Source organism: Malaclemys terrapin, chromosome 3 (assembly GCF_027887155.1).
Source record: "Malaclemys terrapin pileata isolate rMalTer1 chromosome 3, rMalTer1.hap1, whole genome shotgun sequence".
NCBI lineage: Eukaryota > Metazoa > Chordata > Testudines > Emydidae > Malaclemys > Malaclemys terrapin.
The window spans coordinates 111,187,415-111,331,502 of NC_071507.1; the positions used below are offsets into that span (position 1 = coordinate 111,187,415).

The 144,088-nt window shown below is 42.4% G+C and overlaps 1 protein-coding gene across 1 annotated transcript; it reads left to right on the forward strand.

The window, feature by feature from the left end:
- The first annotated feature begins 7,274 nt into the window (after window positions 1–7,274).
- Window positions 7,275–107,626, forward strand: ARHGAP18 (Rho GTPase activating protein 18). Its single transcript, XM_054022279.1, has 15 exons — window positions 7,275–7,482; window positions 56,120–56,319; window positions 58,802–59,037; window positions 61,547–61,622; window positions 71,036–71,205; window positions 73,698–73,863; window positions 79,106–79,197; window positions 83,282–83,359; window positions 85,618–85,777; window positions 87,677–87,759; window positions 89,454–89,660; window positions 90,614–90,760; window positions 98,773–98,897; window positions 100,227–100,288; window positions 105,099–107,626. The coding sequence occupies exons 1-15, from the start codon at window positions 7,370–7,372 to the stop codon at window positions 105,188–105,190; spliced, it is 2,007 nt and encodes a 668-aa protein (XP_053878254.1). The 5' UTR covers window positions 7,275–7,369; the 3' UTR covers window positions 105,191–107,626.
- Window positions 107,627–144,088: the final 36,462 nt, after the last annotated feature.

Genomic DNA, 144,088 nt, shown 5'->3' on the forward strand with positions numbered 1-144,088 from the left:
CCTCAAACAGCTCTGTAATATGCATATTATTAATCTCATTGTATAGATAGGTAAACGGAGGCAGGGAGCGGTTAGGTGGCTTGTACAAGGTCACAAAAAGTAAATGACTGGTCTAGGAATGAAGCCAAGGACTATTGACTCCCAAGTCTCATGCTTAGCCACTAGGTTATCCACTTCTCCCAGACATCTGTTGTAAAAAGCAGATAAATGAGTGCACTTTACCCACCACTGAAACGCGGCCACCTCTATGTTAAACACAGCAGCTACATATCAGCCAAAAGCAACAAATCAAACAAGAACCTCATCCAATCAAAACTATATGGAGATTTGTTTTAGATTAATTCATATGTGTATTAGTCTTTATAAGGATAATCTCAAAAAATGCACCAATAATTCATCATGAACTAATTGAAAAATAATAATTACCAAAGCAGCCAGCAGAGTGCACCACATGCATTTTAGAACAGTTTCCAGGAGGAAGGGGAACAGTGAAAAGTGTTGCTGGTTTATTTTTTCTTAATTAATTTGTATAATTAAATCAATTAATTATCTGTATAAAAAGATTACAAATGGAGGGGAGGCTGGTGGGACTGTCGGAGAACAGAAAGTGTTTGTTCTCTTGCACCATTTCACTGCTGTCTTACTGTTCATGAAAAATTCCCGGTGTATGGCACTATCCTGGAGTACTGCTGAGCAACCCCAACACATCAATATAATGAAAGTTTAGGGTGGTCAGCACCTCTCAGGATCAGACCCTAAGAATGCACATAACATGCCAGCTACTGAACACGTGATCAGCTTCTCTGTGGACAAAGACTGTGGTTTCATGCCCAGATTTAATTTCTTTGCATAACTATGCTGATCTAAATCACTTCCTATACACCAGTACAGTATATCAGTAAAGTCTTGATTATTCTGATTTTTATGTACCACATGCTGCACGTTCAGCTAAATTAAACTGTTGAATCTGCTTTGCTATTTGCCGGCTCAACAGAACCATACTAGCATTCTGTACAAGACCTCATCTAAATTATTTTTATTATTCATCTGTGGCTATAGAATAGTATTAACATATGTGGATCTTTACATAATAGAGTGGAATACCATATCAAGTGGTCAATTTAATATAGGTTTGCATTCAGCATACTATATGAGCAGCTTTTCATTTCACGCCTTCATCTGTTATTTGGAACTCACAAACACAAATTGGAAAAAGGAAAGGCTGCCACAGTATTATATGAATGTGGATCAGAATGCAGGGGTGATGGGAAGATTTCAGCTCAGTTTAAAATTTGTCTACACTAATTTAGGCAAACACACACTGTCCAGGAGAAGAAAGTATTGGTAGGATCATAGAAACATAGGCCTGGAAGCAGAGGTGGATTAAGCTTTTGTGGGACCCTGGGCCAAAGCTAGTGGGGGCCCCTCCCCACCCCTTCTGCTTGCAGTCCCCACATGCCCTGCGCTCTTGCTGGGGAAATGGGATCAGAGTGCCGGGGCTTGCCCTGCTCTGCCCCCCTCCCCATCCAGCACTCCTGCCAGGGAACTGGCTCTGGGTTTAGGGAGCTTGCCCCACTCTCTGGCAGGAGTGCCGGGTGGGCGGAGCAGAGCAAGCCCCCATGCCTCAACCCCACTCCCCGACAGATGTGCCAGGTGGGTGGGTCAGGGTGCAGGGGTGCCCATTTTTCTGGGGCCCCCCAATTGGCCAGGGTCCCTGGGCATGGGCCCCATTGGTTTACTGGCTAATCCGTCACTGCCTGGAAGGGACCTCAAGAGGTCATCTAGAGCATTCCCTCATGCTGAGGCAGGACTAAGTATACATAGACCATCCCTGACATGCGTTTGTAAAACCTGTTCTTAAAAATCTTCAGTGATGGGATTCCTAAGTACCAGATCATTAGAAATATACCTAGTGAGTCACTGAACAAACTTGTGATCTCATTATAGTGTTGTTTGTGGTCCTGGGACATCTATATGTATAATCAGAGTGTCAACTGGAATAAATTGGTGTAGTGCCATAGAACTCAATTTGGAACCTGTTCATGTTGACATCGCACCACAAGATAGGGTTGTTTAGTGGTCAGCTCTTTAAACTGGTGGTGATGTCATATCTGGAGAAGACATAGAATCTGAAAATCATCCATAACATCAATGTGGAAAAATCTGTACAATGAGAGTATTTTGGGGAGGGAAAAGGAAGGAAAATGAAAGTATAAAATTCAATTACAAGTGAACTGCTAATAATATATAGTTCAAACTAATTTATACATATGCTCTGTAAAGATAGTAGTAAAGAATATTACTGTAGATACAATTTCTCTGTAAAGATCTCACACCAAACACTTTATAATTGGTGTTCAGAACCTGAGTGATCTGATTGGGTAATGTAACTGTGTACAAATCATGCTTTACCATTGCACATCAAAAGAGGTAATGTAATATTTTAAAGTCTTGGGCTCTATAGGAAAAGAGATTGATACAAGACAGCAAATTAGTCATATTCCTCAAGTGGCTGAAGGCCATATGTTTCAATCTTGCCCTCAAGTATACTTGATTGATAATACTGAATTGTATTTGAAAGAAGGCACACATATTTCCATTCTTTGGTAAGAACAGAAATATTTATTGCAAACTGAGCACAATATTTCTACTGGGAGAAAATACATTACTTACATTAATGGAGGAAAATGGTGGCATTCACATCAATGTGCAACATAACTTGTACATATTTAGGGCCAGATTCTGTTCTTGGTTACATCGACATAAATCTGTTCTTGGTTACTTCGATATAAAGGAAGTGGAGTTACTCTGGATTTACACTGATGTAAAAGAATGGAATTTGGTTCCAGCGGACTGCCAAACGCAGTGACCAAGGTTTTTTTTAAAAAATGCATCCCTAGAATTAAGCTTTTAAGACCACGAGAACTGTTGTGTGCTCAGCACATTTGAAAAAAATCAAATCATTTATTGGGCCAGACTTCTTTGTCTTGTTAAAGAGATTTAAGAGGAGATTTCAGTATCTCTGCTAATTCTGAGTCATCATTAATTCAACTACTGTCATTTATTAATGGAACTACTCTCTTTCTAACTTTCCCCCTTCCAATATATTTAATAAAGTTCTTCTTATTCTCTATTTGGCTAGTATTAACTCATTCTATGTATTTTGTCACCCCAATCTTTTGCCTGCATTCCTTAAACAGTGTGTGAATATTCTTCTTTGTCTTCCTTCTTCCTTTTCCATTTGCAGTACAATTTTCTTTGAGCAGTCCCTAGTGTCACCTCATTGGTTGCCTCTTGTTCCTGTATTCTTCCTTTACAGAAGAAGCACAGTGCATTATGCCTTAATTATGGCATCTTTTAGGATGCTTATCAAAGAAAAAGCATCTTACATTTTTATTCTTATAGCACCTAATCTGTATTCTGTTCAGGCAAATTGCTTTGAAATGCATGAAGTAAACATACAGTACTTTAAATATTTTTATTTAGTCTTTACAGGATGTTTTGTAACTGAGTAAAATGTTTGTGAATTTTTAAAGTTTCAGGATATTGAGTATATGCCAAAGTCCTGAACATCTTAATATTTATATGTTTTCAATATTAAAAAGAAAAATAATGCAAAAGAACTTTCACTACTTAAAAAACAGACTATTTAACAATTAATTATTTCATGTGTGTTAAAACAAAAAGAGCAGTAGGTAAAAGTCAGATATGGTAGGTGCAGTGACATACATTAACAGGGCTATAGTTTCTGGTTTTACACTGGTGTAAAATGTGAGTAACTCCAATTGTCAGCTAAGTGTGACCAGAATCAGGCCCCAATTTGTGCCATTAAGACAGAGCCCATAAGATATGCTGTGGAGCTGCATCAGGTCAAGGAGAGCACTAAGGAGGCATTTTTCACAGCTCCAAGATATGCTTTGGCAGTACCCCTGCTACTATATTCCTCTAGGGCTTGGAGGCGTGAAGTTACACTCCCACCAGCAGGGGCAAGTTGTAAGGTGGAGCAGTGGTCCTGCTTCCTTCCCTCCCCATCTCCTTTGGGGTGCTGGGCATTCCTAGGGGAATAAGGAGATAGCAGCCTCTGCTCTCCCCTGTGGGTAAGGGGTGCAGTTCTGCATGATACACCTGGCTTAAGAATGAAAACAAACTTTCAAAGGGGTCAGAATGGACTGGTTTTATCCCCCCCCCCCTTCTACTTTTTCTCAGAAATATTTTTTAAAATTCATAGATTCATAGATTCTAGGACTGGAAGGGACCTCGAGAGGTCATCGAGTCCAGTCCCCTGCCCGCATGGCAGGACCAAATACTGCCTAGACCATCCCTAATAGACATTTATCTAAAATTAATTAAAATTAATTAACAAAATCCCACTATTAGGGAAAAGATTAAGAATATTTATTAAAATGTTCATAATTTCAATTGTAAAAGTCAAAGAATGAAAAGTTTCACACACAAATTCATTTACAAATGGCCATTTTTACACAAAAAGTTCAGTTGAAAACATTTCAACCAGCTTGCTAGCCCTACACAGGCAGCATACGAGCATAGTGGTAGAAAGCACCTCACAGAGCCCACATTAGGGACAGGCAGAATTGCAATTCCTCCCCCTCACTTCTACTCCCCCTCCAAAAGACTCTGCATAAATATCTACGGACCAGGCAGAAGATGGCCCTCAAAGGTTGCATAGAGGAAAGGAACCTCTACAACTGCTGGCCCACAGACGCTCGACTGAATTTCCTTAGGCAGCTTCTCTCAATTCTACAGGGATATTACCCCTTCCCCAGCAGCGAAAGAACATGCAGTCAAATATTCTGTAGCCACCCCGCCAAGGGAGAAACGGTTGAATGAAGTCCTGGGTCCCCTTGGCAAAAACTCTCATTGGCTTTAACAGGGTCAGGATTTCACTCATTAACTCTGCCAGATCAATGGTTATAAGTAGCAACTGTGCTCAAGACTGACTCTGAAGGAAACATTCTATGCAGTGCTGTTGTTGCTGCCATGTTGGACCCAAGATATTACAGAGAGATGGGTGAGGTAATATTTTATTGGACCGTCTGTTGGTGAGAGAGAGATAAGCTTTTGAACTTACACAGAGCTCTTCTGTTTCTGAAGGACATGTTGATCTTGCTTAGTGACTCTCCCAGTGTTCAAACATGAGGGCACATTCTTCCCTAGCTGATTCTCAACTAGGGAAGGCCTTCAGAGTGGCCATAGGTCAAAATTATTGGATCTCCATTTTGAAGATCAGCCAGGCAGAAAAATAAAAGGGACTAACCATTGCCATATATGTTTATTTCAATGTGTGATCATTTAAATAAATATAGGTACAGAACTCCAGGTATTTGCATACTAGCAAACATCTTGCTTTGTGCACTGAAGTCTTTAGATATTAAACCACACGCATGTACATAGGAGCTTTTATTTCTATGTGTAATTTTTTTTTTAAAAGCCCAAGGAAATTCAGTCAAAAATTACAATGTGCAGAAATCAAGGAATTCATTTATGGTACACAGAACCATAATTTAGATACTGAGGTTTATGGTGTAAGTACTTATATACACGTACAGAAAGGGACTCATTAGAATTGTGAAAATCATAGCTTTGAACGCACTGGGACAGAACCTTTGCTTTGACTCTGATTTTCTGATATGCCAACACAAAGCAACTGGAAAGCCCATAGATCTGGACTCTTGAGAATTCATGGATGGTATGGGGCCATAGCACCTCCCCACCCAATCCTCCATGCAGGTGGTATGTCTAGGAGAAAGAGGCCTGACCAGGGACCTCCTGCACTCTGGCTATCCCAATTAGTCCCTGATTGTCAAAATGTTGTCTTGGAGCTATTGGCAGCTGGGTGCAAGTTGGAGCAGCCCTGAGGCTTCTCAGTCACACTGGGGACAAAGCACCCGCCCTTACTTCCCACTGCCAGTTATTGTAGTTTTACAATTAACTATTTTTTCTAATTAAAAAAAAAAAAACCTCATGTGAAAAATGCCAACAAGGGAAATTGTCTATAGTGATTCAGTGACAGACTGTGCGCTAAGTGCTGTCAGATGCATAAAGTAAACCAATGGAAGAAAGAGAAAAATATGTTTTTCTTCTCATCTTCTAGTTATAGCACTCTTAGGGTATCACTTGTAACAGGTAAAAATTTGCAGAGTGAAGTCTGATTTTTCAGTTGACTGTATCTTTTTAATTCTAAACTAATAATATTGTATTAAGGCTTTTTAAAGCCGTCTTACATTGAAGGCTAGTGGAGATTGCTGTTATATACTCATTTATGTATTTTATGGAAATGAACGGATTCAGAATCTTTGATTTACAAATATTGCTATCCTATTGAAACAACTATTATTGTTACTCTCTTCCTCCCTCTCTCCCTTTTCCTACTCTTTGTTTGTCACAATAATTAGTTGTATCCAGTTATAAATTAACCCTGATCCCACTAACATTTATGTGTGTACATAAATTTGATTACTTGTGTGAGTAAAGTTAAGTCAGTGGGACTCGTCACATGAGTAAAAAGAAAAATAATGTGCAAGATCTAGGCCTGAGACTGTAGAGCAGGAACGTTGTCGATTTCGGAGTTTCCACAGCACCTACCATAATGGGACCCAGATCGTGACTGACTACCATCATATAAAATAATACATTCTATTTTTGGTATTGTATACACCCAGTGCTTATTTGGGGCTGGGGGTTGGAGGGGGTGGGGGAGACTGGCTTGATAGGCAGCCTATAAGTTTCTTAACGCTTCAAACTGACAAAAATAGAATCTGCTGTATTTTGGAAAGCTAAGCTGGGTCATCGTAATGAGTGAAGTCTGAGCTGGGAGAGCTACATGAATCTGGTTATATCAGCTCTTCTATGCTGTACTCACATTTGCCTTAGCTGTGTGTATTCAGGAAGTCCTGAATCCTGTAAGCAAGGGGTTAAGGAAAGTGGCAACTCAGTGACCAGAAAAAAAAAAAAGCATCATCTGGAAACAGGAATTGGAAAACAAAACTATCTTTTCCTGGGACCGCATATTGTCTAGTGAATAAGTTTCTTTCTACCCTTGTACTGACTAGTTGAATGTACCCTATTTAGATGTTTAAGTAATTAAATAAGATAATAGTAAAACACTGCAAAGGAGCAAGAAATTTCCTCGTTTAACAATACTCATGAATCATAGAGTCTAATTGGAGAGACAGGAAGCATTTCACATAAATAACTCCTCCCCTCCTTCCTCCTCTGTTTTGCAAACGCTGATCTTCAGAGGAGGAGCCGGGGGATGCTAATGAGCTGAGTTACCAAGTGAGGCGCTGGCAGGAACTTCATTACCCTTCTTTGCCTTAGTGTCTTGGCAAATTATGCTGCTACTCGAACCATGAACTGGCTCTCTGCTTCCCCGGGAGTCGTTTTAACAGCCTACCATCCTAGCGGCAACAATGCCGTGGCCGGGAGCAATGCGAAAGAGAGCGAAGAAACGGTCCCCTCAAGGTAAGGTAGAGTGCTCGGGAAACTTCACCTGCTCAGGGAGAACAGCCAGGCAGAGGCAGTCTGAGCTGAGAGAAACGCCGCTGCTGCTACCATGCAACCTGTTGACGCAGGAATGCTGTCCCAGGGTTCAGTACAAAGGCTCGGGGGTGCAGTCTGTAGGCTACAGATCAGAGGAGCAAAGTTTGGAAAACGTCAGAAGTTGCTCTCTGCAATGAGGTGCAGGGTATGGGCTGGAGAATTAACAATGTCTGGAACAGGTGCATTTGCAGAGACAGCACATGAGCTCCCACAGGTTGGGAGTCTTTAATGCCTTTCGTGTACCGCAGGTAGAAACACTTTCTGCCAGCAAAATTACTATTCTTAACTGGTAAACACTATCTGTGAAGAGTCAAGCAGCAAAAAACTTCCCCCCACCCTCACGGTCATTGGGCTAACCTGATCTTTGCTTTTGGAGGGGGGTGGGGGAGTGCTGCCCTTTCACTTGGGGTGGGGGTGGAAGAGAGACAGTTGTGCACAATCTGTGTGTGTGTGTATATATATATATATAAATAAATAAATAAAGTTACCGTTCAGAACAAGTTTTTGACTCAAACAAAACATTTCCTCACTGGCACAAGGTGATGTGGTTACATAGAGGGAGAGAAAGGAACGTGTATTCCATAGATTACTGAGGTGCAAATAGGCTCTGTGTACTTTGTTCTTTTTTCCCCTCCTACTGATTTTTTTTTTTTTTTTTTTTTTTTAAGATTACCTCTATACTTGGTGAATTGTTTCCTGCTTCAGTGTGTGTGCTGGAAATAGTAAATATTCACAGCAGTGCAAGGCATAGAATGGAAAACTTGCTTGTAAAATGAATGCAGTTATCACTCAGTTAGTACCTGCATGTGTATTACTTAAAAACACAGCAGCTGCAGTTCTTTGTGCACCTTTAACTAGGCCTGTAGTCTGATGCGCACTTTGCATGTCCAATTTCCATGGATGTTAGTGGGAGTTGTAGCACAACACATCTCAAGATCAGGCCCTTCAAGTTAAGCATTGTACAACTCTTCATGGGGCCTTTATGTATTGTACTACTCTGTTCTTGTATGTGGTAAGTTAAAGGATGGTGCTGGTAAAGAGAAAAAAAAAATCTTTCAATTTAGTATTTCCCTCTGCCATAAAAAAAAAAGTAAAATAGGTGCATGGGAAAGGTGTCAGATTGACATGCAGACTGAAGATCTCAGATTATTCCATAGAACAGGTTTAGCACAGGCAGCAGCATTGCAGACTTCTCCACATCGACCCCCATAAAGATCATCTGTAGAGAAGTCACTGGTGGGAGTGAGGAGTACCGTCCTCATGGCTCATTCCGATCATTTACCATTTCTCTGCTGAGAGAGAGTCAACAAGAGTGCCAGCAGCAGTGGTGAGATTTATAATACGTAGACTATTGAGGGCCCCATTGAACTTGTACTTACACATGCACATAGTAAGACAGTTCCATGTGTTTGCTTCAAAGAGATTCCAGTCTAAATAGACAAGGCAAATAAAGGGTGGGAGGAAGGAAGTACTAGGATCCTGATTTTATAGATAACTGAGGAGAGGTGAAGTGACTTGCCCAGGGTCACACAGGGAGGCTGTGGCAGAGCCAGGACTTGACCTCAGAAGTCTCAACTCCTTGTTGAGTGCTTTAACCACAAGACCATCCCTCTTTTCATTGTAGCATTGCTAATTTCCCTATTAGGAGTTAGACTATCTGCACATTTTGTTTAGATCACCTGAACTGTTTAAGTTTGATGTTGTTTGGGTTATTGAAAACCAACTGGTTTTATATAGACTAATGACTCCCACCACCCCTCTCCCCATATTAACTAACATCTGCTCCTCTGCTTTCATTCCATGGATATTCATGAGTATAAACATAGGACACCGCAAGGCTGGTGCACTCCTATAAACATGGAGCTCCATGAACACAATAATGCAATCCTAGTCTTAATTCTGAATGTGTCTAAAGGTGCTAGAACTAGTGAAAGCAGAGACAAGGGTACTGAAAGCACCACACTAGAGAGCTGGGACTCAAAGAGAGGAAGTTGTGAAACCCCACTGCCATGTTGGGAGGGATCCTGATTTCTTAGGTATTTGTAATGACATTTTTTCTAAGTTTGGCCCACTCTCTCGTCATCGGAAGGACAGGATGAAAAACGTTATCCCACTCCCTAGAGAGAACTTTTGAAGGGGGAATGTTCTGCTAGAAGCTCTGAAACGGTGGGCTGGAAGTTTGGTGCTTTACACCTGCAGTTGTTTCAAATGCACAAAGGCCCAGGGCCTTTGCTCTGTTGCTTGGGAACCTCTTCCCCATGGCAACACAGCTAATTCAGGAGGAGCATTCCCACGTGGTCCCCACTAATTTGCAGCTGCCCCTGAATGCTCCCTTGAGTGGGAGGGTTCATTGTACAGAAGGAGTTACCACATAAGATTCTGATGGCATCAGCATTATTATTTTACATGGAGAAGCCACATGGGATTGAAGTGAAAAGGGGTACATCTAATGTGATGAGCAGTCATTCCCTAGCGTTTTTACTTCTCTGGCCCTGGAGCCTGACTCCCAACCAGGCTTCTGTGGGATGTTGGAAATAAGGGGAACATGCTCTGGAGTTCTTGATCCCTCTTTCTAGTTTGCCCCCAGTCTGACTGTACTTTATCTGGCTTTCCTCCAAGTGGATAGTCCAATCCTTAGTTTTGCAGCACTGTTTGCATGAGCTTAAGTGACATTAAGACATAGCAGTAGTACATTTCTTTGTTCACGCATAAGAAATCTTTACAGTACAGTTTAGGCATCTGTCACTTTTTCAAAATATATATTGTGGATGTGTTTGGAGTTTAGGGTTACCTACCATGCAAACTATTTAATCTAAGTGAGCAGACAGCTCAGACCAATACCAAAACAAACTGTTTACCCAGGCTGCTAATAACTTCAGTTTTAGGAATTTGTTACTAAATCTAGGGGAATGTGGAATGAAAAATGTGTCCACCTCCTGCCTTTGAAAAATCCTGGTACAAGAGCTGCTCAGCAAATCAGTGCACGTAGGAATAATGGTAGTTTGCCCTACCATAACACTTTTCTCCTGAGGATCTCAAAGTGCATTACAAACATTAGATACTAGTCATATTGATACCAAAAGAATCATACTGTATGATCATACTCTTATCAATGGTTGGTTATGCTGTCTGTTGCTCATTGTGGACTTTGGGTGAAATGCCCGCTTATGCAAAATGCCAGCTACAAAGTATGTGTACCACTTTCTATCCTCCTTACACCCTCTTTTGTGGGCTTCATGCGATGTGTTGGCCTTCTGCACAGGGGTGACTCACCTTTTAGGACACCACATTACATACACATGCTGGGAGTCACTTATAGATGTTAAAATCATATAGCACAAGCTGTGTAGGGTTTACATGTGGATAATTATAAAGTTATACTTACGCAACTAATTACATACCCTAACTTCTATATCATACAGGCAGAGACTGGTGGCTATTTCATTAAACTATCTGGGCACAATTTGGTTTTTCTTTTGAAAGAGTTATGGGTCTCTCCTACTCACTGGACATTTGATCCAGATTTTCACACCCTTGGCATATTGAATACTGCCTTGCTATGGAAATGTCCCCACTGGCGTCAGTGTTGTGTATTAAGGTACTATTCAGCGTGAGTGAGGCTTTCAGATAATGTGTCCATATATGGATTTATGAGGTATGTGCTAAATGGCCAGGCAAAAAAACTCTTTGCAAGTCATACCTTTGCTTGCTGAAAAGCTGTGTGACAGCTTTGTCCTCAATGCTGCTTCTAATTAGAGCTGGTTGGGAAAGTTGCCAACAGAAAATGACCTTTTCACAAAATTTAAAATTTTCCAAGGAAAAATTTCAATTTTGGGAGGAAAAACTGATTTTCCATCAGGAAAATATAAAAAGGGGTTGCTGACTGCCTGAAAGGCTTTTTCAATTTCACTTTCTGCCTGCAGGGAATTGGCAAGAGCCTTCCAGGAGGACCACCAGCAGCCAAAAAAAAATTCTGCTCTTGTTCTTTCAAATGGAATTTTTCTGAAAATCCTTTCCTATGGAAAAAATTCACATATTTCCCCCCCTTCAAAAAGAAAAAAAACTTCAGAGAGGCATTTCCATTTTCTGGCCAGCTCCACTCAGCATTGCCAGGTTGTGTAGCAATGTGCCACAGTTATGCAGGAAACATCCAAATAAATGAAACTGAGATTTTCTGTAGAATTTGATGCCCTATCTACAGCTTCTGCTTTGTTCTGCAATATGCATGTACCAGCTCAGTGCTCCAGATAGTGTAACTTTAGTCCCAGTTTGAAAGTCACTTATTTGGCTTTACTTTGAATCCAAAAAACTTTCAGGCTTTAACTTAGCAGCCACCTATCATAAATATTCCTCTAATATTTTGATCACTATTAAATTAACAGTATGACTCAGCAAGTGGCTAAATGATTTGGTCCATTCTCCACCGGGACACTGCTTATACAGTCACAATCTCAAGTGATGACTATCCTATCCAAAGCATTCTTTTGTTATAGTACAGTATAATCCTCAACTATGTGGAATCATTCTCCTGGAGCATTTAAATTTAATTAGTTTGTGTTCTGACACATCCTCCCTGCCAGTATTTCAAATAGTCAGCCCTTGGAAACCTACTTGCAAAAGTGTAACCTTAAGGTTTCTGCTCATCTAAGGAATCCTCCTTTCAAAATGGGTAATACTGAAGCAGTACGCTACTGTGCTCCAGAAATCAGACCCATGCAAAAATAGCCAAGCCAGTTCACTCTGTGTTCTGCAGACATATGAGAATTCTTCCTTTACAAAACTTAGATCAAAGCCATGCTGATGGATGAAAGATGTAAACCTGTTCTAAGCTGGTCCTTGAAAAAAAAAAAAAATCATGCTATGTCTTTCACATATCTCCTCTAGCACAGGCTTACAGGATTATGGTTTTACGAGGCAATAATGTAGAAAGGCTTCTGTGTGGTGGCTTTAACATTTTTGCCAATCCAGCAGTATTTCCTGCAGCCAGGATCTTACAAATGCTGCTGATATTTTACCACACAGAAATCTAGTATGTAGACCATCACAGGAATAAACATTTGTGTAACCATAACAACTGGTAGAGTCTCTTCTCCTTTATATATTTTAAGTAACAGCTGTGGGTGGTTTCTAACCCTGGTTCAATTTTGTCTCAAACCCTTTGCGAGAAATAACAGATGACCGACCCAGTGTCAAATTCCATTTTAACAACTATCCTCTGTCCACATTGCTTCATTTCCCCCCCACTGCCACATTATGGATCCACTATCATTGGATTCATCCTCCATTGCTTGTATGTGATTTAGTGTATCCCTGCTGCGTTTTCACCCTGGTAAAATAAGTCAAGTGTGTCGCTTATGGTTCATATTGGATAAAGGGTACATGAGGTGCTTTGTAGGCAGGTAAGAAGAAAGAGGTCTCTGCTCTGAGTAATTTACAATTAAAGACCCTAATCTGGCAGATGATTATGCACATGTAACTTCATGCACATGAAAAGTCTGAGTTCTATGGCACTACTCCTTTATGTAAATATTACACACAGGTAATGGTTTGCAGGATTAAGGTCTAAATGGAGCATGTCTAAAGGACAGGGAACGGGATAGAGCAAAAAGTCAAGTGACTGCATGCAGCAGCACTAGTTGTGCACTCACTGGTGCCATAAGAAAACAAAAAATTAAGGTATTTAAACAACATTTATATATTGCATCTTCGAGAGCCAAGCCTAAAACACAGGTTAGCTGATAGGAATATGATGAAGTTGTGGCTTTTCCTCCTTTCCCTTTTCATTTTTAACTATTTCCCCCCTCTCCTCCTCCGTGTCTTTTTTTCTCCAACTCTTTTTTCTCAGAGCTAGGCTGCCATCCTTTGTTTCTCTCTACTCCTGTCCCCTCCCTCTGCAGTGACTCACTCAGCCAGCTTACTGACTGTCACTCAGCCTTCATGTGCACCTGTAACATTGACAGACCCCAGTTGTTGGCAGGTGGGATAGAACCTGGGACCTCTGGAGCTTAGTGCATTAGCGTCTACTGCATGAGCTAAAAGCCATGTGGCTGTTCGCTAAGGTTGTAGAGCAGACTCTAACCTCTAGGTGGTCTCAGTGCCACTAGATGGGAGAGAGCACCACACCCAGGAGGTGTGGGGGTTACACACCCACCTAGCTTCCACTCCAGCTTCCACTGCCCTCCTAAGCTCCCAGTGGAGAAGGAAAGAGCAAGTTGAATTTTAACTTTCGAGGTCAGACCTCACTCTTCCCCCTATCCCCATCAGCTCCTAAACCTCCAGTGCTCCCTCAGAGCAAGGGAATCTTCATGGATGAGTCCCTCTCCTGATCCTCCTGCCACTGCTGCCTTCTATGTTCTCTTGCGGGAAGGAGGATCTTTGGATTGACAGCCCACTCCTTACTCCTTTATCTTTGTCCTTTCCATTCAATATGGTGCTTCCCTTTGACCATCCAAAGTCTGGCATATAGGCTTTGAAATGGAGCTCCACCACAGATCTCAGTCAGCACTGATAAAACCTGAGACTGAGCAACAAAAATACACTCTTTCACCACTTGAGCAAAAGGAGTTACTGTATTAGCTGATAGCAGTAGTAAGCTCTTATCCACTCTGAATCATCACTAAAGGGGAACACCATACCACTTTGTCAACATGTTATACAAACACTGCCACATGAAGACTCATTTGCTACTTGGTCTCCCTTAGAAACAAGTCAGAAGGTAGGAACATCTTAAGTTTGGAAGGTTAAAGACAGACTTGCATTATGTATCATCCCACCAGAAATGGGAGTTTTAATATTGACCATGACAGAGAGATCAGACAGAACAGCAGTCACATACACCAAGAACAGATTTACTCATCAGCAGAATAGGTTTCAGACAATGTGTCCCAATATTTACTCACTTTAATCTGAATATTGAATCACTTGCATCCCAAACCAAAACATTTCAAAAAGATGCCGTTGTCAGTATGAATCCAGGCCTTCCCTCTGTCTATTTCCATCCCTGCAAGGAGAGGCGACGCAGCCACAGCAGTACCACTGATTTGCTCAACCTCCAAACACTGTAAAATGCTGCATGAGACATTGAAGCACCATCACTGATTTATACAATTGGTGTAACTTATATTGATGGAGCCTTTCCACCCACATTGGGTTCTTTCATAATCTGTTATTCTGCCAGATGCCTGAGGCGGAGGTCTCCCTACATTCACCATACAGGTTATTCTTAAATCTTGTAACCTCTTTCATTATGCCTCTATGGGGAGTTCTGTAGTATTTTATACGTGCCATTTCACCTGTGCTGCCTTGCATTACCTTTTCCCCATAGCAAAAGATGTATCACATCAAGACTGATTGCACTTAACCATTGCAGTCTTGCATGTGGTGTCAGCAGAGCTGTACATGTAGTTTTTTACTGCAGATAGGTAAATGTCATCTTTTATTTGGATCTTCCTGCTCATTTAAACCACACCCAATTTGATGCTCATCTTACAAATTCATCTTGAATTGATTGACATGAGTGCTTTTTAAACTGCACAACTTAAGATAGTTTTCACTTCTTTTTCCTCCTACCCATAGGACCTCACCTCACTCAATGCTTGAGCCAAAGTGCATTGAAGTCAAGGGAGCAACTTCCATTCACTTCAGTGGACTTTAGTAAATGAGGAGTAACATCAGTGGAGTTACATCAATGTCAAACTGGTGGGAGAGAATCAGGACTCCACGTATCAGAGTGGTAGCCATGTTAGTCTGTATCAGCAAAAACAACAAGGAGTACTTGTGGCACCTTAGAGACTAACTTATTTGGGCATAAGCTTTCGTGGGCTAAAACCCACTTCATCGGATGCATGCAGTGGAAAATAGCCCATGAAAGATTATGCACAAATAAATTTGTTAGTCTCTAAAGTGCCACAAGTACTCCATGTATGTTATTTTATGACATACAAAAAACAAGATGTTATGCCCTTTTCTGTTTATATGTGGAATATAGGGTCTAACAGACCTTTTAATTAAGAGGTCTGTATTTTTACTTATTAGTAAATGTAGAATGATTAGATAGATATGAAGTATAATATGACATGCTGTTGAAAAAGTTAGATTTTATTCAACAGCAGAGTGTAAATAACAAATTTAAAAGAGGAAAGATACGGAGGCCTGCTTTATATCTTAGAGCGAATATTGAAGTTCAAAAAGTTATGTATGGTGCATTAAATTTTTATGTAATTATTTGAAATTAATATTACCTAGAAATCTTTTTGAAGAGCAGAATAGTTAAACTTGCAGTCCCAGTTTTAGAATGAGTCCTAATGCCAGTCTGCTGGCATTGCACTCAATAAGAATTTGCAAAATGTTAAACTATTGTCACTGCCAATATTCTTCTCTTTGTATCATTGTTTAACAAAATGAGCTGTGACTAGACAAGTTGGAGCTGAAAGCTGTAAGGCTTTCACAAAAGCTATTTATAGGTGCCCCAGAAACATTTGTAACTTGAACTTGAACACCCTTCTCTATAATTAATGTTTGCACTAGAGTTAATATGTACCTTCACATTTTTCTATGAATCAGAATACTACACGCTGAGCCCTTAATTACAGTAGCTCTGCTACAGAGAAGTTCTTGCCATGAACAGTTCTGTAGATTCCTGTTAATGAACTTGATTGAGGAAAGAGTGATTCCACTATAGTACGATTTTGAACAAGATGACAGACTACATGATGAGTACTGCTTTTAAATGAACCTCTCTGCGCCCAGGAATCTTGATCTCAGAATTATTAGTGAGCATTTAAAAATCAGACCAAACTGAAAGTAGAAATATTTAAGAATCTAGATGTAAAAAACCCCATCAAAACCAGTTTATTCTATAAAACACATTTAAACCACATATATATTTGGCAGAGCAAGATTAATGTAGGTGTGGCTATCCTGTTCAATATCCATCCCCAATGAAGGGGGAAGGTTGTGCACTGGAATTCCTCTGTCTCTCTTGTCCTGTCCCCAACACACAACCCATGGAGTTCCAACCCTGTGAAGCTTCAAAAGATGGGATTCCTTGGAATACCAGGAAGGAAAACAATGTTACCAAGCTAGTCACCTTCTACCACAACTTTCCACAGCCCATAGATCTGCCTGACCAGGGGCCTGGCCTCTCTAGTCACAGGGGAAGAAAGGTAAGTAACTCCAGCATTGTGTTCACAGCATAAACAGGCAGAAGTTAGATGAAAATATCAAATACTCTCGCAGGAAGGTTGCAATGTAATGTTACTTCTAGTCTTAGAATCCAGAACAGCACACAGCAACCAAGAGAGAGAGAGCAGGCTGCTCCCTAAGGCAGAGAGGTACAACTCGTCCCACCTTGTTCTACACTGGTTCTTCAGACTGACTGCTGCTAGTCTTGCTAGATTGCACATTTTACTATAGAGCCCCCTTGCCTACAAGCAGGGCTAGGAAAATCCTCCCCCTCCCAAACACTCTTAAAGTGATAACTTGCAATTCCAAAACAGTCCTTAATACACCACAGGAAAGGACCTTTCCTTTGAGGGAGGTGGAATGCAAGGAAGGAAGGATAGTCTGGCCTGTGACTCAGAAGAGCTGCATTCAGTTACAAGCTCTTGAGTCTTTAAAATATTTAATCTTTGTCTTTTAGTTCCCCATCTGTAAAATAGGAATACTACTTTTAGTCACCTTTTATCTATTAAGCTCTTCAGCGAGGGCTGGCTCTTTGGATAGGTCTATATCTAGAACAATGGTGCCCTGATCTTGGCTTGTAAGCTCTACTATTTACAATTTGTACTACAGTAATGTTACACATGGTCAACTGTGTACCATATTCAACTTTGCTTTTCTACAATCATTGAGATTGTTTGTTGATTTGCACATGCATCATTTTTCTTCTGAGTCTTATGTGTAGACTTTTCATTCCGCTGAACAAACGTTCAAATACACAACTAAACTCTGATCTCTGGGGTGCAGTTTATCCAGTGATTTATAGAAATGTGGATTTCATGGGAAATGAAAACATCAAGATTTTTTATGGAGAAGGATCATCTGAGGATTTTTCCATGACAGGGCATTGCTACCCATGCTAACTTGGGATCAATGTCAGTTGTTTTCCAGCACTGCATTTTCCAAATGGATGCAAGTTTTTTTTTACTCACAATGGTGAGTTGCTGTAAGAAAAGTAAATAAAAATACTAATTACAGAATAAAATTTTCATCCTGCAGTATCCACAATAAATATTTTGGAAGGCAAAAATGTTTGGAAGAAAGGCAGCAATTATACCTTATGGTTAGGGGAAGTTGATTTGGGCTGTTTCTAATATGTTCATGAAGTTTGTTCAAAGCAGCTTGTACATGAGAAGGTATTACTTTTATATCGCTGCCTCCTTTAAAACAAACAAAACAAAAATCACATTTACTATCCTGCCACCTGTTCCTGGCTCCAAGTTATGGGAGAGGAGATGCTATTTTTTGTTTTATTTGAATGTCAGTACAAAATTTCTCTGGCCTACCAGCTTTCAGAATTCCTGTTCCTTTCTCCTGAGTCTTAACACACTGACCTGGCCTTTACTCTCTGCCCTGGGCAAGTCAGTCTTCTAGTTCAACTTCCCATTTAAAAATCAGAATCACATGTAAATACTTCACAGGGATGTTGAGAGAATTATTTGACCTTTATATATCACTTAGGATTAGCAGAGAACCATTTCCGTGTAATAGGACATTGTGGAAGTTTGTTTTGTTTGGAGACAAGGTAATTGTTGTAATGTTCAATTTATTAAGTGTCCTGTTCACAAAATGTTGTTAGAAAGACTGGCTTCAAAGTGCTTGGTTGTAGGCCTACTCCAAAGGCATGGCATACTTGGGAAACATTTCCTCATTCCCTTGAAGATGGATATTGGAAGGGAGATAATACTGGATTATTTCCCTGAATATTTGTGTATTATAAACATAATATAGCATTGCAGAGTGCTTTTTAGACCTTGGCAACACCAGAAAGTAGTACGAGCAAAAGTCCTATTAGCATAGTATCACTGACAAAGCTATTTCAGTAGAGTGGAGTCACATTGTGTGCCAGCACAGGTGGCCACTCTTAGGGAGCTGTGGGAATTTGGGATCAAAGTCCCACAACTCCCTCTGTTCCATCCCATAATCTACTGCTCTAGTGATACGTTTTTGAACTCTGCCGCAAACATGGATGCAATACATCACTTTTCTCCATATTTAAATACAGGGCATACAGTTCTGTTGTATTTGCAAAGCTGCAATGCTCAGTCATCTGAGGATGAGTGGACATTGAATGCATCAGACTCACTGGTACAGAACAACTGCACCTGGTGGAGCAGTTTGTTTCAGCTATGAGCACCAAGTAGTGGAATCAGACTGTGATGCAAGCGTAGGATGACCAGCAGTGGACCCAGAATTCCAGATGTGGAAGGCCACTTTCCTCAAGTTGTGTGCCAAACTCAACCCAGCACTGCATAGGGTGACCAGACAGCAAGTGTGAAAAATTAGGACAGGGGGTGTGGGTAATAGGAGCCTATATAAGAAAAAGACATCTGGTCACCCTAGCCCTGCAGGACAGCTGTCTTAGTGTGCCTGTCCTGACAGTGGAGAAAGGGTGGCAATAGCCATATGAAAGCATACAACCCCAGATTGTTATCTGTCAGTGGTAGTCAATTTGGCACTGGGGGGGAAAAAAAAACAACAACCCCAAAACAGTGTGGATAGTCATTATCGAGGCATGTAAGGCCATGTCACAGGGGGTCCACTCACCACTAGGCTACTCTGGAGATTAGCTCTTTCCAGGTGCTGTACCCGCCTCTGGCGGTCTCTCCACCTGTCTTCTCTCATGCTGCGGCCCCTCTCACTCCAGGAGCTATGGCTTCCTGTTTGCAAATTGGCCCTCCAGCGAGGTCACTATGGTTCTCCCCTTCTGGGATATCAAAGTCTTTTCAAGGCAAATTGTCTCAGGCAGTCCACTTTCTGGTCCATGCCACTTCCCCAGTGGCTGATAGAGGAATCTGGGTCCACCTTCTACTCCAGGTTCCAGGGGCCCTCTTGTCAGAAGCCAAGGTCTGCCCTATCCCATACTGTGCTGTTTTGCCCCTGAGCTTTCCTACCTATCTGGGTCTCCCCTCTTTCAGGGTTTGCCAGCCCAAACTCCCTCCTCCTAGGGAGTAACTGTAGGCTACCTAGCTCTGTAACCCCCAAACACACCTCCCTTCTAAGGAATGACTGCAGACTACCTCCCTGCAGTCCCTCTGTGTTCTCAGCTCCTGAGCTTTATACAGACCCCTCCTCTTCCTGTTCAGTTGAGTCTCATGTATAGTAACTCCAGTGCACCCTGGCTACTCCTCCAAGTGCAACCTGGAGAGTTAATTGGCCCAGCTAGCCACCTTAACCCCTTCAGGCCTTGTGTGGGTGGATATCCCATCTCAGGCCATAAAGCGTATCCTACTTTACAGAGCAATATGGCTGGTCAGGGTGCAGGAAATAGATGGGTTCAAAGGCATGGGCTTCCCACATGGTGCTTGAGCTTAGGTGGGACACATCTCTATACTACACACCCCTGCATAGCTTGAGTGCATAATCAAAAGGGGTGCTTTTCTATGATTACACAGGCTGTGGTAGACTGCTGTGGGCAATGTACGGACAGCATTGTTGGGTGGTCAGAAGTCCATGACACTTGGATTTTTAGAAATAGAGGACTTTTGACAAGACGAAAGCTGGGACCTTCTCCCAGACCAACCAATTGATATTAATGGAGTTTCTATGCCATTTGTTGTTCTTGGTGACCCTGCCAACCCTTTACTTCCCTGGCTTATGAAGCCCTATACCCGGCATCTGGACATAAGCGAGGGAAGGTTAACTATTGCCAGAGCAGAATGACTGTGGAGTGTGCATCTGGGGGATTGAAGGACAGCTGGAGATGCCTCCTGGCATGGCTTGATCTCAAAGAAAAAATATCCCAATAGCTATTGCTGGATACTGTGCAATTCTACTGACAAGGTGGAGGAATGAGGAGTTCAGCAGGCAGACTGTCCACAAGCAGCCTGGAAGTAGGTTGGTTACTAGTACCACTGCAAGCACTGTGCAGGTGATAGAAGCTTTGAGAGCTTCCCTCGACAGTGGGCAAAAGCCAGTGTCCCATTTACTTGGTACTCTGGTGGAGCCTGTCTTTCGGCAATATGCATGATTTATTTTAATGGAAATTTTAGGAAGCAATCCTTGGTAATATCCATAAATTACTAGCTTTAATATGCTTAATTATATTGTAAAATGTGGAATGGAAGGCATGCAAGCTATATGAATTATTTTCTAACAGTAGAGGCAGCACTGTAATGACAAAACACGATATTCAGCACTTTCAGAACTGCTGAACATTGTTTGTTGAGCTTTAAACAATGTCTCACCAAAAGAATCAAACCACCAACATCAGAACTATGTACAATGAAATGCAACATGCAGCTGTACCCAGTCTGTATCACAGGATTAGCTGATAGTGTGGTCAATAAGTTTTTTCAATGGTAGGTTAATATATAGAGATTTTACACACCTTAGTTGGTTTTGAACTTTACACCACAGAGATTAGTTTTATGACATACATCAAAGCACATCATAAATGTGAAGTGTAATCAGCTGTTTGTGATTGTAGTATAAGAAATACTTGAGTAAGTTCCCATTATCCTCACCCCAGCAACATCCTTACTATGGAAATTAAAGGGAAAGACTGAATGTGGTTAGCTTTTCTTAGAAAATGTTTAAGAATTTAAGACTGAATTCATTCCTTCTTCCCCCTTCAGAGAAGGAGAATAATACTTGTATTAAAAGTTCAGCATTTACTGCTCATTGAGGGGGAAAAAATGAATATATATTTGAATTTCTGTGAATGTTAATCACATACAAGATCCAAAAATAATGATTCTGCTCACACCAGGGTAAAGCAGGAGTTGCACATTCATGAAACTCCATTAACTTTAATGGGAGTTCAATTCTCTAGAATCTTCACATGAGCACTTTATATCTCTGATCTGAAAACACTGTTTATGACACTGTAGGCTGTTAATCTGCTGGATGGTGCTGCTTCAGGACTTTTCTCTAACATTTAGTAAGATTGTCAGAGAGGAGTGGATAGTCCTCCTCTATTATGAGATGGAAAAGGTACACTGGGATATTTGCATTATCTATTTTCTCCCAGTGCAGGAAAACATTTGAGGATTAGGGATACTTTCTTGAATCTTTGTGTTTAAAGAAGTGAGGGACTTAGTAGTCACCAGTTTGACAGAATTCCATGTATTTAAGACACTAGTCTACACTGACTGCAAAATCTCACCAAATTGCTGATAAACTTCAAAACAATAAAATTTTTATTTATTTTAGTCTCTAAATTGCACCACCAGAAGCAGAAAATTTCAGAATTATAGTGAATGCTTCCTGGTTTAATTATAGTTCAGGAACTAAAATTTCAGCATTGTTTCTTACTGTGGTGCATGTGTGAAAAGAATAAGCAAGAACAGAATGTGCTGATTAAGATGAATTTTCTAGGTACATATACTTAAAAGAATTAGTTAAGTGGCTGCATAATTAACCAATCTGAAAAAAATCAGGTAGAGCAGCGATTCTGCAATCAGAGCCATGGTGGAGCCTATACTGAGCCAATTTCAAGACTGGGCCCTAAAATGTGATTTAGAGCAAGCATGAAACTCTTTATACCAGAGCCTTTCAATCATGCAAACTCAGTATGTATTGATTTATAGTTCTACAGGAACCTAATGCCACTTTGAGAAGCTAAAGGTTTTTATATTCTGAATAATTTTAAACTACTAATTGTATTTGTGGCTTAATTGTTTTGTCTTTTTTTTTTTTTTTAAATAAAAGGAGAGCTTTCAAAGCCGAATGCAAAGTTTGATTAGGTGGAGCCTTACTGGAGGCTCTGTGGCACTGCTCGCAACCTCCTCCCCCTACAGAAGCCATGTGTGTGGTTTCAGGTTCCTTAGGCTTTCAGGAAAATGGTTTGTAGGAGGAGGAGCTGATTTCTGTGGACATCCCCTCGAAAGGTGTAGATAACTCATCAGATAGGTTTACATTATTAACACTTGACATAATATTTACTTAGTAATATTTGTACCGTGGTGTTTAGACAGGCACCAGGTGCATGGTCAATGGCATAACTCCTACAGGGAAGCAGAACAATGCAGAGGGAACAACCCTCTCTGGGACTGGGAGTTCCCTTTTGTGTGGACTCCAGGATCCTTTATAGACTTCCAAGCCCTTCTTAGTGGAAGTTTTTAGGAAAATTCCAACAAGGTTAGTTCATGGAGTTTCCCAATGTATCTTCCTCTCCCTTTGCCCCCAACTCTTCTTCCATGGCTATTCCCATAGGAGAATACAGTTTGGCTATAAGTCCTTAAAGGATTTCAAATAATGCTAGAATGTTTGACCAAGTAGATTATTTTGCTGAGTAACTAAAGTAAAGCCTGGCTATATAATAAAATAACATACGTTTGCTTTATTTGTAAAATTTTTTACATATAGGGATACAGATCATCTCAGTGTGTGTAATACATTAGTCGTGTAAATTCATACATATCTTAATCCTCCTCCACAAAAGGAATTGACCTGCCTTAAAATAATTTTGTAATTTAATATGGTCAAAGTGCAATTTGGTGTGTTGGGGACATAGTCAACACTTAGCTGCTGGCATAGGCCAGTGTTGACGGTAGGTAGCAACTATGATTTTTTTTTCATAGCCCTTTGACCTATTACATTTTGGCAATAAGGGTTTTTTTGTTTTGTTTTTTGTTGTTGTTTAAAGGAGGTTCTTTAGTTCCATTCTTTCAAAAAGCAAAAAAAACAAGATCTATGGATGAAGTCCTGGACTCACTAAAATCAATGGGAATTTGATTACTATCTTCAGTGGGGCCAGGATACCACATGATTATGATTAATTTAGTTCTGCATTAGCAAATGTCTGTTTTTCTCAGAATGAGAGATTATACTTTTGGGGTTGGTTGAGCCTCTCTCTATATGTTTATGCATGTAAATCTCTGGTTTTTCCTTATTCTTTGTTTCCTGTGCATTTTGTTCTGATTTAAAGTTCCAAAGTGAGGATCAGGAAGAAAGGTCACTTTGTTAAACGGTGCAAGAACCACAGAAAATAAAGTCAGTTCTTTACAGTAAAGCTTTCTATATTTAGATCAAAAATTGTTTAAAAAGTTGAAGTTGCAAATGTTTTTTCAGTGGAGTCTAGCCAGGACTCCAAAGTATTACACATTCTTTGCAAAAATTCTACATCTTAAGAAATCCAAATATTTGAATGTTTGAAATTGAACAGTTAATGGAGGCAGCCAGTTCTTAAGTTTATCATTCACTATTCTCCCATTTTGCTTATAGTACCCAATAAAACATTGCCATGTGAAATTTGCAAATATATGCAAACATCAAAACAAATTCGGAGATTAAAATCCAGTTTCCTATTAAAAAGAAAAAACGAGGAGTCCTTGGGCACCTTAGAGACTAACAAATTTATTGTTTATAGCCAACGCTTTTGTTGGCTAAAACCCACTTCATCAAATGCATGGAGTGGAAAATACAGTAGGCAGGTATAAATATACAGCACATGAAAAGATGGGAGTTGCCTTACCAAGTGGGGGGCCAGTGCTAATGAGCCAATTCAATTAAAATGGAAGTGGCCTATTCTCAATAGTTGACAAGAAGGGGTGAATACGAAGGGAGGGGAAAAGTCACTTTTGTAGTGCTAATGAGGCCAATGCAATCAAGTTGGCCCATTTCAAATAGTTGACAAGAAGGTGTCCTATTCAAGTAATTCATTTCCAATATACTTTAACACTAACATGTACTATGGCATTACTTCCTACAAAAATAACTAGAAATTCAGGGGACAACTATTTTATGTTTAAGTAAAAATTAGAAGTTTTTTAAAAAAATAGATATCCAGTAAGTTTTCAAAGCACCATTACTTTCAAGTCTCTTATTAGAGGGGTAGCAGTGTTAGTCTGGATCTGTAAAAAGCAACAGAGTCCTGTGGCACCTTTAAGACTAACAGATGTATTGGAGCATAAGCTTAGTCAGATGTATGTAATGGAAATTTCCAGAGGCAAAAAAACCAAACTTCTCGGAAACAAAAATTACCCTGGGGTGAGACTTAGCCAGGAAAATGTCATTAAGAGCAGGTTCTTCTGGAAGGCGTTAATGTGGGGCTTGAACCTTAAGTATAGAGAGACTCTTACCCTTCATAATGCTGTGGAATTATTTTGCACACGCTTTGTTACATAATGAGGTATCCTTGCTTTTTTTGTTTTTGCTAGAAATACATGCCCCTTATTTTGAATTAAACATTTTTACAGTTGTGTTGCTGTATTGGTTATGAATATGAAATTTTGCATAGCTTTTAGACTCTGGTTTTGCTTTGCACCTCTGTAGTTTTAAAATACACCTAGATTCTCCACTGAGCAAAGGAAATTAATCTTATGCTAATATTTTCTTGCAGTTTAAATATCTTAATATACAACAGGATTTAAATTTAACTTGTCCCAGTCATAAAAATTTAAGATGACTTAACGCATAATGTACGCCGCAACAACTGGTAGCTGAATGACAGTTTTCAGATCTTAACTTTTAACTACACCTCTACCCCGATATAATGCTGTCCTGGGGAACCAAAAAAATCTTACCACGTTATAGGTGAAACTGCATTATATCGAACTTGCTTTGATCCACCGGAATGCTCAGCTCCGCCCCACCCCCCTGGAGCACTGCTTTACCACGTTATTTCCGAATTCATGTTATATCGGGTCGCGTTATATCGGGGTAGAGGCATATCTTATTTTGAGCCAGCATAACAGAGCCTGACAGGATACTTCATCACCATCCCAAGCTGCTTCACCCATAGCCATTGTTGTTACTTTTATCAGGCAATGACTTGCAATAATGCATCTAATGCATAAGGTAGTTTTTCTCCATATACAGTAATATTTGTATGTGTTCTAGTGTTTACATGCTCTGTTCAAATTGAAGCTGATCATTTGCAAACTTTCCATTCAGTACACAGCTTAACTGCACTCTTGCTTTAGCCAACGCCTTTAAAATAATTAAGAATGCAGGCAAACATTTTTTCCTTTACCACCCCCCATAAAATGACATCCTCAACTCTGGGATATGCAAATTTTGTTATAAACATTTGTGCTAAAGATTTTCACACAGCTCCCACTGAATTCCATGGGAGGTCATGTGCTGGGAAGACTGCCGGTGTAAGACTTTAAAGAAGTGGGCTCCAAAAACATGAACAAATAGGAAAGAAATACTAGTGATTGAGAGGACCCATTTCAGTAAGGGTTAGCAGGGCAAATGGCAAAAAAAAACTACGTTAACAGAGTTGAAATTGCCTGGTGGTATATCGTCCCCTTGCATAAGAATGTGTTAAACAAAATTCAACCTTCTGAAAACCAGGATATGCACAGGTAAGGTTGCCCATACAACCTTAAATGTGCACTCTTCCAGCAATACCCCAATATGCCCATTAACCCAAGCTAAGATGAGGTGGTTGAGTGGTTAAGGTGATAGACTGCTAATCTATTGTGCTCTGTGTGCATGGGTTTGAATCCCATCCGCATCCCCCTTTTAGTACAATGACAGACCAAACCATGTTGCTTCCGGGGGGGGGGGGGGGGGGGGGGGGGGGAAGGGATAGCTCAGTGGTTTGAGCATTGGCCTGCTAAACCCAGGGTTGTGAGTTCAATCCTTGAGGGGTCCATTTGGGGACTGGTCCTGCTTTGAACAGAGGGTTGGACTAGATGACCTCCTGAGGTTCCTTCCAACCCTGATATTCTATACCTTTACAGTTCCAGCCCCACAGCTGCTGAAACATACAAGCTCCTCACCTCTTTTTACCATCCATTCACTCATGAACAGCATTCCATCTAACACGATTAAAAGACCCAAGCAAATTTCAAGAAAATGTGTTAGCATGCCATTTTAGAGCACTTGGAAGCATGGTCCTTTAAACAGGAAGTATAGAATGACAGTGGAGGGAAAGAGCTTCTCTACACATCCATCTGTGGCACAGGAGTTCGGAAAGGTGCGAAGTGGCCCATTTATCTCACTGTGATGTTCAGCTGAAGGAGAATTCCCCATGGAGATGCATACAGCCTGAAACAATAGCTCTGAGCTGTGTCTATTTATCTAAGCAGGTGTAACCCCCTCCCCCAGTGCTTTACAGCCTGGGATATACATGAAGTACACCAGTTCTCAGCTCTCCACCCAAAATGGCTGGACTTCACCAGTTTGTCCAGGTTCCATATTTTGATGCCAAACTAACTTAATTTCCTTCTTTGAGGTGGCTGATCTACTGGATTGAGGGAAAGCAGTAGACAAGATATACAGCATCTTGACTTTAGTAAGGCTTTTGACACAATTCCAAATGATGTTCTCATAAGCTAACTAGGAAAATGCAGTCTAGATAAAATTACTATAAGGTGGGTGCATTACAGGTTGGGAGACTGTACTTAGAGTAGGTATCAATGGTTTGCTGTCACACTGGTAGGGCACATCTAGTGGGGTCCCACAGGGCTCAGTCCTGGATCTGATACTATTCAATATTTTCATTAGTGTCTTGGATAATGGAGTAGAGAGTATGCTTATAAAATTTGCAGATGACACCAAACTGGGAGGGGTTGCAAGAAGTTTGGAGGATGGGTTTAAAACTCAAAATGACTTTGGAGAATTGGTCTGAATTCAACAAGATGAAATTCAACAACAACAAGTGCAAAGTACTTCACTCAGGAAGGAAAAAAAAAAATCAAATGCACAACTACAAAATGGGGGAATAACTGTCTAACTGCTGAAAAGGATCTGGAGGTTATGATGGACCACAAACTGAACAGAGTTGTCAATGTGATGCAGCTGCAAAAAAGGCCAGTGTGATTCTGGGGTTAACAGGACTGTTGTATGTTAGACACAGGAGGTAACTGTCCTGCTCTACTCGGCACTGGTGAGACCCTACTGGAGTAGGATGTCCAATTCTGGGCACCACAATTTAGGAGGGATGTGGACAAATGGGGAAGACTCCAGAGGGGAGCAACACAAATGATAAAAGGTTTAGAAAAACCTAACTTATGAGTAAAGTTTAAAAAAAACTGGGCATGTTTAGTCTTGAGAAAAGAGGTCTGCATTGCAACCTGATAAGTCTTCCAAATGTTAAGGGCTGTTATAAAGAGGACAGCGATCAATTGTTCTCCATGTCCACTGAAGGTAGGGCAAATAATAATGGCCTTAATCTGCAGCAAGGGAGATGTAGGCTAGATATTAGGAAAAACTTTCTAACTATAAGCATAGTTAAGCTCTGGAATAGGTTTTCAAAGAAAGGTGTGGAGTCACTGTCATGGGAGGTTTAAAAAAATAAGTTGGACAAATAACTGTTAAGGATGGTCTAGGTTTACTCAGTCTTACCACAGTGCAGGGGACTGGACTTGATGACTTCAAGATCCCTTCCAGCCCTACGTTTCTGTGATACTGTGAGGGATGAACTGAGAATGGAGTGTATCTTCAAATACATACAGAAAGGGCTAAATTGTGCTAGGTAGATTCTGAATACAGGCAGTGCAGTGCCATCTTGCCCCAGACTGGGTGGAGGGGGAGACAGTCCCTTCCTCACCTACCCTGAATTGTGTGCATGTCCTCCATCCTGTAGGTGCCGCCTCTTTACCCCCCAATTCCCTTCTTCCTTTGGAATACTCTCCTTGTAGAATCCTCACCCACCCTTCACACCCAAACAGGGGCCAGTCAGAATCCATCCCCTTACACCAATCTACAGGTTCCATTTACAACCTTAATGATGACCTTTTCCCAGATTACCTTACAACAAAACCTTCATATGAACTATAAGATTGTTGACTGCTCAATGGCCGTCTCTGGCAGTTCACCCATTCACTGACCCAGGTACCACTCCCTCAGGGGCTGGCAGGGGAACTCAGGCCCACCCCTTATTCTGGGTTCCAGCTCAGAAACACTCTAAACAGCAGCTGAGGTGTGGTTCCCTCCTTCACCTTGCTGCCTTTCCCTGAGCTTCTTCCTTACCTCCTGGGCCTCCCCATGCTTCTGGGTTTGCCAGCCTCTCAGCACCCTCCTCACAGGGAGTAATATAGGCTACTTATCTGTCTCTATAGCCCCCAAACACAACTCCATCCTCCCAGGGAGTGACTGCAGCCTGCCTCCCTGCAGCACTCTCTGGTTCCAATTTCCTGTCCTTATATAAGCCCTGGCCTGTTTCCTCTCAGGTGGGCCAATTAACTTTTTCCCTAAATCTCCCCCTTTTGCAGTTTAATGGGCTGATTAGATCCATTAGCCTAACTCAGCACTTGCAGGGCCAGTGTGGGGAGTACACCCCATCGCAATGGGGCTCCCATTGGGTTGGCTTACAAAGCTTAATTTACATGCCAACTGAGAGATGGGTGCATAATCTTTTGTCTGGCAAAAAGCCTGTTTGTCAGCTCTGCATTGACACAGACTTCAGGAACATATTGCCAGTAGACATACATACTTATGTAATATCTGTACATACATTTCACCACAATATTAATGACCAGTGTGACCCTGGCTTTCATTTAAGACCTCATACAACATTCTTTGGCGAACTAGTGTGTACACACCAGAGTCAAGATATTCTTGTAACCCAGTTGGCATTGAGGGGTTCATGGGTCACAACAATGGCTTAAGACACTTCAAAATGAAACATAGCTATTCCTAGCTTGGACCTTGGGGGCGGAGGGCCTTTTCCAATCCACTCCTGTGTTAGAAGTAATTAAGCAACTCAGAGGTTTTCCTAAGCTGGATCACTCCGTGGTGTCTCTCTTTGGGGGCTCTGCATTGTCATTCTGCTATTGCTGAAGTGCTTCCTGCTCAGATCTTGCTAGCAAACTGTGGGCAGCAATTGGACTACAAGGCCTGCAGTCCCTGGCTGTATGTAGTTGCCTGTTACAGCAGCATTTTCTCTTTGGGCCAAACATGTAGTCAGAGCATAGTGATCTTTGGCACTTTGAGGAAAAAAAAAAAAAAAAAAAAACCTTCAAGTTGCTGCCCCTTTAATTGCCTGGGTTGGCTTCTAGCTTTGAGTTGCTGACAAGCTCAGTCAGTTCCTCTTTAATAGACCCCTGGCTCAGTCTCGGCTACTCCCTACAAATTCTGCACAGATCTGTCTTTCCCTGCAGCATCGGGCAGTCACAGCCTGCTCTGCATGGGACTCTCTATCCAGCTGCAGCCTGCACAGCTTCCTGCTCTGCAGGCATCTTTCCAGCTCCTGTGACAGCATGTTTGTCCTTGTGGCTCTCCTTTGGACAATAAAAACACCTTCCGGAGCTGGGTTGCCCTGAACACTGTTTGGGAAGGCTCACAAAAGTTCATTTACAACTTAATCTGACTATTGTAATTATACTGTAATAAACTGGCTGCGTATGTGCACACTAACCTTCAGACGGAATTGGAGGTTGTAACCTGTGCTGCCAGTCCTACACTTAGAATAGCTAATTGAGAGTCTCCTTTAACTAATGCAGTAGGGCCGGAGCTGCTAGTGCACCAATTTTATACCACTATGCTCTGAAGTTATGAGGGACCCTAGTGTACCTTCATGGATGTTACCATGCTTGGCTAGATGGCCAGGGACTTTTAAAAGATACCTCAAATTAACTGAACATTATTCACATGACTCTTTTTGACTGTGAGTAGAAGACTAATATTTTGAGGTGCTCTTAGGCTCTTTGACTGCTCAAATGGAGTTAGGGACTTAACCTCCATTAAAATCAATGCAGGTTAGGAGCCTACTTAGAAGTAAGGAGTCTTACTCCAGTTGGTCCAACAAAAGATATTACCTCATCTACCGTGTCTTTCTAATATCCTGGGACCAACACAGGTACAACAACACTGCAAATAACTCTTTTGAGCATTCAGCCGTTTCTCAAAAAAAAGGGACAGTATTTGTAATTCCAACATCACCTCCAAACTTATTCTTTTATATTTGCAGAGCCAAGCTGCACAATGTGTGCAGAGTTTGCACAGTACAGTGGTCACCCTTAGGTTTCATTCTATTCGTAGACATATTATCAGATCATGGGGTTAGATCTCAGAAGATGGCAGAATTTTTCAAAACCAAAAATAACACGTAACGTGTGTGCACTACATGCTAATTTTCTCAATAAGTGGAATAAAAGTTATGAATATTAAAGATTGACAGTTTTTTAGAAGGACTTTAATGGAAGAGAGAAACATAGTAATATTGAATAGGCTTGTAGTTGTATCCGTATTAGGACAAAGGATTAGAGAAAGAGTTAAGAGGAGTGAGAGATGCTGTGGAGTGTGCAATAAAAGGATGAGGTTAATAGATACCATAGCTGGCAATTTGGTAAATGGATGCCAAAATAAGGGCAAAAGGTTGAAAGAAGGATAGCAGAATAGGATCAGTTGGTTACATTATTTTTCTTGTTTTCCTAGTTAGGAGTCTAAGTCCCATTTTCTTTCAGTGAGACTTAGGCTCTTAAGTGACTTGGGCACTTTTGAAAAATTTTACCAATTACATTACCTACACTTCACAAAGGTCATCTATTAGGGTCAGCGATAGATGGAAACCATCTCCTTGTTTTCCTGGCAGGTTGCTGAAATGTTCTCAGGCATATCTAGAGAAGTCTGACTCTACATGAGTTCACATTTTAAGAACAGAAAGCCTTTGTGAGCAGGGAGTTTCTATACATTTGCATCCAATAGGAAAATATTTCCAAAGCCCAAGAATTTCTCTGTTCAAATATTTCAAGAATGAAGGGAGATTAGAATGACATCTAGCATGAAAGCCTGCTCATTGTTATCAAATTGAAGGTAAAAAGAGAATTGATTTTTAAAAACAATTCTCAGTGTTGCCAACTGTCATAATTTTACTGTGAGTCTTGTGATATTTGGTGTGTTACTTCAAGGCCCAGCTCCTGAAGTCCTGAGAATTTCATCTTGCATTTGAAAAAAGAAATCGAGTTTCTAGCCCTCCTGGTTGCAGAATTAAACTTAAAAACATGAACCAAGATCACTCTAAAGCCTCAGGAACCAGAAGGCAAATAATATATATCTATATATTTTTAAACCTCATAGCGTAATCCAATCTCAGGATTTTTTTGGGGGAGGAGGCTGGTTTATGGTTCTTGAATGCTTGGGACTGGCAACACTGAAAGCTCTCTGGGTTAGATTCACCCTGTACATGCTTAGGGCTCCACACAAGGCTTATGGTCCACTTATGTGCTACTAACATATTTTGGATACTGTGTTTTGTATCGGCCAGCTCACTGAGTAGAACTCCCTTGGCCTCTCCAAATGTGCAGTTATTCAGTAGACAACATTAGGCATGTCTATGTGAACATACACTCCAGCTTGCCGCACAGTGAAAGTCCTCAGTGCCACAGACAGTGCATGGCATGCTGGAGCATTGTAGATTTACACCACAGTCTGCTGCGCAATATGCTTTCATGTAGACTTGCCTCTAATTTCTGGAGACTGGAAAAAGTGTCACCCTGGGAGACTAGCAACTTATTGTAGTGATGGCTGACACCTATTTTCCATTTTGTGATAAGATTAGTTTAGATGGTGGTGCATGAATGGCAGGTCCTTGATAGCTTAAGGTTAAACCGTTTCACAACAGTTATGCCCTTGGTAATATTGTACTATACATACAATCTGGGCCTCTTGGTTATGGCTTCATATCTGGAAACCGCCTTTCTAGCACTATCCATTAGAGAATTAGCTAAATATCTTCTCCTGTATCATTGCCACAAATGCTCTGTAGATTCCCACGAAAACGGAGGGGGCGAGAAGCAGCATTCAAGTCTTGCGGAACACTAATGAGGCATCTACAGGCAGCAGTGTAGTTATACTAACAGACACACTAACTCTAAGCTTCTAAAACCCCCGAGATCTCAGTTTGGCACATTTCTATTTAGTGTTTGAATATTGTAAATGAATAATAAGAATTTATATTGTTCTTTTAATCTCCAAAGCATTTTTGAACCAGCATTGACAGCTGCTGATGGCATTTAGAAAACCCAAGGGCCTGGTCCTCCATTGCCTTGCACCTTGTGTAGTCATTTACAAAGCAAGTGCAAAGTGAATGTAAAACTACTACACTGTTTCCAAAGATTTGAGAAGTGAACATTACTCTGCTTCTGATCTACCCTCCCACCCCCCCGCCTTGTTACTTTTAAGCTGAAGGTGGACTTGGGCAAGCCTGAACTTGCAAGTGACATTCACAATGTCAACTCCCAAAAGGTCACAAAATAGCTTCACAACAGCTCTAAAGTTGTGGGAGAAAGAGCCTAGGGGTAAGTTAACCAGAAATCTCTGACAGATATTGCAACCGCATGCAGTATCTTTGGGACAACTCACTGCATGAAGTTTATGTATCATGGTGGGCCAGTGATTATATGAATGATTGTTTTCTATTCCATAGGCGATAATTACCACAGCTCCATCAGGAACTAAAATAGTGGGAAGTGATTACATTGAATCACATTATAAATACCTCCAGAGAAGGACCCCACCCCTGGAAAAGTTCTCATATTCTGGTTCAAACCCAGTTTCCAGAGACTAGGAAGACAAAGGGCTTTTGGCATAAAAAGGCTACATTTAAACTGACTCAGGGCCTTCTTTCTGATCCAGCAAATGGACAGGACCTTCTGTGCAAGGGTCCCAACCCTGGCGGAAGGGTTGGAAAAAACTGACCTACCAGACTGATGAATGATCTCTGGTAAGCTTTTAGCATGAATATAGGAACTTCTGTTTTTATATGTTGTTTCTGTAAAGCTTTTTGCCTTAAGAATAAAGGTGCTTGCTTAGAAAGAGCTGTGTGGTAACTTGTAACTAGGGTGGCCACTGATACATCCTCAGAACACCAGAGATCCAGATACTTCCAGCATGGCATGGGCTGCTGCTGCCAGCGGGGGCAGGGTGACACTTTCTGCATAATGACATCCTCCATGTGGCGTGAGCTAGCATGCATGGTGCGTGCAACTTCATGCCAGCTAGGGAGGAGCAGCATGCTCTGATACCAGACAAAACTGCATCCAGTACCAGATAGGGACAAAGGTTACCAAAACAGGACTGTCTGGTTAAGAACCAGGTGAATGGCCTGCCTGCTTGTAACTGCTGGCAATACACTGTTCATAGCCCTTGGAGAAAGAAAGCAGAGCACAGGTGCTGGCCTCTAGGTAGACTAGTTTGCTGGGATATCACAGTGGATGACAGGTTGCTGTGCAGCCTTAATACCTCCCAGGTCAGAAGGGAGTGGGATAAGGGGCCCTACCCAGAGAGACAGATGCTGGCTGGAGATCTGGGAGCTCCTGGAGTGGAGCACAGAGAGGGGGATACAGTGCAGTTATCCTGAAACTGATCATTTTTTTTTCTTGGCTTTGATCAACTAATTGTTACCTGGTATGTTCAAGTATGTCTGTTAGAAAGGACTGGGAAGAAGAACAGGGAAGTTGCAGTCAGTAATGGAAAGAATAAGGTAAGTAATGGAAAGGAATGCAAGGAAAGGTTACAATCACTGTAATGGATGACTAGGGCTAACAAAAAAATGTTTACACAGTCTTGGTCTAAGATCTCTCTAATGCTTTCCAAAGGTCATAAAGCATTTTAAAGGGGGGCCAGAAATAGCCTAGCATTGTGCTGGATCCTAAATGCGCACAACCCGACTCTAAACTAGCAATTACCCAGGGCATGCCTGCTGCTCGCAAACACTGATGATATCAGCTTTCGTTTGCCAGGAGATTGAGATTCCAAATACCATACCAGAATCTTTAATATGTTGAGCCATTAATATATTAAAAAAAGACATTCGACAACTTCTTCATAAACTTCAATGTGGAAGTGTTACTGCTCCATTGCCTTATGTACAATAGCATCAGAACAGCCAGCTCTGACAGCTGCATGCTTGATAACTTTAATAAGATACTTGAAAAGACACTTAAAGCAATGACTGCATAATCTTCAACACTGTGTATAAGTACCAGAAAAAGATCCTTAATTTCTAAACTTCACCCAGTTAGAAAAAGTGGTTTAGTGTATGAATCTTCTCCCTTCCACAGCAGTGTCTCTTCTACTTCCTTTTTTTGAGCACTGAGGATTTCTTCAGTCAACTCTTCCTCATGCTCAAGGTCATGTTATCTTCATTACTGATAGTCTGGATTAGAGTGGCATCTAGATGTCGCAGCTGAGATCAGGGCACCATTGTGGTAGCCACAGTGCAAACACACAAGAAGAATCTTTGTGTGTTTGTACAGCACCTAGCACAGATGATTTCCTGGTTTCAGCTGGGCCTTCTAGAAGATACTCCCTAAACCGCTTACGGTCTAAATAGACAAGGCAAAGTGGGGAAGGCACAAAGCAAAATGACCTGCGCAAGGGCACAAACCAGATCAGTGGCTAGCATGGAATAGAACCCACATTTTCTGACTCCCTGTCCAGTATGCTATCCACTAGACCACACTGCCTCCCTCCCCAAATCTTCATCATTCCTGGTTTTATTTAGAGTGGAAAGTACTAGTTTGTTGTTATATATAGACAATACCTCATCCTGACTCTGATTTGATTGCACAGTAAATAGAATAACTTCAGAATGGAACAATGGATCTCCAAACATTTTTATGTTTATATAAATCTAGTTAAGGCAATTACAACTTGGCCTGTAGGTAAATTTAAATCACTTCCGTGAATCACTGCTTTGTCATAATTTCTATATCAACAGAATAGCACTCTTCGAAGAGTGCTACTCAGTCTATTTATAAACACAGACCTGAAACCTGTCATAAACATGACACAGTGCTTACTCTCAGTTTACTATAGGTCAAAGCCTGATCCCCTAGAGCAGCATGGTCCAGTGGATTGGGACTGCAGAGACCTGGGATGTATGCCTGGCTCTGCCACTCTACTGGTATGTGAACTTTGGCAAAACACTTCATGGCTCTGTTTCCACTCCCACTCTCCCTTCCCCCCCGCATCTGTCTATATAAAGAGATTCCAGGATTGTCACCCTGTGTCAGTCTGAAGCCTAGAATGTCTGTAGAGTCAGTGTGAAGTGATGGAAGCAGCTGCAAGCATAGCTGAGAGTTTCCTTTTTCAGAATATCACCAGGTTGAATCATCACTGGGTTTCACAGCCTGTTACCATCCAATTTTTTAAGTTCTCAGCCATTTTAACATTACAGATTACATTTGTGTGGTGTATAGCTACAGTAAGCCTGTATCTATTGTGACAAAGTTCCTCCTCTATCTTGGTGGGTCCTGCACTTATTGGCAGAGTTTCTTGCCTCAGAGATTCACCATGTGGGTTAGGGAACAGCCAGAGGGGAAGGTCTCTGGGAAGAACCCACAGTCCAGCTCAGTTGGGAGGAACCCAGGCCCACCCTCTACTCTAGGTTCCAGCCCAGGGCCCTGTGGACTGCAGCTGTCTATAGTGCCTCCTGTAACAGCTGCATGACAGCTACAACTCCCTGGGCTACTTCCCCATGGCCTGCTCCAAACACCTTCCTTATTCTCACCACAGGACCTTCCTCCTGGTGTCTGATAATGCTTGTGCTCCTCAGTCCTCCAGCAGCATACCCTCTCTCTCAGCTTCTTGCTCCCAGCTCCTCATACTCACATTCACACCATAAACTGAAGTGAGCTCCTTTTAAAACCCAGGTGCCCTGATTAGCCTGCCTTAATTGATTCTAGCAGCTTCTTCTTAATTGGCTCCAGGTGTCCTAATTAGCCTGCCTGCCTTAACTGGTTCTAGCAGGTTCCTGATTACTCTAGTGCAGCCCCTGCTCTAGTCACTCAGGGAACAGAAAATTACTCATCCAGTGACCAGTATATTTGCCCTCTACCAGACTCCTTTACCCCACTGGTCTGGGTCTGTCACACTATGTCATGCCAAGAGTCCTAGACTTGTGATATCAGAAGTAACTCAGCCAATCATGCCATTACTCTACTCTATAGCTAATTTGCATGCAATTTCATTGGCTGTTTGAGGGAGACTGCACAGATCATAGATTACTTGGCCTAATCATCACACCTTTGTGCCCATACAACTCTCAAACACAACTCAGCCAGCACACATCCTCCCCCCACAAAAATCAACACATCTATGCAAAATAACACAACTAGCACACACATGTTAGCCAAATGGGCTCGTTTCCCCCTGGAGCTGCCCAATTACCCCAAGGAGGCACGGGAGTCGAGAAGACGGCTTCAAGTTCTTTATTGATCAGTCAGCTGAGCGGGTGTCCCCCTCGACTCATGCCAGAGGGAGGAGCACACCTTACAAGCGTAGAGCAAGCCTTTTTATACCCAGTAACAAATGACTTAACGTGCATACATTCTGCTGACCTAGGGAATTTTTAAATTCCCTTTTAGGGGTATATAGAATACATCTGTTGGGGCCGTAAATAGGATACATTTGTTGAGCCTCTTTGATTGATTGTCTTGCTATATGTTCATATATGGGAAAGGGAGTTTATGGCCATGGAGAACAGCTGAAATAATAGGCGAGTATTTGGCCTTTGTTCTAACAAGGTTCTCCCCCCTTAAAAGCATTTTGAGAGCCTTATGGCCCCCAATCCTCAGCTTTTACCGGTTGATATAATGCCATCATGCATTGGCGTACAATTTGATTAGCCATTTGTCGGACTAATGCAATTACACAGGGAGCCACTCTTGAGCCCCCCACTTTTGGGAGCTTCCAGCAGTCAATGCGGAATCAACGGACCGCCTCTCCCTAATCAAGTCGTCATATACCTTAATTCCTAATTTATTTCCCTGGATTTGGGGTAGTAGAAAGAATAAGGGCCTAATGTACCCAACATAACAAATTCCTGACCAATTTGGAGGCAATCTTCGATAAGCATATTGCCCACATATCCAGTAATGGCCTTTTAGGGCCCATTGTCCATTCGCAAAAGGGCCATCCCAGGTTTCGGGATAGTCCTCGGGGCCCGGTTCTTCGTAATACAAGGAGTTACCCATCTCCAGGGGCCCCCCTAATACAATAGATGTACCGTCAGGATTACAGTAGTCACATTTCCAGGCCCCAGCCCCTTCCTTCCAAGCGCAATTACAACCAAATTTAGGGCTATTGGTAGTAGACCAAAAATGATTAAAATGGGTTACCCGAGTTCCATTAGAATGTTGCCATGCCCACTGATACCAGCGTACCACGTGATCCTTACTGTCGGTATTATCTCGCTGGCAACTTAGAAAGAGGGCATCAAAGAACCCATCTTGTCCAACTGCCTTACAGCCTTCGCCAGTATGCTGTTGGTAGGAACATTGTACCCAGCTATGATTAGTGAGTTTTACGTGGGTATGGTTCCACCGTCCTTGATATTTAGAACAGTCATACGTATGGCAACTAGGGTGATCATAGCAGTCAAATCCTAGAGATAGGGTCCAGTCACATTGGCTTTGGCCCACATACACCCCTTCTGGTTTTGTTCGGTTGAGACAAAGGATCCCCATCTCAGAGGAATAGAGTCACCAAGGGCTACTATCCTCATCCCAAACTTCTGTTCCTTTGTGGACTATACTTAAATTACTAATCCACCATTTAGCTGGCACTGGCTGGGCTACCCAAGGCCATTCATTCCAATCCCCTGGACCTCCACAAACCCAGCAGCTACTAAGATTGAAGGAACTCGCTATTATTTCTCCCAGTTGTATAAACCTATTCTCCCAACCATAGCCGTGATAGACACCTATGAACAGAAATATCAATAATGAGTTCATTATTGCTTTTTCCTAAACAGTCCTTTTAGCCCATCGAGTCCTTGATACTCCCAGACGGTGTCTTCGCCCGTGCCACCCCGGGCTTCCGGGGCCGGGGTGGGCAGAGGGCCGGTGTCCTCTTCCGTGGGATTGGTTCCCTGGTCAGGATTCAGAAACCGCTTTACCCGGGTGTGATGTGTCCATTTGTCGCTCCTGAGAATTTTAACTGCGGCCTGGCTGATGAGCGAAACGGTGTGTGGACCGTCCCACCGTGGTGTAAGGGGGTCACGCCTCCATTTCTTGACAAGGACCTGATCGCCGATCTGGAACGGATGCGCGGGCTGGTCCAGGGGAAGGGCTTGGAAAGGCACCGCGTACCGATGCAGCTGTAACAAAACAGATTGCAACCCGGAAACCTGTTTCCATAGTAAGTCATTTCCCACTTCCCAGGTTACATCCTCCCGGAATCCTGGGATAAGTATTCGGGGAGGGAACCCAAAGACCAGTTCAAATGGTGAAAGCTTAAGACCCTTACGTGGGGCCCTTCGAATGCAGTTAAGGGCGAGTGGTAACGCATCAAGCCACTTTAAACTAGACTCTGTGCATAGTTTAGTGAGGGTATCCTTGAGAGTTCTATTTATTCTTTCCACCTGACCCGAGCTCTGCGACCTCCAGGGGGTATGCAACCTCCATTGTATACCGAGTGCCTGGGACACCTGTTGCAAGACTTCAATACAGTCATGAGTGGGGCTGGTCTCATAGGAAACCCAAGGGTCAGGCAATAGGGTAGCTAGGTTGAGGGAGCTAACTGTCCTAAAGGTTAAGTTAGGGGCTAGCAAGAGCCCTACCTCATATCTGGTATGTCAACTGGGATTTAAATGCTTTTCCCCAGCACCTGTCCCCAGTATTTGAGGCATCCCGTGGGGAACCACAACCTCAGTGTCCCCCCCCAGGGTAAACTTTTCAGCCTCCTGTACGAGGAGAGAGGTCGCTGCAACGGCCCGTAAGCAGGCAGGCCACCCCTTGGCGACAGGGTCCAACACCTTTGAGTAGTATCCAATGGGTCGCCAGGTTGGTCCCGACCTTTGGCACAGAACTCCAGCAGCCACCCCTCCCCTCTTGTGAACGTATAGGGTGAGTGGCCTCCAAGGGTTGGGGAGGGCTAGAGCGGGAGGCTGAACCAAGGCTTCTTTTAGCTCTCGAAATGCTTTTTCCATCTCTTTGGTCCATGTCCAATGAAGCAGACCCTCTTTAGTTAAGGATTCATACAGTGGTTTGGCTCTTCCCCGTAGTCAGGGATCCAGAGCCGACAGAAGCCAGTCAGTCCCAAAAAAGCCCTTAATTCTCGGGGGTGCCGGGGTTGAGGGCTATTAAATATAACCTGGATTCTTTCTTTACCCAGACTACGACTTCCTTGGCACAAATGATACCCAAGGAAAGTGACCTGCTGCTTAACCAGTTGTGCTTTTTCCCTTGAGACCTTATACCCCTGTGCCCCAAGGTAATTAAGGAGCTTTGCAGTCTGCTCTTTACAAGCTGCCTCTGTTTCAGTACTTAAGAGCAAATCATCGCAATACTGGACTATGTTACATGAGGGGTGTCTAGCCAGGAATGGGGCAAGGTCCCTTCTCAACTGGCTGCCAAAAATCTCGGGTGCACAGGTAAGTCCCTGTGGGACCACGGTCCAAAGGTATTGGGCCTTATAGTGAGTATCTGGGTCCTCCCACTCGAAGGCAAACAGTTTTTGAGATTCCAAATCAAGGGGGATGGAAAAGAAGGCATCTTTTAAGTCTATTACAGAGAACCAACTGTGCTCTTTGGGAACTTGGCCCAAAATAGTATGGGGATTTGGGACGACTGGATAGGGAGCCTCTATTAACTTGTTAACCTGTCTTAGGTCCTGGACCAACCGATACTGCCCATTAGGCTTAGGCACTCCCATTATCGGAGTGTTGTACGGGGACGTGCCTTCCCTGATCCACCCACACTGCAGAAACTTTTGAATCAGAGGTTTTAACCCGATTCTAGTGGTCAGCTTAAGAGGGTATTGTCGAATTCGAACCGGGCTGCTTCCTTCCTTAAGGGAAATATGCACTGGTGAAGCATTCCGGGCTCGAGCGACGCCTCCCTCCTCTGCCCAAACCTCAAGGTTAACCCCTGACAGCTGGCTTCCTTCATTCCTCCCCCGGCACTCCGGGAAGTGATTTCCAGCGCTTATCAGGGCCATCTGGTAATTTGAGGACTGCTGCTTAGGGATTCTAACTTCCATAGTCCCTTTATCAAACGAGATTTCTGCCTGGAGTTTAGTAAGAATATCTCGTCCGAGCAGCGCGATGGGGCAAGAGGGGCTGCAAACAAATTGGTGGGAAATTTGGCGGTCCCCTACCTTTACTAGGAGGGGCAAAGTTTTTTCCAAAACTGTAGTTTGTCCCTCTATCCCCTGTACCATGGCACATTCCCGAGCTCTACCTCGGGGAGCCTTACTAAGGGGGAGCAAACTAAGAGTGGCCCCAGTGTCAATAAGGGCTTCAATTGGGCGGCCCTCCACATTAATTTTTACCGTGGGATCCAGACTGGCAGCTTGCGCAGCCAGGAGGGGCCGCTGGGTCCCTCGGCTTCTCTATGGGGAAGATCCCTCCCCTGAACGTCCCGTGTTGTTGTAAAGGATGGGAAGGGACGGGGTTTTGTTTTTACGTTCCTTTCCCATGGCCTGTCGCCGGGGGCATTCATTCTTCCAGTGCCCCTCTTCCCTACAGATAGCGCACTGGTTTCGACCCAGGCAGGGGTCCCGTCCCCTCCCAGGTGGCCCTGGCTTCTCCTTAACCTTGTCCCCCCTTTCTGCATATCCTTCTCTCAGGGCCATGGCCAAAACGCGGGCCCCTTTCTTTCGCTCCTCATCATCCCTCCGATCATAAACCTTCATGGCTATTTCTAAAAGTTCCTCTATATTCTTGCCCGAAGCCCCTTACAATTATATAGCTCACTAGTGGTAAAGGGAACATATACCATAGTGAGATTACCCTCAGGGGCTACAGTTTCCTGCAGTGGACACAAATAATTCTGTTGCAGGGGCCCTTGGAGTCCCGGGCCACCCTTGCTCGATGAGCTAATAAGGGTAAACCGAATATCCCCAGGGTTATAGTCAGATGACAAGTTCCACTGCGTTTCAGAGCTCTGAGCTGTCACGGGGCCAGTCTTTCTCCTGGTGTGGTTAGACACCTGGGAGCTCAGAGAGATCGGAGGGGGCTCCCGTTTGGAAAAGTCCTGGTCGCTTGGCTCACCCCTTTCAGTTGAGGCATTATCCTCAGAGGAGGGGGTGGGGATTTCAATTGAGGGTACCGGAGCCGGGAGGCCAGGATACAAAGGGGGAGGGGGCATAGGATCCGGGGCAGAAGGAATCACAGCCCGCAGACAAGATTTCTTAACAGGGAAACAGGGTTTCCTAACAGGGGCACGGGCCATTAAGGTCTTAATAGTTTGTGATCTACATTTTTGCAACCATGGGGGATGATTGGCCACAAGGTCCTGCCAAATATCTATATAGGGATATTGGTCCCAATGCCCATCCCAGGTCACAATGCTATGTACTGCTTGTACAACCCCTGGTTTGAGCGTCCCTCCCTCGGGCCATTCCACCCCGAATGTCATCCATTCAAGAGTACAGAATTTTACAAGCTTGTCTTTACATAATACAATTCCATAATCAGCCTGGCGTCTAAACGCCTTCCAGTTATCCAGCATACATCCCAGGGGTGTCCAGGAGAAGGTGCTTTGTCCGGACCCCATTATGCTTTACCCAGAGTTTTCCGAGACAGAGATATCAAGAGGGGAAAAAGGTATAGATCTAGTTCTAACTCAGATATCCGCTGGGTCACGAGGTTCGGCTGACCCCCCTTGCAATCAAGATATCCTGGTCATCGGGTTTCCCCTCGCAGGAGTCTTGGGGCGGCTGAAGTCAGCTTAAGCCTCAGACCTGTCAGCAGCACTCATTCATCTTTCACACAGATCCTTTAATCAGTTACAATCTCGGTTTCCAACACACCATTAAGAGGAGAAACAAGATTACCCTTCCTATAAACAAGAGTAATCCCTGAGGTTGCTCCAAGTCCCAATAATTGTTAAAAACGGCCCATGGACTTGTGGAGTTAGTTACGTTACTCATTGGCCATTATTTGCTTACCCTTTAACCAAAAACACAACAACAAGACATTTACAAAGCTACAATAATGTTAACATACCTTCCCGTATACAGGCTGCCTAGGGGATTTCCACTGTCCAACCCACACCTCGGGGGCGTTATTCCTCAAACCCAGGAGGTAAACGCACTTACCGCCCGAAGTGGCCGCGTCCGGCAGTCAGACTTCCCCTTCTTCTGAAGCCGTCTTGCTTCCGTGTCCTTCAGAGTTCTCTTTAGAGAGGACGCAGCCGCCCCGGCCGATTGTGACGATCCGAGGCCCGAGCAAAGCAACAGCTCGAGGTGGCCACTCCTCGGAATCGCCCTCGGCCGTCGGTCAGTGCCCTCTACAGGGAGAGAAGTCCCTTCGTGGTCGCCATTTGTTAGCCAAATGGGCTCGTTTCCCCCTGGAGCTGCCCAATTACCCCAAGGAGGCACGGGAGTCGAGAAGACGGCTTCAAGTTCTTTATTGATCAGTCAGCTGAGCGGGTGTCCCCCTCGACTCATGCCAGAGGGAGGAGCACACCTTACAAGCGTAGAGCAAGCCTTTTTATACCCAGTAACAAATGACTTAACGTGCATACATTCTGCTGACCTAGGGAATTTTTAAATTCCCTTTTAGGGGTATATAGAATACATCTGTTGGGGCCGTAAATAGGATTCATTTGTTGAGCCTCTTTGATTGATTGTCTTGCTATATGTTCATATATGGGAAAGGGAGTTTATGGCCATGGAGAACAGCTGAAATAATAGGCGAGTATTTGGCCTTTGTTCTAACACACACTAACCCCAAACTTTCCTCTGAAGTCTAGAATGTCTCTGGGTGAAGTGATGGAAACAGCTACAAGCATGGGGAGGGCTCTTTTTGTTCATAATATCACCAGATTCAGTCTTCCCCAGGATTTGCAGTCTGTTACTGTCCAATTTTTAATCTCTGAGATTTTTGGTTTTTTTACATACATAACTTTATGAATTACACACATGCAACAGCACAGGCTTTCAGTTACTAGTAATGAAATCTTTGGGCCAGTGATTATCTCTCTCCATGTGTGTGCAGTGCCTAATGCAATGGGACCCCGGTTTTGATGGGGCACCTTTAGCCTCTCCCATAATATAAGCAAAAACAGCATTGAAGTCAGTTGCAAAACTCCTATTGATTTCAAGGGGGCCAGAATTTAGCCATCCAGTACAGGCATTTTATAACTTACATGCTGTAGATGGATTTAGTAACATTTAATTTTTCTGTCGTGTTGTACAAGTTAGCAGACTGGTGGATAGAAGGATGGCCAGTAGTTCGGGCACTAATTTAGGACTTGAGTAGACCTGAGTTCAGTAACCTGCTCTTGCGGAGACATTTTTGGGTGACATGGGGCAAATCACATGGCCTTCTCTGTGCCTCAGTTCCCCACATGTAAAATGGGGATAATTGCACAGCCCTACCTCGCAGGGATGTTGAAAGGATAATTACATTAAAGACTGTGAGGTGTTCAGTTACTACAGTAATAAGGGTCTTGTGAGACTCCTAGACAGATACTGATGTGCTGCTGAGTTTATCTGAAAGGCTAGCACTGCCCAAGAGGATGGGAAGATGATGCACGTACACAAATCTCAAAATCATTTTGTTTTCTACATCTATGTCAATACCACTCAGGCACCATTTTGTAAAGGCCAGGATTATATCCAGACACTTTGTATCATGTCAATTATGGTTCTGTGAAATTCTTGCATCAGGAAAGTTGCTAATTATTACAATCAAAATCATAGTTAATCATATTTGACAGTTATCCTGTTTATTTACATAGAATTCACCTAGTTTAATAGATTGCCTTATTAATATATTTTTTTTAACACTACAAATTGTGTTTAAATGCGGATTGCTCATACTTGCTGGTTACAAAGATTCAGTGGAATTTAAAGGGCCTGATACAGGATTGTAAAACTGATTAAATGCTGGCCTGGAAAACAAATTTGATTGGTGAATTTTTGTTTCTTCTTTAGCTCACTGATAAACTATTACTAAAGTGAATAAATGTTTCATGAAACATTCAGTCTGGTAGGAGCAATAATTAGAGCCTGATCCAAAGCCCAGTGGAAGTCAGTGGAAGAGTCATTGATGTCAATGGGCTATGGTTCCAGCCCTACTGAGCCAGACTAACAGGTTTAAACCCATTTGTCCACTGAACTCAGATCAAAATCAGAAATTAATTAGATAGCCTCCATTTCTGTACATCACAAAACCATCACATCATTTAATTCTCTGTTCAAGAGAGGTCCAGGACTGGAATAACAGATGTTTTAAGCCAGATTGTAGTCCAGGGATTGGCAACCTTTCAAAAGTGGTATGCCGAGTCTTCATTTAATCACTCTAATGTAAGGTTTCGCGTGCCAGTAATACATTTTAACGTTTTTAGAAGGTCTCTTTCTATAAGTCTATAATATATAACTAAACTATTGTTGTATGTAAATTAAATAAGGTTTTTAAAATTAAATCAAAATGCAGAGCCCCCCGGATCGGTGGCCAGGATCTGGGCAGTGTGAGTGCCACTGAAAATCAGCTTGCATGCCGCCTTCGGCATGCGTGCCATAGGTTGCCTACCCTTGTTGTAGAGCATTGATAGATTCCCTGTGTAGTAAAAACTTGAAGAGACTACTGATTATTATGCAAAACATGCCTGTGCTACTGTTACCTCATCCTCCCGCCTTCTCTGACCCCATTTGTGTATCATTCATCGGTTGTATCTTGTCATAATGAGGGTGTGCAGACGTCCTGTTTTTAAAGGGACTCCTGCAGGTGTCCTGACTTTTTCTTAAAAAAAATTGTCCCATATTTTCTGTCTCTCCCTCATCAGTACTGTCGGGTCCTCCTAAGAGATGAGCTCTGCAAAGACACAGGCCAGGTCATCCCTTACTCCACTCCTCCTGTCCTACAGCTGGAAGCAGCTCCCGTCCCTTCCCTCCTGCACAGTGCCGAAAGGCTGCCGCTGATCATATTCTGGTGTAAGCCCTGGCTGAAATCTGGAGAGGGAGATACGTGACCCTGCATGCCCCCCCTCGTGTTGCCTCAGGAAGACATGGTGCCAGGTACCAGCAGAGGCGAGTCCATCCCAGGGGCCAGCCAGGTATGGAGGTCAGAGAGCGCCAGGCAGGGAGGGTCGGATTGGTCGGTCACTCCCCCCCCCCCCCATGTGAGAGAGGTGTACGGGAATATGTATGTGTGAGACATCTCCCTGTGTGAACCCTAAAGCCTTAAAGATAAGAAGGTAAATAAAAAGAATCCAACTCCGCAGTATTTCTTTTTAACAGGGGTTCTGTCAACTTGATGTTAATTTGAACACTTTTACTGCATAATTCTGATTGATTGCCGTTGAACTTGCTTGAATATGAGTAATTTTACCAGGTGTCCCGTATTCAGCATAGGGAAATATGGTCACCCTAGTAATAAACCCTGATTACAGGCTCAGATATTGTCTTCTTTTTGCTACTTCTAGCAATCTTCTGTTTACTACAGCATCTTTGCTTGGAGTCCCTAGGCTTAACTGCAGTATTACCAATAATATACTATACTACTACAGCGACAGTCTACATTTCCTGGTTCAGCCACATGCTATTAGTCTGTTGCTTTCTTGATCATTAAAGATGCTGAGAGAAATGAGGTAGGTGAGGTAATATCTTTTATTCGCCCAATACTTCAAACATTAAAAGTGCTTGCCATTAAAAACCATCCCCCAAATCCTCATTTGGTAGCTTGTACTATGAAACTATTTCCTCCAACAACTTTATCCTAAAAAACCCACAATGCCTAGTTTTATAAAAGGGGAAAAAATAAAACCCAAGGCAGAGTTATCCTTCAGTGAGCTGAATGAAACATAGAAATCCAGTAATATGGCACCTTTTTATTAATTGGTAATTCTCAAGCAGTCACTAACACTGAGAAGCTACCTAGCTAACACTCAGTGTGCTTTGAATTCTGTGGATGCTAGATATGAACCACTGAGAAGGAGATGATCAAGAAACACTCAGGAAGAGTTTGATTTCAGACCAGTGTAATTTAGGAGTAATTTCACTGAAATCAATAGAGCTCAATCAGTTTAGAACAGCTGTGAGATCAAAATAAAGGCCTCAAGAATTTGAAGGGAAAAAAACTGCTGTTATGAGTGTATAAGACACCAACTAATGTTAACGGTCATATTTATCTTACAGGCTGAGAAAGGCAAGCAGCCAAATGCCAAAGGAAAAGCCTGAGATAATATTTACACTCATTTCTTCTCACTTTAGTTCTTAGCATAACTAATGTTTAACAATGCCAGTCTGAATCATCTGAATCAGTTTTCTTTTCGTGTAAATTGTGGCCTCATAATTGTACAAAGGGCACAGTGAATATTATTCATTACAAAAAGTGATTTTTTTCCCCTGGGTTCCCCCAAAGAGCATGGCAGTGCTTGTCCCCATGTCCTTGATAGTTCAAACAAATGAATACTTCTCCAGTTAGTGGGGAAAGAAGATAAGCACACTTGCATTGCAATCTATTAACAGAGCTAAAGCATATAGAACAATTATTTTATAGCTGAGGTCAAATTTTGTCCTCAGATAAGCGGGCGAAAGTCTCACTGACTATAATGGGCATTGTGCCCATTTATCAGAGGGCAGAACTGAGCCTACAGATGGTATAATTTTAGATATGATTATCACACTGTTTCCCAATCAAGTTCTTTAAAGAGCAAAATATTTATTTTGACTGAAAGTAGATGTTGCTAGGGTTTGAATGGAGATGACGGTTAAAACTGTCTACATTCTTTCCTCTAAGTGAAAATAGATCCCTTCTTTTAAGATTACTTGGAAGTGATTGTATTTTCTAGGACTGACTGAATTTTTTTCTGATGGAAAGCTTTCATGAAAAGTGGCTGCTTCCCTCAAATTTCTTTTGGTGGAAAACTGAACACCCAGATATTTTTGATGTTTTGGTAAATTTTTAGGCATTTTCTGGGTTTTATTTTATATTTACTTACTTACAAACAGAATTATTTTTGTTTTCATGGAGGCTTTTTTATTAGAAAATTTCTATTTTCCAACCAACTCTACTATTCTCATAGTTATGGCCCTACCAAATTCATGGTCCATTTTGGTCAATTTCACAGTCATAGGAGTTTTAAAATAATAAATTTCATTATTTCAGCTATTTAAATCTGAAATTTCAGGGTGTTGTAATTGCAGGGAACCTGACTCAAGAAGGAGTTGTGAGGGGGGTCGCAAGGTTATTGTAGGGGGGATTGCGGGACTGCTACCCTTACTTCTGTGCTGCTGCTGGCAGGGCGCTGCCTTCAGAGCTGGGCATCTGGCCAACAGCTGCTGCTCTCTGGGCACCCAGTTCTAAAGGCAGTGCAGAAATAAGGGTGGCAATACCGCAACCCCCTAAAATAACCTTGTGACTACCCCCCCCCACAACTCCCTTTTGGGTCAGGACCCCCAATTTGAGAAATGCTGGTCTTCCCCGTGAGATCTGCATAGTAGAGGGTAAAAGCACACACAAGACCAGATTTCACAGTCTGTGACATGTTTTTCATGGCTGTGAATTTGGTAGGGCCCTACTCATAGTGGAGTGAGCTTAGTGCTTATCCAGATGTGTTGTGGTCTGATTGCTTTTAAGAAAGCAGTCCTCCAGAATGCTTTGGGCAGCTTCCCGACCTGGGGCATATGCTACATTTTGACAATTTTTTTCCATCATAATTTTTTGCCAGAAAAAAGCTTTGCTGTGAGTATAGAATGAAATATTCTAAACACATCTGACTCCACCCCTAGCAACATCTACCCCTGTATACTTGCAGATGAGATTGGATTTCTGCCACTAATTGTTTTCTTTTACATTAAAAATACTTTTCTTACTTATGCCTCTGCACACTGGACATGCAGAGACCAGGATGTCTGGAACTGGTGCAGAAATGTGTACCCCATGCACAAAAGAACCCAGCTCCAAAGGGGATTCTTCTGAGGCGGTGGAGGGGAATTTTGGAGGTAGGATGAGGGAGATGGCAGGACAAGACCAGATGATCTATGTCTAGGCAGCTCTATCAGCCGTCCTTCTTTGGAGCCTGCAGCATTGCTTGTTTTCCATAGTTCTCGCTCATTGTTTCTGGCACAGTTTGACTGATGTTTCTGCCTATTGCCTGTGTGATGTATGTAACTGACCCCAAGAATTACAGGGTGTTGACTATATTTTTAATACATGGCAAAAGTTCCTGGAGCCTTGGACAGAGAGGCTTTAGCATTTTGTATAAATCTCAGATGCAGGATTGTCATTGGCAGTGTGAAGCTCCTATATAGGGGGACTTTATTTGTTTTACCAATACGGTGAACACTTGAAAATGTAGCAGAGGATTGCCGACTTCTACAAAATGTTCAGTAGGGCCAGAATCACCTTAGACCCACAATAAGCTTCGAGGTCTGATTCCTTTTATCTATTTCTTCTGCTCACACTTCCTCCTGCAGGTTAACTGTGCTCTGTTGGCCCAGTAGGAGGAGTGAGTTTCGGAAGGGAAGGGCTGCCACTGAATGCCTAGTTAGCTAACTAAGGGACTCCTAGCTCAAATGTTACCCTCACCTGCTGCTGCAGTTTGAGGACAGAAACTGTGTTTAAGATGGATTCAAACCACTAAGGGCTTTAGAGATCAAAGTTAGCACCTTGAGCTATACCAGGAAGGAAACAGGAAGCTAGTGCAGTTGCTTAGGAGTCCAGTATCTTTCTGATGCTAAACCTGCTAGGCAGGTGCACAGCCGCATCCTGCATCAGCTTTAGCTTCTGAGTGCTTTTCAAGTGTAACCCCATGAACATCTCATTATAGCAAGAAGTCACAAGAGGATGGATCACAATGGCAAGTTCCAGACCCATGACAAAGGTCACAGATGTCTAGCCAGACATATGAAAGGGGCATTTATTGGGATAGCCTTTTCCCAAAATCCTCCAGCTACCTGCTACTGGATCTACTCATTATAGTTATCAGTCATCTGTGATCCTGGAGGTACATGTAACTGATCATAAACTAACAATGCATTGTAACAGCCTCAAGTTTAATACCTCTTTTTTTTTTTTTTTTTTTTGCCTTGCAAAAGCCAACCTTGGGACATTAGCCTAGTGTTTATAAGTGTTTGGAATGTCCTGTACCTTGTGTGGATAGGTAGCAACCTGCAAACACTTACACACCCCGCCATGCAATTTCTTGCTTAAGCGAAAAGTATTCATCTTTGCAGGAGGAAGGCCAATCAAATTTGCAAAGGCACATATGGTATAAAAGAAATCATGAATTGGACACACATACATTTAGGACTTCTAAAGTTGTTCCGAAACCCTTGTATAACCCATTTCATCTGTATTTCCTTCCTGGAATTGTGTATCAGTTTGTTGGCTGATTAGTGTATTCAACTGACAGGAAGGATTACCTGTAACTTGAATGACATAGTAGTGAACTTTGCACCCGTAGGATGAAATCTTTGCTGAAGTCAATAGGAGTTTTGCCATTGGCTTTATGGGGCCGGGATTTAACTCTTACTATTTAAGCAAATCTGGAGGTAGCAGCTCACTCAATGTAACATTTTAATCAGCTGTTTTCTCTTTCTCCTTTTCTACCACTTAAAATATAGAAGATTTCTTCACTTTCCAAAAATTGTTAATTCTAGTTCTGAACAATTGTTTACTGGACTGTACCAAAATCTAGGACTGTACTATCAAACTATATTGGAAGGGTGAGTTTAAAAGTAGTGAAGAAGCAAGTTAGAAAGAGACAAGAAACAAAAGCTAAATACATTTCTTAGACTCATCATGAGGGCTACTTTAGCAAACCGTAACAACCTTAACTATAGTGGTGTTAACTCCCCCTGTCCCCACGAAAACCACACACACTATCATTAAGGTCATAAAAATTGTGCATAGCTTTAAACAATAAAGGAAGCAGGAAGACAAAGGAAAACCATGTGGATGAATGGCAAGACAAAAAAGTTTATTCAAGCAAAAAATGCACCCTTAAAAAATTCTTTACCACAGATAGTAATACTAAGGAAGATCGCTATCCCAAAGCTTGTTGTTGAAGGTAATAAAAAAGAGGCACTGTCAGGGATTGAGGAGTTAAAGGGGACATACTATCCTAGAACAAACTGATAATTCAGTGGGAGCAAGATCAAACCCTTAAAATCCAATATCAAGTGGTATCAATCCAGGAGTACTGAAAGAATTAAAGAGAGTGGTTGAGCTGTTAAAAAAACCTATTAAGAAAGCAGTCATCCAGTGAGAGGCAAACTTTTGTCTTGACTAGAAATTTGTGAATAGATGGAAAACAGGTTAGGAATATATTGTCAGTTTTCAACATGGAAGGAAGTTAATGGTAGGGTATTCCAAGGAATCGTACTAAGACTGTATTATTTAACATGTATTACTTATCTGGAAAATGAGGACAAGTGGACAACAGCAGTGGTAAAATTTGCAGATGAAATTATTTAGGTCACCCATAGAGAAGCCTGCAAGGAAGTTAAGAGGGACCTAACAAAGCTAGCTGAGTGAACATTGTGATGGCATATGAAATTCAATATAGACATTTGGAGGGAGGGATAGCTCAGAGGTTTGAGCATCGGCCTGCTAAACCCAGTGTTGTGAGTTCAATCCTTGAGGGGGCCATTTAGGGATCTGGGGCAAAATCAGTACTTGGTCCTGCTAGTGAAAGCAGGGGGCTGGACTCAATGACCTTTCAAGGTCCCTTCCAGTTCTAGGAGATGGGATATCTCCATTATTATTATATAAAAATATCATTCTGTATAATAATAATAATTATAATAACAGAATCAGGGGGAAATTTCTATCTACTGTATCTAGTCCTCAACTTTCCACAAACCCTTGGAGATACCCCATTCAAGAACTGACCCAGCATGTTCCTATTTTATCTTTGAAGATCTGGCTTCATTACAGCATAAAGTGATTTGGCTGTTACATTCATTCTGAATGTCTTAGTTGGAAATATCTGGCTATTTCTCCCATTAAGGCAATGGAAAAAAAATAGTAGTGATACTTTTGATTTTTTTTTTAATTTAAATTTACATATGGGAGATAAAGTTCATACTCATCTCTTAATGCAATCAGAAAGCAGAGATTTACATATCCAGATGCTATCTAGCTGGCTCATTAGAGGCAAACAATACTTCCCACTGAACTCAGCTGCAGCCAATCAGAATGAATACATTACTCATATAATTCACTAAGCAAACTTCATGTTTTGAGGAGATAAACAACAGAAATTTAGTGATTTGTAGCAGTTATTTTCAGCCAGTCCTTAAGCCAAAAATTTAGTTTTATATAATAGCAGAAATTTGACTACTCGAACGTTTTTATGGAGAAACAGATGTTGCTTTGTGACAGAGGAACCCAGCCTTCAAAATGAGCAGCGTGTCTTGTATAACCTCTCCCCCCACGATACACTGAAACTTTGTCAGAATGGGATATATTTATAAAATAACTTGATTCTGTCCATTTAGGGCTTGTCAACACTGCAGGTTACTGTGCAGCAAGCCAGGGTGTGAATCTGCAGCACACCAGGTTGCTGTGCAGCAAAGGCCATGTGGACGCTGTTATCGCTCATAGGAAGTCCCAGAGTGTGGCTTGGCACTATTTGAAAATGTCCACATAGGAGGTTACTGCGTGGCAAACTGGTGTTTGGCAAGCCCATAGTTTCAGGCACCTCACAATCTTTAATGTGTTTATCCTCAATACTGAGGTAGGAAAGTACTGTTATCCCCATTTTACAGGCAGATAACTGGGGCACAGAGAGACAGTGGACTCATCCTCACTGCAGTGTTAGCTCAAATTATCTATACTGGTTAACTCCTCTTGAGTCAGGCTAGTTCGAGTGTGAGTAACCACACTGCAAAGTGCCACTCGGGCTGCCTGCAGTGATTGGAATAGTGGCATAGGGTAGCGAAGTCCCCACTTCATTGCTAGCTCCAGCATCAACAGCACTCGCCGTTTAACCCACATCCACTGATGGGCCAGCTCGCTCACAGTTTAAAAAGCCATTTAACTTGAGCTGGTGATTTGTGTGTGCAGAGGAGAGTCCGGTTAGAGGCAACATTCAAGTTATGCCACAAGCTAACACTGCAAGGTCACACTAAGTCCGTGGCAGAGCAGAGGCTTGAACCCAGATCTCCAAAGTCCTAGACTAGCACACTAATTACCAGTCCATCTTTCCTCTGTGATTGGTCGCTCAGGGTCCAGTTCAAAGGAAGCACTCTGTTTATGGAAATAACTGTTCAGTATGGCAGACAACTAACTGAAGTTTCCAGATCACAACTGGTTCTAATGGGGTATTTCAATCACCCTGTCATCTGCTGGGAGAGCAATACAGCAATGCACAGACAACCCAGGAAGTTTTTGGAGAGTGTTGGGGACAACTTCCTGATACAAGTGCTGGAGGAACCAACTAGGAGCCGTGCTCCTCTTGTCCTGCTGCTCACAAACAGGGAATAATTGGTAGGGGAAGTAGAAGTGGGTGGCAATCTAGGCAGCAGTGACCATGAGATGGTTGAGTTCAGGATCCTCACAAAAGGAAGAAAGGAGAGTAGCAAAATACAGACCCTGGACTTCAGAAAAGCAGACTTAGACTCCCTTAGGGAACTGATGGGCAGGATCCCCTGGGAGATTAATATGAGGGGGAAAGGAGTCCAGGAGAGCTGGCAGTATTTTAAAGAAGCCTTATTGAGGGCGCAGGAACAAGCCATCCCAATGTGCAGAAAGAATAGCAAATATGGCAGGTGACCAGCTTGGCTTAACAGTGAAATCTTCGGTGAGCTTAAACTCAAAAAGGAAGCTTAAAAGAAGTGGAAATTTGGACAGATGACAAGGGAGGAGTATAAAAATGTTGCTAGTGCATGCAGGGGTGTAATCAGGAAGGCCAAGGCAAGGCACAGTTGGAATTGCAGCTAGCAAGGGATGTGAAGGGTAACAAGAAGGATTTCTACAGGTATGTTAGCAACAAGAAGATGGTCAGGGAAAGTGTGGGACCCTTACTGAATGGGGGAGGCAATCTAGTGACAGGTGATGTGAAAAAAGCTGAAGTACTCAATGCTTTTTTTGCCTCTGTCTTCACAGACAAGGTCAGCTCCGAGACTGCTGCACTGGGCAACACAGTATGGGGAGGTGGTGAGCAGCCCTTAGTGGTGAAAGAACAGGTTAAGGACTATTTAGAAAAGCTGGACATGCACAAGTCTATGGGTACAGATCTAATGCATCCAAGGGTGCTGAGGGAGTTGGCGGATGTGATTGCAGAGCCATTGGCCATTATCTTTGAAAATTCATGGCAGTCGGGGGAGGACCCGGATGATTGGAAAAAGACTACTATAGTGTCCGTCTTTAAAAAAGGGAAGAAAGAGAACCCAGGGAACTACAGACTGGTCAGCCTCACTTCAGTCCCCGGCAAAGTCATGGAGCAGGTCCTCAAGGAACCCATTTTGAAGCACTTGGAGGAGAGAAAGGTGATCGGGAATAATCAACATGGATTCACCAAGGGCAAGTCATGGTGACCAACTTGATTGCTTTCTATGATGAGATAACTGGCTCTGTAGATATGGGGAAAGTGGTGGATGTGATATATCTTGACTTTAGCAAAGCTTTTGATGCGGTCTCCCACAGTATTCTTGCCAGCATGTTAAAGAAGTATGGATTGGATGAATGACTATAAGGTGGCTAGAAAGCTGGCTAGATCATCAGGCTCAATGGGTAGTGATCAACGGCTCAATGTCTAGTTGGCAGCCGGTATCAAGCAGTATCAGGGGCTGGTTTTGTTCAACATCTTTATTCATGATCTGGATGATGGAATGGATTGCACCCTCAGCAAATTCGCAGATGACACTAAGCTGGGGGGAGAGGTAGATATGCTGGAGGGTAGGGATAAGGTCCAGAGTGACCTAGACGAATTGGAGGATTGAGCCAAAAGAAATCTGATGCGGTTCAACAACAAGTGCAGAGTCCTGCACTTAGGAAGTAAGAATCCCATGCACTGCTACAGGCTGGGGACCGACTGGCTAAGCAGCAGTTCTGCAGAAAAGGACTTGGGGATTACAGTGGATGAGAAGCTGGATATGAGTCAGCAGTGTGCCCTTGTTGCCAAGAAGGCCAATGGCATATTGGGCTGTATTAGTAAGAGCATTGTCAGCAGATCGAGGGAAGTGATTATTCCCCTCTATTTGGCACTGGTGAGGCCACACCTCGAGTATTGTGTCCAGTTTTGGTCCCCCCACTACAGAAGGGATGTGGACAAATTGGAGAGAGTCCAGCGGAGGGCAACAGAAATGATTAGGGGGCAGGGGCACATGACTTATGAGGAGAGGCTGAGGGGAACTATGGTTATTTAGTCTGCAGAAGAGAAGAGTGAGGGGGGATTTGATAGCAGACTTCAACTACCTGAAGTGGGGTTCCAAAGAGTATGGATCTCGGCTGTTCTCAGTAGTGGCAGATGACAGAACAAGAAGGACTGGTCTTAAGTTGCAGTGGGGGAGGTCTAGGTTGGATATTAGGAAACACTATTTCACTAGTATCAGGGGGTAGCCGTGTTAGTCTGTATCTACAAAAACAACAAGGAGTCTGGTGGCACCTTAAAGACTAACAGATTTATTTGGGCATAAGCTATCGTGGGTAAAAACCTCACTTCTTCGGATGCATATTTCACTGGGAGGGTGGTGAAGCACTGGAATGGGTTGCCTAGGGAGGTGGTGGAATCTCCATCCTTAGAGGTGTTTAAGGTCTGGCTTGACAGGGGGCTCACTGGGATGATTTAGTTGGGGTTGGTCCTGCTTTGAGCAGGGGATTGGACTAGATGACCTCCTGAGGTCTTTTCCAACCCTAATATTCTATGATTAGCATGTTTTTGGATGGGAAAACCTGGCTTAGTATACATTGTCAGTAGCAAAATTGATGTTTTAGATTATTCATAAATTTCAACATGTATTAATGTAAAAACTCCCCTCCCTCTCAGCCAGAACAGTTGTATTAGGCCATGAACCTTGCCTCTTCTGAATGTTATTGAGGACAAGTAGTCAATATCTTCATCAGTAGGAGCTGCATGGGTAATGCCTTATCCACAATTTGAATACCAAGCACTTCCTAATTTAATTATCAAGTAGCTTGGGAATTTGCTCATATTTTAGAAGTTTATCTTTATATGCAGACACTCATGGATAGAGATGTAATTCATAGCAGAGCTGGAGAAGAAATGATTGCTAGTTACTGGAAAAACATCTCCTGTTATTGAACATCAGTGGAGCTAAATTTGGGATATTGTTAAAACTAGTGAAACTTTTAATAAAACTCAGATTAATTTCAGAAAACTTGGAATCCATTCTGTCCTCCCTTCCCCCCATGCTTGGCCTCCATGAAAATGCTCTAGTGGGCTTCTAGATTTAGAAGATGTGCATAGTGGAGATGTTAATTTAAAATATACCAGACAAAGTGTAATTAGTGTCCTGTTCATTTCAGTGTTAAGTTTGCTTTTATATCTTTGTCAGTTAATACTATCTGTATTGATATCACTATATCTTGCACTCTGAATTATTTACTGAAGATTAATTTGTTTGTGTATTCTTATAGCCGCAGATCTGGCCAGTATACAATGAACCATGACAACTCTAAGAAGTCCACAGAGAGGCCACAAATGGACCGCTCAAGTTCCCAGGATTCCTTGGATGAGTTGTCTATGGATGACTATTGGAAAGAACTTGAAAACATCCATGAAACCAGCAAAAATAATCATAGAGACCAAGAAGTGGTTGTGGTGAAAGAGCCTGATGGTAACATTTTGGTGAACGATTATTTTAGTGGCCCCTGATTTTGAGACACCTTAGGATTTATTTTCAGAGGTGCTGAGGACCCAACAACTCCAAATGAGTCAATAGGAGCTACCCAGCACTTCTACAAACCAGGCCTTGGGTGCCTTAAATTGGACACCCAAAAAATGAGGTACCCAAAATTAGTGGCTGCTTTAAAAAAAAAAAAATCTGTCCTTGGAGAGTTATGCCAGAGGAGATAAAATACCAGTTTTATTTTCCTTAAAAGGTATTTCCAGATGTTCTTTATTTTCAAATTATACTAGTTTAAGCTTTATAGACAGATTTATATTCTTGTATTTAAGAAGAAAAGGATTTGTTAATACAATTAGTAATTACAATAGGTCAGATAAAATTGCATAATGGGCATATAATCTCATGCTTCAGAACAGAAGCCAACCACTGACTGCCTGGGTTTAAGACGCAACAACTCCTACAGTTGTGACATGGTATAATCTATGATGGGGGTTTTAGACCTTCCTGTGAAAAATCAGGTGCCTGTTCCTGTCGGAGACAGGATTATAGATGAGGTGGACTGATCCAATATGGCAACCGCCGACTTTTCCGATAAAGATCCCAAGCCCTGAATACCAGAATGTAAAAGTAATGTAAATGTAAAGTAAGGATTTATTTTCAACAGTATGGTGTGTGCTTCCCCTGAAGATACAAAATTGTTAGGAAAACACCCCCCCCCCAATTCTGAAAATGGTAAATTAAAGTTTTGGGGTGGGATTTTCAAAGATGATCAATGAGTTAAGAGTACGAGTCTCATAGACTTTCAGGGGGCCTCGTGCACATGCTATCTCCCTTAGGCACTTCTACCTGAGGGTGGGATTTCAGAAGAAGGTAACAAACTACGCTACAGAAACCTTGTTTCTAGTCCTTACTCCAAATTCTGAACTTCCTGCTTGGGGAAGACTCCAAGTCAATGGGGAGTTTTGGCAGGGTAAGAAGTTCAGGCTATGGCCCCAATGCAGTAACAAATTCGTAATACAGACTCTACCGCTGTTCAGTGAGAGGTCTACTCTTTCACTTTTCCATGAATACAAAGATGCTCACCAGGATTTAAGAGAAACTAGGCTACAATGAATAACAATATTGAAGAGTATGTGCCAGATTCATATTTCAGATAAACTGATGTCAATCCAGGGCTACTCCATTGACTTAACTGAGATGAGAATCCAGCTCTGTATACTTAATGACCATTAAAAACTTGAAGGCACCATCAAAAGTCAGTACAATCCACTCCACATCAGTACAGGGTTTGGTAGTAATTTTTAAACAAGCACCATTATGTAAAAATTTTGTTTGAAGAGTACAGGTTATATTACACTCTTGGTCAATTGCAATAATTAACATATGCCTTCTGCCTTTCTGCAATGAACAGTCAATAAAAGACACATTATCAGCTAGAAACAACAAAGCAGTGATCATCTTGCTGGATATCAGTATAGATTAGAGACGGCATCAGTAGAGATAATTAATTAAAAATTGCATTAAAATCGCCTATTAGATTGAATCACCCCTGATCAAATTGAACTAGATCACACTAGTGAAAAACTATAGGAATTAATGTACTAAAAAAACAACAAGGCAAACAAATTTAAGTTAATGGTATAAAAAGATTGAGCACTGAACTATAAATAAAGTGGTGCTGATTAAAGGCTTTCAAGCTTCCTCTCACCCACCCCTTCCACTGGAATAGGGACAGTTGTCAAAGAAACAGATCTTTACTGCTTAGTTAGAAGTTGAAACAGTGAAGAGCAGTAAGGGTCATGTTTGTAAATGGCTTATGAAGGATTAATTAATAAAATTAATAAGCTTGTTACGAGATAGATGGTTATAAGCACCTCCGCAGAAGGTACTATAGACTGTTATAAACCATCTGTTGACTTGTCAGACTCTATCATAATCTACAGTAAAATATATATATATATATATTTTTTAAAAAGGTTAATCACCTATTAACTGGTTTCAGAGTAGCAGCCGTGTTAGTCTGTATCCGCAGAAAGAACAGGAGTACTTGTGGCACCTTAGAGACTAACAAATTTATTAGAGCATAAGCTTTCGTGGACTACAGCCCACTTCTTCGGATGCATACAGAGTGGAATCACTCTGTACTGAACTCAGTGGAATCACTCTGTATCCGAAGAAGAGGGCTGTAGTCCACGAAAGCTTATGCTCTAATAAATTTGTTAGTCTCTAAGGTGCCACAAGTACTCCTGTTCTTTTCACCTATTAACTGTTTAGACACCATAAGCGTCCCCTTAATATAATGTGTGACCATGCTAAGAATTGCTCTCCCCTTGCAGATCCTCCTGGACCTTTTCCTATAGGTTCACACAGACTACACTGTGTGACTTTAACCCACTGTGCTCAGCTACAGAGCTCAGACCCAAAATCTAGCATTCATGTCCTTTGATTTTGCTCTTCTCTCCTGGCACAGAGGGAGAATTGGAAGAAGAGTGGTTAAAGGAAGCTGGGCTGTCGAATCTTTTTGGTGAGAGCACAGGAGATTCCCTAGACAGCATGGTGTTTCTGTCCACATTGACGCGAACTCAAACGGCAGCAGTACAAAAGCGAGTGGAGACTGTCTCACAAACCCTGAGGAAAAAAAACAAGCCGTACCAGGTTCCTGACGTCAGAGATATCTTCAGGCAACAAAGTGATTCAAAGGAAAAAGTAAGCTCCTTAGTGTGGTTTGGCTTTGTTCTGCTCTGCTAAAACACTGGCTGGCCTTTTCAGAAGGGTTCAGTACTGGCCTAACTCTGCTCCCTAAAGTCAATAGCAAAACTCTCATTGACTTCAGTGGCAGCAAAGTTAGGTCAATGCTGAATACTTTTAGCACACAGAGTGGAGTTTTCAAAAGCAAATATTAAACATAAAAAGGAAGAGCTATTCTTCCCTACACAGGAGTAAGCCACACCTGGGAAAAGAAACTTGGATTCAGTTTAGGGAGTTGCCTGGTAATTTTTCTGTTGAGAGGGTTGGGGTTTGATCTCTTCTCCCCTCCAGCCTGCCAAAGCTGGGAGAAGACACTGATCTGATGGTGGCGCAGGGCCATCCGCATGGAGGCCTTGTTCCTTGACATTTGCTTTGTAGCCACTTGTCCTCATTTTTGTTCCTGAGCATTGTACTTCAAGTGGTGGCAGCGAGGTGGAGAAACTGAGACCGGTTGATTTCCCGGTCTTGACTCATCCCTTCTAACACCCTGGAACTAAAATTCTCCAGAGGAAGTTTGTAAGAAACATGCTGCAAAGACAGAACTTCCCCTTCACCAAGATCAAGCTCCCCTCTGCATATGGATGGAGAGGGGAATATGAGACTTGGGACACTTAATTCTGCAAAACATTCTGGGGCCCATTTTGTATGAAACAGGTTATACCAAAAAGTGAAGTTGTGTTCTTCTGTTGTACACTGTTACACTGTTACTTCGCAGAGGTGGGATAAAACGCAGTTTAGAGCAGTGTCATTTCACTCTTAACTGTGTTAATTCAGCATGAAAAAGGACATTCAAGTTCTTGTATTCAAGCCATAAATTATGCAGCACAAACAAGTACCTGTAATCCTGCAGCATGTACCAAAGAGAAGGGTCTAAATAGAAAAGAAAAAAAAATCTTCCTACTACTGTCCCTTCCATGCCACAAAACAGGAGTGAAGCCACTCTGCTGCTGATACTCCAACCTAATACAGCTTCTGCCTATCTTCTATATCCCTCCTCTACCAACGGTAAAGAGGTAGGACAGGAAAAAAGCTATAGAGTCATGGATCCTTCCATGACATCCTTCCCTGCCATGTCCTCAAAGAGCAGCTGTGTGACTTCACTGAGAGTCCTCTGGAGCTATGCTCTTCATGCACTGGGATTGCATATACCCTTCAAAAGCCCCCCGCCTCCTGCTCCACCCCACCCCAGGGCCATGGAACAGCAGTAGTTTGGCGCTTTCTGCACCCACAGAGGTGGGACTAGGATTTGCCTTTCAGGACCTGGGATTTTAAAACAAAATGAGCCCGACTTGCTTTTTCATCAAAGTTTTGCAGTTCACTTTTATTCTCCCCAACTCTTGGGCTGTACAGCACTTCTCTAAAATGCCAGGCAAGAGCCACTCAGCATCTAGTTAACATTCTGGGCTGTGCAGGGAGTTAATGAAACTTTAATATGGAAATAAGAAACTGTATGGACCATGAGTATAAAGATTTCCTGGCAAATTCTGAATACTGTATCCATAATAATCTTGGACATAAACAAGCAATGGAACTTCAGAAGTCTTGTTTGTTTACAAACTCAGGGCTGGATTGTAGTTGGCCCTGCAAGGCTTCACTATGGGAGCAAAAACGGCCTTTGTCCTCCCTCCCTCTTGTCCCTTTGTGGAATGGACCAGCCATACTGTTGCTGGGAATGCAAACAGTATGCACAGCTAACATTGCTAGCCTCCCCCCACAAGGACTGGTATGACAGCAGGGCCAGAGCTGTCTTGGACCCATCAAATCACAGGAGGGAGTGCATGCTACATTCTGCACCAGGGTGACAGTGCTTCTGCTGCAGCTTGCACTTTGGGGCTGAGTGGGAGCTCCCACTGAAATAATATAATAATACCTAATTTCTATACAGTGCTTTTCACCCGTACATCTCAAAGCACTTTACAAAGGAGGTCAGCGTCATATGCCTCTTTTACAGATAAAGAAACTGAGCCACCGTGAGGTTAAAGTGACTTGCTGAAGGTCACACAGCAGGCCAGTGGCAGAGCCAGGAATTGAACTCAGGTCTCCTGAGTCCCAGTTCTGTGCCTATATTATATATATAATCTCCCCTCTACATCCCTGCGACTGCAGACTGTGGCTTTAATTCAAATTCTAGCTTTTCCCATTCATTTTGCATATTATGGTGGAGCAGTAGTGACATCAGAACTAAATTTGTGTCTAATTGTGTTTTTGGTTGAGGGACTTAATTTCTTGTGTCCCATGTCTGTGATTAAGAGCTCCTATCAAACACCCCAGTCCCATAACTGACAGTCTATGGGTGGACTGCTGCACCGCCATGGAGTCCCATTGACTTCAGAGGAGCTCTCCTGGGTTGCAAGTCTATCCACACACAAGATCAGGGCCAAAGGAGTTACTTACATTCTGTCATTTGCTGTAATAAGTTATTGGTATTTGAGCTGAGAGATGGCTTGGTTTCTTTTTGCTTTTTTAGGTCTCTGGTGAGAGTGAGCCCTCATCTGTGACAGCAAGAGAGAATAAAAATGAAGCTCAAGATGAAGTGAAAGATGGTAATGCTGAGCAGCTTCTCTGCTCTTTTTTTCTGTTCTGTAGTGTCTTAGCTTCACGGCATACTGAAGAACAGGTCCACGTTTTTGGTAACATTTCGGAGAAAAAAAGCCACCGGATAAACTCTGTGAATGTAGCTGTGGCCCACATCTTTCCAAGTTTGTAACATTTTAAAATGTATTTATGGATGGTGTCCTTTGAAAAGTCTGGTAAATCTTGTGATGATTTTACAGCAGAACAATTTGATAAAGGTCCACTCTAATGGCTCATTCTTAGCTCTTCATTTTTATCCCTTTGGTTGTCTCTCTTTTTTTTAGGGTTACTATATTTTGTGCCTCCAAAGGGGGACACTCCCCGGGGCCCCGCCCCCGCCCCCAGCCCCGCCCCCTCCGAAAGTCTCCGCCCCCTCCCCTGCTTCCCGCGAACATTTAATTCGCGGGAAGCCTGAAGCAGGTAAGGGGGGCGGGGGGAGGAGGCGCGGCCCAGGCTGGTCCCCCCGCGGCTCCAGCCTGGGTCGGCTCGGGCCCTGGGGTGCCGGCCCCGACCGACCACCCCCCGGCTCCCAGCCCCGCAGGCCCGGCGCACCCCCCGGCTCCCCGACCCCGGCACACTCCCCGGCTCCCCGACCCCGGCGCACTCCCCGGCTCCGGCACCCCGGCCCGCTCCCCGACCCCGGCTCCCGGCCCCCCGACCCCGGCTCCCCGACCCCGGCGCACTCCCCGGCTCCCCGACCCCGGCGCACTCCCCGGCTCCGGCTCCACGACCCCGGCTCCCCGACCCCGGCGCACTCCCCGGCTCCCCGACCCCGGCGCACTCCCCGGCCCCGGCTCCCCGACCCCGGCGCGCTCCCCGGCGCACTCCCCGGCTCCGGCGCACTCCCCGGCTCCCCGACCCCAGCTCCCGGCCCGGCGCACTCCCCGGCTCCCCGACCCCAGCTCCCGGCCCGGCGCGCTCCCCAGCTCCCCGACCCGGGCTCCCCGACCCCGGCGCACTCCCCGGCTCCCCGACCCCGGCGCACTCCCCGGCTCCCCGACCCCGGCTCCCGGCCCGGCGCACTCCCCGGCTCCCCGACCCCGGCGCACCCCCCGGCTCCCCGACCCGGGCTCCCGGCCCGGCGCACCCCCCGACCCCGGCCCGGACCCCGGCCCCGCGCCCCCCCGGCCCGGCACCATGCCCCCGGCCCCGGACAAAGAGGCCCCGGCCGAGCCTCCCGATTTTCCCGGACATGCCCGGCTTTTGGGGATTTCCCCCCGGACGGGGATTTGAGCCCCCAAAAGCCGGACATGTCCGGGAAAATCCGGACGTATGGTAACCCTATTTTTTTGCACTTTCAACACAAGAAACAAGAGCTGTGGATAAGCTCATCAGTAAAGAGGAGAGAGCAAAAGTAAAAGAACTAAGAAAAATGTAAGGATTTGCTATATATTTAGGGCTGAAAGTGAGAGAAAATATCAGTGTTTAATTAGTTGACTATATTCATGGAGAGAACAAAGTAGGGGGAGTTCTCTGCCTTTAGGGGTAGGTTCTGCCCTGCCCTGTCCAGTTGAACAACAGGGTGAGGTACAGAGAGAGGGCATAAAGACCAGCCCACACAGGGACAGGGCCTAATTGCAGCCCTTTGATGAAATCTTGGCCTCCCGAAAATCAATGGCAAAACTCCCACTGATTTCAGTGAATCCAGATTTCACCCCTTGTGCTTGACAGTAGCTCTCCAGCCCCCTGTAGTAAGGGGTTGTGGCTGGATTACATCAACTATGTCTCCTGGAGCTCTTGTTGCTATGCAGCTGCTCACCGCTTGCAGCAGTATCCTGGACCATAAAGGTACAATCAAGTCATAGTTTCAGCCACTGAAGTCCTGAATTTGGCCTAAATACTTCTATTATTTTTCTAGAGACTTACTCTTTCCTTTAAAAAAAAAAAAAAAACAAGTGATCGGAGAGCATCTAGATCAGGGGTGGGGAAACTTTTTGGCCCAAGGGCCACATCTGGGTGGGGAAATTGCATGCACAGCCAGGGCAGGGTGTTGGGGTGCAGGAGGGAGTGTGGGGCATGGGAGGGGGTATGGAGTGCAGGAAGGGGCCCAGGGCAAAGGGTTGGGGCAGAGGAGGGTTGCAGGGTTTATGAGGAGGCTCAGAGAAGGGGGTTGGGATGGAGGAGGGGTGCGGAGTGCAGGAGCAGGCTCAGGGCAGGGGTGCAGAATGCAGGAGGGGGCTCAGGGCAGGGAGTTGGGGTGCAGGAGGGGTGCATGGTGCAGCAGCGGGTGCAGGGCAGGGAGCTGGGGTGCAGGAGGGGTTCGAGCTCCGGCCTGGTGCTGCTTACCTGGAGCTCCCTGCCTGCCTGCCCTGACCTCGCGCCGCTCCCGGAAGCGGCTGGCACCACGTCCCTGTGGCCCCTGGGGGAAGGGAGGCAGAGGGCTCCTTGCGCCGCACTTGCCTGTGGGTACCTCTCCCAAAGCTCCCATTGGCTGCGGTTTCCTGTTCCCGGCCAATGGGAGCTGCGGGGGGCGGTGCCTGGAGGCGAGGGCAGCGCATGGAGCCCTCTGCCCCCCCGCCACCGGGGGCCACAGGGATGTGGTGCCGGCCACTTCTGGGAGCAGCGCAGGGCCCACGGCGCCACTGGGGTGGCAATCCTGCGGGCCGGATCCAAAGCCCTGTTGGGCTGCATCCGGCCCGTGGGCTGTAGTTTGCCCACCCCGATCTAGATATTATGCTCGACACTTTGTAGATACATAGACAGGAAGACTGATTAACCACCTCCAAATTTTAGAACGTGTATCCAAAGTGTTCTGGAGAAATAGCTAACAGAGGGATAAATACAGGAAAGATAAATAACAAAACATAAACAATGTAGAGAGAGAGAGAGAGGTAGAAATGAGCCCCCCACAATTCTTGTGTTTCCAGAAGCATTATTAATCTTACCCTCTCCTGCTCTCAGCAAACCTTTCGCTGGTAAGAACTGTGAACAACTGGGAGAGCTGCCAAAATGCTGGGTCAGCACAAGGGAAGGAAGAGAAGCCTGGTGCTTGTGTCAATAAATACACTAAAATTTGGGGCTGGAAAATTACCAAGCAATTATTGCAGTGTTTTATCACATCTGGTGCTTTTTTCCAGTGGCCCCGATGAACCCTTTAGAAATGGGAAGTTCTGAAAGGCAAATTCCATATGTTAGCTCTCCCCAGCACAGATTGCGATGGGCCAGGCAAATGCAGCCTACTTACATCCTAATACACTTCTGCTTTTGCCAACATGCCAAAGTGGGCTCCGTTTGTGAGATTAGAACAAGAAGAAAATCAGTTCATTTTTGCAGGAAAGCCATCCAACTTGAGCTGCATTAAAAACTGCTGCACCTGTTTCAGGGCTGTGCCATGATCCCTTTCTTCAAGAATAATGAGCTAATTGGTGTTATGTAAACAGTGATTGGCTTTAAAGGCAATAAATAAACATTGTCTGGGGTTTCAAAGACACCAAATACCTATGAAATCTAAATCCAGAGGCATTATTGTAAAGTTAAAATGCTTTTACCAATTTTACTTGAAAAATGCACTAGTATCATTTGCTATAATAGATTTTTACTTTTTTTAGAAATTTAAATCATAGTGATGCCTCTGTTTTCTACGTTTCACATTTTAAAATTTGTTAATGGATGTGAATGGCTTGTCATATTCTGAAAGCCATGATTGCTCCTAGTTAGGTATCTGAAGTGTCCATTTCTCAAGAGCGTTTGACTGGAGTGCTAAATTGAGAATGGTGATAATATATAATACCTTGCTCTCTTTATCAGCAGATCTCAAAGTGTTTTACAGAGGTGTTCATGGGATCTCTAGCCCCATTTTATAGAAGGGAAAATGAGACACGATCACGAGCAGGCCAGTAGCAGATCTGGGACTAGAACTGAGGTCTCTTGAGTCCAATGCTCTGTCCACTAGGCCACACTGCCTACTACTGCTATTGATAATTATACTGAAAATTCCATGGAGCATGTGAACTCAGATTCCTTGAGCCTGTTCCCACTCCCTTTTTTCCTCTACCCTAACCTAAACTCTTCCTTGGTTGAACAGATGTCAGGAAATAACGTGAAAGGGTCCCCATTGTTCAAATTTTTTGTTCTTTCCTGACTGGCCCAATCCAGGAGGGACAGTTCAATCTAGTCAATTAGTCCTAGTATGTTTAGTATCCAGGGGGAGGTTCATTTATTTGGATTTCTTGAAACCTCTATCTCCATGGCTTTTGTGTGTATATCTACAAAACAAACAAAAATAAAATCCAAAGGCCACTCATTGAGCTGCCAAATACCATTTACCAGGCTACTTGCTTTATGCCTAACAGAAATTACAATAATCTCACATATTTAACCATCCCCAACCCTCACTCCTTTATCAAAACCCTAACAAAAAATCACAGCATGCCCTGAAGGTAAATAGATGCAGTGCTCTTTAGATGATCATGTAAAGGAGGTCAGTTAAGAGTTAAGGATAGTGAGACATGTGCTACTTCCTCAGGAAAAGATATGCTAAGAAAAAAAAAACACAAAAAAACTGAGAACTCACCACTCAGAGTAGCAACAGCCAGAGACAAAATGACTAATGTGGGGCTGCAGCTGGTTGTCTCTTCCAGATTTAAAGGGCCAGTTTCCGGGGTAAGCATGCTGAGTAAGATGTTTTTAGAAGGGTAAACCCAAAGCATAATGATCAGGTAGTTAGAAAACAGATGTTGCTAAGGGACTTTCATCTAAGACCTGGAGGGACAAGGGCTTAGTTGAAAGACACTCTGAAATTTCCAGAATTGGGGCCAGATCCTCCGCTGGTGTAAATTGGCATAAACAGCCTCTGGGAATATGGCCTTGGAGTGTCTTGTGCCTGATCCAACACTCACTGACAGATGTCCATTGGCTTTAAAGGGAGTTAGACTGGGTCCTATGCAAGCTGGGCATGTCTTTTTCTTGTTTTCTGATTACGCAAATTCCCACATCCCTTGTGTACATCAGTTGACTCCTTTGCTTGACGTTTACCATCACTTAACCGAAAGAAACCTACAAGCGTTTTTCCCGCCACTGTCCCATCACCAGCTTCTGCTCTTCTTTATGGATGAATGTTAGGCTGAGAACCTCCTCTGAGTATGATTGCAGCGCTAGCACATAGGGATAGATATGATACATGGATGTAACCTATATAGGTCAAAACCAACTCCAGTTGGAAACTAATATGCAGACAGCACAGACTGTGGACCAGTGGCATAGTGTGCTCCCTCTGGGCCCATTCATGGTCGCCTTGCAAGCCCACTGTGTTGGCTGTGTTGACACAAAGGGGCTACAAAGCAGCCCCCCCAGGGTATATTCCCAGGTGAAGAATACCCCACCCCCACTCCACAGGTGCCCCTGGGGCAGGAGGTGTTTCAGGGCAGGCAAGAGGTGGAGCATGGATTGGGGTGGGAGGGGTATGCTCCTGTGTCACTCCTATTTCCTGGCTTCTTTAAAGCTCACAGAGACCATTAAAACTGGGGGGGAAATTCACGGCAGGTTTGAGGGTGATACTGGCTTTGAGGACACCAAAATCATGGCAATACAAGGCACCTCCCTCAGGCTCTGCACCAGCCCTAGCCTCAGGGTAAGGGGGGATTCAGCCCTCTGTGACACATGTCCACTGTGAGACACTTAAGGCCAGCAGCATTTATAAACTCTTCCTGGCTGGCCCCAGGAATGTGGATGTCAGCCAGGAAAGAATGAGGCATGGTTGGGAGTGGGAGAGAATGGTTCTCCTTAAATGGAGAATGCCCCATGCATCTGTCCAGGAAGGAGCAAGGAGGCCCACAAAATGCCCTAGTGATTCCTAAAAGTCCCTAATCCCCCTTTCAGCACTGAGGTGGAAGAGGGGGAATGATGGAAATGTGAGAGATGTTTGTTTGCTAGTTTCAGCTTAATGCACACATTAGTACAACATTTGTTTCCCAAACTTTTCATAAATATAATCTACTGTATTGGAGCCTGTTCTGCTCCCATAGGAGACTGTGGCCAAACTCCCATTGTCTTCAATGGAAGCAGGATCAGGCTCCAAACATTCTGTGTAGTAGTTTTCCTATTCCAAATTGAGAGAAAAATCACCCAAAACAAGGTCTATTTCTGCCTCAGTTACGTAAGTCATTGAAGTCAGTGGCAGTAGTACCCTTGTAACTGAAAGAAGAATTGAATCTCCTTAAAGGTAACTTAAAGGACAAAATGGAGCTGTGCCCTTATTTGCTTCTTTATAATGTATAAATAAGGCCTGAAACATTTTTTTCAAAAGTTTTTCTTCCTGCCTTTTTTTAAATGTTAGAAATAAATGACTGTGCTGCCCGAAAGACTCTCTAGTGGGGGAGCTAGTGAAACAATGACAGTCTAAAACTGTCTGTTAGTTTGTGTGTATAAATTCAATGACCAATTAGCATTTTTGAGGAAGAACATGTTAATTAAAGATTAAACCACTCCACCCCTCCAATAAAAATGTGAGACCTAACAGTTACATAAGTCAAAGTATACAGTATACATCCTCTGGGACATCCATTATGTTCTCCAGGAAAGACCAGACTTAACCTTTCCGATGTTCCCATAATTTTTTCTTAAACACAAGCCTTCTTTATACATCACAGGGAAGCAAAATGACGATGCAGGCCCAGTTTTAAAACACACCTTTTGCACGTCCCCTTTAATATCCAGTATTGACTTTTTTTTTTTGTATCACACTCACTTTTCTGTCATACGAAACTTTGACCACAACTGGCAAATTGACAGCACAACAAATTTACTTCCTCTTACAGCTGTTTCCTAGTTAATAAACACAAAGCAGTAGGATCAGGACTGCAAAGACATCAAACCCCCAAATAAGAACAGCAGCATTTCCACAGGTCTTTGAAGCTTGTATATCATTACAAAGCCATCAGTACCCAAAAAACAAAAACAAAACAAAAAACAAATCCAAAACTTCCTCTGAACAGAGGGCTGAAACAGGAACTACTGCATTACTTTTTGTTAGCAACAGTTCTGTTCCAAGCTGATATGGGGCAAAAGATGCATGGATTAGACAAGCCACAATAACCACAACATCCTGATAAAAATAATAATAAAGGAATAAGAACCCTATTTCCCCCTTTTACCATTTAAAAAATCAGTTTAAATGCATTAAACACTGGGACCAAATATATTTGTGGTGTAATCCAACTGAAGTCAGTAGACTTGATGCAGGGCTGAATTTGGCCCTAAAAGTGTTGCGATTCTAAGACATTTTATATCGCTTTTCTGAAATCAGCAGCTCCAATTTCAGCTTCAGTTTGAGCCTTCACATCTGCTCAGTGAAGCCTTTGAGGTTCTAACACAGTTCAGGCTGAAGCTACTCTGAAAAGACAAACTGGTCATATAAGTATATTTTACAATTCTTTTATTCTACTTCTCGTAGCTTTACACTCAGTTGTGAGTAGAATAAAAGCATACTGCCCCCAATCAAAACTGTTCCTCTCTTTGGAGCTGCTTCAGTCTCTGCTGAATGGACCTTAAAGTCCTAACCGAGTACTAGACACTATGGCTTACTCTGAAACTGATGCTGCTGGTTTCACAACTTGAAGATCTTAAGGCCAGTCTTTCCGTGTGAAGAACTCCAAGGGTATGGCCCTGGCTGGGGCAGTTTGCATGGGATGGTCTCAACTCCAAGCACTCCACAAATAGTTTTACTTTAAATATAGACGTTCCAAACCAGTATGGGCCAATTTTTTTTAATAAAACAAAACATTTTATTTTGTGGCTTATTCTTTCCCACACCGTTTGGGTTTGCAGTGTTGGGAGACAGCAGCACTGCTTAAACCCTTCAGTGGGCCAGGGAGAGCAAAGAACAGCTGGAGTGCAGCAGCATTTCAGTTGCACTGTCTCCCTTACCCAGCCTATCCCCACCATAGCCCTTACACACATAGCCCTTAGGGTCAGTGAGAGTGAAGTAGTATAGGGAAGTTGCTCAGGATGAGGGTATTTCCTAGGGGCCATGGCTTGCCCCTTTTGGGGTAAGAAATTCAGACATCTGAGAATTGGCACCCCTAAGTTTCCCACAGTGGTGAAAACAAAGCATCTGTTGAGTGTTTCATTATACAACAGCTAGTCTGTACAAACACATGCTCTTATTATGGTTTCCCTCATCCTTCCGTCCCACTTCCCATTCCATTGTTTTTCATACTCACTTGCAGCATCTTGTCTTTAAGCAGATTGTGAGCTTTTGGGGGCAGGGACCAGAGGGTGACATCCTGGCCCCATTGAAGTCACTGAGAATTTTGCCTTTGATGTCAGTGGAGCCAGGGTGTCTTCCAGTGTGCTTGTACAGAACCTCACACAATGGGACCAAAATCCTGTTGGGGAGCTTTGCAGGGATACCAGGTTACAAATAACAACGATGGTGGTGGTGGTGAAGATGTCAGAATGTTCACCCAGTCAGAGCCCTTGACTGATTGGGTTCTCTTTGATACTTTGTGATAAGATAAAATTGTTTTGTGTGTTGACTGGAATTTTTCTTTTACAGAATAGAATATTTAAAATTATTTTTTCCCCTGAAAACACTTTGTACCCTTCTCTTGTCTCCTGATACTAGTGACACATTGGTAATGAAAAACACCTGGTAATTACCTATAAAAGCAGGATGTTTCTAGGTTAAATGGTAAAAGAACTGCCTCTATTTAAAAAACAATACAAAAACAATTATTATTCTAAATCATTTGTTCAGTGCCCAGTTCCTTCTTGAGGGCAACAAGAAAAGAGAAGTGGTGCCACCATTACGTGCTCCCACTCTTCTCTGCTCACCTCGTCCTTACAGAAGCGTCTCTGTAGTGGCTTTGAGAGATTCAGGCTCTACATGATGGGAAGGGGATAAGAATGTTAGGACTCAGTCATGCTTTATTGGATTCCCACACCGACACCTGCACTCCCATCCCACACACCAGTTTCAGACCTGCAGGACAAAGAACTGGTGTTCAGGGTTGCCCTGCAAAGCTTGGCTGCTGAAGGACTTGTGCAGTTAATGGTCACAGGGCACCAGAGGAAGAGAGGAGAATGGGAAGCAGATCTGAGACAAGGAACTTCTGAGCAGAAGCTGCTTGGTTCTGGCAGATCCCAGGAATCGCTGGTTTATTTGGGATAGAATGCTTTGTCTTTTCCATGAGGGATAAGGAGTGGGTAAACTCTGCCCTTTGGCAGAATTATTCCATGGCAACTCCATGAGATGAAAATTCTCAGCTGACATAACTCCAGTCATTGGAGTTACACTAGCAGAGATTTTGCCCCAAGAGTTTCCACCCCCTGCACAGAATTAACCTGTCTGGAGTCCTAAATATTTACTTTCATGCAAACCAGAGGAGGAGAGAGGCAATATTTGAAAGTGCTGATGACTTTTTTTTTCCCGCTCTGTTTTCAGATCCGGAGTTCAACCTTGGTATCAGTGAAAAGACCACCCTGCCTGAGGATGTGCCAGTTTCTGAAACTGATATCAATTTAGAGATTTCATTTGCAGAGCAGGCAGCCAATCTCAAAGACAGCTCAATAGGCAAAATGTGCAAAGGCAAAGAGGACGATACGCTACTTCCTGTAGGTATTTCTCATTCATTGCTGTAGTCATTTCATAAACTTTATTTTAGCCTTTTTGACATTGTTTCTGTGATATTGGTTGGAACAGGAAGATTCAGAATGCTATAGCTTTATTTCTTTCGGGCCCCTAAAGGTCCTGCTCTCATTGGATTGGGTTCCTTCAGTGTGTGTTTTAGGAGAATAGTAATATGGTAGTAAATATGGAAATCTTATTCTTATGCCTACTATATGCCAGTACCTTTTCAACACTGTACCTTATCTTAAAGAAATTGAGGACTAGTAATGCTTAAAAATTAGGACTTTAGCCTGACATGGTCTGCTCAGTAATAGTTATTTTCATTGCAGTTCAGAAAACTCAAGTTATATTTATTGGGGCAGACCCACAGCTAAGACATTAATGGAACTCTGACAATGTCCACCAGTTGAGGGTCTTCCCCATTTAGTGTTGGCCCTAGTTCCTTGCTCACTACACTGATAGGGGTGAGGTGCCTTGCATCACTTAATAGAGACCTCTTTTGTTGGTTAAAGAGCATTAATGGATTCCAGCAGAAATCTCATGTGGCCACTGAGGTAAAAGGATGAGAATGAAGAATGGGTTGATCTTTACACTTGTAATAGAGATGTACAGGTTGGGGGGTGGGTCCCTTTTCAACAGATACATTGATCATTTCTGGATTTCACATTTTCTATGCATAAGCATGCTGCTTATGGCATCTGCTAAGGTGCCCAGCGCATAACACATGAGCATGTATAGGAATGAGGCATTTTAACCCTTCAGAAAAGATTTAATTTTTGTTATAACAAAGAGTCAAGGAATCTTTCCAAAATGTGAGGATTCGTTTCTCCCTGGTTTCACATTTCCATCTCTCAACAGATGTGTCTTATTCTTAATAAGGCTAAATCAATACTAACAGCCTTAGAATTTCACAAACATTAGAAACATGCACTCACACACAAACTACAAATTAATAACCAGTTTGAAAAAAATAGCAATTTCTTTTGTCAAACACTGTGTGCAAACATGTCTGAGTAAACTCAATGTTTGGAATAATAATGTTTCAATTTTCTTCAAACACTCAATTTAGATAAGCACACAAACATTTCTGCCAGTAATAATTACTGAACGTTCCCTTAGTTTTAATACAATAAACCTGACACTAATGAAACACTGAGAAATGGTTTTGAAAAATGTTTGACTCACACTTCAGTAATACAGAAAAAAATAGGAATGGAAACTCTGGCCTGGCTTATGAGAAGTCTTTGACTCAATTGTAGAAGAGTCACGCATTATTTACACATTCAAAGAACAGTTTACTGTAGTTTTACTTATTGACTGTCTACACACTGAAGTGGCTATGGCCTTTTCCATAACCTTAGGGATGAACAATCCTAAGGCAGCGAAACATTTCAGAAAAGGAGTGATCTGACAATTGATACGTGTGATCTGTACCGACCTTCCCTCCCTCACCCACACATATTCACATGGTCTTATATATTGATTTGAAACAAGAAGCGTATAAAGTGTGTTAATTAAACCCCAAGCAGGAAGCTGGTTACATCCACCAATCATAAATAAGGGCTGGCTCAGCAGCCACACAGAGTTTTCAACCCCAAATTCAGCAATACCTCAGAGCCAACAGAGGCTAGAGGACCATGAAGGTATCCAGGGTCCTTTCCAGCAGAAAGAATGACATGTCTGGCTTTTGAGTAATCCTCCTGCCGGGTTCTTGTGTTATACTTTAAAAGAGATGCATCCAGCCCTTATCTGCTAGAGTTAGACTTCCTGTATCACAGGAAGTAGAAGTAAAGTCAAATAAGCTCTTATGGGCAGGGCTTATCTTTTTCTTTTGTGTTTTGTATCATGCCTAGCTCAATGGGCCCTGCTCCATTACTGGGGTCCAAGGTAGTATGGTAATACAAATAGGAAATAAAGAGGGCGGGAACAACAGTGAGCCTCCTATTACTAATTTTTTATGTGGCACCCAAGAATGAGTGAGGTGTAAACACACACATAAGAGGACAGGTTCCTGCCCCCGAAGAGTTTATCATCTGTGACCCTGATCCTACAGTCAACTGCATCCAGGCAGACTTCTGCATCTACTCAAAGCCCCAGTGAAGTTGGAACCTAAATAGACAACAGAAAAAAGAGAGAAAGGAAAGAGATACCACCCAGAAGTGCATACTAATCAAATTATCTGCACTAGACCGTGTTCTATCCATCACAGATTTGCTTTTTGCAATCAGATATGGTCATTGCAGTGTATAGGTTTTGCCAGGCAAGTTTGATTGTGCAACAAGCATGGGGAATTTACATGCTGCAGACAGCCTGCTTTTTAAACTATGTCACTCTCCTGTGGCACCCATCTGTAGCAACTTGTTTCATTACAAAAGTGGTGCCACAGCAGCAGAATGGCCTTTATACTTGTCACTTTTCTTTGTCCTTCAATGTGTTGAGATTGTTTATTTGCCATGATGGAAATCCTATGTTCTAGAATTTCAGGTTGCCAAAGGACAAAACCGGTACCACAAAGATTGGTGATCTGGCCCCTCAGGACATGAAGAAAGTCTATTCCCTAGCACTGATTGAGCTAACCGCACTGTATGACTTACTCGGGACAGAATTCAAGCAACAAAAAGCCATAAAAATCAAAATGAAAGGTGAGTAGTACAGTTATAAATTCTTTAGAAACAAATGGGTCTCTGTGGGGTTGTTTTTAAATGATTCCAAAAGAAGAGATGTACATTGGTAATACAGGCCCTGATTCAGCATGTAGCCAGAGAGCACCAGACTCTATATTTAAACAGCCTCATGCACATAAACTGTTCCAGCTAAGGAGGATTTTAGGGCTAACTTTAGGATGAGGCCAGGCATTCTAGGCCAGGCACTGGGCAGATGTCTAGACTCATAGACTCATAGACTTTAAGGTCAGAAGGGACCATTATGATCATCTGGTCTGACCCCCTGCATGCTGCAGGCCACAAAACCGTCCCTACCCTTCCCTTGACTCTGCTGATAAAATCCCCAAATCCTGTGTTTTAGTGACTTCAATTGGCAGAGAACCCTCCTGCTAGCGATCCCTGCCCCATGCTGCGGAGGAAGGCGAAAAACCTCCAGAGCCTCAGCCAATCTACCCTGGAGGAAAATTCCTTCCCGACCCCAAATATGGCCATCAGCAAGACCCCGAGCATGTAGGCAAGAGTCACCAGCCTGACCCTTGTTAGCCATTATACTATTTACCTTCCATTACTCTGTATTCCTCAGCTAATATGTTTTACCATTAAACCATTCCCTCCATAAACTTATCTAACTTAATCTTAAAACCAGACAGGTCCCTCGCCCCCACCGTTTCCCTCGGAAGGCCGTTCCAATATTTCACCCCTCTGACGGTCAGAAACCTTCGTCTAATTTCAAGCCTAAACTTCCCCACAGCCAGTTTATATCCATTCGTTCTCGTGTCCTATCCCTTAGGGAGCAAGGGATAGGAATCCTCTGGATAATACTACAGTATGATGGAAGCGTTGCTTCAGAGCCTTTCAGAGATTCATAGTTTCAGAGCTTCCAAGGTGAGATGGGACAATTAGATCACATAGACTGACTTCCTGTATCACACAGGCCATAGACTATCATTGTAATTCCTTCTGTTGTGAGCCCAATAACTTGTGTTTGGCTTAATGAAAGCACTTCTCCAGCCCTATAGCGAGAATCTGCTCCATAGTACCTAAAGCAGCCCCTTTTCATGAAGATGGGAGGATTTGCTTAGGAGTAGATATCTCCTCATCACCTTTATCCTGTTCTATTGCATTGTGCTGAGCTCTGAATAAGGCGCACAATGTGCCACCTTATATGGTCCCTCCACATTCAGCCTGCACCTCTTGCCCAGAGCAATAATTTATCATCTTTCTCCTGTAGTAACTTATATTGATGTGTCCTAACACATCCTGCATTTCTCAGATCGCAACCTTTTTTTGGCATTTGCAGATTTCCTGTGCATTTCTGTGTTATGTGTTGGCATGGCATCATACACACTAAAGGGCAGGGGAGGGGGTCTGTTGAGGCAGTTTTTGTAGCAAGTCACTGTGGCATCAAGCCACTGGAGCCTATGTATGATCCTGACTCCTTTTCAAAAACTAGAAATATGTGGAAACCTATTTCAAGCTGCAAGAGGTTTTCTGTGTTTTGGTAGTTGTCTGCTTTTCTGACCTTCTGTTAACTGTTTTACAAGAGCTCAAAATGTACTACCAGTTAATCACAAACCCACTTTGGCCAAAACCCTGTTGTCAAGGTTCAGTGGATGTGACAGTGAAATAGCTCCCTTTAAATAATTGAAAGCAACAGAGAGTGTTGAGAGACATACAGCAGGATACAATTGATTCCTCTGAATACACTCTTCACTTTACAGTAGCAGAAAATAACTTTTTAAATGCAAAAGCATACACACAACCATCTTTGTGACCTTGATTCCTAAATGAATTTCCACCCTGGAGAAGTTCCTGTGCTACAACCATTAGAAAATGGTGTGCAAGCAAAATAGTTTTTTCTCTTGATTTTTTTTTTATTGTGTATTTGAATAGGCCTTCTTACCAAACCTATGTAGTTTTAATGTAACATTATCTCTGTCATGTTTTTTAAATGACTGCCAGCGGGGAAAACAAGTAAATAGTCTAAAATTGTTTGTCCTGCACCCAACCCAAAAAGATGAACTTGATTTAGGGGCCCTACAACAGTGTGGGAAAGAGGCAGCAGAGTGTCATCCTGCCTCTCAAGAAATGGAGTGGCTTGACAGCTGCTATTCCCACTTCAAGGGTGCAGGACCCTCTGTGGGGATGTCTATACTACATGTGGGAGCAAGCCCCCCAGCCGGGCCCACAGACTCATGCTAAGGGGGCTTGCACCAATTTCCAAAAAATAGCTGTGTAGATGTTGCTTTGATGTTGTGACTCAAAGCCTGAGCCCAAGCTCCAGCCCCAGCCTGAGTTGCAATATGAAAGCAAAGTCTACATAGCTATTTTTAGCATGCTAGCACAAGGACCTAGGCTGGGAGGATTGCTCCCAGATTCAGTGTAGATATACCCTGTAGCATCTCTCTCCCCTCTCACCTGCCATGTAATTTGGTCAGAGCATCCATGCAATAGTGAGAGGATGCAGGAAGTCCATGCAGATTTTTCACACCTCTGTTTGCAGCAGACCTGTGGTCTGCAGCATCTCCATTTCCCCACCTCATGCAGCATGGTTTGGCCATTGGATTCATGCGGTAGTGGGTCCACTAGCCATTTCCCTTTGTGTTTGGGTGGCTGGAGATGCTGGAGAGTACACCGCTCTGTTGCAAAAAGGGGGGTGTGAAACCTTTGCACGGGCTTCCTGTAGCCTGCACCTCCTCCCTCACCACAGCAGACCCACATGGGTTCAGCTATCTAGTAGCTCAGTGAGCATGCACAGGAAGGATTGTGTGTGTGTGTGTGTGTGTGTGTGTGTGTGTGTGTGTAGGTAGGTAGTTGTGAGTGCACATATTTTACAGATAATGGCCCGTTTTCAATATACTTGTTAAATAAGGCACATTCTAAAGAAACTCCTTATGGTGACTCATTTGACACTTACGTTGATATAAGAGGTGATATCATGGTTCTATATTCACACCTAAACCCACTTAAGACCACCTTCACTAAACAAGGATACTGCACCAGAGAAGTAGATCACATCATAGAACGGGCCACCCAAGTGACTGGGAGAACCTGCTTCAATACAGAAAAAAACCTCACTGATCGCACACCGCTGGATGTCACCTATCATCCCAGATGAGAACCCATATGGGGTGTCATCAAACAGTTACAACCCATATTTGATGGGGACCACATCCTGAAAGAAACTTTTCTGAACCCCCTCTTCTTGCCTTCAAACAACCCCCGAGCCTTGCCCAGCTCATTATCAGAAGCAAGCTCCCCACAGACCAGGCCACACCACCTCAAAGTGACACCAGAGACTGTCAGAACAACAGATACAAAACCTGCAGACATATCTCCACTGCTATGATGATCAATACCCCCCACAACACACTTTTCAAGATCCATGTGATTATAGTGCATCTCGAAAAACGCATGTTTTTATATGAAGATTAAAGCCAAGTCTTGTTCCATACTTTTTGTAAGCCCTGGTTAAAAATGGCCATTATCTCATCACATCTAATTTTACATTGCTATATGGGCCTATATGTTTACGGTAGGACTGCTCTGCCTTAGACAAATACTAATCAAAAGTGAATGGTTTCTGAGAGAGGTACACTGGAAAAATATTGAATCTTAAAGATTTGTGTGTTGGAACTACTACACATAAGAATGGCCTTACTGGGTCAGACCAAAGTATCCTAGCCCAGTATCCTGTCTTCCGACAGTGGCCAATGCCAGGTGCTTCAGAGGGAATGAACAGAACAGGTAATCATCAAGTGATCCATCCCCTGTTGTCCACTCCCAGCTTCTGGCAAACAGAGCCTATCACAACCCATGGTGTACCTCATCCAGGGTATCAAATGCCCCAACAACAACTATGAGGGTAAAACCAGATAATCACTACCCTCTTGAATGAACTTACACAGAAAAATGATTAAAAAAAAAAAGACACCCTATCACCCGTGGGCGAACACTGTTCCCCAAACAGTCACTCCATAACTGACTTATTAGTCCTGGTTCTCAAAGTAAACCTGCACAACACCTTCAAAAAGATGTGCCTGGAAACTTAAATTCTTAACTTTGCAAGACACTTAAAAACCACGGACTTAACAGAGACACTGGTTTTATGGCTTATTACAACAATTTGTAACACACCCTACTATTTTCTAGCTCTTAAGTGCCTGCTTCATTTTAAGTGGTCTTCTACCGCATGTGTGAATCCTTTATGCTTAACCATCTTTCTCACCTTGTATTTAGGCTGGGAAATGTTGATTATCTTCTTCCAACCTGAGGAAGACCTCTACAAAGCTTAAATGCTTGTTCCTTCCACCAACAGAAGTTGGTCCAATAAAAGATATTACTTCACTTACCTTGTATCACTGTTCTATACACAGTTCCAGAAAAATGACCTTTGTAGGCATTAACCTTATCCCAGCAGAGTAGTTAGTTACAAGACACAAGTCTTTAAGGTTCAATAATTTGTACCTCTCTCTCAGAAACTATTCACTTCTGATTAGTATTTATCTAAGGCAGAACACTCTTACCATAAACATATAGGAGCATAAAGTAAAGTTAGATAAGATGAGATAATGGCCATTTTTTAACCAGGGCTTACAATGAGCATGGAACAAGACTTGGCTTTAATTTTCATATTAAAATATTCCTTTTTTGAGATGCACTATCAACCTATTTACACTAGAGGATGCAAAAAAGCACAATGAATGCTGACTAGCTCTTCTTTCAAAACACAGAGGGAGAGGACTGTTTAGAGTAAAAGTGGATTACAGTATAATTACATCTATTTCATTTTAGCAGCCACATTCTTGGGAAGCTTACTAAAGCCATTTGCATCTAAACTTGTATTGAGTAATAAAGATCTGCATTTCTCGGTCATCAACACAACAGTTTTCCACAAATCAGAATCATGCAGATGGTTCATTTATGCATTTTCCTTCACTGTACTGCAGAGTGTGTGGATGGCAATTTGAAGGTAAAACAGAGGACTCCTCATTTATGGGTGAAAGAGGAGATGAACAAGTGCTTTGCTTTTAGCCAAGTGCTTTGTTTAATCATGCTCTGAATGACTTGATTGATGAAGACATTCAGATATGCTGAAGAGAAGATCAATGGCTCTGAATGTATTGAATGGGCTTATCTCTTTGAAAATGTGTTTTGTGCCACTTATCTCATGTATTGGAGCAGATGTGGATAGTGTCTCTATTTTCTTTTCTTTGTGTAGACTCTGGTCTTTTTGGTGTCCCACTGTCAGTTTTGCTGGAACAGGATCAGAAGAAAGTACCAGGCACCAGGATACCACTGATCTTTCACAAAGTGAGTAGGCATGAACAAGTCAGTTTGTTACAAACCTTCTGGATTCTAGAGGTGATAGCATTTGTCCTGCATTCATATGCTCACTATAATCAAGTTTTCACAGTGATATACCATCTCTGTACTGTGAACCTCAAATGTAGCATTCATCTCCATTAGAAGAGACTGTAGCTTTTATTAAGGGCTGTGCTTTGTACTATTAATGCACCAAGTTGGATACATGGCCTTTGTACAGTTCTCTACTCCACTAACTTACTTTAGTTGAGTTAGTGGAGTAGAGAATACAGCTCAGCAAGTAATTGTAAGTTGTTTACATTAGAAGTATTGTGAATTGCCAATGGCATGCTCCAATGCTAGAGTAGAGTAATTAATTAGGACATCTAGTGAATTATTATTAGAAAAATACATTACTAAGGTGTATTAAGTCAGCCATGATTTGGTCAGGGTTTATTAGTAAGCCCATGAAACCAGATGTCCAACATCTAACACCATTCCAGGCCAAATTCTGTTTAGCAGGAGTTGTAGAAATGTATTCCTAGGAGAATAGGCCATTATTTTTCAAGACAAATAATTGAAGTTCTGGAGAGGCCTTTTAGAGGTTTTTGAGAGCTTTTTTGTTATTTTTTTCCGCCAAATCAAAAGGAGACTTATAGTAATTTCCTATCCCTCTCTAGGTACTACTGCTATATCATTCGTGCCAGAAATTACATCTTAGGGACTATTAAAAAAAAAAAGCAAAAACAAAACAAAACACACTTCTGAAGAACAATTTTTTTACCTTTTCTGTGGACAAGATTGTACTAAATGGACGGTAATAAAAAAAGGGGAAAAAAAAGTCCCCACATCCTCCAAATAGGTCTTCACCCTACTCCACTGCAAAGGATATATGCTGGTCATTGCGCTATACCATCAATTTATTCAGTATAGTTTTCCAGGAAGAAAGTTTTACATAAACGTTTCTAGCAAATACACTTAATTTATTTGCTGTGTGATCTCATCTTGATGGTAATCCTTTTTCGTTTAAATGAGGAAATATGTGAATGGATTTCCCATCTCTTCCTTCTCATTTCTGCAGCACATCCACTACTGGACTTGGGGGTTCATAACAAATTAAGAGAGAATATTTTCAGGAATTTTAAAATATTGGCTGCACATCACTGAAACAAACCAATTCAACAGGAAGATTTTTTTAAAATAAGCATCAATTTTGTAAAAAAAACCAACCTCCACCCCCCTAAAAAACAAAACACCAACTCTATCATTTTTACTTCCAGTTTTGTGAATTTTATAAATATTGGATGATATCATAACATCATTTTTTATGCAGAATGTCCTATAGATTTGATTTCAGTAGGGAGTCCTAATTAAAAACTAATGGCATGATATGGCCTGCTGGGTTCCAGACTTTGAAAAGCTAATTCCTATATTGGAACTTTCAAACTAGTTAAAAATTTTAAGAAGCATGGAGCCTGACTCACCTAGATCTCCCTAAGTATGTGGTGGATTCTCCCTCACTTGCAGTCATTAAGTCAAGACTGGACGACTTTCTAAAAGATCTGCTGTAGCTCAACCAGAAGTTATAGACTTAATTAGAAATTACTGGGCAAGGTTCTATGGCCTGTGTTCAGCAGGGAGTCATACCAGCTGAACATAACAGTCCCTTCTGACCTTCAAAACTAAGAATCTGTATATGGAATTCCCTATTTATACCAGTGGGAAGACCTGCAGACAGACTATGGTACTGATTATCTGGTCTGCTAAGGCCACCTTGCACCACTGAGCAGTGCAAAGCACCCTTAAAACAGCTGGACATAGACAGTTAGAATTCCTCCCATTCAGGGAAACTCAGTTGGGGGACAGCTGGTGGTGTGCCAGCTGCTACCTCTCACCTCTGGTGTAGAGGTGTTCAAGAATGGGTGTAGGTGGGAGGGACCATGGAGAGCAGAGTTCCACTAAAATTTGATCCATCACTGACATAAGGCCCAGTGGCAAAAGTTAGAATAGTCCTGCTGCTGGTCTAACTTCTGCCAGGATCAGGAGGCCAAGGATTAAGCTGTTCCCCACAGCCATTGTCCACTATGTTCAAGCTCAGTTTGGATGTGGGAATCAGGATCTATGAGTATTAATAAGTGAAGTCTTTAACCAGGAAAATATATTCTGAACAAATCCACTTTTATGATGTATTCCAACTTTGGTGGCTTTTTTTACATTCTCATGATCTGTATCAATCACATAAATTCATTGAATAGTAAATCATCCCCTTTTATTTGTGCAATTAAAAATGCTGCTGTACAGCATAGTTTATAGTTCAAACCTTAGTTGACACAGAAACATGTATATTACAAGTGTTGCCCAAGATAAACACTGCATCAAGTGTTAATCTAGGACAGTGTTTCCCAAACTTGGGACGCCGCTTGTGTAGGAAAAGCCCCTGGCAGGCCGGGCCAGTTTGTTTACCTGCCGCTTCTGCAGGTCCGGCTGATCGCGGCGCCAACTGGCTGCGGATCGCTGTTCCAGGCCAATGGTAGCGATCGGCCGGACCTGCGGACGTGGCACATGAACAAACCGACCCGGCCCGCCAGGGGCTTTTCCTACACAAGCGGCGTCCCAAGTTTGGGAAACACTGATCTAGGAAATAATAGGTGGTGTAACCATTCGATATTTACAGACTTCTTTGGGTGATAATTAGATTTATGCCTTCGTGAGCACAATCATCTATATCCTTTATCCAACCCAATACATTGTCACAATTTCAGGGTCACTGTTCCTGTAGCTCCCCCTCTACCGTCTTGGGGGGGCGCCCACTTAAAGGTTTCTGACTCCTACCTGTCACCTCCCCTGAATGGAATCCTGCATTAATCCCCTCTGACCGCAGATATAAGGCTGCACAGCTCCCTGACCTATATTGTGATACCCCAACAAGTCAGACTGCCTAACAGGCCAGCACCTCCACTTTGTTTTCTCTCCAAAAGCTATGCCCAGTGTATTGCCCGTAGTTACAAGTTATTGCACAGCTCCTTCTAAGCAACCACATTTATTCTTATAGTAAAAGTGTTACAGAGAAAACATTAAAACAATAAAGAGAACCTACACACATGCTGGAAAGCTTAACAGACGTCACCCCAACTCCAACCTTCAACACCCACAACTAGGTTTTCTCCATGGTTACAAGTTCATCCATCTTACATCCAGAACCAGAACAGAGGCTGGGCAGATGAATCATTTCTTTATACAGCTCAGGCCTTTGGTCTTCGCCTTCAGAAGAATCGGCAGACAGTGACCCTCTTCTCAGGCATAGCTTCAACAGGCTGGGTTTTTGCATAATAGAGTTGGGGAATTTGCATTAACCTCTCCTTATGGAAATCCACTTCACATTTATTGTCCAAAAAGTCCATACTTGTCTGACACATTTTCAGTATAGTCTTCTGAACTCTCAGGTCTCACATCTAGCACATCTCCCCCCAGAAAGGTTACATATAATCCCAGCCCACAATAATACATAAACTTAATACAACAAGGTCTTCCAAGAATCTTGCAGGAAATTGCCATATCAGTCACATACATGTAATATACTATAAATCTTTTACAGTGATTGTTCTAATTTATCTCAGACATGCATAGGATTAGCAATTCATTTGAGTCTTTTATGAGACCATCAGTATTAGCAAACCTGAAGCCTTTTCAGTGATTGTAAGCTCTTAGATCTTCCTTGGTAAAGTGGTAAATGACAGTGTATTTGAAAGTTAATATAGTGTCTTTTGTACTACAGTAAATAGTTTTTATTAGTGCAGATTTTTAGTGTGATAAGCAATTGGTGGTTTATTTTTGAAATCTGAATAATATCCTATCTCTGTAGAAAGTGTTGACTTTACATTTTCCTTTTTTAAAAAAAACCTCTTAATAGTGTACATGAAAAATAAAGGAACAGTATCAGGTGTTCCTTGTAGGACACATATAATTGTATCAATGATAATCCACTTTGCAATCATTTGTATTCAAAAACAGATTTCACTGTTCCATATTTATCTCCCAGTAGCATTTTAATTAGCACCTTGGCTTTATGCAGCTTGGTTCTGTTTATTGACAGCTGATTTCTCAGATAGAAGAGGCAAGATTGGATACAGAAGGACTTCTTCGAATACCAGGAGTAGCAGCAAGAGTAAAGGTAAAATATTGCATGGACTCTCAAAACCCTGAAAGCCTATACTCATTTGCTGTTTTTACTTTTGTCTTGTTAACAGTCTTTTGTAATGGCAAGATTGGCAATGAAATCTTAATAAAACTACATAAAACAGACTTGATTTAGACTAGCCAAGGAGATGGTATTTTGTTCCAGATTATGTTTGGGGAAGAGGTCAGGAGGTCAGGTTTGAGGCTGAATCAAGGCTAAGATTCAGATTCTGCTGTGCCAAAATCTCATGAGTTGTTCTCACAAGATTTCCAAACTTTGTCTGCACCTGAACCAGGTGAGCCCCCTGAGCCAGATGACTAGTGGGCTGCTATGTAGGCTGTATGCCACTGGAGGATAATATTCCCTGGCTTAATTAGGTCATTTTAAGGGCCAGATTCAACTTGTAGAATAGCACTGAGCAGCCAAATTGCATAGAGAATCTCTTCCATTATTTCTACAAACAGCATTATACACTGCTCAGGTCACTATTCACAGTCTCTTCACTTTACAGAGTGACTGCCAACTACACACAAACCATAACTCAGTATTTGCTTTAATGCAGAAAACAAAATACATGGTGTGATTTACATCAAGATACGGCCTGTTATAAGAATGGTCTAAAGAGACTTTAAATTCTAAATAGAAAAAATATTTAAATGGATTCAGCTGCCTCAAGATATCTGCCAACCTCTGTCATGTAGAACTTTGTCCAACAGCTGCTTCATTAGAAACAACTGAAGGAAAAGAATATTATGGAAACTGGCTTTGTTGATATACCAGTAACTAAGATGCTTCATGACTTTGCTTAGTGCTTCATTTCCACTTTCCAACAGTTTCACATTTTTGGGGTGATTTTGTTTGTTTTTTGTTTTGTTTAATGGGGGGAGTGTTTCCAGATAAGAGATCATTCACTAAGTAACTGCAAAAATAATGAGGATCAAACATTTGGAAGAATTTCTCCTTTGAATGAACCTATTTCTTTTGTAAAACATTGAGCATTATCCATGTTTTACACAAACAGTAGAGAATTTAACAGAAAATAATACTCTTTGTGGTTTCTTTGAAATTTTATTGTCCTCTAGAAATCAATAGAGAATTATAGAATATTTTTAGAATTCTATAGGCTGGTACAGAAAATCTCCAGTAAGGAAATAATGGTATAGGTTGGTGCTTCTTTTTAAATTCTGTCGCAATTTTCCTTTAGGGTGGACAGTTTAAATTTCATCTGTTATGTAACACACTTGCCCATCAGCTAAAACACAATCTTTTTATATACAGGGATAGCCCTTCCCCCAGGGTGTGGCTGAAGCGCTTCCCTTTTCCTGGTGCTTGTTATCACCCACATTTGGAGTGGCTTCTCCCCTCTCCTGGCATGAGTCGGGTCCTGGATTCTTTTTCTTGGTGCCTAGGTGCCTCCGGGTCTCTTGAGCCATCCAGTAGTGCAAGAATTAATGGAGTGAAATCTGAAGTGGAAGGCACAAATCAGAAACAGCAGCTCTGTGACATGCTTCCACTCCTTCTGAACCCCCCTGAAGACTCTCCAGTATGGTTGTCAAAGGGTGGTGATGGCTAAAGCAGCCTTCCCCCTCAGAACCACACAGTTATATCTGCAAAAGACAATGCTGAAGCAGTCAGTGTTATTTGATGCTGCTTACCCTCCATGCTGTAGAACCCAATCCCCACCTCAAAACAAGGGCAGGTTTAAGGTCCAACACAAGTGAAGACTCCCGTGGGAGCCATTCAGTAGGGACTTGAACATCTGTGCACATGCCTCATGGTTGGTTTGAGATTCTCCACAGATGTCAGGCCACCTACAAGTTTGGATATTTCCCTGTGCTGCAAGAGGAAGAGGGGGCCAACTTTGCCTCAGCGGAAGGTATCAGTAGGAGATTCTTTGAGTCTCAACTTGCATAATTATCTGGCTCTTTATCAGGCTCTTTCCTGCACAAAGTATCATATGACCCCGAGGAAGGACTGCAGGATTTGGCCCTGTGGGTATGCCAGTGTCCTGGGAACAGCTATGCTGTCTTGTGTCTATTAGCATTTGGTTTTAACTGCACACTTCTAATACTTCTGGTCTAGAGTTTATCTTTTTGTAGCAAAGTAGCAATAGCAGGTGGTGCTTGAATGATAATTTCAGATGCCTTTTTTTCAAAGGGTGGAAGGTATTGCTATATGGGAAATGCACAAATCTTCCACCAGTGTGAATAAAACTCCACACTGGTGGTACTTTCTGTTCTGCTATCTTTCAGAGTCTTTGCCAAGAACTGGAAGCAAAGTTTTATGAAGGGACTTTCAACTGGGAAAGTGTAAAGCAACATGATGCAGCAAGTCTTTTAAAACTCTTCATCCGAGAACTGCCTCAGCCACTACTCACTGTGGAATATCTCAAAGCTTTCCAGGATGTGCAGAGTAAGCAGCGTCCCTTCTGGGTCTCAGATTTACAGAGGCGACACCACAAACAGCAGCGTATTAAACACAGAGAAGGGAGTTATCTCAACAAATAAACCTTGGCTGTGAAACCATTTTCACTAACAATACGTGAGCCTGAACAATACATTAAATAGCAACAGGATTAATTCTGTCCAGAAAATATTGGCTGTTGCTTTGCTGATGTTCAAATGAGACGTTTTTCACAGAACATTCATTTATTAGGACATGTGGGAAAGAAAACACGCAGATTTATATAATAGTATTTGGGAAACACTAGGTGAATTATAAGGCAAACATGATTTCTGAGTTGCCTTCACTCACTGCTAGCTTGAGCTAGAACTCGAGTTTTGCCCCAAAACAGACTCCCGTCCACACACACAATTCTCTAGCTTGAGTTAAGTGGTGCTTTATGCTAGAGCAAGCTGGCTTATCAAGGAGATGTGGGTTGATACTTAAGTACTGCTGATACCTGAACTAGGAATGCAGTGGGGATGTAGTAGCTCGAATAACAACTTGCCATCTGCTGAGCCAATAACTCGGTGTAGCACAAGTGTTGTTTTTCAGTGTGGTTGCTCATCACTGGAGCTAGGCTAGCTTTATTGGGGTAACTCAAGCTCTCTGTTTCAGTGAAACAAGCCCTAAAAAACTACAGTTAAGATAGTAGCAGTTTATAAATGATCATTCTCTTTAAATAAGCAACAGTGAGGAAGTTACAGTTCAGCAGGAAATCAACCAGAAGATAAAATATGCTGCTTCTGCTAATATTTGGAGGATATTTGGTATCTATTTGCCAGAAAAAAAATCAGAGCTGTTGATTACCATCAGTTCCCCAATAATCAGCCAGTTACTGTGAGAATCTACTCTAACGTAGCCTATTGGCTAATAAAGCACCATTCTGGGCAAGAACACACACCAGTTGCTTTAAAAAGAGAGTGTGTGGAATACTGATTTTGCAATTCCTTAGAAGTCCAGCAGGTGTAGGGAGCCCCTCTTTTATTAACTCCTCCAGCCAATGCAGGAGGGTTCTGACAGGTTTTAAAGAAATCCATTTCCTGTTGTCCATGACCAGAAGAACTGGTCACTTTTGGAGGAAGGCATTAAGAGGATCCCAAAGGGGAGAGAGAGAGAGAGAGAGAGAGAGACACACACACACACACAAAATCTCTTCACATGTCACAGGAAAGTGGCCAGGATTCTAGAGTACATGACACAAGTCATGAGGGGGTAGGGATAAAGGTTTAAGCCACCTTTGTGTACCCCTTATTTTGCAGCCAGTGAGCTATAGCTCAGTTCCTAGTTGCAACTTAGAGTTGCCCCAGGGATGCTTTAAGTTGTGTGGGCTGCCAGTAGCCCTTTGGGGGCTGTTCCAACAATCAGGGATTGCTGGGAACTAAGAAGGCACTGTCCATGTCCTCATTCCATTAGCCATATTGGCAGCCAGGAGAGGGTCATATAGGAACTCCTTTGGTGGCTCTACCACATCCAAGGAATCCTCGCATGATTAGATTAGATCCACAACATTTAAGTCTGTTTTATGCCAAGGATGATGGTGCAAAATAGACCAGAGGATCATTTGTTTGGGTAACTATTTATTTTAAATGTGCCTGTCTGTTCTGCAGGTTCATGTGCAATAAAATAAGTACAATTGTTAGAGAATATGAACATCATCATGAAAGTTATCAACAACATCCTCAATACTGCTATTATCACTACTGTTATCACTGCTGCAACTGCTGTTGCTCATTAACATTACGTAGAAAATCTATGAACAGGAGAAACTTGACATTTTACAAAAATATTTAACTTAAAATCATGCCTTTTCTGGAGGAAAAAATATAAAACTTTTAAATAAATGAGATGTATATGCTTCCTTGGCAGATCTTCCAACTAAGAAGCATCAACTGCAAGCATTGAATCTTTTGGTACTACTCCTACCTGAAGCAAACAGAGACACTTTGAAGGTTAGATTGGCTATTCACTTTTTTAAAACAAAGTATGCATTAGAAAAGTGAGCTTATTTTTAATGTATCTATTATGAAAAGTTCAAGTACCTTTTAACATTTTAACTAGATGGTTGTTACTTTTTTCATATTTGAGGTAACTTAAGACAGAGAGTAACATTTTCAAAAGTGTGTAAGTGACTCAGAAATGTAAGTCTCATTTTCACAAGTGACTTGAGCACTTAGGAGTCTGAGGTTATGTCTCCACTGCAGTCCCAGACGTGATTGCAGCTATGGTGAACAGACCTGCGCTAGCTTTACTCAAGCTAGCAGGGCTAAGAATAGTAGATGCTGTGGAGCAGGCTTCAGCAATGCAAATAGGTATCGAGGGCCCTTGGTTGGCTTGTAGACTTCACACTGAAGTTCAGACTGCTGCATCTACACAACTATTTTTCGTCACGCTAACATAGGTATGTCTATCTGAGCTGTAATCACACCTCAGATTGCAGTGTAGACATACCTTCCGTCTCACTGAAATTCTGTGGGACTTAGACTCCTAAAGTGCCCAAGTCACTTTTGAAAATGAGTTTCGGGCTCCTAAATCAATTAGGTGTTACAATCTAAATACCTTTAAAAATCTGGGCCTTAAGCACTTCTGAAAATTTTACAAGAGATTCTAATAATAACGATCTTGTAATGAACCACCTCTCCTTCAAACCTTCTAATCCTAGTCCCAATTCAGTACCTTTTCTGCAGCAGCTATTGCTGGTTTACATGGAAAAACAATTTTAGAATCGCACAGATAAAAAAGAAATAAACTCACTTGAATGTGATGGGTGCGGTTGTTTGACTATATCCCAATTTTTTATCTGTACTGTTTATGTTCCCTCTTTGTGAGTTAGGATTTCCCCTTGATATCGACTGCCCCCATTATTCTAAACCTTCCAGATCACTTTGCTGTTTGGTTCTGTTCTCCTCTGCTAAGCTTTGGTTTTGGTCACTGTTGAAATTGCACCAGACAAAGAAAAATTTTAGAAGAGCTGTATATGGTGCAGAGTTGCTTGGATAGGTGCTTTTTTTTTAGTCTAGTCTGACAAAACCACCACTGGAAATGCATAGAGGCTGGACTAGAGATAGCTGAAAGTGTCATTGCTTAGAGACTAACAGGTGCTTTGTCACTGTGACAGAAGCAGTTCCACTGACTACTTGTGGCTCACAAAGCACTGCTCTACTATTTACTCTAGTCTGCATGACTGGAGTAAATAAAGAAGGGTTCAGCACAGCTTAGGGTCCCAGAGCCCGGGCGTCAGCCTGAGCCTAAATGTCTACATTGCAGTTAAACAGCCCCTTAGCCCAAGCCCCATGAGCCTGAGTTAGCTGGCACGGGCCAGCGTCCAGTGTCTAATTGCAGTGTAGACATACCCTTAGATGCCTTAGAAAATTTTACCCCAAAGCTAATGAAGAATGAATTACTTCTTCACACTCTCAGCTCTAAGTCAGGGTTTCATCTCATCAGTAAAGCGGTGTAAGGAAATTCAGATTGCAGCCTTGTGTATAAACCCATCTGCACTTCCCATCATTGTTTGCTTTTTTATATAACCCTATTTTTTAACAAGGACATAAAAAGCCTTTTCAAAGAATACATAACATGATGCTTCATTCTATATGATTTTTTCATGTGCAGAACTTGCCTTCAAGTGCTACTTTCATTTCAGATACTGCTTGAATTCCTCCAAAGGGTAATTGATCATCGAGATAAAAATAAAATGACATTAAATAATGTTGCAATGGTGATGGCCCCAAACCTCTTCACGTTTCATGGGTTAGGCTCAAAGACTATTGAACAAAGCGAGTTTGTTATGGCTGCTGGAACAGCAAACGTCATGCGCTTTATGATTAAATACCAAAAACTTCTTTGGACAGTAAGTTTGTTCTTTAAAAAAATATGCATTTTCTCTAAGTCTTACAAAATCACAATCAAACCATCATTGCTTTCAAAGAGCAAGGAGGCATCTGAACCCCCACCAGTGATGTAGAGGTGAGATTGACACACTGGGGGGGGGGGGGGAGGAGGGAAAGGAGGGAGAGGCAGCGAAGGGCACAGCTGGGCCCTAACTGATGGGTAATTTTCAGTGAATGTACACCAATGGCAAAATCATTATAGATGAGAGCAAAATTAGACTTTCAGTCTGACTATTAATGTGATATATTGACTATATATCTATGTAGAATACCTGACCTCAGAGAGAAGTCATCTGGGCTACCTGTGTATAGTCTATAACAATGACCCATCTAATGTTGTGTAATTTGTTTCTTTCAACCTCAAGATCTTTGTCTCCTGTTTTGAAATGTATTTCAGTATAGGGCTAGTCATTGTCCTTTGAGAAAATTAGTTGTGTCATGACAGTCCCTATGAAAGGCCTACAAGCAGGACATAGGTCATCCCTGTAAAATTTGTGGCTTTGTTTTCCACTAGCTACCTTTAAACAGTCTCCAATCTCCTCCAACAGTCTCACACTTACAGAATTATTATGGGGCAAACTCTGTAATACAGATTCCTTATTTAATATTTTTTGATTCAGGGAAGTAGAGACACTATGTGAGGGCCCATTCTGCCACTCATACTCATGTTGAGACCTTACTCCTTAAATAGCTCCATTAATTTCAACACCAGCAGATCCCAAATGTGAGGTCAAGGCCTTAGATTGTTTCTGAGTGTTTGTTACTGGAAATAAATATTAGCTTTTGCAAGGCCCATCTGACAGCCTGTCACTTAGAAAGTTTTGGTAGGTGTTTAGTAAGAAAGTTTTGGTAGGTGTTTAGTATTTCAAGGAAGTTATATGTGTGTTAATAATTAAGATGTATATTCTTTCAGATTCCTAAATTTATTGTCAACCAAGTGAGAAAGCAAAACACTGCAAGTCAGAAGAAGGAGAAAAAGGACAAAGCTATGAAGAAACTGCTGAAAAAGATGGCTTATGACAAGGAAAAACATGAAAAGCAAGACAAGAGCCCCAATGATGTAAGAAAATAGGCTCTTGTCAAATCATAGTTATTGGGCCAAATTCTCCTTTTACTTAGAGTGAAGTGAATTGATTTACCTCGATGTAGCTGAGAGGTGACTTTCAATTCTTGGGTGTCCAACTAGACACACCTTAAAGGGACCTGATTTTCAGAAAGTGCTGGGCACCCATCCTGTGAAAATCAGGTGCCTTTAGGGCTTTTTCAGTTTGGATACTCAAAAAAAACAAGCACACAAAATCACTGTATACTTCTGAAAATCTCGTCCTGAAGTATTGTCTTCTTTTATTGTGTTTATATATCCTAATAACATTTAAAACATGTTCATAAATTATCTTTTAGCAAATAATACAAAGGCTTAATTGGAGACGGTTAAACTTCCCAAAGTATATATTATGATTGTTGCTGAATATGCACAGAATTGATTGTGTTTCCAGGTAGAACATACCTTTTCTGCTGCTCTTTGAATTTTCTGGGTACATTGTCATGATTCCAGCACAATGTTAATTGATGGTGAACCATAGAAGAGAGTAGTGGAAGGCCACCACAAAAGCATAAAGGTCTATGCACCACATTCTTCTTTATAATAATTCCATTATCTAAAGCTACACTCAGCAACTATATGTAGTGCATATTATTCAGTTCTGGACACTAACAGGTCAGATGGTAGCCATGTTGGAATGTGATCACAACTGACTTACAGCCAATAACAACGGCAGTGAAAAACCTGTTAGGCACTGTAATACAATATCTGGGTGGGGAAAGGAAAGGGATTTTTAAAATCTAGTAGACTGAGAGGATTATTGTTTTTTTTTAAAACAGGGATGAGGACAAATTGTCAAGTTGTTAAGTAACGGAATATACAGTAGAACCTGTACAAGACACAGCTCTTATAAACCACTGTCATAGAATCATAGAAGATTAGGGTTGGAAGAGACCTCAGGAGGTCAACTAGTCCAAACCCCTGCTCAAAGCAGGACCAACACCAACTAATCATCCCAGCCAGGGCTTTGTCGAGCCGGGCCTTAAAAACCTCTAAGGATGGAGATTCTACCACCTCCCTAGATAACCCATTCCAGTGCTTCACCACCCTCCTAGTGAAATAGTGTTTCCTAATATCCAACCTAGACCTCCCCCACTGCAACTTGAGATCATTGCTCCTTGTTCTGTCATCTGCCATCTCTGAGAACAGCCGAGCTCCATCCTCTTTGTAACCCCTCTTCAGGTAGTTGAAGGCTGCTATCAAATCCCTCCTCGCTCTTCTGCAGACTAAACAAGCCCAGTTCCCTCAGCCTCTCCTCATAAGTCATGTGCTCCAGCCCCCTAATCATTTTTGTTGCCCTCTGCTGGACTCTCTCCAATTTGTCCACATCCCTTCTGTAGTAGGGGCCCCAAAACTGGACACAATACTCCAGATGTGGCCTCACCAGTGCCGAATAGAGGGGAATAATCACTTTCCTCGATCTGCTGGCAATGCTCCTACTAATGCAGCCCAATATACCGTTAGCTTTCTTGGCAACAAGGGCACACTGCTGACTCATATCCAGCTTCTCATCCACTGTAATCCCCAGGTCCTTTTCTGCAGAACTGCTGCTTAGTTAGTCGATCCCCAGCCTGGTGCATGGGATTCTTTCGTCCTAAGTGCAGGACTCTGCACTTGTCCTTGTTGAACCTCATCAGATTTCTTTTGGCCCAATCCTCCAATTTGTCTAGGTCACTCTAGAGCCTATCCCTACCCTCCAGTGTATCTATCTCTCCGCCCAAGCTTACTGTCATCTGCAAACTTGCTGAGGGTGCAATCCATCCCATCATCCTGATCATTAATGAAGATGTTGAACAAAACCGGCCCCAGGACTGACCCCTGGGGTATGCCGCTTGATACCGGCTGCCAACTAGACATCGAGCTGTTGATGACTACCCATTGAGCACGACAATCTAGCCAGCTTTCTATCCATCTTATAGTCCATTCATCCAATCCATACTTTTTTAACTTGCTGGCAAGAATACTGTGGGAGACAGTATCAAAAGCTTTGCTAAAGTCAAGATATATCACGTCCACTGCTTTCCCCATATCCACAGAGCCAGTTATCTCATCATAGAAGGCAATCAGGTTGGTCAGGCATGACTTGCTCTTGGTGAAACCATGTTGACTGTTCCTGATCAGCTTCCTTTCCTCCAAGTGCTTCAAAATGGATTCCTTGAGGACCTGCTTCATGATTTTTCCAGGGACTGAGGTGAGGCTGACTAGTCTGTAGTTCCCCAGGTTCTTCTTCTTCCCTTTTTTAAAGATGGACACTATATTTGCCTTTTTCCAATTGTCCAGGACCACTCCGATTGCCGTGAATTTTCAAAGATAATGGCCAATGGCTCTGCAATCACATCAGCCAATTCCTTCAGCACCCTCGGATGCATTAGATCTGGACCCATGGACTTGTGCATGTCCAGCTTTTCTAAATAGTCCTTAACCTGTTCTTTGACCACCGAGGGCTGCTCACCTTCTCCCCATCCTGTATTGCCCAGGACAGCAGTGTGGGAGCTGACCTTGTCTGTGAAGACAGGCAAAAAAAGTATTGAGTACTTCAGCTTTTTCCACATCATCTGTCACTAGGTTGCCTCCCCCATTCATTACGGACCCACACTTTCCCTGACCTTTTTCTTATTGCTAACATACCTGTAGAAACCCTTTTTGTTACCCTTCACATCCCTTGCTAGCTGCAACTCCATTTGTGTTTTGGCCTACCTGATTACACCCCTCCGTGCTAGAGCAATATTTTTATACTCCTCCCTAGTCATCTGTCCAAGTTTCCATTGTCTTAAGATTCCGTCCTATTGTATTCCCAGATACAGAGTATAATTTGGCTTCATATTCATTACAGCACCATCTTCATTAAGCAACCAATTTTTTTCAGTCCCAGAAATGATTGCTAAGGATAGATTTCAATGTAACAGCCACTCGGCATAAACATATTCTGATTTTAAATTGCATGTGGTTTTTGGAGAATGTGTTTCCTGTTGGTCTGAAACATTGGATCTGCTAATTGGATTGTCACTCTTAATGTGGGGTGTTTACCCCAAACACACAGGTTGCATCGTTATTTCCAATTAGTTAAATATAACTTACTTTTAGTTTATTTATCAGTAAAATCTACTTTATTAAATTTAATGCATCTGAAAGAGACCCTATGAAGGTAATAGATATTTTAAACACACAACCAAGTAACACCAAATATGTGTTTCCCTTGTATCATAATGAATAAAAATTGGGCTTGGATGACTATAACAGATCTTCTTTAGCAGAGGTCATATTCCAGATTTCAGTGAGCTAGAGACATCTTGTGGAAGGCTGTAAAACTGCACTGGCCTGAATTGTCTGATTTCTTATTTCATTTTTGGCTGTGGGCAAGCTTTGATACATAAGGACTACAGTTTTCTAATGTAAGCAAGTTTATCAAGGCCATTAGGCCAAAAATTAGACCTGTCAGCTGTTTGATTTATGCCACATGTGTATGTTGCAACATCCCTCTGATCTTCCTGTCTGTTTTGTTCTTTTGTCCTGGGTAACAGGATTTCTGAAATGTATTAGTTTTTTCGCAGCACACTGCAGCATAGGATTCATGTTTATATCAGTTCCCTATTTTCTCACAGGAATAGAACTGGAGAGAGGCTGAAAAGAATGTACACATAAAAATCCATGTACTTGTACAAAAACACAACCCTGGGGTTTGTTGCAAGGTGATGTAACAGAGAAGTATATACTTTTATAAGAAAACAACCCCTAATTTGTATAATTTAGAGATTTTTTTAGGAAAAGTTGAAGTATGCATGTGACATTTAAAGGTAGGTTAAATAACTTGCCAGTTAAACTTAGATGTCCACTTCTTCACAGAATTAAAAAACTGATGGTGTATTTGCAAGGCAGCCATAATTTAGGAAGTAGAAATATATCAGTAACTAGTTATATTGGGATATTAAAGTCCTCTCCACACAGTCACCCCAAGAATACCTATCTGAAGAATCAGAGGGGTAGCCGTGTTAGTCTGGATCTGTAAAAAGCAACAGAGAGTCCTGTGGCACCTTTAAGACTAACAGATGTATTGGAGCATAAGCTTTCGTGGGTGAATACCCACTTCATCAGACACATGTGTTAGTCTTCAAGGTGCCACAGGACTCTCTGTTGTTTTTTATCTGAAGAATGGTCATTGTGCAACATTCTTTGCAAAAGTACTACCTCTAGAGATGGTTGCTCTGGTATCAGTGTTGTACCACTAACAATTCAGCATTTCAAAGTCCTGTATAGAGTGGCTCAGAAGTGGCATTTGGGGGCATGGTATTTGACTGCATTTCTGCTATTAGGCAAAAGCTTAGTCCTTGATCCTGCAAACAAATGGATCAGTGCAGACCCTTGCATACAATGAACTCCATTCAGGTAAAAGAATCTGCAACATTGCATCTGTACTGCAAGAGGGGGGCTAGAGTTTTCAACATTTCTTACCTATATTCAGAGGGCTGATGCAGGATTTGAAACATCTCTGACCAGGACACAATTTCAAAACAGACTGATTCCCCAGACAGTACTCAACTTTCCTTCCAAATACACATGCAAAGAGTGAGTTTTCCATCTATCTTTTAAAACGGAGATAGCCAAACATTAACATGTAATTCCTTTACACTTATCATTTAAAATGGAAATGGCATATAGATTCTTTGAAAACAGTTCAGTGCAATTAGGATGTTGGCACCTAAAAGAATGCTGCCATCATCTGCTGCAATACAGAAACTGCAGCAGAATATAGTGAAGTAGTTCAATCAATCAGTATTTTTAGATCTTTTTGTATTTTTAACTGATGATGGTGGTGCTGAGCATTTACAGTCAAAAACATCTGTCTCTCTCCCCCCGCCCTCAACAAGCCATTTAAGAATTAGGACTGAGGTTTCATGTAACGGATCATAACCCAGCTGTAAATATGCCTGTATTATTTCAAGTACCGGCTTTAAGTCTGAAAAGGCTCTATAGGGTTACTGAAAAATCTAATTTCAGTTTATTTCATAAATCCTTGTTACGTGTACAAGGCATTCCATAATATTTGATGCAGGGAAGCACAGTATTCATATTTGGATATCTTATATTATTCAGACTTGTGATTGTAATGTATAGTTCCTGATTACACGAAATGCCTTCTTACAGTGATGAGATAGTAATTGATACGTCTGGACTTGTTCTTTAGAATACTGAAATAAGTGAGATAACTGTAGAATACTGAGATTTCAGGATTCTCAGGAGTACATCTTTAATTGTCCATCTGTTTCCTTGTTTGCAGCATTGGACTTCTAAATAAATGGGGCTAATGTCTACACAATTTACATACCATGCAGTCCCACAGAAGTCAGTGTGTGGGTTATAAGTTAACGCCAGAATTTTAAAATTACCTTAATATGTGCAGAATAGTTTCTAAATGGCACTAGGGTCTCTTTTTCACCCTATAGCCTGTGTGTGGTCCATTATCTTCACCTTTCTGCAGAGCACATTCCCTATCCACCATTTAAGTTCCACTCTCAGAGTAGGGGCTAAGTAGGACTTAAGTGTTAGACAGGCTTTGCTTTAATGACTACTTCTTAGAAGCTCCTGAGGGTTATTTGCTTTCCAAAACATCCATATTTACAGCTGTGTGGGCCAGATCCATGGCTCTGGTTAAGTCTCCTTACTATTACGGTGCAAGGACCAAGCTGGACTTGAAATCAGCTTTAGTCAGGCAACTGGGGGTTTCCTCGAGGTAGGAAAATCCTTGGATGGCACAGCCAGTTATGTCACCCACTATCCCATCTCTCTTGGCATAGGGGACATTACAGGGCAGAGGGGGGTCATGTCACAGGCAGGACAGAGCAGTCCTTGGCTGCATAATGGTCCAAGGTAACTTAGCTGTATGCAGTGTTGTTGTAGCTGTGTCAGCCCTAGGATATTAGAGACAAGGTGAGTGAGGTAATATCTTTTATTGTACCAACTTCTGTCTCTCTCACCAACAGAAGTTGGTCCAATAAAAGATATTGCATCTCCCACCTTGTCACTCAAGGTAACTTGTAGTAGCCAGTTTATCCCATGAAGAGCCTCAGAGATGGAAAAAGCAGAAAGATACCTTAAAGCCACTTTTGCCTCCCCTCTTCTCTATTAGCTGCATTGAACATAGGCTAGATGCAGCTGAGGATCGCTCTCTCTACAGGTAGGGTATCCTCAATGTAGGTGTGGTTGAACATGAACTCCCCCAAGAAATTTAGGAGTTGAAGATGACGAGAGGTTCATTTTTCTTAGCTATGAAACAAATTTTCCATTTGACCTATGACCTTGATGTCACAATATTGTGGAAATTCTTAACACACTTGTTCCCACTCACACAATGAAGCCAAGCAGTTTTCACACACATCCATCATATGCCCAATGAGCAAAAAAATTAATCACTATAATCCAACTGAATACTAAAATGAAGGCTGATTTAAATTTACTGTGCAAAACACAATGAAAGGCTATTCAGGATAATAGCCTTTCCACCCTCAGAAGATTGCTCCCTTGTTGACAGTGAATATGTTCATAACAGTTTTGAAGACAGGCAAGAGCTATTTAAGCACGAGCTAGTTAACTTTGTGTATACAGTTTGACAGATGCTTATGGTCATGATCACTATCACTGCTAGTAGTCTCTTGCAAACTCTTGATCCACCAGTTCTAAATTCTTTAGACATGACTAGGTGTTAAATCGAGCAGTTCAATTCTGAGAGTTGTAAAATACATGGAAAGACCGTGAAAGTAACGGGTACAGCCTAAGCTGTGATTGTTCTTAGTCTACTGGTTTAAGATCAGACTTATTTTATCACTACAGAGCTCAGCAACGTGGTGCAATTAACAGACTGATGACATTTGTACTCAGTAACTTATGAGTCTGATTCTGATCTTATTTATACTGGTTCTACACCACTCTAACTCTACTGATTTCAATGGAGTTGCTCCAGGTTCACGTCGGTGTATGTGAATTTTTCAAGGCTTAATTCTATAACCTCTGTACCTCTGATATTATTCACTGATAATGAAATAACAAACATTCAGCTTTACAATCATAGTGTTTAGAGAGGAAAAAAAAGAGAATTACCTCTCAGAACTCCTCATACTTCTTTGCAGTAACCTTGACTCATACTTCTTTTCATATCAAAACAAGGACATTTGGAGCCAGGCAAATGGTAGTTAATGTGTACAGAAAAATTATCTAAGTTTTCTAAGAATAGAAATTAGGACTGACTATATAAATAAATTATGCCTTCTTGTAATGCCAAATGTCAGTATTGTATTTTGAATAGAAAAAACAATCATTTCTCTGCACTGATATAAGTTTGATATTCATCACCACGGGATTTATAGATTGAAATAAAATATATCCATTATGTAGTCAAAAGTGCATGCTGACTAGCTGAACAAAGTCTTGAGAACAAGAAAAGGAGGATAAAAGGTACACAAATGATTTGTGAGTGTCTATATATGAAAGGGAAAAGATTTTGTTAAAAAATCAATTGAACAAATTAGACCGAACTGTGAATACATTTGTAAGATCTTTTGTGAAATTCAGGTTAAAGGAAACTGGAAATTTTTGCCTGGCGCTAGTGCATACAACATCTCCTTTTTGAATCTGGTTCATGTATTACTATATTAAACACACAAACTTCATAACATGCTGAAATTGTCTCTTAATATAGCAATAATCGTTACTGTTATCATTCATAACATCTATGGAAAATAATTAAACATTACTGTTCTTTTGTTATAAAGTTCTCTATTGCCATTAAAAAGAAATTTGAGGGTCTGATGTAATTTAGTAAATTACAATGTAGTTAACATTTTTCTGCAATGATGTAGACAGTAGTTAAGCATACTTACAGAGCATTGTACTAAATTACTTATTCCATGCAGTATTTGGAGAAACTCATCAAAGCCAGCTGCTAGCAGCTTTGTTCCAATTTCATTATTGCTTTGCAGGCTGATGTTCCTCAGGGAGTGATACGGGTGCAAGCGCCTCATCTTTCGAAAGTTTCCATGGCAATACAGCTGACGGAAGAACTAAAAGCCAGTGATATAGTAGCCAGGTTTCTCAGCCAGAAGAGGTACAAATCCCTTTTTGTTTTACTAAGCTTTCAGAATAAGTGGCTTTTAGTATTTCATATCACGAAAAAAGTTTTAAAATAGTTTGACAAAAGAGCAGATATGGTTAACAATTAAAGTGAGTTCAGTGACCACTTGAGCTGAATTTAGCCTGTTCAAATAAACGTTTGATGAACTAATGATTTGGATTGTTCCAAGAAGCACTTCTAACGCTCCTTGCAGCCTAAATCCTTACATATTGAGGCCTTCAGGAATATGCCAAAGTGCAGTATGTTGGTAGAGAATTAATTGCTGTTTTGTCAGCTGGGTTAGGAATGGCATCCATGGAACACAGTAAGTTTTTATATCTTCCTGTGGAGAATATAGCAGGGAACTCTAAGAAAAGAAGTCTAAGAGAAAAAGAAATGGGGAAAAGAGAAGATAAACCTTTCAGGAAAAAAACATTAATTCATATCTAAATATATGTACATCTATGAGAGAGAGATACACACATGTAAATCAGTCTCTATATTTGGGCCTAATCCAAATTCCACTGACGTCATTGGAAACAGGTGGACTTTAACATCATTAACTTAGGTGGACTTTGGATCCTACCGTGTTTGTGTGTGTGAGAGTGTGAGGGAGGTCATGCAAAATAACTTTTCAGTTTCTACATCATTTATATAGTTATTAATGGTGATGTAGTAGCATTCCATTCTTCTCAAGATTAAGAATTTATTCTTATCCAAATTATTTTTTTTAAAGGGGCTTATGATTTTGGCAAAAAATTCCTTTCAGCTGCAAGTTGGCACATCTCATCGCAATCAGATGAGGATTTTATTGGTTTCACCACCAGTTTTGGAAAGAATTATGGTTTGCCCCCCTTTCAGTTGCAGAAAAATAAAAAGGAAAATAAGAGCATGATTATGCCTTCCCCTACACATTTGTGCTGCTATATCAGAGATATGAAATGTATGATGGGAGAACTCACTTTTTGCAACAACAGTAAAAAAAAAAAAAATTCCGAGCAGAGCCAAAGATCACAAAGTCAGGCTGCCACCAACTATCAATAAAAAGATTAATCTTTTCTAAAAGTCTCAATTCCTTCAAGTCTGATTTCTTTTTCTTCTTTATAATTTACTATGCAGGATTACTCTTGTTTGCATTATCATACTGGTGTGATAGTCTTTTTCCTTTTTGTATGTGCAGAGATGGGTAAAATAGAAATGGGGAGATAATTTCGATGCATTGTCAGTTTCCTTAACTACCATCACATTTCCCAGGCACATTTAAGTGGTTTGATTGCAAGCTATTTGGTGGGATAGCTAATCATTTTGTTTTGTTCCTAACAGTGGAGTTGTCCAAGCTCTCAAGAAAGAAGAGGTATTTTTATATGAAATTGGAGGAAATATTGGTAAGGATGATTTCTCAACAGATTCACTTGCTGAAATGAGATTGCTTGGGCCTAACTTTGCCCTCATTTACATCCACATGACCCCTATTGACTTCGCTGTGGGTGCATGTAGGTGTGAATGAGGCAAAAGTTTGGCTCATAAAGTTTAGAATTAATTATGGGCTTGATTCATTCATTCCATGGGTTCACCAGTAGCTCCCCGGACCCCAGTAAGCTGCATGTTCATGCAGAGCCACCTGGCACAGCTTAAAAGGTGGGCAGTGCTGGAAGGAAAGGGAGTAGGGGCCAGAATATTCACATCCAGAGGGTTCACTGATCCAACACTGGCACCCTCTGCTGGCTTTGGTTCTATGGAACCCTGTCTAGGCTCCCACATGCAAAAATGTCTGGGGAAAGATCTTTTGTGCCTCAAGGTTGCATGGGCAAGGGTGCACATCGTATCACAGTCCTCCGCAGATGAATCAAGCCCAAAGTGGATCGTAAGAGGTAGGTCAAAAGCATGTAATAATCTATATCATGGATATCTGCTCAGTCGGCATTCCTATTAGTATTTATTTGTGATTATTTGCATTTCTAAAGTGTCCATCATTCATTATATGAATGTTTTTACCCACAAGTTTATATACAAGGCATGCTCCAACCAGAAACTCTCTGTTCGTTCTTCCTTTTTCGTAACTTCCTACTTGAAGGGCCCGACTCTCAGTTCCCCCCCCCCCACATGCCACATATACACCTCTACCCCAGTATAACGCGACCCAATATAACACGTATTCGGATATAACGTGGTAATAGGGTGACCAGACAGCAAATGTGAAAAATCGGGATGGGGGTGGGGGGTAATAGGAGCCTATATAAAAAAAAAAGACCCCAAAATTGGGACTGTCTCTATAAAATCGGGACATCTGGTCACCCTACGTGGTAAAGCAGTGCTCCGGGGGGACGGGGCTGCGCACTCCGGTGGATCAAAGCAAGTTTGATATAACGCGGTTTCACCTATAACACAGTAAGATTTTTTGGCTCCCAAGGACAGCGTTATATCGGGGTAGAGGTGTATTAGCATTACAGACACGAAGAAGTGAAGTCTGTAACTCACCCTAACGATGACCTCTGTCCGAGCCACAGCAGAAGCAGATTCCATCATTTTATGCCATCTAAAAAGAACATTCTGTCCCAGCCCCTACAAGTTGTACCCTGGGCAGAAGAGTCCCTACTGATGGCAGCTTCCATGCCAGTGTGAGGTGAGAGTGGTGGTCACTGAAGTAATGTGCTCCTCATCATTCAGGGCTTTGTAGATGAGGGCCAGAACCTGGAATTGGACCCAGAGCAGCACAGGCAACCAGGGCAAAGTTGGTCTGTCCTGTTCAGCAGTTAGGCTGCTAAATACCATACAAACTGTAATAACTGGGCAGCCTTCCTGGTATTTACCAGGTGTACCTTATAAGGGTAGTCCAGTCTGAAGGTGATGAAAGCATGGTTCTCTTCTGGCAGGACAGCTTACTACCAATTCCTGCCCAGTCATAGAGAAGAAAAGGTGGTTTTGAACATTGTTGCTATCTGGGTCCAAAAGCTTTGAGAAGAGTCCAAAAGCTTTGAGTGTGGAGAAGAGATGAGATCATGGTCACAGGCTTTCGCATTTCTCTGAAGTGCTGTCTCCTGCCAACTGGCATCACTTCTGTTTTGCCTGGGATGAGCCTGAACCAGCTGCTTTTTAATCCATGGCCCTAGTTTATTCCGATAAGGCATCAGGGAGACCTTAGTGAGAAGGAAGCACAGAGCTGGTGTCATCAGCATGTAGGTGGCACCGTAGCCCATAGCATCTTATAATCTCCCCATAAAGAGAGAGACGTTGTCATAGCTTCTCCTGATGAGTTATTTTTAAAAAGGAGAAATATTTAAGCGCACTGAACAATAAAACTGTCTTTATCTTCATGCTTACTGTTTGAGCTTCCCTTACAACCTCCACTCCTGTGTTCCACATCAAACACAGGAGAAGTCACTGTCAATGGGAAATTTATTAGAGCATAAGCTTTCGTGGACTACAGAAGTGGGCTGTAGTCCACGAAAGCTTATGCTCTAATAAATTTGTTAGTCTCTAAGGTGCCACAAGTACTCCTGTTCTTCTTTTTGCGGATACAGACTAACACGGCTGCTACTGTGAAACCTGTCAATGGGAAAGATTCCCTGGCCTTCCTGTGATGCAAGTTTCCCAGCTCTGAATAACAGGCTATTATAACAAGAGAGTGGCTTAGTATAATTAATGCCAGAACACCATTTTGAATGCAGTGCTAGAATTTTTCTTTAATGAACGAAAAAGTGTGTCTTTCTAAAGTCTACACTGAGAATCACTCCCTAACCACAAATTTTTAACAGGCTGAGCAAATTAAAAAATCATTCATGAACTAGACAACATGAATTAGATTTACTTTGTTTTTTCTAATAACTATGGCCTGTTAAGTTTACCAAAATTTATATCTTTAAGCAAAAACTTAATACTTTTGTACTCTCTGCAGATGCTAACCTATTTTTTCTCTTCCGTGTCACTGCTTTAAAAATAGTTTAAACATTTATATCAAAACCAAAAATCATTACAATATCAGCTTTTATTATAGGCACATATTACAATATGTTATAGAGATGCTTCAGTTTTTCTAATACAGCATTTTAAGTGCAACTAGTCACAAAGGTTTTTATTCTGTGCCTAATGCCTGATTAAAAAAAATAGTATTAATTTATATCAAATGACTGCACAGGTTCTCCATGTCTGTCTGCACAGATTCTCTGTATCTGTCAAGTAAGACTGTCTTCTCAGTTCCTTAAGGCTGTTTTTAGGAGAGGAGCATTTGTTTACTTTACAGCAATATTAATATTATAGAAAAAGAGCTTGTAATTGACTTCAGTGGAAATGAGACCTATATGGAACTACATGTCAGGTATATTGTGATAGTATATAATATATGTATATAAATAACACTGGGTTGCTTTGCATGTATGTGTGTAATGATAGTATATAATCTGAGTACACATATTTTGTAATACTGGGAAGAGCTGTGGGAGTAGGGCTGTGTGTGTATGAGAGAGAAATTTTTACTGCTAATTTATATCTGGTTGCTTATTTTGTAATGAAGAAAGCGGTTTATTGAGTAGTCTCTCTACTTGAAATGTAGTTACTCCATGTGCCTGTTAAAGTGAAGATGTGGCAAGCTGGAGATTTTCTGCAAGCTTGTTATGGCATATAGTGGAATGCTGGAAGCCTCCTGAGTAATCCTCCCCTTTACTAATAAACCTTTGTGATAATTGCATTTTATCACTCCCTGTGTTTTCTACTTCTAATTACTGTAGCAGTTACTAGGGGGTTGGTGAAGAGAAGCTTCCTGACTTTAAGCTATTGGGCAGGCAGACAGGCTGACTCTCTTTTCATTTATTGTGTCCTGGCTCTTCTTCTCTTGGCTGTCATTTTCTTCATGACATAGCAAACTCATGCAGAGATTGCACAAAAGAGGAAAGAACCAACAGCTCACTATAAAATGCAGCAACATGACCAATATATTTAATTATTGATTGTTGCTGCTGAGTCTTTCCTCCTTCATGTATATTCTATGCAGGGCTGGTAGCATCAGCAGGTTGCCTGACACTACCCATTAGAAGACCCTGTTTTCAGTTGCTTATAACTTTGCAAAAATTTAAAAGTTCGGGCTGAAAAGTTCCATGCTGTGTGTCTGCCTCAGGCTGATTTTTTTGGGAGGGGGTGGGGGGGAGGAGGCAGAGAGAGGGAGGAGAAATTTCATCCTAAATGGATGGGCTATTTCTGATAACAAGGTTAGAGAAAACTGCCCACGTTAACCTTTTCTGTGAGAAGCTCTTGTGCCTTCATGTTTGAAGCGGGGATTTGAAGTTTGGCAAGAGGGCAGCCTTTGTGTTAGGTACGCAGTCATGAAATTAACGACTGTATCTAATGCGTGTGCACAGGGGGGCTGAATTAAAGTTGCTCATGCAACCTTAATTCTGGCATTTCCTAACTTTTGAATGCTTGACTTTGCAACCTTAATAATAATATTTCAGCATAGTTTGCATATGTAATACGTGTATATATATCAGATAATTCCTTGAAGAACTTGGGAACATAGAAGACTGCAACCCAAACAAAGCGATATATTCATGGTTCTACCTTTACTAATATTGACTTGCTGCCTTTCTAATCATTGCAATACTCTTAGTTCATTTATGCTTAAATTATTATTTTGGTAACAGCTACTAGACACTAGACTAGGATAAAATATCAGCAGAAGTTAAACTGCTTTTCTTTCCATGATTTGACCTATCACAACACAGCTGTGCACATTGGATACAAAGGAGCTGTTAACAACAAGATCAAGTAAGAGCTGGGAGTGGTAAGGTGCACAGCTTTCTTGGTCAGAGGCCCCACCTCTTGAACTCCCCTCCAAAGGAATTGAAAATGACCATAAATATAACAACCTTCAGATATAACAACCTTCAAACCTTTACATCCTCAGCTAGTGTAAATCAGCATAGATCCACTTAAGTCAAAGGAATACCTCCGTTTACATTATCTGAAGGAGCTAACCTAATTATGGACAAGATAATTAAAGAATCCCACTAAGTACAGCCCCCTCGAGTCAGGAGAGAAAAATAAGAGAGTAATTCTTGATATCACTTTTCGTCCGCTTTGTTAGATATCATGGTGATGGGCTCAGTATAAAAACCTAAATAGATTGGAATAGTTCTATGAATGTTGAAAGTAAATTCCCTTTTTTAGGTGTACTAAATCTAATCACACATCTTTTTTTATCAGGAGAACGCTGCCTTGATGATGATACCTACATGAAGGACCTGTACCAACTCAACCCAAATGCTGAGTGGGTTATAAAGTGCAAGCATAGTTAAACTCATAACAAATTACAAAAGAAAATTTGTGGACTGGACTTCGTAATACTGTGTATTCTAAAAGGACAGGATGTTGTTTTATCATTCAAATGCATTGTACTATTAAAGGAATATTGTCAAGCTTATTAAAACACTTACAAGTGGTTTCCACTAACTTGGCAACATTTACCACAGTCACCATGCAGCAATATCTGAGATTCTAGCTTTCCCCGCCACATATATTTAGACTCAGGAGTGATTTCATGGTATCTGAAGTTAAATGTTGACTTTTCAGTGACAACCATCGTACCTTGATAATGGTCCCATCTGGCAGGTCTTATGTTCATATCTATAATCTTTTTGCACTAGAGAGATCTGTATTGTCTTTCTTTATATGTGTATTTTTTATAGCGCCTAGCACGGTGGGGAACCCAATCCTGACTGGGGCTTCTGAGTGCTACAGTAATGTAAATATTAAATAAAAAGTATGATTCCAGAGACATAAAGTTTCCTGTCACTGTGAGATTCAAAGGAGACAAACTGTAATGTAATATATCCTGTCTCTGTCTTAATAAGTGTGCCCCAATTTTTTTCTCCTGGGGTACATTTTGATGAAAATTGGCTGATAGCAACTTTTTTTTGTGAAAACTTCTATTTCTGCCCAGCATTCCTGCTAGACAAACTAAGTTGCACACCCTTTTATATTATGGGTCTGGTGATTTGATTGTATTCTTGATGGTAAAGAATTTTTAAATGGGATCACATGTCAAGGTCCATTTGAAAGCCTACAACCCTTAGTAGTGTTCTTTCTAATATTGGAATGTTCGTATCCAATGTAGAGGCACTGAGTTGTTTTATGGTGCCATACAGGGACATTGTGAACCCTACTTTGGATTTTCTTAGACCATCTGACAGATTTCAAAACATTTTGTGAACTGCCAAAAACTGCCAATTACTTATGAATTGCAGAACACAAACATTCAGGATAAATAAAACAACTGTGGTGCGTAACTGTGGTCTGAAATTCACATTTAGCAAACTATCAAAACCCCCACACAGCATGACTTCATTGCAGAGTTAACCGAGGCTCTTATTTGGTGTTGCCGCTAAACTGGCTCCTGACCACACACAAAAACCTCTTACCTAACTAAAGTGGTGCTTTATACCTGGGCTAGCTGGCCCATCCTGGGGTATAGGCTAAAGCCCAAGTTCTGCTTTCACTTGGGCTGGTAACCTGCCCACTTTGCAATGAGGATGAAGGCTAAACCACTAGAGAGCTGATAGTCTATCAGTGCTTTCCCACAATTCCCCCCATGTCCCCAGAAGGACAAACTAGTCCCAAAAGTCACTGGGTGAAGAAACATGGGATATGCCCTTAGTGCCACACACACACACGAGTGCAGCACCAATGGAGTCCCAGTAACTCGAGCGTGGCTACTCTCCTGAGCTAGATCAATGCCGGTGCCACTTGGTTGATCTAACTCTGCAGCAAAAACATACCCTTTGAACCAAATTTTCCCCTTGGACACACTTACATTGATCTCATTGAATCAAAGGGAGTCTTGCATACATGTCCAAGGGAAGAATCAGGCCTTTTGGACCGGATTCAAACCCAATGACATCAAAGGGAATCTTTTCAACGAGCTTTGGATCAGGCTCTCACACTGTATTATTCACAAGTGAACTTAAAATTACACTGTTAGAACTGTCTGTCGCATCAGCAACATAGATCTGCAATAGAATATAACAGTAAAGGTTATAGAACGTGTTCTTTATAGAAAGAGTTTTGTGCACATCTGCTTGTTAGTTATTCCATTTAGGTAAGACACACAACAAATCAACAATTTGTGTTTTTGGTATTTTTCTGTTTTTGTTTTTAATCAAAACAGCAGAGAATATTGCAATGAGGCAGGAAGAATTGTTCCCAGGGATTCTATAACAGAAGTAGTCTTGTGGATAGAACAAAGACTATACTGTAAATACAAGGAAGGAAGGAAGGAAGAAACAAAAAAAAATGCTTGAGCAAATATTTATGAGTCTAGAATGTAATGAATCTAAGGCAATTTAGATGTGTGATACAACAAACTGTGTGTGTTCATAATACTTTATCTGTAGTTCTTTAAAAAACAGATTACATGTTACTGGAACTCTAGATGTTATTTTAATCAGGAACAAAGTGCTGATGAGAAGAACAGCTGTAAAATTTCACCCTGGTGGCTAGATAATTTAAATAACTTTGTTGCTGGTTTAGTGCCATTACCTTTTTTTTTTTATTTAAAAAGAATTTTTATAATTCAGTGTTTTTTTTCTTAATTCTCTTATTTTAATTATTATGCCTACGAAATGTACACAAAAGCAATGCTGACTAGTTGTTGAACGAACTTTTTGTTTTGACTGCCTCACTTCATAATCCGTACGGGTAGTCTATAGCTTTATATATAAAAGAGATGTTTCAGATGAAAACTGGTTTACTTGGTATTTTTTCTTCTTATGAACACACTTAATGTTTTACTATATTCCGTATTTCCTTATGTGTTACTTTTATCTGCCCTGTAATAGTCCACACGGCCTTGGAGGTTTGAATGCCCAATTGGACAACAACCAGGGACCTCAGTTTAAACAGAAGATTATTTATTTATCAGGGTGCTCCATCTTAGTACTACATTGCAGTCTCAGTGTGGGTTTTGACCCACCAAACTAAAATATATACTTACAGTGTATATATATATATATATATAATGAAGCAGGCACCTTCAGCATTTCCTCTAAATACTATTCAAAACTTAACGGTAAAATACAGCCAGTGCATAAGTGAAGACCAAAGAGCATGGGAGTGCGCTCATAAAATCCCTTTGTAATGAAAAGACAGTATCGGCGAGATTGGTCAGCCAAAGTAATTTGGCAGTTGCCCTTCACTTGTCTGAATCTGGCGATGTACTGCAGTGCATCATCCAGATGATAGGTTACTTCATCTAACCCTGGCATAAAATAGGTGATATGAATGAGACTGAAAATCATGCAACCGTCTTCCAGAAAGCACCACAGTGGGGAGCGAGAGAACTGACCTACTTTTAGAAGATTTACCACACCAGAAGATATGAAGTTCATACTTGGCAATTGTAGCATTTATTTGCTGTAAACTCAACGGGTTGGAAAGAGGGAGAGGATGTTTGTTTTATGTTAGAGAGGGGTCCAAACTGAAACTCCAAATCCAAACAGCTCCACATTGTGTGGAGTTTTGAAATATGGTTCTGAATTTTGCAGGTTGAGCTCTTTTCAGCTTTAAATCCATTTACGATGGAGAAATCTCATTTAGCCTCTTCAACCAAAGCTCATTCTGGTGCTTCCTAATCTAACCACACTCCAACAGTTTTTGAACAACGGTAAGAGATCTGGATATACTTTCCTTAACATTCACACCATTAGTGCAGAGCTAGTTGAATTGGTGTCAGAAGTAGGTTATAGACTAAAGCCTGGTGGAATTCATCAGGGCCTCATACTTCAAGGGTCCTCTTTGTATTCCAGCAGCCTGTTGTTCAAACACTTCTGAATTGTTTTATCGAGCTACTTACCCCCTTCCCACAGATACACCACAACCTTTATGTTAAAAGTGTGTCTCAAAGAATGAGATATCTCTTTAAAACTCTCCAGAAACCTCAGGCCAGCTCAGCATATTAAAATTGCAGGTTTCAGCAGGAGAAAGGCTGGGGTCAGCTGCTGCTGAAAGAGAAGAGAAGTAGCCTGAGGGTGGGAGGGAGCTGTTGCTCTGCTGTGCGGTGGGGGGGTTTGCGGGAGAGCTTCTTGCTGCCAAGCAGACCTCAGACATTAGCTACAACACCAGTTAGCCAGGATGAGTTTTAAAAACCCGGGTGTGTCCCAGCTAAACCAGGACTGCTAGCCCCTGTGGCTGTAGCCATCTCGCTATGGATCAATGTTTGCCTACCCAGCCAAATGACTAAATAACCACAAACAGGAGAAAGCCAGGGGCCACATTTCTCCAACCTCCTTCATACCCCCCACCCCCAGCCCACCTCAAACATCAGCCAGGACAGTCCAGCTCTCCTGCCCCATCCTCTAAACACACATATGCACACACCAGCAAGGGGAGACCTCTGCCAGGCAGGGGAGAGCCACCACCTCAAAACTCCATGTCCCACTGATCTGCACCCCAGGGACAGAGGCTTCAGGATGACCCACCTACCACAACGATAGCTGATGTGCGGAACAGATTGCAGGTAAGGCAACCATGTAGATAAGTTTCCATGAAGATGCTGAGAAACGTGGGTGGTGGGAGGGTGTGTGTGCAGGTTGCAGGGTAAATGACATAGCATGTGTGGAAAGCGTGATATATTTTGGGAAGTTGGGAGAGGAGTGATAGAAACACCATGCAACTGATATAAGTATTTTATCCAGTGAATATCAAGTGTATTGGCTTCTAAGCTGGAAAATTTTAGGAAGTCGCTTGTTAAAATTTTGGCAGCATATAAATGGTTTTAAGATGACCATCTGATAAAGGAACAAAGCTGCTCGCAGAATACACCTCCAGCCTATCAAAAGTTAAAATGCAGTAGAAAACTAACCGGATAAAATAAAAGATGTGCTAAATGAATATGTTTCCTTTGTGCCAAGCCTAAATATATGTAAGCACCAGACCTCTATTATACCTCAATTTTTGGAATGAAACAATCATTTAAAAGAATGAAGTTTGTATGCTTTTAATCTCCAGGAATATGTATAGTAAATATTTATACAGCATAGTACTTAAATGATGCAAAGCACTGGGCAAACTTGTAATCATAAAACCCTTCTAAAGCAGCTAAATTGGTATCATTCCCATTTTACAGTTGGGAAACTGTGTTTCAGTGACTTGCCCTAAGGCCAAAAGGGGAATTGCCATAGAAAGCAATTCAATAGGGCTCTCCAGCAATTGCTGTAAAAAAACCCAGTAGAATTTAATACGCTACTGCCAACCCCAAAAGTTCAAAACTCATGAGTCAGACACCCTCCTCCCCACAAAATAATGAGATTTTGTTAAAGACTGTAGTGTGATTTTTGTGTGTGCCCTGTCTTCATTTTTGAACTCCTGTCCATCTGGCTGTGTGAGAGAGAGAGACAATTAGTGTTGCCAGCTCTCCCAAATTTATTGATTAAGGGGATTCCAGCCCGCACTGCAGGAGCTCTTGCTGGCTACTTGATCATGTGGAGCTTCCAGCTGCTCACCAAACCCCAGAATTCTCATTAAGTCTGTGTCCGTCCAACCCCATATCTGCCTGTTCCCCATCCCAGCTTTTAATTATGAACCTCACAGCCCCTCTCCCAACTCAGTTCTGTCCTTCCTAGCCCCACCTCTGCTACCTGTGCAGCTCCTGAGGTCTTTTCATTGCCAGCATCTGAGGCTAGGGGGGATGGGCAGCTGCTGAAGCAGTCACTTTTCCCCCTTCCCAGGCTTGGGGCAGGCTGCAGCTCCAAATACTCTTCACACACCCTCCTGCTTCCCAGATCTGGTTGTGGGGATGGGGAGAGATGCTAACCCTTTGTTAACATGAGAGCTGCCCTGAACTCTTTCTTCTCCCTCCTGTGAGGGTGGTGGCGGCTTCTCTCTCTGCCTCTTCTACCCCCAAAAATCTTCTCAGCTCCTGGAGGGGAAGGGGGGGAGAGGTGAGGAGAGCTGTGCCTGCCTCCAGCTACAGCCCTGATTAGGGAAGGAAGCCAATCAGAGGGAATTTTCCCCCAGTCCAGACTGAAATTTAGAAAAGATGCATAGATTCCAGGGGCATTGGGGTTATCTAGGGTGAGCTCTTGTACCACACAGGCCAGAGAACTTCCCCAGAATAATTACTACAACGTATCTCTTAGACAAACATTCACTCTTATTTGAAAATGGTCAGTGATGGAGAATCTACCAAGACCCTTGGTAAATTGTGCTACTGGTTAATTACTCTCGCTGTCAAAAATGTACGCCTTATTTCCAATCTGAAGTTGTCTAGCTTCAACTTCCGGCCCTTGTATCAAGTTATACCTTTCTCTGCTAGATTGAAGAGCTCATTATTAAATATTTTTTAACCATTTACGTATTTGCAGACTGTAATTGTTGCCCCTTAATCTTCTCTTTGTTAAGCTAAATAGATTGAGCTCCTTGAGACTATGTCTATAAGGCTTTAATTCAGGATTGGGCAAACTTTTTGGCCTGAGGGCCACCTCTCGGTATGGAAATTGTATGGTAGGCCATGAATGCTCACAAAATTGGAGCTTGGAGGGAAGGAGAGCTCCAGCTGGGGGTGCAGGCTCTGGAGTGGGGCTGGGGATGAGGGGTTGGGGCTGCTGGAGGGTGCTGGGTCTGAGGGGTTCAGAGGGCAGGAGGGGGAATCAGAATGGGGCAGAGGGTTGGGTCACAGGAGAGGCTTGGGGGGCAGGCTCCAGGCGGTGGTTACCTCAAACAGCTCCCAGAAACAACAGCATGTCCCCACTCCGACTCCTACACGGAGCTGTGGCCAGGCAGCTCTGCGCGCTGCCCTGTCCACATGTGCCGCCCCTGCAGCTCCCATTGGCTGTGGTTCCTGGCCAATGGGAGCTGCGGGGGACAGGCAGCGCTTGGGGCAGGGGTAGGGTTACCATTCGTCCGGATTTACCCGGACATGTCCTCCTTTTTGTGCTAAAAATAGCGTCCGGGGGGAATTTGTAAAGCACTCACAATGTCCGGGATTTCCCCCCTCCCCCGGAGCGGCTGGGAGGGCTGCAGGGAAGTCCCGGGCTGGACTCCGGAGCAGCTGGAGAGGAGCTCCGCCCTGCATTCTGAGCAAGTGTCTCAGCACAAAGTGCAGCCCTCCCCTTTTGCAACTGGGAGCGGTTACTGCCATGCAGCGTAGCAAAACGGGAGCGAGAGCACTTTGTGCTGATACAAGGGCAGCTCTCTCCTGCAACCCGGTCCGGGCCAGGGACCGGGTTTTGTTGTGCTGGGGAGCTCAGCCACGTGTCCGGCTCGCACAGAGCCCAACACCCTGTTCTGAGCAGCAGGGTAAGGGGGGCAGGAGAAGGGGCAGGGAGGTTCTGGAGGGGGCAGTCAAGAAACGGGGGGGGGCTTTTTGGGGGGAGTGGAGAAAGTTTTGGGCAGTCAGGGTACAGGTAGGGGGTAGGGTCCTGGTGGGCAGTTGGGGGGGGTCTTAGGAGGGGGCAGTTAGGGGACAAGGAACAGGGAGTCTTAGGTAGGGGGTGGGGTTCTGGAGGGCAGTTAGGAGCAGGGGTCCCAGGAGGGGGCAGTCAGGGGACAAGGAGCGGGGGGGTAGGGGGCTGGGAGTTCTGGGGGGGAGCTGTCAGGGGGCAGGAGTGGGGAGAGGGATCGGAGCAGTCAGGGGACAGGGAGCAGAAGGGTTTAGATGGGTTGGGAGTTCTCGGGGGGGCTGTCAGGGGGCAGGAGTGCGGAGAGGGATCGGAGCAGTCAGGGGACAGGGAGCAGAGGGGTTTAGATGGGTTGGGAGTTCTGGGGGGGAGCTGTCAGGGGGCAGGAGTGGGGAGAGGGATCGGAGCAGTCGGGACAGGGAGCAGAGGGGTTTAGATGGGTTGGGAGTTCTGGGGGGGGGCTGTCAGGGGGTGGGGAGTGGTTGGATGGGGCGTGGGAGTCCCAGGGGTCTGTCTGGGGGTGGGGGTGTGGATAAAGGTTGGGGCAGTCAGGGGACAAGAGGCAGGGAGGCTTAGATAGTCCTGGGGGGCAGTTAGGGGCAGGGGTCCCAGGAGGGGGTAGTCAGGGGACAAGGAACGGGGGGAGGGTTGGGAGGTCAGGGGGGGCGGGAAGTGGGAGGGGCAGGGGCGGGGCTAGGGCGGGGCTTCTCCCGTCCTCTTTTTTGCTCGCTGAAATATGGTAACCCTAGGCAGGGGCAGCATGCGGAGCCCTCTGGCTGCCCCTACCCATATGAGCCAGAAAGAGGACATACACCTGCTTCCGGGAGCTGTGTGTAGTGGGACAAGACTCCGGCTGGAGCGCCAGAGCGGGGCAAGCCCTGGACCCCACTGCTTGGTGGGAGCTCAAGGGCCGGATTAAAATGTCTGGAGGGCCGGCTGTGGCCACCGGGCCGTAGTTTGCCCATCACCACTTTAATCACTTTTGTGGCTCTTCTTTGAATCTTCTTAATTTATCAACATCCTTCTTGAATTGTGGGTGCCAGCAGCTGTTGCACAAGTGCCAAATAGAGAGGTAAAGTAACTTCTCTACTCCTGCTTGAGATTCCCCTGTCTATGCATCCAAGGATCACATTAGCCCTTTTGACCTCAACATCACACTGGGAGCTCATGTTCTGCTGATTATCTACCACAACCCCATAAGCTTTTGCAGAGTCACTGCTTTCCAGTGATAGTGTCCCCCATCCTCTAAGTATGGTCAAGATTCTTTGTTTCTAGCTGTATAGATTTACATTTAGCTATATTGAAACATATATTGTTTGCTTGAGCCCAATTTACCAAGTGATCCAGATCTGTCTGAATCAGTGACCTGTCCTCTTCATTTTTTACCACTTCCACAATTTTTGTGTCATCTGCAAACTTCATTAGTGATGATTTTTTTATTTTCTTCCAGGTCATTAATAAAATATTAAATGGCCTCAGGCCAAGAACCGAGGCGGACTCCACTAGAAACACATCTGTTCGATGATGATTCGCTGTATACAGTTACATTGTGAGACATATCCGTTAGTCAATTTTAAAGTCTATTTAATGTGTGCCTTGTTAATTTTATACAATTCTAGTTTTTAATGAAAATGTCATGTGGTACCAAATCAAATGCCCCACAGATGTCTACACATATTATATCAACACTGTTACCTTTATCAGCCAAACTTGTAATTCATCAAAAAAAGGTACCACGTTAGTTTGACAGGATCTATTTTCCATAAAATCATGTTGATTGGCATTCATTATATTACTGTCATTTAATTCTTTATTAAGCAAGTTGTGTATCAACTGCTCAATTATCTTGCCCAGGTTCAAGGTCAGACTGAGAGACCTATAATTACTTGGGTCATCCCATTTCCCCTTTTTAAATATTGGCACAACACTAGCCTTCTTCCAATCTTCCCTGGCGTTCCAAGACTTACTGGAAAAAAAGCAACATTAACAGTTCAGCAAGCACCTTAGCCAACTCTTTTAAAACTATTGGATGCAAGTTATAACTTTAGTAGCAGCTAGCAACAGCGAGTCCTGTGGCACCTTTAAGGCTAACCTATGTATTGGAGCATAAGTTTTCGTGGGTGAATGCCCACTTCATCGGATGCATGTAATGGAAATTCCCAGGGGCCGGTATAAATATGCTGGCAAGAATCAGTCTGGATTCTTTAGTAGCAGCTGTTTATCATCCTCCTAAAATAGTAGTAGAATGGAAATCGTGCTATCCTAAGATATGACTACATGATCTGTTTTTTCCTCCAAATACATCATAAAACTATTGAACACTTCTGCCTATTCTGCATTATTATTGATAATTCTACCATTTCCAGTTAGTAATGGACCACTATGACCAATATGATTGGAGGGTATGGAACTTCTCTGGTAGGGAGAGCCTGACTCCAGCCCTGCCCAAAATCACATCACTGGCATAACTGGGAGAGTTGGCAACACTGTGAAAAGCAGCATGACAACCCTTCTATAGAGTTTTTAACTTACTCTGTAGAAAGCTATTGCAGGAATATAATTTTCTACTCCAATTTGCTGGCTCAAAAAAGCCATAGAAAGATTGCGATTACTTTCCATAATAGTGGTAAAGCACAGTGAGACACTGATCTTCTGGGTATTACTGTAATACAAATAAATAGTAGTACTACTACTGAGAAGACCCCAGTTCAAGTCCTATATTCAGTCTACTAGATAAAAAACTACCTCTCTGCCAGACCAAGCTAGGTCTACAAGGCCCCAATCCTGTAGAGGACTGTTGACTTCAACACAGCTCAGTGTAGGCACAACAGTCTGCTACTATTGGGTTCTTACATCAGGATATGTTTGCTGTCTATTATAATTTATTGCCTCATTTGGGGAGATGGCATAGCAGATTAGTGTTATAATACACACATCTTTATTTCCCTGTCTGAATGATGTCGTGTTTCTATAAAATCCCTGTAAAACTACCCTAGGCAATAAAATGTTTTTTTTTTTTTTTTTTTTTACTTGAGTGTGACTTTCCATAAATGCACTCTCTGATTTCTTCTTTTCTATATGCTTGCAGTTTCCCTTCTTTTTATGTAAGGTCTCTCCCTATCAACCCAATAGGTGGCAGTATTGCTCAGGTATTTTCTTCTTCAGTGTCTCAGTACATCATCAGTGGACTGGAATGGGAGAAGTTTGACATTCTTTTATTCATGGTATAAAATCTTGGCACATATGGCTAAAGTGGTCATAGATATTGGTTACATGCCAGAGAACACTTAGTGAACACAAAGAGCATGAAACAGGCCAGCTGGGGAACCTTTGTCATCCTCAACACATAGATCAGGGAGAGTTGCAACTGAATTTTTGGAGAGGGTTGGAATTTACAGTGTTACTCATTGCTGTAACTACATACTGGGTCTGTGCTAGTAAGAGCGCCCACCCTTCCAATCTTAATCTCTTCCATGTCCTCAATCCTTTCATTCACAGTTCTTAAAAACGCTTCAAGTTCTAGGTCAACTTGTACTATTATATTGGACAACGTGGTATTGTCCTGTCATTTATTCCCACAAATTGGTGGCATTGAAAAGGGTAAAACTGAAACTTTCTTTGGGTATAAATCTTTGTATAGCAGAATCTCTCAAGTTCACACTGGGACACTCATTGCTGATTACTAGCTACTGCAAATGAATTGCCTGATCCAATGTGGCCCAGATCAGGCATCACTAGCAGTGGAGGGCACATGCAGAACCTCTCAGGAGACTTTCTGCACCTCACACAATTTGTGTTTTATATTTGCTAATGCTTTATAGTAAAGTACATTGGTAAATGTAGGCAGTATATTAATAATACAAGACATCACTGCCAGGGCCGGCTCTGGCTTTTTGGCCGCCCCAAGCAAAAAAAACCAAAAAATAAAAAACGGGGCAGCCAGAAAGGCAAAACAAAACAAAAAAAACAAAAAAAACCCTTGCTCAGCTGGTGCCTGGAGCCGGCCCTGATCACTGCCTCTGTCTGATTTATCTTTGTTGGTACATGGTGAAATCACAGAGTTGATGACAGTTTAGTTGAAGGGGAGTGGGGGTGGCTGTTAATTTGAAATTATTGAGTTTGTAAACAAGCAGATGGGAAGCAAGTGGAGTTCTACTCTACTTATTACAGGGTAGAGCAGTGTTTCCCAAACTTGGGATGCCGCTTGTGTAGGGAAAGCCCCTGGTTTGTTTACCTGCCACACCACAGGTCCGGCTGATCATGGCTCCCACTGGCCGCAGTTCGCTGCTCCAGGCCAAAGGGAGCTGCTGGAAGCAGCGCGGGCTGAGGGACATACTGGCCGCCGCTTCCAGCAGCTCCCATTGACCTGGAGCAGCGAACCACGCCACTGGGAGCCGCGATGGGCCGAAACTGCGGATGCGGCAGGTAAACAAAGCGGCCCGGCCCGCCAGGGGCTTTCCCTTCACAAGCGGCATCCCAAGTTTGGGAAACACTGGGGTAGAGAGTTCTTTTAGACTGCCTACGAGCACAGAGGCTACATGTCTACTGCTACCATCATTTGTGGGACCCATTCCCAGTTCTGTTGAGTGGTGGATAGTGTATGCAGGATGTAGCAATGGATCTGCCTGCCTCCTACTTGCCACTTGTAGGCACTGTGCCATCCCTGAGGGATAGGGAAGGAGCAGCCCTTGCACTCCCCAGAACATAGAGACTGCAATACTACCTGCCCATTGCAAGAGTGGGGGGGCATGGATCATGTTGCACTCCCAGTCAGTACCCAGCCCAAGCCGGGGAAGCTAGTGATCTAACCAGAGCTCCACATTTGGTGATGAATTCTGGTCGCATGCCACCTTAGGTGCCTTGTGCATACGCTAAGAAGAATTGCAAGAGCTGCGCAATGGTGGCCCTTTAACGAGAATCTGTCGTTGTGCTTTACTGAGGAATATTATTTTAGGTGAGGGCTCAGTTCAGTCTACCTAAGCTTTTATAAAGTTACATAAGCATCTGTCTGTGACAAACCAGAGCATTTCGTTCAGTTCCAATAAACAAAGCCCAGCAAAATAAGGCAACTCGTTAAAAAAAAAAAAAGCAGATACTTCTATAAAATTAATATTGCAGGGTGCTTGTCTCAATAAGAACAAAAATAAAATAATTCTGTTAACTTGGGCCGAGATCATCTCCTTTGCTTCTCTATCTACTGACCAGAAACTCACTCCCTGGTTCAGCTGCTGTGTACTGCTGAGGCAGAACAAAGTAGCTGGAAAGCTGTCAAAGGACCTAATTCTTCTTCAGCATGTGCCCAATTTAAAGCACACGAGTAGTCTAATTTAAGTCTAGTGGCACTACGTGTGTTTAAAGTTATGACAATACTTAAGTACCTGGCTAAATTAAGGCCCTAAATGGGCAGCTGAACATTCCTCTTGAGAAATCCTCAAGGGGGGGTAAACTGACAACAAAGTAAGAAAAAGCACAAGCTGAGCACTTCTAAGGGTGCAGCACTCAACTCACAGCCCAAGGGGAAGAATGTGCTAAAGCAGCTTTAAGCCACCTCTGTGATCTCCTGATCCTGGACTGCTCGGAAGCTTAGAGAGGCCTCCCTGCATAATGTAGACAACCCTGGGGGCTTGGCTATGTTCCGGCAGCCTGCCCCGGGGATGCCCTATAACCTGGGATGCCTACAGTCTCTTATGGCCCTGTCCCAACACAAACCCTATGCCAGGGCCTGTGAGGGGGATTCTCAGAGCCTGCACTGGGTAATTCCTCCTTCACCCAGAACTGGGGCTTCTAGGGCCCTTTACACCACCCCGGTCCTTTTACAAGTAGCGCTGGAGCAAGTGTTACTCAACAAAATATTCCCAATCTGGCCCCATTTCCTATCCTAGATACCCTCCCAGCACAGCAGGCCCCTTCTCTAGCTCTGTCAAACCTTTGGCCTTAGCCAGGTGACATCCATGTGGGATTTAGCTGGTATCCAAAAGTTAAAGAATTAATATTGGCAAGTGAAAGTTTGTTTAAAATGCCATGACCTTGAAAAAGCAGCAGCTAGTTGGGCTCAATAAGGATGATGATGTCTTTCTCAAGCTGTAGTCCTGACAAAAATCTGTGCAGGTGTAATCCTCGCTCCTCCCACCTCCCTCCTGTCCGCAGCAATCAGCTGGTTTGCAACCTTCAAGGGGCAGGAGGGAGGTGGGAGGAGCGAGGACTCGGCCTGCAGGCTCTCCCCTCCCTCTCCTGCCTCCTGCCCCCGGCAGTCAGCTGGTTTGCGGCGTTCGGGCGGCAGGGGAGGGAGGGGGAGCCTGAGTGTCGAGTCCTCGCTCCTCTCCCCCCCACCCCGAACACCGCAGGCCAGCTGATTGCCGCGGGCAGGAGGCAGGGGGAAGGCACTGATCCGTGGGGTCTGCCGGTGGGCGGGAGGCGCTGTGTGTGGGGGCGTAGGGGAGCTGATAGGGGAGCTGCCAGCTGTGGAGAAAGCAGGCAGCCAAACGACGTTATAGCGAAGCATTGCACAACTTTAAATGGAGCATGTTCTGTAATTGAGCAGGGTCGTAAGCGAGAGGACGTTAAGAGGGGAGTTACTGTACATAAAAACCACTGATTCATTTTCATAGCCCTTTCTTGTTGCATGCATTACAGGGGGCTTACATTTCGAGCATTGATTTGGCTAAAGCTTTTCCTGTCAGCTTAAGAAATACTGCTTTCAAGAGACGCCTGGGGGGCTCAGGACCATGCCATCAGACAAGCAATTGAGGCATGGAATCCACCCCTGCCTGCTTCACCCAAGTGAAGTGACCCCATGGCATAATGTCCTACTCCAACATTGACTTTCTGCATTATCATGTTTTACAAGTAACATAAGGTACATTACTTTGTCCATAATACATGGATTACAATGCATTTAACACCCTGCAAGCCGTGTTTTAGAGTGCTGTACATTATGTTAATTGTAAAACACAACAATGCATAAAATTCTGCAGTAACATTGTCGGTGCAGCTTTCCATAAAACACATGCTGTTGAGATTTTCTATTCGCACATAACATTCTCTCTCTGGTAAGTGTGATGTCCCCAAATACACAGTCACAGCTCCCTGTCAGCTGTGTCTGTGAGGCTGAAAGATAACAGAAAACCATCTCCATTAGCCAGGCTCCTTGTCCAGTTAGACTCCAGTCCACCAAAGCCCTTAAGCACATGCATAACTTTAAGTACCCGAGTAGTCCCACTGACATCAGTTAACAAGGGGTCCTTAGTCTTGGCAGGTTAGTGCCACTGATGTTCCTGTATCAGATTATATTACCGTATATTTGGGTGAACCAGGGCAGTGGGTATGGCATTTTCTGTCCCTGCATGACAGAGCTACAAACCAGCTTTTTCAAATTTATGTGCTTAATTTTAGGCACCTAACTAAGGGTATGTCTACGGTGCAGCTGAGAGGTGTGATTCCCAGCCGGGATAGAGAGCCCTGCGGATAGAGAAACTTGCACTTGCTATGCTGGAGCAAGCACACTAAACATAGTAGTGTGGCTGCAGAGGTGGTGTCTTGGGCTTGCCGCCGGGACTCAGACCCAGGGGTTTGGGCAGGCTTGGATTTGCGCAGTTAGTCCAAGATGCTGCCCATGCCACAATGTCCACACGGCAGTGCAGACATACCCTCAGTGAGCTGATTTTCAGTGGTGCCAAACACCCGCAGCTTCCACTGAAGTACTCAGCCTGTCGCAGGACTGAGCTAAAAGGTCCCAGCGACAGCTTTGAAGCAAGGGCTACTCTTGTTTTGCTTCCACTGCTCATTTTGTAGTTTAACAATAACCCTGCTTTAGGGTTTTATTCACAGCTGAAGCCTCCTTAAATGCTACCCCATATCTCAAATCACATACACTCAACTCAGTACAGGATCAAAAAGCAAACCAACTAACCATCACCACCTCAAAAAACAAAACCAAAACAAACATCCCCACCCAAACCGCTAATGTTTTTTATTTAATATGGTCTAACTGCATGTTTGGCCATTTGTTTTTAAGACAGAATGTCTGCAGCAGAACGGCAGCACCAACATTTCTGCTGAGCTCTTTTCTTCCAGTGGTTCTTTCACTGGGTACTTCAGGCTTTGGCACTCTCAGGACCGAGGCAGTTGCTTTGCTCTGATCTGTCTCCTCAAGACCTGTATCTCATGCATTTGCTCATCCCTCTGTCCAATGTCAATTTGATCATCATTTATATGATTACCACCAAAAAAATTCTTGAGCTGCTGGCATGTATTTTTTCCTTCCTAATTGGATTATTATTATGTTGGTTATTTTGGTTTTTTTCCTTGTCTGGCTTTCCTCATGCTCCCTCTTCATGTCTTCCCTCCTGCAGATCCCTTTCCTTTTCCCCTTTGGTTTCCTCTCAGTAAGTCAGTCTGACTTCAGTGCCACAGTAATGTGAAAGGCACTTATTTGATACTAAAGTACAGAGAGAGACACTAGAGCTGATGAGAAGCTGACGTCTGTAGTATTTTTTGTAACTCAGGATTCTGAAGACACTGAACATATTAGCCTTCCGCAATCTGCAGTCCTTTGGCAGCTCCATGCCTTTATACTTAGTCTTTTCTTTCTCTTAAATAGTAATCCAAGGACCTGCACAGAAAGTGTTGAGCAACAGCTATAATTATCCAGTCTTCGATGAGTCCTTTCTTGGTCCATGTGTTCACTTTGCTTTGCACAAACATTCTTCTTATGCCACTCAATGTTTCAAATGAAAAACAACCCGTGCACAAATGATCTTTTCTTAGGCTGCTAATTTATTTCTCCTCCAACCGTCTATGGCACTTCTAAGTATTTACTCAGTGTCGAGAACATTTCATTGTAGCTTTTGCCTATTTTTGGATTCATCGCATTTAATTGGTCCCTGCCAGTGCACCTGCTGTCTACACTAAGGTGGAGAGAAAAAGAATATATCAGAGGCAATAGCAACCTATAGAATCATGCACAGATATTAGTTTCACCATAGTTAAGGTGGCAGCCAGAGCGTTATAATAAGCCCTATTTTTAGCCACTGAGATGTGTAGGCTTAGAAAAATTGGGTTAGCCAGAATAAATGTAGCATTTTTCAGAAGACAAAGGAGGTCAGAGAAAATTGGTTAAACAGTTTTTGAATTACAGGTGATTGCAAATTTACCCTGATTTGAAATTTTAATACGTATCTCATGTTTGTATCCTTCCAACTCAGAAATGCCGTGTTAGTATTCCCCTTCAGACTATCCACATCACGTAGCTAAATCTCCTTGAAAACCTATGTGCAGGTAAAGGAGAATATTTCAGTCCTGAAAGGACAATGTAAATTAAGCAGAATTATTAAACTTAATTGTAATGTGGAGCAGTTGGCACTCTGATGTCTGGTTGAACCTTAAAGAGAACATTATGGGCCAGATTTTCAAAATAACTCAGCATGTTGTATGCTGTGTTCCTTTGACCTCAGGCCATAATTGTCACTCTGGGAACTGATGGGCACTGAGGTCTTTTGAAATTCTGATCCTGAGACTGTAAGAGAAGGTTTGTTTGGGGTTTTTTTGCTCAAGTAGGAGAGGTCTATAATTTTGGAGCTTAAGGAACAGGGCTTGAATCCTTTCATTGGAAGTTTGAATGGTTTAGCTAACAACTGTTTGTGTTTGTATAAATAGATTTGTTCCCAGATGTGGGACCCAAATGTTTTTTTTTTCCCTGCAGAGTTTGAAGAAAATTCCAACTATGTTTGAATGACTAGTAATTAAAAAATTAGTCTGAATATGGAGCCACTCGGTAGCAACTCCATAAGCCAGGGTGTCATCCACTTTCTATGATAAGCTTTATATTCTCTCCCCATATAACTTGAAAAAAGTGTTTTCCTAATTAATTTCATAGTACACTGGAGGGGTTTTTGGGTGGGGATGGGGTGGGGGAAGTCTGAAGGCAACAGGTCAAACCATTTATAAAGATGTTTGCTTAAAAATTACCCATTAAAAGTTTTTACTCTAAGTGCCTAACTGTTTTGGGTACTTGTGTCTAAAAACACAGCTGCATTTTCTAAATTAATTTTTATATTTTTATTTATTTTTGTAAAAATATGTACACAAATTGTTTTTATCATTTGGTATAAAAATATGCACTTTATAAACTCTGTATGGCCCAATGTGTGGTGTATATACAGATCAATGAGAAGCAGATGAACAATGGGATTGCGCCTAAACTTCATAGGGCAGCGTAGGATCTGGGGACCCAAGGAACCCACATTGTAAAATGTAATCCTGATGATTTAGACAAGGGAGATCAATGAGCTTCTGTTTCCCTTGTCTCACAAGAACAAGGGAAGACTCAATGAAATTGAAAGGTGTCAGATTTAAAACCGATAAAAGGAAACACTTTTTCACTCAATATGTAATTAGATTGTGGAACGCCTTGCCACAGGATGTCATTGAGACCAAGAATTTAGCAAGATTATATATGGATAACAAGAATGTCCACAGTTATACCGGTTAATGCTGTCACAGGATGAAATGGCCCTTTAAGGGGCTTGGGGCTAAGCCTCACCTATGCCAGGTTTAGCCCATCTCACCAGCTGGAGATGATGAGTATAAGGGTCATGTGACATAGAACCAGGACCTGCACTGTGAGACAATTAGGAAGTCTGTTTTAAGGACAAGTATTGCTTTGAACTTTATGTTTATAAATCATACTCCCAAAAGGGTGGATTACAGTGTAAAGTTTGATTAAATGAAGGAAACAGCAGTGGTAAGGCCCCACTATACTATCAAAGAGTTTTAAAAGAGATTTAGAAGGGATGTAATCATGGAAAGGGAACTCTGATGCAGGTTGCAGACCTTGGAACTGGCAGCTTTCCTCTCCAAAGCAGCCCACGCACCATAATCAGCTGACTCAACTATGCACTCAAAAGGGACAAGGAGCTACTACGATGTAATACAGAGCTTAGAATTTCCCTCACAAATATTGTGTTTGCTCAGTGACATGTTAAGCATGGCTATCATGTTTGCTGATGTCTGCCAATTTTGAACCTTTATAGTAATTTCAACTGCTTGGCCGAAAAAGCAAATTTTATTCAAAAACATTTGCAATTCATTCACAAAGGGATTTGCCATTTCTTTGAAGAGATAAAAGCAGCCTTAGCCTTTGATTCTGCCTCTCAGATGCACCAAGCTGCAGTAGGGAACACAACAGATGTGCAGTTCTGCTCTGTGTTAATATGGAACTTCACATCTGATTCCTCCGTGCACCCGATTGAAAACGTACCATGAAAGGCCTCGTGGAAAGAGTGCTAGTAGGGCATTCTTGGGGTGACATTGAGCTAAATTCTTTAGGTTCAAAAATAAATTCCAAGCCAAAGCTGTTGAGAAGGTTACACAGTGCTTAAAGTGAGAACAATGTGCACGAAACTTAGGCAATGCTTTACTGCAGGTCTGCATGGGAGACTGGCACCCAGAGAATAGAGGAGACAGCTTATAATATTAATACAGCAATAGTATTTTATCCAAGGTACTACTATGGCCCCCACTTCTGCAGCATCTGATCAAATCACAATTTTTAATATATATTATGCTCACAAAACCCCTGTAAGGTAAGGAAGTGCTATTATCCCCATTTTACTGTTGGGAAACTGATGCACAGAAAGGCTAAGGCCCTGATCCACAAAGCTATTTAGGCACCCAAACCCCAGATGTAGGCACCAAAGTGTCTGGCTTAGGTGCCTAATTTATACTTTGAAGACTCTGCTGTGATTTACAAAACTGCTGCCGAACGCTACAGGCACCTAAACTCACTCAATGCTTACGTCTTCAGGGTAAAAGTTCCCTGGGCAGCTAATTTTTGCCTCTGGGCACGAGCACGAGCACTGCTGCCTCCCTCTAGGAGTCTGGATGCCTAAGATCCAGAGTGATTCAAGAATTGGGGGAAAATAGGCAGATGAATGCCTAACTCCTGTGCAGAGTCCCATCCCGCAGGTGTGCTCAGAGGTCACTACTGGATTGGGTCCCATTCAGACCCTTGCTTCAGCAGGAGGAGAAGGAGGAGCCCATCTTATAACTTGTAGCCCAGTAGTTAGAGCATTCACTCAGGATGTAGGAGATCCAGGTTCAAATCCTCCCCCTGCCAGAGGGCAAGAAAGGATTTGAACAGGCATCTCTCACCGCTCAGGAGAGTGCTCTAACCACTGAGCTCTGGATATTCTGATACTCTGGATATTCCCTCAATCTCTCCTGTTGAAGCTGTTCCATTGTGGATAAATAATGAAAGCACGACTGGAGAAGGGAAACAGGACCCAGGGTCTTCCAGCTCCCAGGTGAGTGTACTCACCACTGGACTACACAGTCATTCTCACTCTCTGGCTGGCCCAGTGACTGTTCTGCTGTGGATAAATACTTACATAATCATTGGGCCAGAGAAAGAGAGTGAGTGGATAGGTGGGAGAATGGGTATGACTGCAACTTGGTGATTAGGGCACTCACCTGGGAGGTGAGAGACCTTTGGTCCAGGCTCCCTTCTCCACAGTGGAGCAGTGTCAAAAGGAGAGACTGAGGGAGCCCCATATCAGTATATCCCATATCCCAGTGGTTAGAGCACTCTCCTGAGAGATATGGGAGGCTGCAGTTCAGATCCTTTCTCCCCTCAGGTAGAGGGTGAATTGAACCTGGGTGTCCATCCCAGATGACTGGTCTAACCACCGGGCTGCTGGCCATTTTGTGAGAAGTGAGTCAAGCATATAACTCATTGCCACAAGAAACTGCTTAGGTGCCTAGGCTGCTTGAGTCCAGGAGATGGGTTCCTGTTTGTGGATTACAAAGCAGAGATATGCACCTCCCAATAGTCTGGACTTAAGCACCTATCCCTGTGAGAGGGGCAGGGCTTAGCACACACCCAGTCATCAGCATCTGCCATCGGCTAGCTTAGGCAGCTCCCCACCTAGTGTGCTGGCTTTTGTGAAGCACATTCTAGGTACCTATCTCTCCCTATTCATTGTATAAGAAGCCAAGATGCTGTGGTAATAATTGAGCCTACAGCTTTACCCTAAGTTCAACTGTGAAAAGTGAGTGAAAGTTTATAAAGTGTCACAATAACCTATAACAACAAAAGTTGATGGGACAAGGCGTTAAAGGGAGATAGAGACTGAATTAATTCAAACAAAAAAGCCTACTGATATAACTCAAGAAGTATGTTAAAATCATTCTTGGTAAACAAAAATGGTGGGGGACCAAAATAACCAAATTGGTGTGTCAAAAACTAGGCCTATCTGATGAATGAAATAATGAAGGGATGGGCTATTCCACCCATCACTCCCTTTGGAGTCCTTAAAAGAATAGACTGTGGAGAAAAAAAAAATCAAGAAGCAACAGCTGCCTGCCAACAACCACTGTGGTGATCTTTACTGTCATGGCTGCCACCCCCACTGTCTCCTGGGATCTATCAGAACACCATTGGGCCTTTGTTGTCCTCATTCTGATAGATGTCCTAACCTCCTAACCAGACTGGGCCAGAGAGAGGAGCCCAGGTAGCATTGCCATCTCCAGCTGCTTGGCTAAATCCCACGCACCACCTGGGATGTGAAACTTTGTCACACACACCCAACCCCCCTGTGTGTCCTTTTCATTCCCCACCTTATTTCTTCTTTTTCCTATTTCTCTCCTTTTTTCCTTCTCTCTAAGAAGAGTCTGGCTTGGCCACCCAAGATTGCATATTTTACAACATTGCCATAAAACTGTGACTAGAAAGGCAATTTAGGCTATGCCTACATTTAAGGCCATTTAAAGCAGTGGCTCTCAACCTTTCCAGACTACCTTTCAGGTGTCTCATTCGTCTTGTGTACCCCCCGGTTTCACCTTACTTAAAAACTACTTGTTTATAAAATCAGACATAAAACCACAAAAGTATCACAGCATACCATTATTGAAAAATTGGTTACTTTCTCATTTTACCATATCATTATAAAATAAATCAATTGGAATATAAATATTGTACTTACATTTTAGTGTTTAGTATATAGAGCAGTATAAACAAGTCATTGTATGTTTACAGTGACTTTGCTAGTGTTTGTTTGTTTTTTGTAGCTTGTTGTAAAACTAGGCAACTATCTAGATGAGTTGATATAACTACTGGAAGACCTCCATGTACCCCCAGGAGTATGCATACCCCTGGCTGAGAACCACTGATGTAGAGTACACGCATGACGTATAGCTAAATGCTGCAGTGCAAGGTTTCAGTAGTGGGGAAAGGCTGTGGCAGGATACAAACAACGGGGAATGGTTCCAGCGCACGGAACCTGATCCTTTCCCGGCTGCCTCCCCTATCAGAACCTTTCTTTGCAGCAAGGAAAGGCTGTGGCAGCGCAGAGGCAGTGGGACACTACTCTGGTAAAAAGAGCAGTGTAGACTGGGGAAGCCCAGCTTGGGAAAGTAGACAGCTGTATAGGTTAAGGTGTGCCCTATGCCACTCTACTCTATTCGCCTAAACCATGTCTGACTATCTACACTGCTAGTTATACCCATGCTAGGGGGACCGTGCAGTGTATGTACTCTACAAGCTACCATAAGTATAGATGTAGTTTAAAAACAATGTACTTAACAACCTGATGCTGGTACAAGTTCGCCAGCTCCCAGAGTGGCTGATAACACCATATGCTATGGCTGTGTTTTTCCAGCAGTAAGGTTGCATGTGAAAAACAATTATTACCATCTTTAATGCCATCTAAAAGACTGTCAAATAGCAGGGTGGATTCCTTCTAAAAACTCTTTCCAGCTAAAGGGAAAAGGAACAAGGGATGTTGTTAAAATGAAAGCCTTACTTAATACTTGGCATTTCAAATGCTTTAACTGTGTTTCTTTCTGTTATATAAGTTTAATAAAAGGTTTAAAAAGGATGTTGAATGGTGTGTTTGGTACTAAGCAGGCAGAGGTCTCGGTATGTCAACACCTGACCCTTGTTTAATGTTGGACCATGAGAGGGTCACATTAACACCTTTGACTCTGTGGGGCCATTTATTCCACCAGAATTAATACAACAGCACCTAACTCAGGCTTTCTGGATCACTGAGTTCTTTCTGTGATTTTCTAGGTGTAACAACATGAGCGTTGCAACACCCAAGTCCCTTTTGGGAGCCAGGCCTAAGTGACTTGCCCAAGGTCACACAGGAAGTCTGTGGTGGAGCAGGGACTGACACTCAGGTCTCTCAAGTCCTAGGCTAGTGTCCTAACCACTGGACAATCCTCCTATTAATTCAGCAGTGATGAACATTAATCCAGGCAAGACCTTGAATTAATTGTTCTCTTTCATTCCCTTCATCAATTTTTCTTTAACTTTTCATTTTTGGGGGAGTATCATCATTTGTGTTCAAATTAAACAATAAGAAATGTTAAGTTTTTAAAAAAAAATTCAAGAGAAGTATCAGAGAGCTCAGCTGCTAACAGCTCTTTCTCGTTTACACTAGTTTTCACCCATGCTCATTCAAGTGGCTTAATTCAAAGGCAACTCCAGAATCACCAGCACATCTTCTGATGGGACTTGGACATACCTCCATTGTCTAATGCTTGCATTCTGACTATAACTAATACTGAAAAGGAAAACAGAACAGAGACCAAGTGTGCAGAGAGGTCCTGATGCAAAGTCCTCCAAAGTCAATGGGAGCTTTTCCTTTGATATCAGTGAATGTTGGATCAGGCCCCTAAAGCACAGTATGCTGTGGAAGAGCATACAATTTGGAAAGTACATCTGCTTGAGAAAGAAACTGATGCAAAGATACAACATACAAGCAGAAGATGAGACAATTTTTAAGTGAAATGAATATAGGAAACTAGTTAATTTGAGTGTGTTATTACAGCTGATCTGTCATTATCTACTCCTGGGGGAATTCTGTGCCACTGCGCATGAGCAGAATTTATGTCCCCTGCAGATGTATTTGCTTCCACGCAGAAAAATGACTTTTTGATGGGGAAGCAAAGGAAAGCCACAAGAGCAGTCATGTGACCCTCCCCAGCAGTATGTTTTGGGTGGCCAGAGCAGCTAGCAGAGAGGTAAATCAATGTGGGGCAGTGGGTGGGACTGGGCAAGACCCGGCTGATGACTCCTACCCTGTGCCGGGCTCAGCTGCCAGTCCCGGCTAGGCTGGGGAGGATGGGACTTCCTCTTCCCCTGCACAGCATCCGGGGCCAGGTCAGAGCCACCCCCAGATTTCTCCCCCAGCTGCAGAAAGCTCTGCAAACTTTTCCCCTACCCCGCTGCTTCCTGCACCAATTGCTCCTCAGCTGCAGGGGGAGGCATCCCTGTACAAGAAGCTGCTCCCCCATCCACCCAAACCCTGTGCATCCAGACCCCCTTATACCCAGACCTTCCCTGCCGAGCCTCCCCCCCGCACTCCCTCCTCCCCCCCCCATGAACCCCGCTCCTCCTGCACTTGGACCAATCCAACAAACCATCCACACTCGGATCCCCACCGAGCCCCAACCAGCTACCCCTGGATCCCCACCCCACTGAGCCCCACTCCCCCAGCATCTGGACCCCCCACTGAGTGCCCCATACCCAGACCCCCCACTGATCTCTATCCCCCACCCCCAGACTCCCTCTGCTGAGCCCCAGCCACCTTCACCTGGACTCCCCTGCAGAGTCCCATTACCGTTGCACCCAGAACCCCCCAACAAGCCCCTATGTATCCAGATCTCCCCTTCACCCGGATCCTCCACTGAGCTGCCCGCACTCAGATTGCCCGCACTCAGAACCTTCTCAACCCACACCTGGATCCCCCCACACTAAGCCCCTCCATATTTTGATCCTGCCTTGCTGAGCCTGTTGCCCACACCTGATGCACCTGGCACAGAGGGGAAGGGCCTAGGGTGTTTCTGGGGCAGGCCCAGCCCTTGCAGTGTGTCAGGGTTGGGTGCAGTCTCACCGCTGAGTCTGTGTCCCAAGGGGGAGCTGCCCAGCCATCTCCCATCTCTGTGCAGCCAGTGGCCTTTGTTCCCCAATGCCAGGCTGGAGCCTCCACATTTATTTGACAAATAAAATTTGCAAAATTTTAAAATATACTGTGCAGAATTTTTATTTTTTAGTGCAGAATTTTTAATATTTTGGTGCAGAATGCCCTCAGGAGTAATTGTCACGCCTGCTGAGCCATGGCCTCTCTGTGCTATATTACATCAGTTTCTTTTCAGAGTAGCAGCCGTGTTAGTCTGTATCCGCAAAAAGAACAGGAGTACTTGTGGCACCTTAGAGACTAACAAATTTATTAGAGCATAAGCTTTCGTGGGCTACAGCCCACTTCTTCGGATGCATATAGAATAGAATATTTATTCCACTCTATATGCATCTGAAGAAGTGGGCTGTAGTCCACGAAAGCTTATGCTCTAATAAATTTGTTAGTCTCTAAGGTGCCACAAGTACTTTTGATCAGTTTCTTTGTACTCACTTTGAACACTGTGTCAGTTTAAGGTATAGCACTGTCATCCATTAGTCTTGCTGAAGCTGTAGGGCCCAATCCTGTCAGTGCAGTGCCCACAAAACTCCCACTGACATCAATGGGAGTTGTATCCTAGAGTGTTTGTATGATAAGGTCCATAAGGCAAAGAAGGAATAAAAGAGAATGGGGTAAGACAGGGCCACTGAAAGAGCCTGTGAAAGGTCTGAAGAATCTCTCTTTGGTTGCTATTTTTTGCTTATTTATGCTGCAGGCCTTCCACATATTTAATTATTAACATGATGAAAAGATTTTGGGGAGCTGTTAGAATTATGTTAATAGAACCAGAGAGATTTTTAAAAAAAGTCATCTAGTCCTTCCTATCACCATAGGCTTATTTTCAAATGTTTTGTCTAGTCCACTGATAGAATAACAAACACTAAGAAGTAAGTCTGATCTTGTAGGGATCTGGGTTCGATTCCCTAATCCTGTGTAACCTAGGGCAAACCAGTCTTCTTCTCCCTCAATTTACCATCTGTAAAATGAGGACAATACTAAGTTTCTCAGTGCTTTGTATGTCTTGTCTATTTCAGCTCTTTTAAGCCAGGGCTGTCTCTTACCATATCTATACAATGCCTAGAACAATGAGCTCCTGACCTTGACCGGAGCCTCCGAGGCCTACTTTATTAGTAATAAATTGTATTGTATATTAGCAATTATTATCTTTATATCTTCCATTTTTTAATGTATCTGTTTGCTACACAAAAGTGTTGTTAGAAACCTATTGGGATGACTGAGAAACTTGCTGTCAGCTAAACGTTACCATTTATTCAAGCTTTTCCTTCCCTAGCTTGTTCTACTTTTTGTTTTGTACCCATGAGACACACTGGTATGGGATGGAATCGAACATGTGAGAACTCTAGAATGTTTGCCTCCTCATATTATTATACACATTATAAGAGGCATTTACCATGCAACTGTTTTTTGACTAGGGTCCACACGTCCAAAGCGAGAAGGAAACAGAGCTGTAATTTGCATAACTTTGGGTTCCATTCAAACTAGGTTTTCAATACATGGGAAAGGTAGAATAATTTACTTAGTAAATTCATTTGTGGAACATAAAAACGCTAAAGAAAAAATATACTAGAAACATGGATGTAATGATAGAGCAAATATTGCAGGGTGCGTCATAGTTTTAATTTGCTTGTTATTTTTCTTCCATTACATCATCCACACATCACAAATGCATCCCGTAGCAATAAAAAGCTATATTATCTACTATGGAAGAAGCACTATTTTTCTTTTAGAAAATAATTAATTTTATTCTTTTTAAACTAAAGAAGCAGCAGATGGTTCACCCTGAGCTGCTCCAAGCTCTTCCTTTTGCAAATCACTGAGCACATATATTTTTCCAGAAGATGACATGACATATCAGCCAATTGTCATTTATATATATTCCACTAGAACCTACAGTTTGAGGCTCCCTAGGTGCAACACAGACATATAACAAAAAGACCGTCTGTAAACCCATTTGAATTAATAGTCATGAGAGCTAGGAGTACGTCACATGCTAGAAATCACCTAGTCTCACCACCACAGGAGCCAAATGCAGGGCAATACACAATACAGGACTCATCATATACATTAAGGCAGAACTTTGCAAAAGTGGCTGGCGATTTTGGCTGGCTAACTTTGGGTTTTCAACTTGGAACGCCTGAAAGGGGGTTGATTTTCTGAAACTAGGTGATCAACAATTTCTTAAAATCCACCCCCATTCACATGGCTCAAGCTGAGGAGTCTCAAAAAAGGCAACCAAAATCTGCACTCATTTTTTAAAATCTCAGCCTAATCATACACGTGTCAATAAAACTGACATAAAAAGGTATGTTTAAGCTAATTCAGTGGCAGAGCAGAATAAAAGTACAGTCACAATCAACAAGGTTTTCTCCTGAAAGGTTAGTGTTGTCCATATAACAACAAAGTAAAGTAAGGTAATATAACCAGAAAGTAAGCAGAAAAACTCTCCCATCTTGTGGTAGAGCCCACTCCTATATGCCATGGGTACAGAACCCTACCTTACCGACCAAGCACTCTTATAACCCAGCCCTGAGCATCTGTGTAAGCGAAGGGAGGAAGCTGAGGTGGACTTAACCCTTTGTTCACTAGGGCCTCTGCACACTGTCACAGCATCGTATCAGGCAGGTGCTATACTGTAGCAGTGCCAATATTCCCATCTCCCACTTGCCAGCTTCCAAGGTTTAAAAAGTTTGGAGAGTCCACATATCAGAGGCAAGATAACCTTCCCCCTCCGAAAGGGCTGTAGAGAGTTTGACTATGAAACAGAGAACATTCTAGCAATAGCTGGGAGCTAGAGAAAGAAAATAGTCCACTTACTGTAGGTGAGCCAGAAGGTTGCCAGAATTGTGCCCTCCTACACACATCAGTGCTAACCTGGGTTCCTAATAAAGAAAGAGGCATTGTGACAAGAATAACATGTACCACAGATAAAATAATTACTTCTCACTGTCAGCCTGCATTACTTCGGACAAATCCTTAAAACAATACAGTGAGATTGAGTAGAGTGCCTGATAGGGAACTGAGAGAAAGCAATTTAGAAATGCAATCATAAAATGGATGGTAGCAGCTGAAGTCTATTCACAGTGAATTACCTTAAATATATTTGCCATTTCTGATTTCTTTCTTCTAATTACATACTTGCCTCAAAGGGATAGTTGTTCCTCTATCAGCTCATTCAAATTAGGTTGGCGGACAACATGCCAAATTGTTATTTAGGTGAGTAAAGACTCCAGGTGCAATAAAATAAAACAAAAAAGGGAAGAAAGAAATAAGACGGCCTAAGCAGCAAAATGAAAAGAAGCACATCAGCACTGTAAGGCTGCCACCACTCCTTATAAACCTCCCCTTATAACCGCTGGTGCCTTAGACAGATTCCTCAAGCAGTTGCTCACTAACGCATGAAGAGAGTAATAGCTGTTGCCAACTTGCTATTATAACATATGAAAAGATACTGGAGCCTTGTAAATAGCAGTAAACACTTTACTGAGCTTGTTGCTGAGAACTGTACAGATCAGCATTGCTAGCTTGCCTGCCTGGCTCCAAGTGTAAGCAATCTGCTTCTGCTGATAAAGCTCACTAGATAATTAGTCCCTCCTCCCCCATACACCACCATAGGTAACTTTGGGCCCTACTCCAAAGTTCCTACTATCAGTATATCTCCCTCTTTTTTAAAAAAATAGATACATACAATTTAATTAAATTTCAATTTTTTTACTTAATTGTATGAACTTAATTTAGCATTCATAATTCTAATCTGAATCCTTAAAGAATCTTAAACAATTAGTTTCTGTATCAAGCAAGGTGTTGGGGTTTTTTAAACCAGGCTACCTTTAGCAATAGTAACAGGAGTATCAGTGTCCTATTGTTTTTTTCTTTTCAGTATTCAATCTGATTACTTGAGACTCAATAGACTCGGATGGTTTTGCTTATATTTCTGAGTTGGATCTTGAAACAGTTTGTGTTTTTTCCATATTTTCATTCTCCTCCCACACAATTCCTTTAGTGCTCATCAAATCCTTTCTGTTTCTGCTACAGACATCTCCTTCTTCTGTCTCAAGATAAGATCTTGGAGCAGTGTGGTGGTCAAACACCCTTGCAGTTTTCCATGCTCCTTTTTGCCAAATACAAACAGTCTTTCCACTGTCCAGTGATAAAAGCTTTGCACTTTTGTCTGAGAAATATTTCTGTGTTGCTTGTCTTGATTTTAGGCTAAGTTGCATGTCTGCTTGTATCATCTTGGGTTGCAACAACTGTGATGAAGTCAGCAATCTGGTCCTTAGATATTTTCCCAAAACGAGTTCAGCAGGCGATCCTAAATCTCCCATAGGTGTATTCCGATAGTCCAGCAGGCCAACATAGGGATATGTGTTGTTATCCAGGCTAGATGTTTTAAGAATCCTTATTAGTTTGAACTTCTCTCTCAGCCATTCCATGTGATTGTGGGAACAACTGACTTGACGTTTTGTGAACAAAGACCCACTGCTTTGCAAAAGTTTTAATCTGTGGAGCAAAATTATGGCCCATTGTCATTAATGAGATTTTTCAGGTATGTCAGACCTTGCAAGTATAGACTTGCCTTGTCTGATGACAGATGCAGTTGTGGTGGTGCCCTGAAGCAAACAGACTTAAGTATTTTGAATCACAAGTGACAAGAATAAGATAATTGGCACCTTGAAACTCAAATAGGGTCCATTTCAAGTGTCTGCCAAGGTCTGCTTGGGACCTTATGTGCTAGCACTGGTTCCTGGTGATGTTCGTTTCTGAAGGTTTGACATGTGTCCCAAGTCTGTACCATGTCCTCAATTTAACTGCACATGTGTGTCCAATAGCAGCATCCCAGACTCTCCTTTCACCCAGCTCCCTCCCAGATGATTCTCAGGAATAAGCACAATCTCCTTTCCGAGGCTTTCTGGTCTGAGTCTGTCATTTTTGAAGACAAGTCATAGAATACCAGGGTTGGAAGGGACCTCAGGAGGTCATCTAGTCCAACCCCCTGCTCAAAGCAGGACCAATCCCCAGACAGATTTTTGCCCCAGATCCCTAAGTGGCACTGGGTGCTGTTGTAAGCAATACTTTCAAGTGTTCATATGCCACCTCATGCATTGGCATCCAGGTGAACTTGACATTTTTTCCCAGTTGTCTTAAAGAAGTTACTACTGTTGACATATGTGCGATATATTTCCCACAGTATGTAACCATTCCAAGAAATCTTTGTAATTCAGCTTTGCAGGTCGGTCATTTCAATTATTGCCACAAGTTTTGACTTGTCAGGGTTTAGACCTTTTTTTGTCAAGTTAAAGCCCCAATTATTTTATCTCAATTAGAGCCTCATTTGCTCTTGTTCAGCTACCGGTTCTTTTCATGACACCTGTCCAGCCATTAATCATGTTCTCGTCTGATATTTCCCCACACCAGTATGTCATTTATGTAATATTCAACAACTTCCACACCTTCAAATATCTGTTGGATCACTCTTTGGTATGCTTCAGGAGCTGAACTGATGCCAAAAGGAAGTCTGGTGAACCTATACCTGCCAAACGGTGCGTTGAACGTACACAGTGTAGAACTTTTGTCTTCCAGCTGTGTTTCCCAAAATCCACTACTGGCATTGAAGGCAGTAAAAACTGTAGCTTTTGCCAACTTGTTGGTTACTTCTTCTACTGTAGGCAATTGAAAATGTTCCCTTAGTATTGTTTTATTCATATCTCTTGGATCCAAGCATATTCTTATTTAATCTCAACCTGCTTTATCTACAGCTACTATAGAACTGACCCACTTTGTAGTTTCTTTCACTTTTGTTATTACTTGCAACTCTTCCATATGGCACAATTATTTTTCTACTTTGTTTCTCAATCCACTGGAACTTTATGGAGGTGCATGAATTACAAGTGATACTTGTGAGTTCATCTTTATAGTGTGCTTTCCTGACAAGCACACTAAACCGTCAAATACATCCCAGTTGCCTTCTGGTTCTTCCTTTACCATAATGATTCTTTTCACTAAATTGAAACTTGTCACAGCCTGTAAGCCAGTATGGTTTGTGAGTCAAATTCTACCACCTGAAATTCCAGCGATGCTTTCTTATCCTGATACTCACAGTCCAAGTAGCATTTACCACATACAGTACTTGCAGATTTCCCCCTGAGCAGGTTATCAGCTGGATATTTGAGCTGCAAATTGGTTCATCCCTTAAAGTAGTATGTAACTTTATGGATATCACCTTGGCCTCTGACCCCGAATGAATTTTAAAACTCACAGTTTTGTGATTTTTAATGAACCATTCCACTCATCCTTGGGAGGCTCAGTACTCAGCACACTGAGGAACAGATTTTATGAGTGCTCATCTGCTTCTGTGTGGGTAAACATCTGTTTGCCTTGGGACTTTTGTTTTCCAGAGTTGCATATTTTGGCAAAATTATTCTGTTTGCCACATCTTCAGCATTATTGCTTATATGTAGGACAGTTCCCTATAGCAGTTCCCTATAAGAGGCCACATTTATAATAATTGTTAATGGCCTCTGATTGCTCCCCCTCACCCCCACTGGATTGCAGGTTTTTATTAGAAGCAGGACACCCTGTAATCCATGATTGCATATTTGGGTGCTTACTAACGGTGGGGTTACCTTGCAGTAATGTGTGTAACCTTTGGTTTATGTGTTCCCATTTAGCAATTTAAAAATAAGGAATAAAACCAAACTGAATTCTTTAAGGTTTGAGCCTCCAGAGAGGTTACAGATCATTTATTTTAGTGGAGAACTCTGAAAGACACAATAAGTGATAAAATGTTTAACTGTATTTAATATAAAATAGATAGTTAAGCACTATAACCATACATTGCCTTGATACTCACATTCTAAGATGGAATGATGCATTCAGGGTGATCAATCCCTGCATGAGAATGGATATAATTCTTTCTCCCATGGTACTTTGATGGGTGCATCTTCCTAAAATCGACATACTACCCTTTTCATAATCAATTAAAATAACACCTCTTAGTTAATTTGCATTATATCTACCTTTTAACCATAATTAAATATTTTTTACTTTCTCATTGGCTATTTAACATTAAGCATCATCTTAATTAACATCTGCATAACTGCCATACCAGTAACTATCAGTATAGATAGCATTTTCCAAAACATTCACATTTTATCTAAAACACTTGAAAAACCAGTTAGGACCAAAACGAGTTAGGGTGTGGTCCCTAACTTTTCTTCAACTTTCCTCTGAATTGTCTGATTTCCCTTTACTCATATTTTGGGAAACATAATCCCAATTAGCCATACGAAATGATGGGGTCTAAATTAGCTGTTTCCACTCAAGAAAGAGATCTTGCAGACATTGCGGCTTGTTCGCTGAAAACATCTGCTCAATGTGCCGTGGTAGTCAAAAAATTAACAGACTGTTAGGAACCATTAGGGAAGAGACAGATAATAAGACAGAAAATATCATAATGTCACTATATAAATCCATGATACTCCCACATCTTGAATACTGTGTTCAGTTCTGGTCACTTCAACTCAAAAAAGATATATTGGAATTGGAAAAAAACACAGAGAAGGGCAACAAAAATGATTAAGTGTATGGAACAGCTTCCATATGAAGAGAGAGATAAAAGATTGGGACTCGTCAGCTTAGAAAAGAGACAATTAAGGGGAGGATATGATAGTGGTCTATAAAATCATTAATAGTGTAGAGAATGTGAATAAGGAAGTGTTATTTACCCCCTCATGTAACACAAGAACCAGGGGGTCACCCAATGAAATTAATAGGCAGCAGGTTTAAAACAAACGTAGGGAAGCACTTCTTCATATAACGTACAGTCAACTTGTGAAGGCCAAAACTATAACTGGGTTCAAAAAAGAGTTAGATAAGTTCATGGAGGAGAGGTCCATCAATGGCTATTAGCTAAGATGGTCAGGGATGCAATCCCATACTTGGGGTGTCCCTAAATCTCTTACTGCCAGAAGCTGGGACTGGACAACAGGGAATGGCTCACTCAAACATTGCTCTGTTTTGTTCATTCTCTCTGAAGCCTCTGGCACTGGCCACGGTAGGAACACAGGATATTGGGCTAGATGGACCATTGGTCTGACCCAGTATGCCTTACTTGACTATTGTTAAGCCTATTTTTCAGAAATAGATTTTTTGTGCCTACTTACATATCAACACATTTTTATATAAACATAAGCAAGCCTAATTGCTGTAGGCTACATGTGTGCCGATGTTTTTCTGGTTCACCCAACCCTTTCCATTGTTTTGCAGTCATTTCATCTGCACAACATATGTCTACAGTACATTCAAGGGTTAAATTGGGCTCTCTTGACAACCTGGCTCACATTGAGTCTGACACAATACCACACAGGATGCGGTCTTTAATGAGAGATTCACACAGTTCTCCGGATTTGCAAGTCATTGTATTGCCGGTTTATAGCAGTCACATATTGGTCTATACCTTCCCGATCTTTCTGACTTCTAGTGAAAAATGTGTGCCTACCATAAGTGACTTTTCTTTGTGGTTCAAACTATGCCTCAAACTTATTCTTTAAGACCTGTGGTTTTTTCTTTATCTGCTGCATCATCCAGTTGAAAAGTTTTAAATGTCTTCTGCTTTTTCACCTGTCACATGGAGAAATAACGCTTAGTAGCTGTTCATTATCTCTGTCTGTGCCCCACTCCTCCCCCCCGCCACAATGCTGTACAGCTCAAAATGCTTGCTTCCACATTTTCCAGTTTTCTGCTGCATTTCCTTCAAACACTCACTTTTCTGGAGGCTTTAGGTCCATTTTTTTTCAGGTTTGTTCTCTTACGTTTAGTTTTGTTCGGAGACCATGTAATAGCCGTTGCCAACCTTTACTATAACATAAGCAAAGACACTGGAGACTTTTTAAGTAATAGTAAACACTTTACTTGTTGCTGAACACTGTGATAGGCATTGCTGGCTTGCTTGCCTAGTTTCATCTGAAAGCAAAGTGCTTCTGCTTATAAGGCTCATTACATAATCGTTCCCCACAAACACCAGTATGGATAACTTTGGTTCCTACTATCATTATTAAGAGAACAATTGTGTCTAGATAACTGTTGTAGTTGACTTTTCCATGCCCTTGCTTCTTCCATGCCATTCAAGGCTCCAAGACATGGCAAGGAAGTGAGTGATGAATAATTACTATGGAAAGGATCAGATTTTATAGTCTGAAATTTCACTAACAATAACCAGGTCAGGAAGAGATAGATGGACACCACATGGCAGCATGACATATGACTTGAAACTAGTCTGGTCAAAATTTTTCAGTTGAAACTATTTTTTGATGGAAAATTGGGTTTTTGTTAAAACGATTTCGACCTAAATGGAGCAGAGGATCAAGTCCAAGAGGTGAATATAGCTGGACCGCTTGGTAATAGTGACCATAATATAATTAAATTTAATATCCCTGTGGTGGGGAAAACACCACAGTGGCCCAACACTGTAGCATTTAATTTTAGAAAGGAGAACTACACAAAAATGAGGAGGTTACTTAAACAAAAATTAAAGGGTACAGCACCAAAAGTAAAATCCCTACAAGCTGCATGGAAACTTTAAAAAGCCACCATAATACCCCAAATTAAAAAAGCAGTAAGAGAACCAAAAAAGAGTCACTGTGGCTAAACAACAAAGTAAGACAAGCAGTGAGAGGCAAAAAGGCATTCTTTAAAAAGTGGAAGTAAAATCCTAGCGAGGAAAATAGAAAGGAGCATACACTCTGGCAAATGAAATGTAAAAATATAATTAGGAAGGCCAAAAAAGAATTTGAAGAACAGCTAGCCAAAGACTCAAAAAGTAATAGCAAAAACATTTTTAAGTACATCAGAAGCAGGAAGCCTGCTAAACAACCACTGGGGCCACTGGATGATCGAGATGCTAAAGGAGCACTCAAGGATGATAAGGCCATTGCGGAGAAACTAAATGAATTCTTTGCATTGGTCTTCATGGTTGAGGATGTGAGGGAGATTCCCAAACCTGAGCCATCCTTTTTAAGTGACAAATCTGAGGAACTGTCCCAGATTGAGGTGTGATTAGAGGAGGTTTTGGAACAAATCGATAAACTAAACAGTAACAAGTCACCAGGATCAGATGGTATTCACCCAAGAGTTCTGAAAGAACTCAAATGTGAAATTGTCGAATCACTAACTGTAGTCTGTAACCTATCATTTAAATCAGCTTCTGTACCAAATGACTGGAGAATAGCTAATATGGCACCAATATTTTAAAAGGGCTCCAGAGGTGACCCCAGCAATTACAGGCCGGTAAGCCTGACTTCAGTACTGAGCAAACTGGTTGAAACTATAGTAAAGAAAAAGAGTGTCAGACACATAGATGAACATAATTTGTTGGGGAAGAGTCAACATGGTTTTTGTAAAGGGAAACCATGCCTCACCAATCTACTAGAATTCTTTGAGGGGGTCAACAAGCATGTGGACAAGGGGGATCTAGTGGATATAGTGTATTTAGATTTTCAGAAAGCCTTTGACAAAGTCCCTCACCAAAGGCTCTTAAGGAAAGTAAGCTGTCATGGGATAAGAGGGAAGGCCCTCTCATGGATTGGTAACTGGTTAAAAGATAGGAAACAAAGGGTAGGAATAAATGGTCAGTTTTCAGAATGGAGAGAGGTAAATAATGCTGTTGCCCAGGGGTCTGTACTGGGACCAGTCCTATTCAAGATATTCATAAATGAGTTGGAAAAAGGGGTAAATAGTGAGGTGGCAAAATTTTCAGATGATACAAAACTACTCAAGATAGTTAAGTCCCAGGCAGACTGCGAAGAGCTACAAAAGGATCTCTCAAAACTGGGTGAGTAGGCAACAAAATGGTAGATGAAATTCAATGTTGATAAATGCAAAGTAATGCACATTGGAAAACATAATCCCAACTACACATATAAAATGATGGGGTCTAAATTACCTGTTACCACTCAAGAAAGAGATCTTGGAGTTATTGTGGATAGCTCTCTGAAAACATCCACTCAATGTGCAGTGGCAGTCAACAAAGCGAACAGAATGTTGGAAATAGGGATAGATAATAGGACAGAAAATATCATATTGCCTCTATATAAATTCATAGTATGCCCAGATCTTGAATACTGTGTGCAGATGTGGTCGCCGCATCTCAAAAAAGATATATTGGAATTGGAAAAGGTTCAGAAAAAGGCAACAAAAATGATTAGGGGTATAGAACAGCTGTCATATGAGGCGAGATTAATAAAACTGACTTTTCAGCTTGTTTCCAGGCTTCCCGCGCGAACATCTGATTCGCGGGAAGCAGGGAAGGGGGAGGGGGAGGAGAAGGGGGAGGTGAGCTGGGGCCGGGTGCGGGGCAGACAGCTGCCGGAGCTTGGGAACCTCTTGGGCGCGGGGCCCAATTCAGGCCTAAAGCCAGCCCTGGGTACAGTCCTTGTTCCAGCTCAGGTGGTAGCTAGGGGATTTCTCAAGATGGCCGCCCCCTTTGTTCTGTTCCACCCACTTATATATCTTTTGCATAAGGCAGGAATTCTTTGTCCCTCTGGGTTCCCACCCCTCCTTCTCAATGGAAAAGCACCAGGTTAAAGATGGATTCCAGTTCAAGTGACATGATCACATGTCACTGTAAGACCCCAAGCCATCATTCCTCCCAGCCTGACTCACAGGAAGATCGGCCTGCAAACAGAGCCATCCACAGTCAATTGTCCTGGTTGATGGGAGCCATCAAGATTCCAAACCACCATTAATGGCCCACACTTTGCATAATTACAGTCAGGGCTGGCTCCAGGGTTTTGGCTGCCCCAAGCAGCCAAAACAAAACAAAACAAAAGCCGCGATCGCGACCTGCGGCGTCAATTCGGCGGGAGGTCCTTCGCTCCCAAGCGGAGTGAGGGACTGTCTGCTGAATTGCTGCCAAATACCTGGACGTGCTGCCCCTCTCTGGAGCGGCCGCCCCAAGCACCTGCTTGACAAGCTGGTGCCTGGAGCCGGCCCTGATTACAATAGGCCCTCAGAGTTATATTTCATATTTCTAGTTTCAGATTCAAAAGTGGTACATTTATACAAATAGGATGACCATACTCAGTAGATTATAAGCTTTGTAATGATACCTTACAAGAGACCTTTTGCATGAAACTAACTAGTGGTGTTCCCCAAGGGTCAGTCCTCGGACCGATCCTATTCAACTTATTCATAAATGATCTGGAGAAAGGGGTAAACAGTGTGGTGGCAAAGTTTTCAGATGATACTAACCTGCTAAAGATAGTTAAGTCCAAAGCAGACTGTGAAGAACTTCAAAAAGATCTCACAAAACTAAGTGATTGGGCAACAAAATGGCAAATGAAATTTAATGTGGATAAATGTAAAGTAATGCACATTGGAAAAAATAACCCCAACTATACATACAATATGATGGGGGCTAATTTAGCTACAACAAGTCAGGATAAAGATCTTGGAGTCATCGTGGATAGTTCTCTGAAAATGTCCCCGCAGTGTACAGAGGCGGTCAAAAAAGCAAACAGGATGTTAGGAATCATTAAAAAGGGGATAGAGAATAAGACTGAGAATATATTATTGCCCTTATATAAATTGATGGCATGCCCACATCTTGAATACTGCATACAGATGTGGTCTCATCTCAAAAAAGATATACTGGCACTAGAAATGGTTCAGAAAAGGGCAACTAAAATGATTAAGGGTTTGGAACGGGTCCCATATGAGGAGAGATTAAAGAGGCTAGGACTCTTCAGCTTGGAAAAGAGGAGTCTAAGGGGGGATATGATAGAGATATATAAAATCATGAGTGATGTGGAGAAAGTGGATAAGGAAAAGTTATTTACTTATTCCCATAATACAAGAACTAGGGGTCATCAAATGAAATTAATAGGCAGCAGGTTTAAAGCAAATAAAAGGAAGTTCTTCTTCATGCAGCGCACAGTCAACTTGTGGAACTCCTTACCTGAGAAGGTTGTGAAGGCTAGGACTATAACAGAGTTTAAAAGAGAACTGGATAAATTCATGGTGGTTAAGTCCATTAATGGCTATTAGCCAGGACGGGTAAGGAATGGTGTCCCTAGCCTGTGTCTGTCAGACGATGGAGATAGATGGCAGGAGAGAGATCACTTGATCAGTGCCTGTTAGGTTCACTCCCTCTGGGGCACCTGGCATTGGCCACTGTTGGTAGACAGGATACTGGGCTAGATGGACCTTTGGTCTGACCCGGTACGGCCTTTCTTATGTTCTTATGTTCTTATGAAGCATATTTTAGTTACATTATATTCACACTCATCAGCATACTTTCATAAAATCATATAGAGTGCAACGTCACACATCCCTCCTTTCTCCTCATGATCATTCTGCAGTAAGCCATCTGTCTGTTTCTCAGCCACATTAACCTCCACCCTACAAACAAATTGTCTTTTTTCCACTGGACAAAACTGCACATCCACACTAGAACATAAGGAATCCCAAATGTTTCTTTCCATTTCTTGAATCCTGAATGTGAAATAACAAGAATGGATTGGGGGAGATGGAGAAAGATATATTTTTTTCCTACAAAATCATTTCCACTTCATCCAGAATGTTCAGCATGGGAAAAAGACCAGGTGGTCCTGTTGAGGTGACCTCTATTCTCTGTCTCTAAACAGCTTTTGCTCTGAGTACATGAAGATGTGAGAAGGATGGGGAACATATTGTTTCTGTGGAACTGGTGTTATTTTTCTCTATCCAGTTACATCTGCATGCCTGAATTCATTACAGTGTTCAGTTTCATCTGTCTAAGCATTAATCTTAATCACACATATGGCCAATAGAACCTTTGCACAGCACCATCCAACATCAGGATTTATTGTTTATTTATATATAAACAATGCATGTACACATATTACATGTGTAAAAGTCACTAAAATATTTGGAAATTCATTTCTCCTTTATTTACCAGCCAAGACTGAAGCTCAGAGTCTTGAGCAAGTGTTTTCCATGCTGTAACTGAACTAACACATTTAATCAGTTGGCAAGGGCAACACAGGATTCTGAACTTAAGTCATGGAAGGTTAGCTAAGCAGGAAGTGATTTTCAAATCTATTAATGTAAATTGTAAATGTATATGGTGGGGAACAGTACATCCTGTTTGCAATTCCTGGGTTTTTATTAAACTAACAGAAGTTTTTTAAGTCACTTTAAAAATAATTATAACTGCTGAAATTAAAATTGGACATACAAATAGTGAATAGAGGAAATTTGGAATACCTCCCACTTCTGCTCAGTACAAGGATTCCAGGAAATACCTGCTTCCCTGTGCTGATTGGCTGTTTGCTCTAGCACTTTCTCCTGACTACCCCCAGTCTTGTCACCTGAACTTCACTCCGCTTGCCCTCCATGCTCCCTTCCCCCAGCTGCCCTATCCCTTCAGTGTCCTGTCCCCTCACATCCTTTATCTTTCTACTTAGCATATCCTCTCCTCACTAAATCCCTCCCAAAGGATTTCAATGACAAACACACACATATTATGGCACTGACATGAAATTTGCAGACCATCACGCTGCTAATTCGTGTATGTTCTGGCTTTCCCCCCTACCCTTTATCTATCTGGTCTATTTAGATTGTAAGCTCTTTGGGGCAGGGACTATCTGTTATTCTGTGTTTGTACTGTGCCTAGCACAAGTGGCTCATTCTGGGTTGGTCCCTAGGAACATACAAGGAGAATTGGCAGAGTGACAGAAAAAATGTTGAATTGGATCAATCTAGACCTTCCTAATTGTTTCCTTCTGGCTTGCTGTCACATTCTGGGGTGCAATCCAAATCAGTGAGTGGTTGTGTCACCATCAGCCCCGTG

Bases quoted from the DNA above. Each gene is read 5' to 3' on its own strand.
- ARHGAP18 (XM_054022279.1), top strand. From the start codon at position 7,370: ATGAACTGGCTCTCTGCTTCCCCGGGAGTCGTTTTAACAGCCTACCAT. The intron at 61,623-71,035 runs GTAATGCTGAGC...CTCTGTTTTCAG, and splicing joins TCAAGATGAAGTGAAAGATG to ATCCGGAGTTCAACCTTGGT. The intron at 87,760-89,453 runs GTTAGATTGGCT...CTTTCATTTCAG, and splicing joins CAAACAGAGACACTTTGAAG to ATACTGCTTGAATTCCTCCA.